The following is a 121,896-nucleotide window of genomic DNA, read 5'->3' as shown; positions in this document are numbered from 1 at the left end:
GCGCTGAGTCTCGAAAGGGCCAGGAAGGATGTCTCGACAGTGTTTACCAGGCCTCCAGTTCTCTCCCTGAGCCCTGCCCCCAGCTCCGAAATGAAAAGCTTCCAGGAAATGTCCCTGTTATCACTTCCCCGCCGGGCGGGGGGCTGGGAGCGGGCGGTCCCCTCCGCCCCCGGCTCCGCGGCTCCGCTGGCGCACTGGCGCACTGGCTCGCAGGCGCCCCCGCGCCGCAGTCCTCAACTAGCGGCGCCCGGGTCGTAGCTCCGCCGCGCGCTGGGCGCAGGGGTCCCCGCCGCAACGCGCCGCCGCTTCTGCCCGCGCCTCCGCCCGTTTCGCCATGAGGGTCCTGGGTGGGCTCACGGGGACGCTGCTGACGTGCCTCGCCCTAGTGCTTCCCGTCTTGGAGGCGAACTGTGAGTAATCAATAGCGTCTTGTCTTCTTTCCCTCAGCGGTGCCAACTGAACTACGAGCCCTGTTGGACGGGTTTTCTTTTCTGGGGCTGCAGCCTCCTAGAAAGTTTCCAGTAAATGCTTCCATCAGCAATGTATCTAGCGGGCGTTGTAATGGTGGGGCAGGGTCAAATGGGAGTCGTGTTGCCTACGGGACAGATTCTAAAACAAGAGTGATACTAAACATCAGTGAAGGAGTTAGAACACCTACCTACCAATTGCCCCTAACAGTTGAAGTTCTCAGTCAGATGACAAGGATGAGCACACTGCAGTATAAAAGTAGGGAGGAAAGGCAACCCCCTCTGTCTTCCATTTGTACAAGCGCCTGACCCCAACCGGCACCCCTGCTGCAGCCTACCTCCCTTCTGCAATTTCTGGACTTTGATCTTGCTCTGCTTATCTCAACATTGACAAACGAATTGTTAGGAGATGACTGCGCGTTTGCATAGCAGATCATTTTTTTAACCTTGAAGTCAAAAGGACTGTTAAATATTGTAGTTCTCAGATCGTTTTTTACTGACAGTTTTTGGCACTGAGTGCCACTCTTCTGAGATCATCGCAGGAATTCTTTTTAGTTTATCTTCGTATGTCTTGTTCTTTATGTTTCTGTGCCTCGATTCAAGGCAGGATATTGAGTTTTCTCTGAAAGAATATAATCATATCAAGGTATTTAGTACGTTTTAGTTGCCACTTAGTTTGTTCTCTAAAGTTTAAGCACATTCACTGGTCAAAAATGCTTTCTTGTGATATGTTTTATTCTCAGGAAATGGCATGGGAGAGATAAACTGAATTACACCATAAATGGTTAAAGCTCCATTGTAAGTTTCACAAAGATATAATTTCAGGAGAATTACATAGGAATTTACTAACATTCCTCGGTGTTTCAGTGGTAAAGAATCTGCCTGCTAACGCAGGAAACATGGGTTCCATCTCTGGGTTGAGAAGAGCCCCTGGAGGAGAGAAGGACAACCTACTTTCTGGGAAAATCCCCTGGAGAGAGAAGCCTGGTGGACTACAGTTAATAGAGTCGCAGCGAGTTAGACAGGACTGAAGCGACTGAACATAACATACACACAACATTCTACTGATTTTTCTTAGTTACAGATCAGGATGAATGTGATTGTTTTAAAATTCTAATTTAAAGGCTAAAAGAACCTTTATTGATTTTATATTAAAGACCTGTTGCAGAACTTCGACATACAAACCTCTGTCATTAAGCCTATATGCGGACCACATACACTAACTCATTATCTATATAGCTCAGTAGGACAATCAAGTGTTTGTCTGATAACCAGTGTTTTGGAAATGAGAAAAAGGCAAAAATGGCTTGCTACACTTACTGCTTGTCACCACAGAAATTTGCTAAACCATTTGTTTTTGTAGAGATTGTTTACATTTTTGTTAAATCTTTTGTTGTTGTGTAGTTGCTAAGTTGGTTTTACAAACCATTGTCTGTAGCTGAGTTAAAAATGATGTGTGCTGTGTTTGTGATTATACCCGTGTAACCATGCCATACATAGGGAGAAATACACTTGTTATATATACACACTGATAGAATAGATAAATTAATTCTTCTATAAAGAATTAATTTGCAGAATTAATTCTTCATATGTCCATAAAGAATAGGTGGCACTATAACACCTTTGTTTTAAAAAGTATGATAGTTTAATGGGATTAAAAATCATTTCTGGCTTACTGATAAGAAAACTGAGATATAGATGGAATGTGTTTACTCCCTAAGATTTTAAACTTGAGATAGAATTAAAGTTCTATTTGTTATATGATTCATTGGTTAGTCCATAGAAATAGTCACTAAAGGAAAAAGTTTATAAACTTTTTTGAAATTGTTCAGAGATATGAACTGACTTTTCAGACATGCATACATATAGATTTGGATCTATATATATATATCTATCTATTGATTTAAAGTTTATTCTTTTATATATTGTATGCCACACTAAAGGCTGTGTGAAGAAAAATAGAGGAAAGAGGATATCCCCTTTGGCTGTGCTAATTTGGTCCTTTCCAGACATCTACTTCTGCTTAGGTGTCTACCCTTGACATTAATGACTCATGTTTTTCTTCTCTTTTCTACTTTTTTCTTTCCTTTTCTGAATTTTTTTTTTTTTTTACCATTTATCTAGCTTTGTCTTTTCTTAAATTCCCTTTATTTCAGAGTTCAAAATGTGTTGCAGTGATGGAGAGATTTTTATCAAGTTTAGATTAGAGTTGGGGTTGGTGCTGGAAGAGTTAGAGACAATGTCTGGTATACAGCATCATCATCAATAACAACACCCTGTGCCATATTCTTCTGCTGTTAATCACATCTAGGATGTAGAATCTTGCTTTTCATAATCAATCTTTTCTGTCCACCAAGTTCAGAAAACTCTTTAATAGCTAAGTGATATCTATTCCTATTTAAACTTTTAAAATACTGAGAAAAATGTGAGAAGCCTGATAATACCTATATTAATTAATATTCTTTAGCTATAAGCAACAGCAATGACTCTTGATAACTAAAGCCAAAGGGAAGGAAGTAAAGAAGGAAGAGGAAGAGAGAAAAAGAAAGAAAAGAAGAAATAAAGAAAAAAAGAGGGGAAAAAAAAGCTGAGTGAATTGATTGGAAGACTATATAATGGTGTGTTGAATTACTAGGCCTAGGGAAGCCAGGGACTTGGGCATTTAGGTGATCTATATAGTGAAAACTCATGTGCTCACTATGTTAGGAGCTGCCATCAGATAACCCAGTTCTAACTACCTTCTCGTTCTGTGTATACTTGTTCATGATTGAATTTCTTAGAAAAGAGAGCCTGATTATTTTGGCTTAGCTTATTTCTGGAGTCCTGTGATTGACAGCTCACTAGAATCAGGAAGAGTGTCAGAAGGACCACTCCCACAAAGGAATGGATCCTGGGAAGGAAGCAGAAAGAACAGAAGTCTAGACATTCCAATTGGCTGTACAACATACATACATACATACATACATACATACATACATACATACCCTTTATCCATGAACACTGTTTGAAAAATATTTCTAATGCAATGCAGATGTTTCTAATATAATGCAAATAACTAGTGTACAGTAGAAAGGACCTCTCTTGAACAGATTCCAGTCACCACACTCAGAGAAGAAGGCTCAAGGCTACCATTTCCTAGTTTAATATCATGAGATGCTATCCATGTCTCCTCTAGTTCAGTCACAGTTCTGTGTCAATGTGATGTGTTTTATGATTGGAATGATATATTAGAATACAAACACATCCTATATAACAAAAAATACTTTTACAAAAAACAAGCAAGGGAATATGGGTACTGGCTTTAGGGTTTGCCTGTGTCTCTTGGTTTTAAGCTAGGACTGGTATTCATGATTTCCTGCTTCACTACCCAATTCATATGTCTCTTGCTTTTAGGCAGTTCTTCATGTTTGATTTTTTTTTTTTTTTTTGGTTGCTCTCAGTGAGATGAACCACACACTTACTGAGGAAGAATCTGAGCCCTGTTGTTCCTACACACACAGCTATACTGGAGAAGCAACACTTTGAGACTCTTTTTGTCTCAAGGGCACGAACTGAGCTCTCAATAATTGATCAGTGCACAATTTCATAAAACATAATGAACCAATGAAAGCCAAAATAATCATCCCATTGACTTATTTCTTTTGTGGAATTAATTCCTTGGAGGTAAAGTTGGGTGGCTTAGCATAAAGCATTGAACAAGTCTACCAGTATTCGTGCTGATAGAAAAATTAAGTCTAAATGAAGAGTAAATCTCTCTACCTTTGAGTACGAATTGCTGCTTCTTCATTTAAAAAGTGCCCTCGCTAGTCAGCCAGTCACCAGGTAACTGGTTGGATTTTGTAATCTGTCCCATTTCCAACACCTGAATGAATAGCAGGTCTGCTAACCGATTTGGTGGGTCTTTTTTAGGAGCAAGAGTCTGGTCTGGTGGCCCTCTGTGAAGGAAAATCTATGTAACTGAGTCTATATGTAGGCTCCACCCTTGCCACCACGGCTGCTTTTTTTATGAGTATTGAACAGACACTAACCTGAGAGAACAAAGCAACAGCCGGAAGGCCATATGTACCACGGACTTGTGTGTTACTCCTCGTAGCCGTTTAAAAATCATAAAATTTCATCTAAAAATTTGTTTTTATGACTTCTTTGGAAAACAAAGATCTGGCAATACTGGGCCCACGTTCTAACATAGCAAGATTCAGCTAGAGCTGATTCAGAGCTACCTTTTTTTCGATGAAGTTTGAAAAAATTATAGAATTATTTCTTATTGTGAAATCACAGTGATTGTTACATTTAAAGTAGAGTGGGAAGCAATTATAGAAAGACTTAAAATTCTTTGTCAGCCTTCTCAACTCTCCTTGATCTGAGGCCAAAATTGTTTCAACACGTGTTTTGTAAAAACTCAAATGTTTGCAACTTTTAATGGCATCCTAGTGAACAATTAGAATTTCCATTTATTGGAAAAGGCTATTAATTTGGCTTTGAGGAATAACCGTTTGCTTACTTGAGTCATTGTGTCTTGGTAGTGAATGAATGCAGTTGAGTAAAACTAGGTCCTTGCTGTGAAGTCAGAACATGTGAAAAATCAAATACAGTCCTAATCAATGACTAAGCCTAAGGATTCTAAGGAGTGTAGGACCTATTATTTCAGGAAAATGATTTAAATTGGTAAGTGTAACCCAAAATAAGTACTGTGTAAGGAATGTTCCCTATGCTAACATTAACTTGGATAGGAAATACCTTAACATTGATGTTTTTATTTTTAATTATCCAGTTATTGGTTAAACTTCTACTTATGACATAGTTAAGAATTTTCATATGCTTGTCACTACCTCCCAGCATTTAGCATTTTTAAAATATTGAGCAAATTCTTTCTGGTCCTCAACTATTGAAAAATTATACAAAGTTGAAGAAAGTAACTTTTGAAACATAGCAAAAACTTAAGTGCTGAATATTCAGTTATACAAGCAAATAGTTCATAGAAAGTCTCTGGGGAATTCCTTGGAGGTCCAGTACTTAGAACTCAGCATTTTCACGCCCTGGGCCTGGGTTCTATCCTGGTCAGGGACCCAAGATCCTGCAAGCCACATGGTATAGCTAAAAGAAAAAAGAAAGTCAGCAAACTTCCATGTCTTCTCCACTAATGATCTAAGTTTTCTTTATCCATTTGATTATATCTGATTCTATAACCTCGTATAACCACCACAGCTTCATTAATGAACCCAAAACAAACAGTATTGTCAAAATTTTTATCGTGATACATTTGCCACTTCTTACCAAACATTTTATTTCCATTTAAATTCATCTCTCAGTGATTTGGAGGGCTTCCCTGGTGGCTCAGATGGTCATGAATCTGCCTATAATCCAAGAGACCCGAGTTCTCGATCCCTGGGTGGGGAAGATCCCCTGGAGAAGGAAATGGCGACCCACTTCAGTATTCATGCCTGGAGAATTCCATGGACAGAGGAGCCTGCTGGGCTACAGTCCCTGGGGTCGCAAAGAGTCGGACACGACTGAGTGACTAACACCCTTTTTTCTATGGAATAAACCATCTCAGTACATTCCTTGCTGGCTCAGATGGTAAAGAATCTGCCTGCAGTGTGGCAGACCGGTTCAATCTCTGGGTTGGAAAGATCCCCTGGAGAAGGTAATGGCAACCCACTCCAGGATTCTAACCCAGAAAATTCTGTAGACAGAGGAGCCTGGAGGGCTATAGTCCACAGCATCACAGAGAGCTGGACCTTCTCAAGATTGCCGTAATTCCAAGTATTCCTCATTGTTTGTCACCAAATTCTTTTCCCTTATTTATGGAACCTAGCTGACGCTTGTTGACTTTTGAGTTTATGAGCCTTGCACCAGATTACCTGGAGAAGAAACACAACTGACAATCATTAAATGGGCCATTGTATCCCCTTTTATAATTTAGAATCTCTGGCATGGGCCTGTCTTGTGAACACTGTCTTGGAACACAAATATTCTCAGCTCTGGGGCAATTCTTGGCCAAACTTCTTTGTTTCTAGGCCTAAGATCTAACTCTTAGCAGGTCTCTAAACAGCTGGGCAGACCGTTTGTAACCAGTGAGAGAGTAGCCTAGATCCTGACCTCAGATAATTTCTTATTCTAAGCAAAGTGGACAGTGAGAAAAACTGCTTACCCGTCTGCCCATTGTGAGGGTTTCGTTTCTCCCATGCCCTTCAGCATTACCCTTGAGAGAGGCTGCAGTTCATTTACGGCTGTAGCTTTGTAGCAGGTCTACCTCTGGCTCATGTTGGTACATCTTTTCGTTTTTGTTCTTGGTCGTAGGCCTTTCCTCTTGAGTCTATGAAGGGACTAAAGGGACAGAAAGAAGTCAAGAGAGTGAGCAATCAGCCCAGGCCACTTAGCATTCATTTCAGCTCATCCCATTCGTACCATTTGAACACTGAACTGCTGCCATAACTAAATTTATGGCTGGATGAAAAACATGGCATCTAGTTCGTGATGAGCTGTTCAAACCACAAAGTGGTCCTGTGTTCAGATCTTCACGTAAGTCCGAAAGACACCAGGAACAGTTTCTCAAAGGGAAAATAGTTGCTGAAAGAAATGTGACTTGCTCCCAACTCAAAGGGAACACTACTGAAATTCTTCTGGGGCTTGCTACAGTCTCTCAAGCGTACCCTGCCATCCTGTGGACCATTTGACTCCAGTTGGATCTGATGAGTCATTGGCCAGCCTACATGACAGACTGCGTGAGGTGAACTTTGGACTAGCTGGAGAGCATTCTCTTGTTTTGGTTCCCACCTACATGTGGCAGTTTTTAGACTCATGGTTAAAAGCTCAGAGTAGAACATCTAAAATTGGAATGAATATGCCTTAAATATAAGAGGTCCATCAAAATCTATTCTGCCATCTTAGTGATAGACACCCAGGTATATAACAACTTGTTTCTCACTTGAGCAGGAATATTCCAATGTGACCAGATTGCTGCTGAAAACAGTTTCATGTTCTCAGATCTGGGGAAGGAATCACAGTTTGAAGACTGAGTCTTATGGGACCTATAGTTTCAGGGAAGAATTCCCTTTATCAGCTGAGGCTCATAAACCTCAGTTCTAAACAGATACTTCATATCTTAGGTGTTTTGATCTTAGATCTTAGGTATGTAATAATGACTAATGTTTTGGGAGTCTCTTTCCTTAGTGCAGTTACTCAGTGCATTTATTTTGCTTTGGGGAAAACTAGGAAAAAAGTTTACAGATGCTTCCTCAAAGGCATCTCTCTTCTCCTTTATTCAAGAGGTTCTGGATCTATCCAGATTCAACATTGCTAATTAAGATGAGGTGGTGATTTCATTGTATTATTTGCTAACCCAGAGAATTTTGGGGTGAAAACCTCAATGAATAATTTTTGGGGTTGTCTTTCCATTTCGATCTTGGGAGATCCTTGCTTGTTAATCCTTTCTCCAAGATTTGACTACTGACGATTCAGGTCAGTATAGGCTGATGCCTAAGCTCAACCACCCAGCTTCCTCCCATGGCACTTGAAATCTGGGAGTCCAGTTTTTGTTGCAGCCCCTCCCAGAAGGATTTCTAATCTAGGGAGAACAGCCAATACAGTTTTTTAAAAATTCTGATGATTTCCTCAATAATCTATGATAATCATGAAAACATATTCTTTTTTTTTTTTTTTTTCTGTATTAGGAAGTGGGGAGGATAAGTAAGGCGGTGAATAGGTAAGAATCACATGAACAATGCGGGCAGAACATCAATCTCCTATCCTTTGTATAGTCTTTCTTTTATATTATGTCAGGGAATATCTGGCTTCTCAGTGCTGTTCAGTGTGTGCCAAGGGTTTGTCTGGGATGGCATTAGCCAGCCTATCCAGCTGTTAGAACTGAAGCTGGTGGCTCTAGCTCACACATGGAACAAAATTAGCAATCCAACCAGATAGCATATTAAAAATCAGAGACTTTACTTTGCCAACAAAGGTCCATCTAGTCAAAGCTATGGTTTTTCCATTAGTCACATACGGATGTGAGAGTTGGACTCTAAAGAAAGCTGAGCACCAAAGAATTGATGCTTTTGAACTGTGGTGTTGGAGAAGATGCTTGAGAGTTCCTTGGGCTGCAAGGAGATCTAACCAGTCCATCCTAATGGAAATCAACCCTGAATATTCATTGGAAGGACTGATGCTGAAGCTGAAACATCAGTACTTTGGCTCCCTGATGTGAAGAACTGACTCATTGAAAAAGACCCTGATGCTGGAGAGATTGAAGGCAGGAGGAGAAGGGAATGACAGAGGATGAGATGATTGGATGGCATCACCATCTCAATGGACATGAGTTAGAGCAAGCTCCGGTAGTTGGTGATGGACAAGCAAGCCTGGCATGCCGCAGTCCATGGGGTCACAAAGAACTGGACATGACTGAGCGACTGAGCAACCTAGAGAGCATATTCAAAAGCAGAGACATTACTTTGCCGACTAAGGTCCGTCTAGTCAAGGCTATGGTTTTTCCTATGGTCATGTATGGATGTGAGAGTTGGACTGTGAAGAAGGCTGAGCGCCGAAGAATTGACGCGTTTGAACTGTGGTGTTGGAGAAGACTCTTGAGAGTCCCTTGGACTGCAAGGAGATCCAACCAGTCCATTCTGAAGGAGATCAACCCTGGGTGTTCGTTGGAAGGTCTGATGCTAAAGCTGAAACTCCAGTACTTTGGCCACCTCATGCGGAGAGTTGACTCACTGGAAAAGACTCTGATGCTGGGAGGGATTAGGGGCAGGAGGAGAAGGGAACGACAGAGGATGAGATGGCTGGATGGCATCACGGACTCGATGGATGTGAGTCTGAGTGAACTCCGGGAGATGGTGATGGACAGGGAGGCCTGGCGTGCTGCGATTCATGGGGTCGCAAAGAGTCGGACACGACAGAGCAACTGAACTGAACTGAGCGACTGAACTGAACTGAGTACATCCAGCCTGATTCAAAATCATATATACCTTTTTGCATTAGCTTTCTATTGTTGTGTAACAAATAACCGTAAACCTAGCATCTTAAAACAATACAATGTATTATCTCATATGTTCATAGGACAGAAGTCCAGGCACGAGATCAAGGAGCTGAACCTGAACTCCATGGTAACTCCATGAGAGAACCGAATAAAAGATAAGATATGGGGTGATAACACTTTAATCCACAAATCTTCAAATTACTACTCAAATCACCACATCTCAGTAACTTAGCAAGATGAGTTAATTTTTCAGTCGTGTGAAGTCCAGTGTGGTTTGTGTAAATCTCTTACATCTTTAGTTGTACCATCTGGAACATATGGCCCCCAGTGTCCCTGAAAGAAAAGAAAGCAATGGAGGAGCCCTGCTGGTTCTCGACTGCATAGCATGGAAGTGACAAAACTCACATCTGCTTATACTGTAATAGCACCCAACCCAAGAAAGCACATGGAATGTTTGGTTGGCATTTTCCCTGTTACATACATTTTTCCTCCAAGGTTAAGATTCATGTTTCTTCCTCTAAGAGAAGGACAAATACTTATTGCCCATTTAAACTTTTGGTAATGTATATTACACAGTGTGAAGTTGTTTTAACTATCTGAGTAGAATTTGTCATACAGAGAGAGCATAATTAACTATTCCTACTAACAGACTCGAAGAAGGCAATGGCACCCCACTCCAGCACTCCTGCCTGGAAAATCCCATGGACAGAGGAGCCTGGTAGACTGCGGTCTATGGGGTCGCAAAGAGTCGGAACAACTGAGTGACTTCCATTTCACTTTTCACTTTCATGCATTGGAGAAGGAAATGGCAACCCACTCCAGTGTTCTTGTCTGGAGAATCCCGGGGATGGGGGTGCCTAGTGGGCTGCCGTCTATGGGGTCACACAGAGTCAGACACGACTGAAGTGACTTAGCAGGAGCAGCAACTAACAGACTACCTGGGAACTTAGTATAATGACGTTAAGTTGGCTGTTAAAGTGGCAGCTTGAAAAAAAATATTGTAACAGTTAATATTAAAATTGTTCCTATGGTGAGAATTGTTATTATTTTAGAAATTGCCTTGAAAATGCCTTTAGACTTAGGCTGTGAAGTCCCCAGTAAATGGTCTATAGATTTACACTCAAGTGTCATCCAGTGACCAGAAGCATCATTGAAAAGTGAAGTCACTCAGTCGTGTCCAACTCTTTGCGACCCCCATGGACTGTAGCCTGCCAGGCTCCTCAGTCCGTAAAATTTTCCAGGCAAGAGTACTGGAGTGGGTTGCCGTTTCCTGCTCCAGCGGATCTTCCCGTCCTAGGGACCGAACCTGGGTCTCCCGCGTTGCAGGCAGACGCTTTACCATCTGAGCCACCATGGAAGCCCAGTTACTGGGGAATTTATTAGAATTGAAGGGACTTACTACAGTCCAGTGGTTAAGACTTCACCTTCCAATGCAGGGGATGCTGGTTCAGTGTCTGGTCGGGCAGCTAAAGACCCACACACCTCATTGCCAAAAGCAAAACATAGAACAGAAGCCATATTTTACCAAATTTAATGAAGACGTTAAAATAGTTCATATTAAAAAAAATTTTTTTAAGAAAAAAAGTGAAGTATACCAAATTTAATGAAGACGTTAAAATAGTTCATATTAAAAAAAATTTTTTTTAAGGAAAAAAAAAAAAGAAATGAAGTATCTTTAGCACCACTTTAGACCTGTTAATTCCGAAAACACATTTTAACAAGACCCTCAGGTAATTCTTCACTTTGAGTTTGAGTCATTCTGGTCTGTAAGGCCATAGCAGAGAATAGAGATAAATGATTCTGTATAAGAAGTGAACAGAAATTTGCCAAGGTGACAGTAGGCAGTGGCCAGGGAACGAGAAGGGGAGAAGATGTCAGAGAAGGGAGAAAAGAAGCTGAGCCCCATGGAGGGAGAACTCAGCTGTAAGGAAGGTCTCTAGTAAAAAATAATTAGCTATGCGGTAACAGAACCTTTAGGAACTAGGGTTTCAAAGGTTCAAGTTAAAACTACAAAAGTTGCTTTAATATTTTAAAGTTGCAGTTTTGGTTTTATAAATGTAACAAATTAGGTATTATTAAGTCTAGTATAGGCAATAACTTCTTCCTTTAAGAGGTTTATTTATATTGCATTGTCCAGATATAGAAATTGGATTCTCCAGGCTGGAGGGACAAGTGGAATAAGGGTGATTTACCCACATAGATTCTGAACCTTTCTACAATGGAGTGAAGCAATAGGGACCAGCTCTTACTGGTTCTAGTCTATTAGCATAATTCTTGTTAGTCCTCTGGTCCATTTTTTGGAATGGACTTAAAAGGGGCACATTCAAGAACATTGGCTTTTAAATCTCCATAGAAGTGGTAAAACTGTAACTTCCTGCAATATGATATTTTCCATCTTTCAAAATAGCCTACTTGGCATTTTCTCCTGAGTTTCACAGCTATTCCGTGATGCACTTTCCCAGCTTGAGGAAAACATTATGCTTCCTCTCCACCTCTATTAAAGTTATTAGCCACTCTTTCACTTCCTATTCTCACTTGATCTTCTTGAAGAAACAGTTCCTTCTGGAGGTCTCCTCTCTTCTCACCATCCCATGGGTATTGAGGACAGAGAATGTTAATGGTGATCCTATTGTTAAGCCAACTGTATACATTTTGACACTGTTGAAACTTATCCTTTTGAAATTGACCTCCTTTTATGTCTAGAAGCATTATCTTCAAATTTTCTTTCTGCCTCTACATATGTGTTACTAGTTCTGTTTCTGTTGTTTTGATGATTTCTGCTTTTCTTTAAATGTTAGAGTTTCCTGGGGTTCCATTTTGACCTTCTGTCCCTATTGGACATCTTTCCCCAACTTAAACTACTAGCTATATCCTACTATCTCGTTACATTTTTAAACCATGCTTAATATAATGTGCTTAAAAAAATACATCTATAGCTTCACTAGCAAGAGACCAAAGTGACATTTTGCTTTATATTTTTCTAATCCCTTTTTCTATATGTACCTACTTAGAAATTAAAATATGTAAGTGAAAGAATGGAATTTTGCCCTTAATAGTATTTGTAAATGTTATTTCACCTAAGAATGATGATTGTTTTTATATCAATAAATTAAAATCTATGTCACACTTTAAGACAGATTTACAATTTTCCTTTATAAATGTTCATCATAATATATTTAAACAAAATCATATTTTTGGACATTTATATTATTTCCAGTGATCTGCTTATATCAACAGTATTATGATGAACATATTCATATATATTTCTTTACATATGTCCATGTTCATTTCCTCAGTTTAATGTCCTAAAAATGGAATTGTTAGTTGAATATCTAAAGAGTGCACCTGTTTTTTTACTGGTCGAAAATCTTACTCTTTAATGTAATGAAAAATTCTAAAAATATCTACCCAGGAAAAAACAGATTAATGATTACAAAGTACAGAAAACACCCAAAGGGAAAAGTTAGTTTGGCCTATGGTAGACAGCCTCCAAGGTGGCCCCCAATTACTCTTTTTTTTCTTAAATAAATTGTATTGGAATATAGTTGATTTACAGTGGTGTGTCAGTTTCTGGTGTACAGCAAAGTGACTGGGCTATTTATATATTTACAATATTCTTTTTCATTTTGGTTTATTACAGGATATTGAATATAGTTCCCTGTGCTATATAGTAGGACCTTGTTGTTTATCCATCCTATATATATTAGTTTAAGAGTGTGACTATTAAAAGGTTTTAGACACATATTGTTATTATTTAGGTTGGTGCAAAAGTAATTGCATTTCAGACCCTGAATTTTAAATCATTGTAACTAGGCTCAAGCATATCTTTATTAATCAAAATAGGAGCGATTACAATCAATACATTTTTGCCAATGAGAAATAAGTTTGTTTATTCCTGTAGCATAAAAATCCATGCTTCAGGACTCAACGAACTCTTGGAAAGCAATTTCTGTGTCCTTCTGGTTGTGGAAGCATTTTTCCTGCAAAACGTTGTTGAGATGCTTGAAGAAGTGGTAGTTGGTTGGCGAGAGGCCAGGTGAATACGGCAGATGAGGTAAAGCTTCATGGCCCAATTCGTTCAACTTCTGAAGCTTTGATTGTGAGATGTGTGGTGGGTGTTGTCACTGAGAAGAATTGGCACTTTCTGTTGACCCGTGCTGGCTTCAGGCATTTCAGTTTTTGGTGCATCTCATCAATTTGCTGAGCATACTTCTCTGATGTAATGGTTTCGCAGGGATTCAGAAAACTGTAGCGGATTGGACCGGCAGCAGACCACCAAAGAGTGATCGTGACCTTTTTAGGGGGTGCAAGTTTGGCTTTGGAAAGTGTTTTGGAGCGTTTTCTTGGTCCAACCACTGAGCTGGTTGTCCCTGGCTGTATAAAATCCACTTTACATCACAGGCCACAATCTGATTGAAAAATGCTTTGTTGTTGTTGGGTAGCATAAGACACTTCAAAATGATTATTTTTTTAATTTGATTTCAGCTCATGAGGCAGCCACTTATCAAGTTTTTTCACCTTTCCAGTTTGCTTCAAATGCCAAATGACCGTAGAATGGTTGACGTTGAGTTCTTTGGCAGCTTCTCATTTAGTTGTAAGAGGAGCAGCTTCAGTGATGGCTTTCAACTGGTTATTGTAAACATCCAGTGGCCATCCACTGTGCTCCTCATCTTCAAGGCTCTGGTCTCCTTTGCAAAACTTCACTGCACTGCATGTTCATTAGCAGTTCCTGGGCCAATTGCATTATTGATGTTGAGAATGGCTCTGCTGCCTTATGGACCATTTTGAACTTAAATAAGAAAATGGCTCAATTTTGCTTTTTGTCTAACATAATTTCCATAATGTAAAATATATATAAAGTAAACAAGTAATAATTCATTAGCAAAAAGTATAAAGCAAGAAATGCACATTAAAATGATGTATAACATAACCACATTGATTTCAGAATTTATTCCAATATCAAATGGCAAAGTTCAATAATGCAAAACTGCAATTACTTAATAATAGATATCCTTTGGAAATCTGATTTCAAAAGTAGATTTTAAGAGTACCTAATTCCTTTCATCTTTGCCAACGTTGGATTTTAACTTCTTTTAAAATCTTTGTCAAAGCAATAGGTATAAAAAAGGGCTGACTTTTTGAGGTGTGAGGAGTAGTCCATACTATTTTTTAATTCATCCTTTAACTTTTTGGGGTTGGGAAGATCCCCTGGAGAAGGGAACAGCTACCCACTCCAGTATTTGGGCCTGGAGAATTCAAGAGTCGGACACCACTGAGTGACTTTCACTTTCACTTTTTTATTTCTATATAATATTTTAGTTCTCTACTTCTTTATCATGACATACTTTCATTTTATAGATGCCAGATTTTCTCAGTTTATTTAGGATATTATTTACAGATTTTTGGAAGTTAGCTACTATGTCTTCAGTTACCTCTGTTTCCTTTTGGGTCTATATGTTCCTCTTGCCCTTCTCTTTCATGCTACTAATTTTGTGCAATTATCTAGTGATTTTTAGCTGTTATTTCATAATTTTTGAAGGCGGTCATAAGTTGATTACATTGACTAGGTAGCTGGTTTAGAATTCTTCTATGGTTGTTCAGTTCAGTTCAGTTCAGTCATTCAGTTGTGTCCTACTCTGCAACCCCATGGACTGCAGCACACCAGGCTTCCCTGTTCATCACCAACTCCGAAAGCTTGCTCAAATTCATGTCCATTGAGTCGGTGATGCCATCCAACCATCTCATCCTCTGTCGTCCCCTTCTCCTCCTGCCCTCAATCTTTCCCAGCATCAGGGTCTTTTCAAAAGAGTCAGCTCTTTCCATCAGGTGGCCAAAGTATTGGAGTTTCAGCTTCAGCATCAGTCCTTCCAATGAATATTCAGGACTGATTTCCTTTAGAATGGACTGATTAGATCTCCTTGCAGTCCAAGGGACTCACAACAGTCTTCTCCAACACCACAGTTCAAAAGCATCAATTCTTCGGCCCTCAGCTTTCTTTATAGTCCAACTCTCACATCCATACATGACCACTGGAAAAACCATAGCTTTGACTAGACAGACCTTTGTCTGCAAAGTAATGTCTCTGCTTTTTAATATGCTGTCTAGATTGGTCATAACTTTCCTTCCAAGGAGCAAGCATCTTTTAATTTCATGGCTGCAGTCACCATCTGCAGTGATTTTGGAGCCCCCAAAAATAAAGTCTGTCACTGTTTCCATTGTTTCCCCATCTATTTGCCATGAAGTGATGGAACCAGATGCCATGATCTTAGTTTTCTGACTGTTAAGTATTAAGCCAACTTTTTCACTCTCCTCTTTCACTTTCATCAAGAGGCTCTTTAGTTCTTCTTCACTTTCTGCCATAAGGGTGGTGTCATCTGCATATCTGAGGTTATTGATATTTCTTCCGGCAATCTTGATTCCAGCTTGTGTTTCTTCCAGTCCAGCATTTCTCATGATGTACTCTGCATATAAGTTAAATAAGCAGGGTGACAATATACAGCCTCTGTGGTTGTTAAGGTCTATGTTTCTTTTTTTTTTTTTTTTACTTTATTTTACTTTACAATACTGTATTGGTTTTGCCATACATTGACATGAATGCACCACGGGTGTACATGCGTTCCCAAATATGAACCCCCCCCCCCCACCTCCCTCCCCATAACATCTCTCTGGGTCATCCCCGTGCACCAGCCCCAAGCATGCTGTATCCTGCATTGGACATAGACTGGCGGTCTATGTTTCTAAAGGGACAATGCTTTTGGGAAACTTATGAGTCCTAGGTAACTGGGCAGGCTCCTATTTAAGACTTTGTGGGTATTGGTCAAGGGTAATTGTCAAGGTAAAGAGCACAGTACTCTTTTTTTTTTTTTCACATTACTCTTTGAAATAACTCTTTCTAGTTGCACTACTTGATCCCACACAATATACGTTAAATGCATCTTTCCTTATTACTTGTTTTATTTTCCTTCTTTCCCTCAATTTCTTATCCCAATCATTTTTTCTCCTTTCCGAAGTTATCATTTTACTCCACTGTTATTTAGACTGTGTCTTACAGCCTTTTAGAAAGTCCACAGGAAGTTCTGAAAGGTTGGTAGAAATTATGTTGAATTATAAACATCTAGTCAATGCTTTACCAACATTCCAAATAATCTTATTTCTACATCATCACTTAAAAAATAGTTATATCCTAAGAGTCTCCCTGGTGGGACTCCCTGGTGACTCAGATGGTAAAGAATTCACCTGCAGTGTGGGAGACCTGGGTTCGATCCCTGAGTTGGATAGATCCCTGGAGGAGGGCATGGCAACCCACTCCAGTATTCTTGCCTGGAGAATCCCATGAACAGAAGAGCCTGGTGGGCAACAGTCCATGGGGTTGCAAAATATCGACACGACTGAGCGACTAAGCACAGCACAAGAGTCAAAATGGAAGCCTTTGAGATCTAGTCTTCCTAAGCCTCTAAGCATGCTTCATACTTATTGCTTATTGGGGAGGTCTGGGAGATGGTGCAGGAAGAGGGGTATTGCAGAATTAGGCCAGCTCTTATTGTTGCCTTTTGCTTTTCCAAACGTAAATACAGACACAGGCCACTGAACTAATAATATTAATTGATGCCACCCTAACAAAATAGGTCAAATAGAACAAAAACAAAACATTTACTGGGCTGTAACCTCTTGTTACATGACATCAAATCAGATGGTGTTTTGGTGTCCTAATGTGTATGAGGTAAAAAAGACAAAGCAAGCTGACTACATAAATATCTTGCTGCATATCCTAAAAAGAGACCTCTTGTTGTAGCCTCAGAAAGTATAACCAATTTACAGTATAGTTGTTTAGAGGAGAAAAGAGAGGGCTATAGAAATTTCCTCTTTAGACCTTGCCAAACTCTGAATTCTGAGTTCCTTCAAAAATACCTTAATTTATCACTTACTGAGAGCAAACACATGAAATAGCAGAAATGGACAATATAGTTTATTTCAAGGTAATAAGCTGCCTGTTCTGTCTTTTGGGTAGAAGTATTTGTAGTTTTGGAAGGAGTAACTACTATGTACCCCTGTCTTTGTCTAGGGCTAAAGCAAAGGTTTAATCTTGGAGATAATTGGCAGAGTGTTCGATTTACTCTTTTATCCTAGACTAGGGGCTGTAAATTAGTTACAATTAAATCTTCAAGTAAGGAGAGGTTCATTTCACTTCTGTTGTGACTAAACAGTTCAAGCATTGTTTCCCTACTCATTTGATCTGTTCTAGAAGGGGGAAGGCGGTCAATGATCACATTTTTTAAAATGCCACTGCTTTCCTACTTCTAAATGCCAACCCTCATTTCTCCTAATCCAAATGTTATAAAACTCACCTTTATAGGTATACTATCTACTTCACAGGTTGTCTCCTCTTCTTCTTTCCTAGATTTAGACCTTATCCAGACCTACCTCTTAGGGTTTCCCTTATAGCTCAGTTGATAAAGAATCTACATGCGATGCAGGAGACCCCGGTTCAATTCCGGGTTGGGAAGATCTGCTGGAGAAGGGATAGGCTACCCTTTCCAGTCATTCTTGGGCTTCCCTTGTGGCTCAGATGGTAAAGAATCCACATGCAATGTGGGAGACCTGGGTTTGATCCCTGGGTTGGGAATATCCCTTGGAGATGGGAAAAGATACCCACTCCAGTATTCTGGCCTGAAGAATCCATGGACTGTATAGTCCATGGCGTCGCAAAGAGTCGGACATGCCTGAGTGACTTTCACTTGCTCACAGACCTACTTCTTACAGTATTTGATTCTCTTAAATTGTTTCTTGTCAGCCTTTTCATTGCTTAGTCCTCTTTAAAGACAGAGGCATGGTTCACCTTTACAGAATACTTTTTAAAATGTTTTCCCAATCCTTAATATAGTAATATGAGAAGAATCAGTTGCTCAGCAGTGTAGTCAAGGCTATGGTTTTTTTGGTAGTGGTGTACAGATATGGGAGTTGGACCTCAATAAGAAACAAATGTGAAATGTAGAGAAGTGTATTAGCTAGTATTTTAGCTCTCTTTAAAAAAAAATAAACTTTACTTTAAAAGAATAGACGTATAACATATGTACAGATATAACATTTGTTTCTTAAGGCTAACACAAGCTTTTCTGAAGTTGTAATAATTATGTAGCCTGATGAATGCCTAATTAAAAATCTATCTTTGTTTTTTTTCTTAGTCCTTGCAACCTTCATATTTTTAATACCCCTCCTCAATTGTAAATATTCTATTGTATAAATCTTTATAATAAAAAAGAATTTTACACTTAATATGTGATGATTAATTTTTTCAGTCTTTAAACTTTTTATGTTGTATTGGAGTATAGCTGATTAACAATGTTGTGGTAGTTTCAGGTGAACAGCAAAGGGACTCAGCCATACATATACATGTATCCTTTCTCCTTCAAATATGTGATTATTTAAAATGAAATTTGTAAAATAAAATTTCCAATCGTTATTAACTAATGGTTTTTCTATGTTATTTTTCTATATCATTTGGAAAATAGCAATAGTAACTTCCTATATCAATCAAAAATAGCAATTCTATTTTTACCAGTCTTTGTGTAAGCAAAACATGCCATTTCAGCAGTTGAGAGATAGGAGGCACAATTACATCGCAAAGTGTTATCTAATTGTCCTGTTTGTACATTGGATGCCATTTCCCTGACCCTGTCCCACACTGAAGAAGAAACAAAGATTCAAACACTCTGCCAAAGCAAAGGCTAGCCTAAAATTCCCTTCTCAGAGACATTCTTTTAGGGACAGTTTTTCATTTTTGGGATGCCAAGAGGGGCTAAAAGAAGAGACAGAAAGCAGAGTTTAAAAAGGTGAGTTTTAGGAGGGAGGAATGTGAGAACTATCTCTGCAAAGGTAAGAGATCCAGAGGATGAACCAGCCTGAAGTTTGGGTCTCCTCCATCTGCTACCTCACCTGCATCTGACTGATTGGTTTTGGACAACGTGCAGTTCTGACCCTTCTGAACGGAAGAGAGTAGGCTTGGACACCTAAGTGGGAAAGGGGCTTTTAACGTTTTTCTTTAACTCTTGATGGAGGTCAAACTAAATTGAACAGTGAGGGAATTTTCCTGTGAGAGGAGGCAATGCTGAGCTTCCCTGATGGCTCAGCTGTGAAAGAAATTGCCTGCAGTGCAGGAGATGCAGTTCTGTGGGTGTGATCCCTGGGTGGGGAAGATCCCGTGGAGAAGGAAATGGCAACCCACTCCAATATTCTTATCCCATGGACAGAGGAGCCTGGTGGGCTATGATCCATGGGGTCACAAAGAATTGGACATGGCTTAGAAACTAAACCACCACCACCACCACAGAGGCAATGCTAACTCCACTATCCTTATGACAGGTGTTAAATGAAGTATGTACCAACAACAATAAATTATTTTTTGTTGTTTAATCAAATTTATGCTGAAAAAAATTTTTGCTCCCACAGAAAACATTGAGGGAGTCAGTGGTTATGTTATTGACATAATTGTTCAGCTTCTGTGGTCGTTATTTTGAAGAAGGGATGACTCAGATAAGGTAAAAAATCAAGCAGATTCAGTCATGTTTCTAGGACTACTCATAACAAAATATAACCTAAAAATTTTCATCTGAATGTAACACTTTCAAGCGTGTTAGTTGGCTTTTCACAAGGATTTTCTTGAAAAACTTTTTAATCTAAAAGAAGTGAAACAAATGATTAGAGACAGTGTGATGATGCAGAAAGAGAATGGGTTTTGGAGCCAGGCTTGATGAACTTTGTTCTCAGTTATGGGAATTTGGTAAGGTTAAACTCCATTTCTCTGAGTTTTAGTTTATTATGTGTTTAACAGTGAGACAGGGTTAATAGGAGATAATACAAAACGAGCATGTATGTGCTTATGGTGCCATATTTAATATTATGATAAATAATTAAACTTTTTAGACACTCCTGCATGCCAGCAGGATAGATATTTGGGGGCAGATAGACTTTGAGCCAGTGATAAGAACACTTCAGAACATATATTTGTCTCATCCTACAGTTCTGTAGTTTTAGTTTAGATCCGTGATGTCACATTTATAGCTTTTTGTACAAGGAATGGTAGATTCCTTTGAAAACACATTCTGTTAGATGAGTGGGTTTATTTTATAACAGACAATACATGTCTTATTTAAGATACCAAGTATGTCCACTACACAACCACATAATTTATTTTTTTAAATCAAATACATTGTGGGCATTTAAGTGGTAGAATACATAGAAGAAAGAGCACTGGAGGATAGGTATATTTAAATTCTTGTCCCTATGTCCGTCCACAGATGAATGGATAAATAAACTGTGGTACATATATGCAATGGAATGTTACTCAGCCATGAAAAGGAACACATTTGAGTCCATTCTGATGAGGTGGATAAACCTAAAGCCTACTATGCAGAATAAAGTAAGTCAGAGTGAGAAAAGCAAATATCATATATTAATGCATATGTATTCTAGAGAGATGGTATTGATGAACCTATTTGCAGAGCTGCAGTGGAGACGCAGACAGAGAGAACAGACGTATGGACACAGTGGGTGAAGGGAGGGCATGACAAATGGAGAGAGTAGCATGGAAACGTGTACCACCGTATGTAAAATAGTCAGTGGGAATTTGCTGTATGATTCAGGGAACTCAAACTGGGGCTCTGTGAGAACCCAGAGGGGTGGCTTGGCGTGGAAGGGTGGTTCAAGATGGAGGTTCAAGAGGGAAGGGAAGTATGTGTACTTAAGGCTGATGCACGTTGATGTATGGTATTAACCAACACAATATTGTAAAGTAATTATCCTCCAATTAAAAATAAATAAATTTTAAAAATTCCTGTCTCCTTAGCACCACTTTGTAGCTCTGTGATCTTGAAAAATACATGTAATTTCTTTCAGCTCCAAAATTTCTTCAATAAGAAAATGGAAATGATAATTGTATCCTGTAGCATATTTCATTATTTATGTAGGATCAAATGAAATCACTAATATGCACTTTGAAAGTTGTTCTGGCGTGCTGCGATTCATGGGGTCGCAAAGAGTCGGACACGACTGAGCGACTGAACTGAACTGAACTGAACTGATACACCGTCCCAGTTGAAAGTATTATTGGGTTGAACCTAGGTAAACTAAAACAAACTTTCAAATTCAGACAAAATTTATTTAGACAGAATCATTTTTTTAAAATTATTAGCTTTGTTATCCTTTAGGTCAGAGGTGTGACAATTTTCATTTTTAATATTCCTCTCATTATCAGAGATAATGACACTTTTCCCTCTTTTCTGAGAAGCAGTAGTAAATAGTAGTGGATAGTTGCAGGTCTGAGCATTGGGGTGCCTGTGATCTAAATTGTACTTTTGTTGTTTATAAGCTTAATAACTTAGAGCAAATATCTTGTATGCTCTGGATTTTCATTATCTCTGTAGTGATGGAGTTTGCTGTGTTTTCTTCTGATTTTATAAATTTATGTGAGCATTTTTAAAAATTATCACTTAGTTCTCCCTGACAATCGAGAACTTCCCCAAAGATAAGTATAATATGTGTTACTACACATGGTCTGTGTCATGCAATGAGGCTCTTATAGGGAAAGAGATATTCTTAAGTATAAATATTGACCTCTGAATTCTAAAGTTTGATATTCTGTAAGGAGGAAATGCTAAGGAGTGATGTTTATGGTTTGTTTTCCAATTGCATCTGACCTTGATTATTTTGTTATTACATCAGTATATTCATCTTTAATACAAAGTGTTATTGTTTTCCTTAGAGAGGCTAACCTATTTTCTTCGACATTCAGAAAGGCTTCCCTGGTGGCTCAGATGATAAAGAATCTGTCTGCAATGCAGGAGACCTGGGTTTGATCTCTGGGTTGGGAAGGTCCCCTGGAGAAGGAAATGGCAACCCACTCTAGTATTCTTGCCTGGAGAATCCCCATGGACAGAGGAACCTGGTGGGCTATAGCCCATGGGGCCACAAAGAGTCAGATATGACTGAATGACTAAAGCGTTCTCCTTTTCAGAAGGGCCAAGTTTTTGCTATATTATTGTCAGGTAGCATGCTTAAAACTATTTCAAATAAATGAGATAATTTTAACCTCAGACCATTTCATTGTTGGTTGGGCTTCCATTTTTCAGTTAACAACACACTTCTGTGAGCTGGCGTGCTCACAGAATAGCATCTTTTAGATGCACACAGCCTTGATTTATCTTGATTTCGAGCAGCAATAAAAATGGTGAGAGATATATGGGAAATAGACAGGGAAACAGTGTCAGACTTTATTTTGGGGGGCTCCAAAATCACTGCAGATGGTGATTGCAGCCATGAAATTAAAAGACTCCTACTCCTTGGAAGGAAAGTTATGACCAACCTAAATAGCATATTCAAAAGCAGAGACATTACTTTGCCAACAAAGGTCTGTCTGGTCAAGGCTATGGTTTTTCCAGTGGTCATGTATGGATGTGAGAGTTGGACTGTGAAGAAAGCTGAAGAATTGATGCTTTTGAACTGTGGTGTTGGAGAAGACTCTTGAGAGTCCCTTGGACTGCAAGGAGATCCAACCAGTCCATTCTAAAGGAGATCAGTCCTGGGTGTTCATTGGAAGGACTGATGCTAAAGCTGAAACTCCAGTACTTTGGCCACCTCATGCGAAGAGTTGACTCACTGGAAAAGACTCTGATGCTGGGAGGGATTGGGGGCAGGAGGAGAAGGGGACGACAGAGGATGAGATGGCTGGATGGCATCACCAACTCGATGGACATGGGTTTGGGTGAACTCCGGGAGTTGGTGATGGACAGGGAGGCCTCGCGTGCTGTGATTCATGGGGTCACAAAGAATCGGACACAACTGAGCGACTGAACTGAACTGAACTGATTGTTAAAAATATATTCAATATAACTCAAATGCTTTTGTTAGTTAATCATCACATTTAAACTTCTGTTTTGTAGGTGAGGAAACCCATATAAAACTAAAATAAACATAAATTACTCTTGAAAGGTGTTCAGTTATCCAACTAATAATTATAGTAAGTGTTGACTAGTTAGTCCTTTTGCTGTTCTTTTTCTTCATTCTATTGTCAACTTTTGATGATCTAGTCATTATATACTGGGTTATGAGAGAAATAAGAAAAAAATTAATTTAGTTAGATACTTTATTTGCTTATCTTTCTAGTGAAATAACCATTTTTGGTTAAAAATCAGGATTAAAAATTTTATTTGTAGATTTTATATGTGATTTAAAATTTTTTCATTAAGAAACCATGTTCTATTCATATACTAAAATGATAAAGCCCACACTATATTCACCATTCTTTTCTTCAAATATAACTGCAGATGGTAGCTTGAGTGTCTTTCCAAATTCTTTTCTCTGTATTCTGTCCACCTGATATTTACACATCTACAAATATGGCTGGTATATATAGGATTATGCTATAGATGAGGCATCTATAATTTGCACTTTTCAAGGAAGGAAGGAAGAAGAAGGAAGGAGGCAGTACCTTCCTTCTTTTAAATTTTTGCAAATCTATTAGGCAAAAGTCTGATTGCTTTAAAAAATTTGTGTTGAACATCTTTTCACATGTTTATTGGCTACTTCAATTTTTCTCTGTATTGGTGTTTGCATGATATTGTTTTGTTTATATTTTATTTACACTTTTTATTTTGTTTTTAACCTTCTACACATGGCTTCTTTACTTTCAGCTTACATTGCAGGAGACACAGGAGATGGTGGGTTCAATCCCTGGGTCAGGAAGATCCCCTGGGGAAGGAAATGGCAACCCACTCCAGTATTCTTGCCTGGAGAATCCCATGGACAGAGGAGCCTGGCAGGCTACAGTCCAAAAGGTTGCAAAGAGTTGGACACTACTAAATGACTAAGCACACACATACACTGCACACCTACCTGTATTGGTTGCCATATTGTATTATTTTTTATTTAATTTGCAAAAGTTGTTTATAGATTCTAGATGTCAATCTGTTGCTTGATTTTGAACTTTGTTATTTTTATCATTGTTTGTCAACTGTTTAAAATTTTTTATATACTCTAAGTTACCATGTTTTTTCTCTTTGCCTTCTGTATTTTGTGCTTTGCATATGGTCTTCCTTTTGCCATGGGGTTTTATTTTCTCGTTTGTATAGATAACCAGGTGTTTTAGCCTATCAAATATCTTTCAAATAGCTGATTGAACTGTACTCCTACATTTCTCAGAGATCACACAAGTTTTCCATTAAAACTGAGGAAATTTGTTACTCTAAAGATGCTGTGGCTATGACTTTTGACAATCATTTCAGCATGATATTTTTCCCAACATTGTCATAATGAGGTAAACATTGAATTTTCATTAGTTATGTTTGACCTCAAGCACAAACTTGAATAATTTGTGCAAATCATTAGACAAGTGCTGTAGCTACACACCAAACTGCTCTTTGGGTTGTTAACCAAGGGGGATATGTATCTGCATTTTCCCCCTCAGTTTAACCCTACTTTGAATGCCATGCAATTTACAGACAAAAAAATGATTTAAATTCTCATGTTTAAAAAATATTTTAGAGGAGAAATGAAAGATTTCTTCATGTAAACATATTTTTTTTTCCTTCAGTTTTGTCGAGGCAACATGCTTCACAAGTCCTGGTTAGGAGACGCCGTGCAAATTCATTGCTTGAAGAAACAAAAAAGGGCAACCTTGAAAGAGAATGCATTGAAGAACTATGCAATAAAGAAGAAGCCAGGGAAGTCTTTGAAAATAACCCGGAAACGGTAAGAACTCATGAAAAGTGGTCAGTTAGTATACCTGGACATATAGTTACAAATGGAACATTTCCAGCTTTAGTCTCTGCTCCCTCGTGTTCCTTTTTAAAGTTAATGATTGTGTATATCACCTTCTGTGGGCTCAATCCACCCACCAGTGCAGGAGACACAGGAGATGAGGGTTTGATCCCTGAGTCGGGAAGATCCCCTGGAGAAGAAAATGGTAACCACTTCAGTAATCTTGCCTGGAAAATCGCGTGGACAGAGGAGCCTGGTGGGCTGCAGTCCATGGGCTCCCAAAGAGTTGAACACAGCTTAGCAACTGAACCACAACAGTATCACTTCTGCGTTTTCCCACTGAAGCATTTCAGGAGGCAGTGCCTTCAAGGGTGGGCGTGTTAGGGAAATACTACTTGCCGAAAGCAAATGCTCTGACCAAACTATAATTCAGTTATACCTAATTATCACAAATAGTATGAATTTCATGGTTTGTAACTACTTTCTTTCAGCCAGTATTTTGTATTGTTGGGTGAGGGGAAGGCATCTCTAGTGTGTGCATGTGTGTGTGTGTGACTACATCGTTATCACTATGCTTCATTAATTCTCTCCACTGGCATTTTTAACTAAGCTTTAGAAAATAGGACCTCTAATTCAGAGCTTGGTACATAATAGGTATTCAGTGAATGCTTACTGAATTCTTCAATACTGCGTTTCCTAACAACACTTTTCATTTATTCCATAAACTCTTGGGAAGTTTCCTGAGCCCACTTTAAATCATTGATAATCCCAGGGGTAGAATTTATATCTTTAGTGCATACATTTTTCCAAGCTAGTCTAGAAAACTATAAAGATCCCTAAATATCTTACCGAAATAAGAGACCCTTAGAGCTGATCTTTAGCCCCCCAGTTCTCTTAGAGAAGCCTTTCTCTAACTTGTTCTGTGGGTAGCAAGAATATAAATAGTGCCTCTAAGAATTAGGATGAGGGTGACCTTGAGAATTAAAATTTGATGACCTTTGGGGTTACCCTAGATTTTTTTGCTGTATGAACTGTATATCCAAAAGGAAACGAGGGAGGCATATGTATCTTCAAAATACTTCCTTTACTTCTGACTTAGCTCCTGGGACCATGAGACTAGATAAGCAGTAACAAGCAGGAATCATTTGTCTATAGTGAAAGAACTTGTCCAGGACAGTAATAACTTGTGTTTTCTGGGATTACCCTTTAATCCTCTTACCTCCACATACTCTAATAGGTTCAAAGGGAATTTTCCCCAAGGTACTCATTTTTAACACTCTCCAAGTTTGAAACCAAATGTTTCTCTTAGTTTTGCTGTCTTTTGTGGAAAAGCAATTGACAAGGCAAAAATATTTTATTTCACACAAGGTAACAGTGTACTCTTATTGTGTAGGAAGCAAATACACAAATATACATATACATAAATGTTTCTGTTTATTATGGAAATTGAAACTATTTCCCAAAGTAGGGACTCCTTCCCTTTTCAGTGATTATCAACCATCTGCTATTCTTGTTCTGCCTATTCTGTACCCCGCTCTCTCTAATTTTTGTTTGTTTTGCCAGAACATTTTAAAACAAGCCTGCATGCCCAAGATTTCATTTTATTATATCACCCATCAGTACTTAAGCATGTATTTCTAACACTAAATATGTTCTCATAGTTTATCATAGTTTAACCTCTGAGTAGCAAATGGGGAATGAGACAGAAGACATGTGGAGGGGAGGGAAACAGTGGAGAAAAGAAACTCATTTATGTGCTTATTCTCCTCCACTCATTCTGATAATGGTGTTACGGATAGAAGAAAAAGAGATGATGGTGAGAGTGGAAGAGAGGAAGAAATGGGTGAAATGAAAGAAAAAGCATTTGTTATTGTTTCTCACTTTCTTTCCTTTTCCAAACACTCCCTGTCTACATCCCTCATACCCTAGTCCAGACTCCCAGTCACCACCTTATTGCTTATCTCCCCATTGTCCCTAACATAGTGCTTTCCCCATTACATTATCTCGTGTTGAACCCATTCATCATTACCTACGTCCTGGCTTTTTCCCAACCTCTGGGATCTAATGCCTGATGATCTGAGGTAGAACTGAAGTGATAATAATGGAAATAAAATGCACAATAAACATAATACATTTGAATCATCCTGAAACCATCCCCACTCCCTTGGTCTGGAATAAAAATTGTCTTCCATGAAACCAGTCCCTGGTGCCAAAAAGATTTGGGGACCGCTGCTATAGAAGACAATATCAATGTCTGAATTGCTTAGTGGTTGGATCTCATTCTTAGAAATTAGTAGATAAGTGTTGTGTAGGTTTATATGTGAGAGGAGGAAGGAATAAGGACTTTAATTGTATCTTGGATGAAAGTTATGCTCTGTACTTGAGGTTGTTTTTGTGTAGAAACGTTGGTTTCTCATGAGAAGTTCTTATGCTATTAGTATTGCGCGTTAGATATTTTATGACTTAAGTAGGCTTTTGTGAACCAGCCTGGGGACCTTTCCATCAGAAAATCACTGTTAACATTTTTCTCCTTTTGGTAAAGTGTATTCCTTAGTCCAAATTACTGATTTACAGAAAAATTTCTTGGTACATCACCAGTTTATAAGTAAGGTATTACATGTACATAAGATGCTAAAAGATAAATGACCACTTCAATTCAAATTATGTTATTCAGCAATTAATCTAGTGTGTGTGTAATCAACATGATGTCAAATATATCGAATGGGTATCTAATCATCGTGGAAAAATTAAAGGATTTACAAAAAGGGGGCATATGTAGTCACATTTAACATCTTCAATGGAACCTGTTTTCATTTTAGAAGTCTCTGAAGAATGATTTAATTGATCAGTATTGCTTTAAGCCTAAAAGCATTTTATTGGCTTAATGCTATTAGCCATATATTTCTTGTGTACCTTTTACTATAGAAAAAATGTTATACTGTAATGTGAAAATGACAGTTATATGTAATTTATTGCATCTTTAATATAAAAACATGTTTTAAAATTAAATGTTAACTTTATAGTGAAATTTACCTTTGTTAAGATATATTTTTTCTTTTCTTTTTTTCTAGGAATATTTTTATCCAAAATATTTAGGTAAGTTTAAAAGATCTCAATCATATAATCTTAAAAATGATAGAAACTTAACTATGATGGAGTCCAATCCTCCATTTATCTATATTCCACCCCATACAATTTCGTTAGCCTTGGGAGTAAGATCTCATTCTGTATGCAGATTTGCTATCCTTCTGTCCTTTTATTTAAAGACATGTACCCAACTTTCACTTTCTTTGCCTATCTTATTTGGCAGTGTAATAGAAAAGCTGAAGTCCTAAGAAAAATAATAATAATATGATGTGGACTCTAGTCTCAGACCTTAAAGTTTCTGCTGTGTCAGATTGGGCAACTTATTTAACTTTTTAATTTCTGTATTATATTATGTTATAACTTTATTTTCTAACTTCAGAGCTATTGGGAATACCAAATAAACACATGAATTAGATAGATTTTTAAAAATTATGTCAAACTTTCTTCAAATGTAAAGTATAATTCAACTGATTTATATAGTTGAAAAAAAAGTATGACCTTTTTTACTATGATTTATTTTTGATTCACATTTTATATTTTGGTCGTTATTTAGTTATATGTGATGAATTCCACTGTTGAGAACAGAAATGCTCTACCTTAATTAAAACCTTTTTGTCATTTGATGTGTATATTTTGTAGGCCAGTGTTCCTAAGTGGGAAAAAGAAATGTTTATAATCCTGTCTCTGGTAAACTTAATAGTAATTTCACTAATTATCACAGCTCATGCTGCGAGCTCCTTACAGTGAGATAATGTCACCCAAGAAATTAGATCACTATTACCTATTTTTCGGACAGTATTTGGATTTAGAGTTGTAAGAGTTCAGGAAACATGTTAGTCTATCCACATCCTCCATGCAGTGCGCTGAAAACATGGAATCTGGGCAAAAATACTCAGGGCTTCATTAGATAAAGGTAAGTTTTTAAATTGTGTTCTTTTCCTTAGAAAATAGAGTAAACAACTCTGCCGTCTGTGTAGGCCTGTAAAATATCACTGGATAAACTGGATGATTAAATTTATGAGCGAAAAACTTCTTGGGAAGAATGCTACATTCTGAGCCAAAATGTAAACATCAGAAATAGCTTTTAGTTTTTAGTTCTTGCCCAACTGGTGGATTAGTTCAGACTGCTGACTTCTCTTAAAATCATCTCAAAAGAAGCAATAGCTATTCCAGGTGCTAATAATAACAAAATATAATGAAAAAAAGGTCAGGAAATGTGAGCAGTCCACGGATAGACTGAAGACGGCCTGACCCACTATGTGTGTGTGGAGACCTGGCGTGCTGACTTCTGAGGCAGTGGTAAGAGGACACAGTGGGTATTTTCAAAAGAACCTGAGCATTCAAATCAAGCAAACTTTTAAAAATACAAGAGAGAAAACCCTGAGTAACAAAAAAAATAAGGAAATAACAAAAATAAGGATAGAAGTAAATGGAAAACAAAGAGAGGATTAATAGTAGAAAATCTCATTCTTTGAAAAGGCAAAGTAAGGAAAGTAAATTAGATGAACTTCCAGCAAGAATAAACAAGGAAAAAGAAAAAAAGGGAAAGAAGGAATACCAAAACACAAAATGTAGGTTAAAGGGGGAAACTACTATAAACCCAACATAGACTGGATTTATAATCATAAAATAAAGATTCTAAAATAAAATATAATCATAAAATGTTACAAAAGATAATTGTATGACAATATGGGTATAGGAGCTGTCATCGTCTAGAACCAAGATTTCTTTCTAGTGTGTTCTGTCCTGACCACTGGAACCTCTCCTGAAAGTGCCTCTCTCTCAGGCTTTCCTCCATGATGGCCCAAGTTTCTATTCCTAATTCCAGTTCTTGGGAGAGCTTCTGCTTCAGGCTACAAAAGCTAAGACGATCTCTCTCCAGTTCTCACCTCTCTACCCATTCGCTCTCTCCCACATCCTGCCTTCCTGTTGGACAAAAAGAAAGAGAAATGGGAAAGTAAGGGTAGGATCACACTGCTTTGAGTAACCATGCAGCTCACTCTTCACACTGTACTTCTAAAAATATTAGCAAAAAATTCCAAAAAAATGTTATCACTGTATTAGTATGGACTCATATATAAGGTGGTTTATGGGTTAAACGTACTTTGTAGTCTGGCCTGGTGTCCCAGTCACCATATGAAGCATTTCACCTGAACCTCTAACTTAAGGGTTTCGAATTTTGGCTGTCTGATTTGTCCAGAACTGCAAAATGAGGCTTTCTTACAAGCCAGAATCCTAATGAAATATTCACGCTAGAATAAGATAATTCTGGGAGTGGGTGATTCAAGAGGAGGAACAAATGAATTCAGGGAAAGAATACTCAGGACCTAAGATTGCTTAGGTCTCATTGGGTCTCCAGGAAGACTACAATGTAAGTATAAACTATTGTTTTTGTGGGAAAATATTATAACCTACCTTGGTAGGCTAAATAGTGACCGCCCCCCTTCAAAGATGTTCATGTCCTATCCTTAGAACCTCTGAATGTTACCTTAATTGTTGTCTTTGAAGATTTAAGTTAAGGATTTTGAGATGAGAACATTATTCAGTGTAGTTATAAACATTCTTACGTAAGGGAGGCAGGAGATCAGAGTTTGTAGTAAGATATATGACAATAAGCAAGAGTTGAGAACGATACGAGGTTGGAGCCATGAGCCAAGGAATGCAGGTAGCTTGTGGAAGCTGAAGAAACAGAGGAAATAGATTCTCCCTTAGAGTCTTCAGAAGGAACGCAGCCCTACCGACACCTTCATTTTAGGCTTCTGATCCCTGTAACTGTAAGAGAATGTTTGTGTTATTTTCAGCTGGTGAGATTGTGATGATTTGTCACAAAAGCAGTAAGAAAGGAATATACGCACAGACTTCAAATGAGCCTTTGCACCCATCTGTAATAAACTGTGTTCTCCAAAGATGACTGCAAAAATATTTCCCATCTCACATATGCTTCTGTAATGTCATCTTGCCACTTTCCCATCACCGTGTGAAATCTATCCTTTTCCCCCTCCCCCAAATCTGGGTGGACCCTGAGACTGCTTTGATCAATAGACTATGATGGAAGTGACACAGTGCCTCTTAATTGGCCTGGCAGCTTCTTTCTTCTTCCTCTTGGAAGCTAAGTACCACGAAAGCAGTGCCACTTTAGGACTGCGTACTCAGGGAAACGCAACCATGTGGAGAAGCCCTGAAGCATGGCATATACCGTGTGGAGACAGAGATGCCAAGAAGCCTGCGCTGTTAAACATGTGAGTGAAAAGTCATCCAGAAAGTGCATCTTCCAGCCCCAGCCACCCTGACTGGTCCCGTGTGCAGCAGAGACGAACAGTTTAAGTAAATAAACCCTTTCTAAATGTTTGATACATAGATCATAAGTAATATAAAATGATTATTTTATAAGCCACTAATTTGAGGAGTCTTTACTCAGCAAAAGATGACCAAAACACCACCTTTTTAGTGGGTTAGTGACTGTCTCTACCTGTCCTGGGAAATCCTATGGACAGGAGGCTGGTGGGCTACAGTCCATGTGGTTGCAAAGAGACACAACTTAGCAACTGAGCACTTACAACTATCTGTACAATGAACTGATATATACAATGTTGTCTTCAGTGGCTGTTAAGACATGTTATGTTGTTGGTCTTAAATGACCCCTGGTTAAAGTCCATACGTATTTCATTTCTGTTTTTCGTCTTATTTCTGCCAGATTGCTGAATCTAGTTTCACAAAGTTGTTTTGAGAAATAAAATGAATAAAGTAAAACTGCTTTGTAATATTGAGGCATTATACAAACATTATTTTATTAATCTCTATGCAATATTGGAAGAATTGGAAGTTGCCTACAACAACCAGAAACACTAACGCATTCTATTCACTTAGTAATAGACAATTTCTGAATTAGGCTCTGGTCTACAGATTTGAGGGTAACTTTAGGTCTCTGCTACAGAATTAAGAACATAGATTTATGTGGCAATAAATTTCTTTGCTAATCCAAGATATTTTCCCCTTCTGGCTTTAAGGCTCTTTTCTAAAGAGAAGCTTCTATAAATATGTTTTTCATGATTGTGTATACATTGCAATCTTGCTTGTAGATTTTTGATTTTTCAAAAAGGTGGATGGAGACATTTAGGATTGACATTTTGATTGCTGAATCATGTCAATACACAGAAGCATAAATATCCTACTGCTCTGGATAATTTCTACCGTGATTTCAGATCAAGTTTAGTGTATCAGCTCTAAGATGACACTTGTTTGTGTTTTACAGGTTGTCTTGGCTCTTTCAGAGCTGGATTATTCACTACTGCTCGTCTGTCAACTAATGCTTACCCTGACCTGAGGAGCTGTGTCAATGGTAAACACTTCTACCATCAGTTTAAAAACCAAAACGGCAAAAACCTGCAAGTAAAGTACACCCATATAAATATAACTACTGTTTAAACATCAACAAATGAGCCCTTGAAGGGCTGGCTGTAGGCCAACTAAGGAGGTTTTCTCAAAATACATTTGAGGAATAGTGTTTTTTGGGGGTGGGGTATGCCACATGGCTCTAGCACTGGATCAAATTGGCCAAATAATTATTTCTTTCAGTGTTTATTTATTATTTACTTAGTTTAAGCTTTTAAGTATCATAGAACATTTGTATGTATCAGAAATATACAAGATGAATTCTTTTCTTCTTTTTGGCCATGTTGCACAGCTTGTGGGACCTGAGTTCCCCCACCAGGGATTGAACCCAGGCCACAGCAAGGAAGATCCCTAACCACTGGACTGCCAGGGAACTCCCTGAAGGAATGTGTTTTTAGATGTAAATGCTGCTTAAAATGAATTTTCTAGCTAACTTTTAAATTGAAGTGGTCCTTATTTGCCAAGCTTTACATCATTGGCTTCAGAATTTTATTCCCAAGAGCTTTTTGACTGTTGTTGCATAATCATGTACTTATGACCAAATGTTACAGTTGACTAATAGGTCACAGGGAAGCCACATTTATTTTTCTGACTTTTGGTATAAATGAGGAAATGTGGAAATATTGGTATATTATTAGTATACCACATTTGGTATAAATGTAGATATAAATGTGTAAAATATTGTGATATCAAGTTAGCCTTTTCCCTCTGAAGTTCACATAAGGCCTAGTGATAAGTCTGGTAGATTATTTGTCTCTAGTTTATCAGTTTCCTGACATGCAGAGACAAAGGTGAAATTGAAACATGTAACTTGGGATGTTTGTCCAGTGAATATTTTACATGCAGCATTGGTACTATTGAGATATTCACTTATCTGCACTTTCTATAATTCAAAATTAGCTGTAACTTCACAAGTAAAACAGTTTGCTTGAACATGTATATTTAATTCATACTTTATTGTTTTAATTTACCCAAGGACAGAAAAATAATTTTATAGTTTCTTGATTAACCTGTTTTCTATTCTTTTAACTAATATATGGACTTCTCAGATATCCCAGTACAGAATCCACCTGCCTATGCAGCAGATGCAAGAGATGCGGGTTTGATCGCTGGGTTGGGAAGATCCTCTGGAGTAGGAAATGGCAATGCACTCCAGTATTCTTGCCTGGAGAATTCCCATGGACAGAGGAACCTGGTAGGCTATAATCCATGGGGTCACAAAGAGTCAGACATGACTGAGCAACTGAGCACACACACATAACTAATACCTAATAAATTGCTAATTTTCAGAAAACTTGCTTTTATGAGGACATTTTTTGAAAAGTTCAGTGATTAGATTTTAGTTAAATTTTTAAAAAAGTGTTTTTTTGCAGTTAACAGTTTGCTTTGCTAACTTAAGGAAAATGTCAAGGAAAGATGAAAGGAATTTTCAGAGTTGGCTAGGAAGGCTGGAGAAACAGGTGTGGGAATATGCAGGAGCCAGGAACCATTGCAGTGTCTAGTGAGGCAAGAGAGACCATAAATAATTCAAGAAATAAATGGGGGTATCATTTAAGATAGGGATAAAGTGCTGTGACACTTTATGAAAGAAATATCCTTGCCTTAAAAATCATGGTGTTCTGCTGCCTGGTGCCCAATGTCTGAAAACCATTTGACTAGAGTTCTGTTTATTTAAAGCAGGAGAATAAATCCGGTCCCTGTTATTCTGTGCTGTGCTCAGTCGCTCAGTCGTGTCTGACTCTTTGAGACCCCATGGTCTGTAGCCCACCAGGCTCCTCTTTCCATGGGGATTCTCCAGACAAGAATAGTGGCGTGGGTTGCCATTCCCTACTCCAGGGGATCTTCCCAAGCCAAGGATCGAACCCAGATCTCCTGCATTGCGGGTGGATTCTTTACAGTCTGAGCCATCAGGGAAGGCCCTCTGTTATTCTATGTTATCCCAAGATGGAAGTCTTAAATTTTTCTATTGGTACTGAATAATTTCATTGTTCTGCCTACCTCATGAAATTGTTTTAAGGCTCAAATAAGGTAATATATAAAAAGAATATTAAATTGCAGTTATTAACTATTGTGTATATTTGCAAACATAAAAGTAGTTATGGGGCTTCCCTGGTGGCTCGGTGGTAAAGAATCCGCCTGCCAATGCTAGGGATAAAGGTTCGATCCCTGATCCAGAAGGATCCCACATGCAAGAAGCAGCTAAGCCTGTGCACCACAACTATTGAGTTTGTGCTCTAGAGCCTGGGAACTGCAGCTGCTGAAGCTCACAACAGAGTCTGTGCCCTGCAACTAGAGAAGCCACTGCAATGAGAAGCCTGGGCGACACAACTAGAGAGTAGCCGTGCTCCCAGCACCTAGAAAAAGGTCCGAGCTCAGCAAGGAAGATCCAGCAGAGCCAAAAATAAACAACTAAATAAAATTATTTTTAAAAAGAGTGGATTTAAACAAAAATTAGCTTCCTTTTGCAGAAATTATTATAAAAGTTTAATAGATCCACTTTTCTTCTTGAAAAAGTATTTGAAGAACTCAGTAGTATTTTTTCCCATATACCATAGACTTTGTTCATGAGATTTCTGTTAAAGAACATAAATTTCTATTGTACTGTGGTGTGTTATAAAAATTAAATAGATATGTATTTCCTTTAGCCATTCCGGACCAGTGTAATCCTCTGCCATGCAATGAAGATGGCTATATGACCTGCAAAGATGGCCAAGCGACATTCACTTGCATTTGTAAATCAGGTTGGCAAGGAGAAAAGTGTGAATCTGGTATGTATAACATACCCAGCTGGTATGAGTATGTATAACATACCCAATCTGAATTGACTTCCTGAAAAGTTCTCAGAAGGCTTTATTACTTTGAAAGTACTCTGTTTTCTCCTTTCAGATATAAATGAATGCAAAGATCCTGTAAATGTAAATGGAGGTTGCAGCCAGATTTGTGAAAACACACCTGGAAGTTACCACTGTTCCTGTAAAAATGGTTTTGTTATGCTTTCAAATAAAAAGGACTGCAAAGGTAAGAGTAAAAAGGTAGAATAAAAAGAGGCATTTACTGTGTAAGAGCAAAAATTCAGAGGAATTTCCCCAGGAAATTCATGGAAAACTTTTGAGTGTTTATAATAAGTATACGTTATTATCCGCCTTGATGCCTGTGATTCTGTGAGATTGCCTTTAGTTTATTGTTGATTGGGTATTTTTTTATTGTAGAGTATTTTGTTGTTTTCTTATTGTGTATGTATGTGTGTATTGATACATGCACTTGCACATGTTTTAATGAAGAATTTCATTATATGGTGATAAAGTGAAGTTTTAATTCAAGTCTTCGCATACTACAGTATTTACGAAATCATTGTTGATCTTATTTCTTCCAGACTCTATAGTATTGTTATTATATTCTTTATTTCAACAAGATCTACAGTTTACAAACAAATCACCACAATCCTTAGTGACTTCTTTCATTGTATTTTATATTTCCTTGTCAGAAATACCTTTCTAATTTCCAATATAAACCCTCCATCCTGCACCTCATTTCCTGTTGTGTTTTTGAAAAAGATGAAACTCTGGTTTTTCTTTTTCTTTATACATTTAAGATCATATCACTGGTCATAAATTTTTTTTTAATTTCAAACTTAAATAATTCCTGTCAGTTAATTTAGCTTTTTAAGTCATTTTACTAGTGTGTTTCTTTTTAAATTTATTTACAGGGCAACAGTGGAGAAACAGACATAGAGAATAGACTTATGGACACGGGGAGAGGGGAGGAGAGGGTGAGATGTATGGAAAGAGTAACATGGAAACTTACATAACCATATGTAAAATAGATAGCCAATGGGAATTTGCTGTATGGTTCAGGAAACTCAAACAGGGGCTCTGTATCAACCTAGAGGGGTGGGATGGGGAGGGAGACGGGAGGGAGGTTCAAACGGGAGGGGATATATGTATACCTATGTCTGATTCATGTTGAGGTTTGACAGAAAACAGCAAAATTCTATAAAGTAATTATCCTTCAATAAAAAATAGATAAATTAAAAAAAACAACAACAAGAAATGCTTTCCCCCCAAGTTTTGCCTTTCTTTTTTCTGCATGATATCTTTTCCATTAGTTTGCTTAACTGTCTTTTACTAAATCTTCAGATATAAGTGCTAGGTATTTGGGTAGCTAAACAAGACATTTTCCAGCCTGGAGTTGCTTTTAGAAAATGGGAGCAAGTTTTTCTTTCTTCTTTCTTCCTTCCCTTTTTTCTTCTTTCCTTTCTTTTCTTTCTTCTTCCCTTTCTTCCTCCCTAGCCCTTCCCCATCTTCTCCTCTTTTTGTGATGAGGTAAAAAAATTTAGTAAGTTAAAATGTAAAGTTATCTTGTTCAACTTTATTTGTAGCCTGCGTTCATAAATCCTTAAATTGAATTCCTATCCAATGAGTGGTCTGTCCTTCACTGCACTGTAGTGATTGGCAGAGTTTTCTATTGTTGTTCAGTCGCTCAGTCATGTCTGACGTTTTGCGACCCCATGGACTGCAGCACAGCTGCAGTCCTAGACAGGCTTCCCTGTCTATTATCTCCCAGAGTTTGCAAAAATTCATGCCCATTGAGTCGATGATGCCATCCAACCACCTCATCCTCTGTCACCCTCTTCTCCTCCTGCCCTCAGTCTTTCCCAGGATCAGGGTCTTTACCAGTGAATTGGATTTTCATGTCAGGTAGCCAAAGTATTGGAGCTTCAGCTTCACCATCAGTTCTTCCAATGAATATTCAGGATTGATTTCCTGTAGGATTTACTGGTGTGATTGCCTTGCAGTCCAAGGGACTCTCAAGAGTCTTCTCCAACACCAAACTTCAAAAACATCAGTTCTTCAATACTCAGCCTTCATGGTCCAACTCTCACATCCATTCATGACTACTGGGAAAACCATAACTTTCGCTAGATGACCTTTGTCAGCAAAGTGAGGTCTCTGCTTTTTAATACACTGTCTAGGTTTGTCATAGCTTTTCTTCCAAGGAGCAAGTGTCTTTTAACTTCATGGCTACAGTCACCATCTGAAGTGATTTTGGAGCTCAAGAAAATAAAGTCTGTCACTGTTTCCATCGTTTCCCCATCTGTTGGCCATGAGTGTTGGGAATGCATGCCATAATCTTTATTTTTTGAATGTTGGGTTTTAAGCCAGTCTTTTCACTCTCCTCTTTCACCTTCATCAAGTAGTAGTAGTAGTTTAGTCACTAAGTCGTGTCCAGCTCTTTGGACCCCACAGACTCTAGCCTGCCAGGCTCCTCTGTCCATGGGATTCTCCAGGCAAGAAGCCTGGAGTGGGTTGCCATTTCCTTCTCCAGGGGATCTTCCCGACCCAGGAATCAGACCCAGGTCTCCTGCATTGCAGGCAGATTCTTTACTGACAGAGCTATGAGGAAAGCCCAGTGAAAATCACTCAGACGTGTCTGACTCTGCGACCCCATGGACTATACATATAGTCCATGGAATTCTCCAGGCCAGAATACTGGAGTGGGTAGCCTTTCCCTTCTCCAGGGGATCTTCCCAACCCAGGGATCGAACCCAGGTCTCTTGCATCGCAGACAGATTCTTTACCACCAGAGCCGCAAGGGAAGCCCCACCTTCATCAGGAGACTCTTTAATTCCTCTTGGCTTTCTGCCATTAGGGTGGTGTCATTTGTGTATCTGAGGTTGATATTTCTCCCTGTAATCTTGATCCAGCTTGAGCTTCATCCAGCCCAGCATTTCCCATGATGTACTCTGCATATAAATGAAGCAGGGTGACAATATACAGCCTTAATGTATTCCTTTCCCAATTTGGAACCAGTCTGTTGTCCTATGTCTGATTCTGATTGTAGCTTCTTGACCTGCATACAGGTTTCTCAAGAGGTAACTAAGATGATCTGGTATTCCCATCTCTTTAAGAATTTTCCACAGTTTGTTGTGATCCACACAGTCAAAGGCTTTAGCATAGTCAATGAAGCAGAAGTAGATGTTTTTCTGGAATTCCCTTGCTTTTTCTATGATTCAGTGGATGTTGGCAACTTGATCTCTGGTTCCTCCAAATGGTGGTTTAGTCACTCAGTTGTGTCTGACTCTCTGTGACCCCATGGATGTCTGGGAATGTTTAACAGGAGGATTCCTATGTGCTGTTTCTCATAAATCTTCTGTTCCTTATTAGTTTCTGTTATCGGAAGCCAGTGGAGGGGCATGCCACTCCCAGGACTGAGGTCATAGGATGAAACAGGCTTGAATCTCCTTCAGTAAACATTCTCCTTAGGACAAAACTGCTTAGTCTCGATCGTCTTTCTTGAGATATGGATTGTCTCCTGACCTTGTGACCATTATTAATCCCGAGTTCCCTTGGTAACGGTTGCTATAGGTTTGGTTTTGAAAGGTTGTTGCTGAATCACGCAAACACGCCGGGATTCTTGGTCCCCGGAGGAAAAGAATTCAATCCGGGGCCCAGAGACGAGGCTTGATCGCTCAAAGCTTTGTGTAATAAAGTTTCATTAAAGTGTAAAGGAGATAGAGAAAGCTTCTGACATAGGCATCAGAAGGAGGCAGAAAGAGTACCCCCCTGCTAGTCTTCAGCTGGATATTATATAGTCACTGCTGCTGCTGCTAAGTCGCTTCAGTCGTGTCCAACTCTGTGTGACCCCACAGATGGCAGCCCACCAGGCTCTGCCGTCCCTGGGATTCTCCAGGCAAGAACACTGGAGTGGGTTACCATTTCCTTCTCCAGTGCATGAAAGTGAAAAGTGAAAGTGAAGTCGCTTAGTCGTGTCGACTCTTCGCGACCCCATGGACTGCAGCCCATCAGGCTCCTCTATCCATGGGATCCTCCAGGCAAGAGTACTGGAGTGGGTTGCCTAGCAGTCTGTTAATGAAAGAAAGGACTGTCTTAAAAGTCAGAATGGCACCAGGCCTCTCACCCATAAGATGCATTTTGGGATAATCTTGGCACCAAATTGTTCATCCTGGGCCATAAAATGATTAACCTGAATCTTGTAGAAAGACAGATTACCATACAAATAGTTTCGTTTACATAGATTAGGGCAACAACATCTGAGTATAACATACTGGTTTGTCATTAGGCAGGACCAACTTGAAGACAGAGTTTGGGGTAGATGCATGGTGCATTAGCATAGCTTAAGACAAACATTTCCATAAAAAATGCATTGGTTGTTTCAAGGTTTGAGAATAGTTAACTTTAGGTGAAACCAGGTGTCATGGCAACATAGTATTTTAAAAGAAACCTCCTTTTAAATTTGTATAGAGAAGGGAAAAAAATATCACTAGTTTGTTTCCTCCTGCCACTTAAGAGAGATAAAAATGTCTGACACTTGCAGGCTATTTCCTCTGTTTGGAGACCCCTGGCCTTCCTGCCTGTTACCCTCTCAGTTTTCTGATCTTTATCATTGTCAAAAGAAATTTCTTGTACAACAGCCTATATATACTCACAGAAAGATCATTAAAGCACCTTTGCTCCATCAGAGCTTGGGTCCCGTGTCTTTCTTTATTTCTTTCTCTCTCTCTCTCTCCCTCCCTCCCTCCCTCCCTCCCTCCCTCCCTCCGGCTCTCTCTTTCACTTTCTTATCATCCACTCTGGACCACCAGGTCCCAGTCCATTAGGACCTCAACACATGGACTGTAACCCACCAGGCTCTTCTGTCTATAGGATTCTCCAGGCAAGTATACTGGAGTGGGTTGCCATTTCCTCCTCCATGGGATCTTCTGACCCAGGGGTTAAACCCGGGTCTCCTGCATTGTAGGCAGATTCTTTACCAGCTGAGCTACAGGGGAAGCCCTGTGGTTCCTCTGCTCTTTCTAAATCCAGCTTGTACATCTGGAAGTTCTTGGTTCATATTCTGTTGGAGCCTAGCTTGAAGGATTTTGAGCATCACCTCGCTAGCAAGTACAAAGAGTGCAATTGTGTAGATTTGAACATTCTTTGGCATTTCCCTTTTTTGGGATGAAATGAAAACTGACCTTTTCCAATCCTATGGCCACTGCCAAGTTTCCCAAATTTGCTGGCATATTGAGTGCAGCACTTTCACAGCATCATTTTTTAGGATTTGAAATAGCTCAGCCGGAGTTCCATCACTTCCACTAGCTTTGTTTGTAGTAATGCTTCCCAAGGCCCACTTGACTTCACTGTCCTGGATGTCTGGCTCTAGGTGAATTGATCACCCTATCATAGTTATCCTGGTAATTAAGGCCTTTCTTGTACAGTTCTGTGTATTCTTGCCACCTCTTAACATATTTTGCTTTTGTTAGGTCCATACTGTTTCTGTCCTTTATTGTGCCCATCTTTGCATGAAATATTCCCAAGGTATCTGTAATTTTCTTGAAGAGATCTCTAGTTCTTTCTCATTCTATTGTTTTTGTCTATTTCTTTGCATTGTTCACTTTAGAAGGCTTTTTAAAAATCTCTCCTTGCTATTCTTTGGAGCTCTACTTTCAGATAGGTATATTTTTCCTTTTTTTCCTTTTCCTTTCGCTTCTCTTCTTTGCTCAGCTACTTGTAAGGCCTCCTCAGACAACCATTTTGCCTTTTTGCCTTTCTTTTTTTTGAGGATGGTTTTGATCACTACATCTTGTACAATGTTACAAACCTCCATCCATAGTACTTCAGGCACTCTGTCTATCAAATCTAATCCCTTGAATCTGTTTGTCACTTCCACTGTATAATCAAATGGGGTTTGATTTAGGCCATACCTGAATGGCCATGGGGTTTTCCCTACTTTTTTCAATTTAAGTCTGAATTTTACAATAAGGAGTTCATGGTCATTTCCTGGTCTTGTTTTTGCTGACTGTATAGAGCTTCTTCATCTTCAGCTGCAAAGAATATGACCAGTCTGATTTTTGTATTGACCTTCTGGTTATGTCCACCTGTAGAGTCGTCTCTTGGGTTGTTGGCAAAGGGTGTTTGCTATTACCAGTGAGTTCTCTTGGTAAACCTCTGTTAACCTTTGCCCTGATTCATTTTGTACTCAAGGCCACTGAGTACAACAGGATGCCTGTTGCTCCAGATATCGCTTGACTTCCTACTTTTGCATTCTTGTCCACTATGATGAAAAGGATATATATATATATATATTTGCTGTTAGTTCTAAAAGGTCTTATAGGTCTTCATAGAACTGTTCAACTTCATCTACTTCAGTATTAGTGGTTGGAGCATAGACCTGGGTTACTGTGGTTTGAATAGTTTGCCTTGGAAATGAACCAAGATCATTCTGTCATTTACTATGATATCATTTAAAGTGTAGTTAAGTGACTTTAAGGTGAACTGCATAAACTAACAATTTCTTATGAGCAATTATACAATTTTAGGTTATATATCTTTCTTGTTTGCCTATTTGAAGGTGTTTGAGGGTAGATATTTAGAATACCAGTATCATTAGAACACTAGTTACAGAAAATCATCATACTGAAAGGATACAATATGCATTCCATAAGCAAATAATACCCATTTGTACTTGAACATCTAAATACTTGAAAGAATTTGTGCAGCTAAAGAATTTGTGATTTACATTTTAATTAAGAGCAATTTAATCCTTAGCCATTGAGTTAATACACATTAACCAAAAGTTCTCTTAGAAATGAGTGTCTCTGTTGATCAGTACATATGTTTTTGTATGGTTCATTTACATAGTGTTTTGTTCACGATACATAAGCAATAAAGTACAAAATTAGTAGAAGAATATATATACAATTGTTACAACAGGGCCTTTATTTAAAATGTGAATTTGGTTGGGATTAAGTTGCCAGTAAATTTCCAAAAATGCAAGAATAAAACTTTTCATTAGACATTAGATATCAGTATAGAACCATAAAATGTATATACTATAACCCACACTCATATAATTTAAAGGAATTCTTGTAATATGCCTCAAACCAAATAAATTTAATCATGTTTTTACTTCATGTAAAAAATACAGATTTTATAGCTCTTTTTTAAAAATTAAGTATTTTTTGAACTAATTATAGATTCACATGCAGTTGTAAGAAGTAATAAAAGACATCCCATGTACCTTTACCCAATTTCCCCAAACAGGAATACTTGCAAAACTATAGTACCTCATAACATACAGAATATTGACATTGATACAAGCAAGATACAGGAAAACTTATTTGCCACAGTAAATTGATTCATTTATTTTTTGTGCAGGTTATTTTAAATAGAGAAATGTCTGAAAATTTGGCCAAATTTTGGAAAAATTAAACTATCAGCTTTTTAGGGTAGAAAATCTAGATTTCATTGTCTTTCCTCAGAAAGTACGGATGAGAAAGTTCAGTTCAGTTCAGCTCAGTCCAGTCACTCAGTCCTGTCCGACTCTTCGCAACCCTGTGGACTGCAGCACGCCATGCCTCCCTGTCAATCACCAACTCCTAGAGTTTACTCAAACTCATTTCCATTGAGTCAGTGATCCCATCCAACCATCTCATCCTCTGTCGTCCCCTTCTCCTCTCGCCTTCAATCTTTCCCAGCATCCGGGTCTTTTCCAATGAGTCAGTTCTTTGCATCAGGTGGCCAAAGTATTGGAGTTTCAGCTTCAGCATCAGTCCTTCCAATGAATATTTAGGACTGATATCCTTTAGGATGGACTGGTTGGATCTCCTTGCTGTCGAAGAGACTCTCAAGTCTTCTCCAACACCGCAGTTCAAAAGCATCAATTCTTCGGTGCTCAGCTTTCCTTACAGATGAAAGAATTTCACTATAATAATTATATCTCTATTGACCTATCTCTGTCACTTGGTTTTTTCACAGGCACTTGTTCAGTAACTAGTTGCAATTTGAAATTTCTGAAATATTAATTTAATGTTAAAATTTATCCTGGATTAGCTGTGGCTTCATAAATAGTTTAAGACCTTACCCAATCCCATTTTAAATTTGAATCACTCTTGAATAATTTAAGCCATAATAGTAGTACGCACCCCACTCCAGTACTCTTGCCTGGAAAATCGCATGGACAGAAGAGCCTGGTAGGCTGCAGTCCGTGGGGTCGCTAAGAGTCAGACACGACTGAGCGACTTCACTTTCACTTTTCACTTTCATGCATTGGAGAAGGAAATGGCAACCCACTCCAGTGTCCTTGCCTGGAAAATCCCAGGGACGGGGGAGCCTGGTGGGCTGCTGTCTATAGGGTCGCACAGAGTCAGACACGACTGAAGCGACTTAGCAGCAGTAGTATGCAGATCTCATTCCAGGAGACTTTGAATGTGAATGTGCTGAAGGCTACAAGTACAATCCGGTATCACAGTCTTGTGACGGTAAAGTTCTATTGTCCATTTCCAAAGGAAAGGTGTAAGAGTGATGAGCCATCTCATTTTTATCCTATTTTTTATATTTGTGATAATACAGAGTAAATAAGCTTTTTTTATTTTTTAGTGTAGATAAGCTTTTAAGACTGTATTTCAGAAACATGTGGTTAGGAATACATGTTAAGAATATGATGAGTCTCTTCTTCAATTTATTTTCATACTGTCACCCGGTAGATAAGAAAATAAAGCCTTTTTTTCTTTTACATGATTACAAGGATATAGCAGACACCAATCAAATTTCCTATGCATTTGTAGAAAGAAACTGTATTAAGTGAATTAAAATGTGGTGATAGATTTAATATTTTGCTATTTCTGGTCCACTTTGTTGTCTTATTAGATATGTGAAACTAGACCCAGGAAACACAAAGCAAGGGTTCTTTGCTACTGTCTTCTGGTATGGGGAAATTGTTTTTAATATACTTGTTTCATTTGTAGATGTGGATGAATGCGTTTTAAAGCCAAGCATTTGTGGCACAGCTGTGTGCAAGAACATCCCAGGAGACTTTGAATGTGAATGTGCTGAAGGCTACAAGTACAATCCTGTATCAAAGTCTTGTGACGGTAAAGTTCTGTTGGCATTATTGGTGGTGGAGGGGGTGAGTTGGCACCCTGATTTGAAATGAGAAGCATTGGTTCTCCTTGATATCAGTAATCAGATGTTCTCAGGTAATAAAATCCATGCTATAATTTGATCAGTTGGGTAGTGATGGCTTCCTTCCAGATTAAAAGTATGGACCCATGCATGTTCTTTAGTGCTGTGCTATCTGATGGCCCTCTAAGCTGTATATGAATTGCAGACCTCCCATATATGATAGAAGCAAAAGAAACACATAATATTCAAAAATAAAAAGAAGCTGAAAGGAAACACACACACAGAGAAAGGAAGACAAATTTAAAACAAGGTGGTTAGAAATGTTTGGTTTTATGTCAGCCTTTTCAGTGATTTTCTGTGTGTTTAAGTGTGTCATTTTATTCTAAAATAGTAAATGATCTAATTCCATTATAATTAAATATATTTTTTTAAAAATCTCATCATAACCAGATGAGAGCCAAGCTCTAAAACCGTGAGAAGCAGTGATTAGTGATGTCTGTGTCTGGATTTGGGAGAGCTCTTGAAGCTTGGGATTACTTCATTTGACTCCAGTGCTGCTGCCCAGGTAGCTTAGATGTGTCATAGGGTTATTTTTTTTAAATCATGGATATGTACAAATTATCTCACATCCTCCCCTGATTTTTTAAAAAATTTTAAAGTGAGTTTAATATCATCACTGAAAGTGAAAGTGAAAGTGAAAATTTCTCAGTCATGTCAGACTCTTTGCAACTCCATGGACTATACAGTCCATGGAATTCTCCAGGCCAGAATACTGAAGTGGGTATCCTTTCCCTTCTCCAGGGAACATTCCCAACCCAGGGATCGAATCCGGGTCTCCCCCATTGCAGGTGGATTCTTTACCAGCTGAGCCACCAGGGAAGCCCAATATCATGACTAAAACTAATCAAATTAACAGTAATTTTTCTGTTATGGCAAAATACATGTATAAGATATGTGCCCATTAGCCATTTTTAAGCATACAATTCAGTGATATTAATTACAGTCACACAGTTATGTAGCCATTACCATTATCTGTTCCAAAATTTTTCCAAATGGAACTATGTAACTGTCAAGCAATAAATTCCCCCTCCTCCCTTTCCCAATCACTGACAACCTCCAAACCCTACTTATCTCTCTGTGAATTTGCTTAAATTGATAATAATCTTAGAATAGATTTTTTTCAACTATTTATACTCCTTTTGAGATTTTGATGTCTTATATCCTCACGTACTCAATAAACATTATCTCCCCCCACACACTATTTCTACTCTCCCACCCCTCCAAATAGAAATTACCATGATCAGCCCTAAGCATTTGCAGATTTATTATTAGCCAATTTCATCACATTGTATTGTATTGTAGTTATATTCATTGTATATGTTGAAAAACTACAGTAATTTGTTGTTGTTCATTCGCTAAATCATTTCTGACTCTTTGCCACCCCATGAACGGTAGCACACCAGTCTCCTCTGTCCTCCACTATCCCCTGGAGTTTGCTCAAATCATGTCTGATTCAGTAGGGATGCTATCTAACCATCTCATACTCTCTGCCCGCTTCTTCTTTTGCCTTCAGGCCCAGCATCAGGGTGTTTTCCAATGAGTCGGCTCTACACATCAATGAATATTGTAGTTATATTCAATGAATGACAGCTTTTTTTACAAAAAGATTTAAATGTGATATCAATTCCGTTCAGTCATTCAGTCATGCAAACTGTTTGTGACCCCATGGACTGCAGCACACCACGCTTCCCTGTCCATCATCAACTCCCGCAGTATACTCAGACTCATGTGCATTGAGTCGGTGATGCCATCCAACCATCTCATCCTGTCCTCCCCTTCTCCTCCTTCCCTCAATCTTTCCCAGCATCAGGGTCTTTTCCAATGAGTCAGCTCTTCGCGTCAGGTGGCCAAAGTACTGGAGTTTCAGCTTTAGCATCATTCCTTCCAAAGAAATCCCAGAGCTGATCTTCTTCAGAATGGACTGGTTGGATCTCCTTGCAGTCCAAGGGACTCTCAAGAGTCTTCTTCAACACTACAGTTCAAAAGCATCATTCTTCAGCACTCAGCTTTCTTTATAGTCCAACTCTCACATCCATACGTGATTACTGGAAAAACCATTGCCTTGACTAGACAGACCTTTGTTGACAAAGTTAAGGTCTCTGCTTTTTAATATGCTGTCTAGGTTGGTCATAGCTTTCCTGCCAAGGAGTAAGTGTCTTTTAATTTCATGGCTGCAGCCACTGTCTGCAGTGATTTTGGAGCCCCCCAAAATAAAGTCTGCCACTGTTTCCACGTTTCCCCATCTATTTCCCGTGAAGTGATGGGACCAGATGCCATGATCTTTCTTTTCTGAATGTTGAGCTTTAAGCCAACTTTTTCACTCTCCTCTTTCACTTTCATCAAGAGGCTCTTTAGTTCTTAACTTTCTGCCATAAGGGTGGTGTCATCTACATATCTGAAGTTATTGATATTTCTCCCGGCAATCTTGATTCCAGCTTGTGCTTCTTCCAGTCCAGCGTTTCTCATGATGTACTCTGCATATAAGTTAAATAAGCAGGGTGACAATATACAGCCTTAACTTACTCCTTTTCCTATTTGGAACCAGTCTATTGTTCCCTGTCCAGTTCTAACTGTTGCTTCCTGACCTGCATACAGATTTCTCAAGAGACAGGTCAGATGGTCTGGTATTACCATCTCTTTCAGAATTTTCCACAGTTCATTGTGATCCACACAGTCAAAGGCTTTGGCATAGTCAATAAAGCAGAAATAGATGTGACATACATATATACAATATTTTATTACTTTAGTTATGCTATTCAATTTCAATAGTATTGAGGGCTCACTAATTTGGGGGTTCTATTTTAAGTGGAAACTATGCTATAGCAGTGTTTGAGTTTGGGAATTTTCAAATATCACAGGGTATATTCATCTAAAAGGTCAAGGATCTTACATATTTCTAAAGTGTATCTAAGCTGAAGCATCTTATTAAAACTTTTCGAGAATGATTTTCTTAAAGTATGGATTGGGACAGGGACCATAGAGGGAGGTAATAGCACGGTGAGATTTTTTGTTTTTTTTATGTCTTTAATAAGTTGAGAAATAAATATATGTCCTTAAATTTATTGCCACCATTAATCGTTGCATTATGGAAAGTGATATTTTCTTGATATAGTCATTTAATCTCCAACTACATTGTTGTTTAGTTGCCAAGTTGTGTCCAACTCTTTTGTGACTCCATGGACTATAGCCAACCAGGGTCCTCTGTCCATGGGATTTCCCAGACAAGAATATTGGAGTAAGTTGCCATTCCCTTCTCCAGGGGATCCTCCAGACCCAGGAACTGAACCCACATCTCTGGCTTGGCAGGTGGATTATCTCTGTGAATCACATTAACCTTCAGTTAAAAGGGATGTTTTCTTCCCTTCCCTGTCTTCCTGTCCTCCCCTCCACTCCTTCTTTTCCCCCTCCTTTTCTTTTCTTCAAAGCAAAGAGTTAAGAAGAAAGTGTCAATGGAATTCATGTGATCAGATTTGACAGTTACATTGAGACTCTGTTTTTTTCTTCAAAATCCTAAAATTAACATAGTTGTTATATCTTTATTAATTATTAATTACTGAAAGTTAGTCATTAAATTTGTTAATTCAGGTATATAAACAAATTGAAACTACATTTGTGACTCATTTAAATTTCTGTGGCAAGTGCATAAAGGTGATTTGATGTCAAAGAATTTCTTTCACTAAGGATTTATTATCACTGAATATCTTATACTAGAATCAGAATAGTCCTTCTTCTGTTGGGTTGAACATTTAGGAGATATTAAAATTTATTTTCTTTTCCCCCAGATGTGGATGAATGCTCTGAGAACTTGTGTGCTCAACTTTGTGTCAATTACCCTGGAGGTTACTCTTGTTACTGTGACGGAAAGAAGGGATTCAAACTTGCCCAAGATCAGAAGAGTTGTGAGGTAACACTTTGTAATACTAACCTTGCCATCTCTTTTTAAAAATGAGATCCAGTAACTTATTTCCATATAGTTGAGGCAAATAAGAATACAGATTTCTACTATAATTGCTATAGTTCAAAACAAGCTATGAGTTACAATCTATTTACTAATTTTGACCACATAATTTGGTAAACATTGGGAGGAACTTCCCAGGTGGTGCTTGTGGTAAAGAAGCTGCCTGCAAATACAGGAGACATAAGAGACGCAGGCTCATTTCCTTGGTCAGGAAGATCCCCTGGAGGAGGGCATGGCAATCCACTCCAGTATTCTTGCCTGGAGAATCCCAGGGACAGCAGACACTGATGGGCTGCAGTCCACAGTGGGTGACAAAGAGTTGGGCACAACTGAAGCGACATAGCTTGCATGTGGATAATTAGCAACTAGATTAAGAAAAAACTGCAGGGCCACAGTTCAGAGAGTGGTCATCTGTATAGCCCGTACTTTTATAAAATGCAGTGTGTATGCTTACTTAAAAACTGTAAAAAGCTAAGGTTTATACTTCTCTTTGTGAGAAAAAATCTTTCATAGAAATTTCAGTGAAAACATTTTTCAGTGTCTACTTTTGTTTATCACATTCTGACAAGTTTGATCATGGTTTATCCATGTTAGTACTTGCAAGAGTGTACATAAAATCTCAGGTGCAAACAATTTTGTCAGAGTAGGGTTCAGTTGAGGTTTAAGTATATTGAAATTCAGAGGGGTCAGTTTTGTTATTATCTCTCCAACTTGCTTCTAGGTTACTCACATTCAATTCATAATTGATCCAGAAATTGAATGTTGGGGGTAGGTTCTAATATTTCTTCCACTGAAGAAATCTGAAGCTCTTTCCCCCCACCCCCAAGTAAGGATCACGTTAGTGATCTTTAGTCCAATTCATGAATCTCTTTTAATTTTTAAAAGTGAAAGTGAATTGTCATGCTTATGAGGCAGACATTAAAAAAAAAGAAATACCCTTAACTGATTATTTAATAGTCATTGATTTACACATACTCTCTATCTGCTATCCAGAGAAGCTGTATATGTTTTAAAAATGTCAACATTTCCTATTATGCTACCTATTTGGTAAAGGAAGGTAAGGAAAGCTAGTTGGTATATGTAGTAACTTTGGTAGTGCTTCATTGAAATGTATTGTGTGCATGTTTATTTTGTAAATTGATATCCTATTATTTCAGTATTTCTTGTAGTTACACATTGCCATCTTCCTTGGAATAGATTTACCAAAGTTCTAAGAGGAAATGAGATATTATTTCAGGACCTAGATTTAATACAGTGACTTTTGCACAGTTTTCCCCAGAATATCCCTAGATGTATGCCCAAGAACTTCTCCTTTAAAAAACTTTCCATTTAAATGTTTGTTTTTACTCTTAAAAGAAAAAAAAAAACCTTGATAATAGTTCATGCATGTGTGCTAAGTCACTTCAGTAATGCCTGGCTCTTTGTGACCCGGTGGGTTGCAGCCTGCCAGGCACCTCTGTCCATGGGATTCTCCAGGCAAGAATGCTGGAGTGGGTTGCCATGCCCTTCTCCAGGGGATCTTCCCAACCCAGGGATCAAACCTTCGTCCTTTATGTCTCCTGCACTGACAGATGGTTCTTTACCACTAGAGCCACCTAGGAAGCCCTGGTAGTAAATCACCTGACTCTAAATCTTTTTTATTTTTTGGTAAATTCCTTGGAGATTATGATGATATCTTACTTTATATTTGTCCTGTTCAGGTTTTTCAGCATTTCCTTTGATATCTAGAGAGCACATTTTTGCTCAGAAAAATTTTGGCTTAATAAGGCTTTAAAACAAATGGAGGGTGAGTGGGAGGGAAGCTCAAGAGGGAGGAGATTTGTGTATACATATAGCTTATTCTGCTTTAAAGAATCTGCCTGTAATGCAGGAGACTTGAGTTCACTCCCTGGGTGGGGAAGATCCCCTGGAGAAGGAGATGGCAACCCACTCCAGGATTCTTGCCTGGAGAATCGCATGGACAGAGGAGCCTGGTGAGCTACAGTCCATGGGGTCTCAAAGAGTCGAACGCAACTGAGCGACTAACAACATCATAGCTTATTCACTCTATTTTACAGCAGAAACTAGCACAACATTGTAAAGCAATTATACTCCAAAGAAAAACAAATAAGCTAGGTACGGAGGAAAAAATAAATAAAACTGGCTCAGCGGTAAGGAACCCACCTGCCATGCAGGAGCCCGCAGGAGACACAGGTTTGATCCCTGGGTCAGGAAGATCTCTTGGAGAAGGGCATGGCAATACACTCCTGCATTCTTGCCTGGAGAATCCCATGGACAGAGGAGCCTGGCGGGCTACAGTCCATAGGATCATAAAGAGTCAGACATGACTGAAGCGACTTAGCATGCATTCTTGGAGATTACACTGATGAACTATACAAGGAAGTAAAAGATATTGCTTTGTTATTACCATTGGTGTTCTGCATTTATTTTATTGTATCTGAGAGGATATGTTTGACAAGAACACTGTTGCTGCTGCTGCTGCTGCTGCTGCTGCTGCTAAGTCGCTTCAGTCGTGTCTGACTCTGTGTGACCCCATAGACGGCAGCCCACCAGGCTCCCCTGTCCCTGGGATTCTCCAGGCAAGACCACTGGAGTGGGTTGCCATTTCCTTCTCCAGTGCATGAAAGTGAAAGTGAAAGTGAAGTCGCTCAGTCATGTCTGACTCCAACGACCTCATGGACTGCAGCCTACCAGGTTCCCCCTTCCATGGGCTTTTCCAGGCAAGAGTACTGGAGTGGGGTGCCAGTGCCTTCTCTGGACAAGAACTCTAGGAACCAGGAAAGCATGATATACTGACACGTACACTAAGCAGTAACCAATGCTTTTTCTTATTTTGTTGCCTTTTCTCCAGGCTGTTCCAGTGTGCCTTCCTTTGAACCTGGAAAAAAATTACGAATTGCTTTACTTGGCAGAGCAGTTTGTAGGGGTCGTTTTGTATTTAAAATTTCGTTTGCCAGAAACCACCAGGTGAGGTACCAATGTCAGTGATAATTATAGAAATAAGCAGGTCAGGGCAGAAAGGAGTTACTGAAAGGTTTAAAATCCATGAAATTTTATTAGCAATCATATAATTTAGGTGTATTATCAATCAGATGATATTGGGTACCCTAAATTTCTTTTTTTCCTTCACACATATTTTTCACGCTTGAACCATCTGGGGTTGATCTAGGCTGATCTTCCCTAGTGATCATTTTACCTTAAGCCAGAGTTCTTCCTATTCTAACGAATACATATTTTTAAGAAGCTGGAAAAGAGGATTTTATGTATTTGTGAAAGTTTCATTCTTTTTTTATGCTTTCTAAGTAATGGGAATAATTCAAGAAACTGCTTTTAGAATATAGTTATATTCATAATTATTAAGGAAACTATGATAAGATTTCTTAAGTAATATTTTAAAGAAATGTGTCACATGATTTTAGTTGACTGAGTACTTTATCTCCTCTTCCTGTAGTTAGGTTGACTTTGGAGAGGGAGTAATTGCTTCTGTTTTTGAGTCATGATGCTACTTTATCAAATTTTCTCAGAGCCATACATTGTTGGAACTAGGGCAAAAAAAATTGGAATTTTGTGGGAATAATGGAAAGGAAACATTTGAGACTGATTATGGAATCCAAATTTTAAAATATTTTAATTGGATAAGCATGTATATTTAGAATTTAATCCATTAGATATATGAGTGAATACTTGTTAAATAATTCAACTCAATTCATAGAAATTTTATTATTAAGGAACACTGAAATTTATTCACTGATATAATTGTGCCCTTTCAGCACTCTGATTTCCCCTTTAAAATGTGGTTTTCCCCTTTAACATCTCAGAGCAAAGACTATCTTCTAGTGATATAGATTGGAGACAGCCTTTCCTTGCTATGAGAATAATTATGAGAGAGAAGAATTAATTATCTCAGACACCTTCAGAGGTATTCATTTCTCACCATTCACAAAAGCTTGGGCTCTAACATCAGATAAAATTGGTCAAGCAATTGTTTTCTTTCAGTATTTATTATTTAGTTTAAACTTTTTATTGAGGTATTATATGTATATGTATATATACACACATACACACAGAGAGAAATATACATGTAATATACATATATCTTACATACACAGCTTGATGAAGTTTTGTAAGCTGCTACCTGTGTAAGAAACACAAAGAACAGCTAATGCTTTTTGTTTCTTTTTTCGCAAATTTCTTCAACTCTGTTTCCCAAGATCAAGTACTTATGCTGCCCCAAAGTTAGCAAGTTCACTGTTTTTCACTCTACAATACTTCTGACAGAGAAGGAATTGTTCCCCAACGTAGTGAATCAGTGTGCTGTTGTATTCCAGACAGAAAATATGCAGAGCACAACTCTTTGAGTTACTGGTTTAGCATGTTTTTACAAAGAGAAGGAAATTATCTCCATAATAGGATCAACTTCTAGAAAATCCTGACCATACACAGATTCAGGTTTTGGCAAGATAATATATGCTTCACATCAGCAAAATGTGATGAATATGAAAGAGAATAGAAGTCCCTACTCAGAGCAAAATGCTTCTTTTAAAATATAATCTGAGTTCCTTAAATTCCTAGTAAATTGTGATCTACCCAACAAGCTTTATTCCACGTTTACTTCTTTATACTATTTCCTTGGAATTCTCAAGGCTAGAAAGTTTATTCTATGACTTTTTCTTTGTTCTATTTTAGGTAGGTTTGTGCCTATTACAAATGATGCCTCTATTACTATTACTGTTGTACATAGAAAAGGAAAGAGTCTGGGATTCTTTCTTGCCATATTTAATAATTATCTGAAATCTTAATTTTTTATTTAAATTACCTTTATTTTAACTTAACTCAAATGACTAGTAGTTATACAATTATTTTTCCTGTTTCCTGTTTACCTTTTTTCAATCATTTTGCTTTACTGGTCCCTTGGAAACTTTAATGCTGATTTTCATTAAAGTATCATAAGGCCATGAATTGATATATGTTATTTTTCAGTCCAGCATTCTTAAGATTTTTATCCTTCCCTGTAGTAGCTACATATATGTTCAATGTCTTAATAGCAACAGGCGTTGTCAGAGCTCAGATTGCCCCAAACACGTGGGTATATCTTTTAAACTCTCCTTCTATGTACTCCAGTATAGTGATTTGTGCAATTAGAGTTTTGGAGAGCTTTTAAAATTAAACTAACAGATACATTTAAAAGTTTTTGATTTTACTTTCCTTTACCACACATGAAGACTTAATTATGTTAGAAATCATTCAGATACTATCTTGTATATCTCTGTGAGTGATTCCTTCCTGACATATATGAAATCATAGGGAAAATTTGCTCTTTGATGGATGAACCAATCATGGATTAAACTCTTTTATTAATCATATATGGATACAGAAGAAAAAAAAAGAATCTTCATGTTAGATTATATAGTGTATAAAAGGCTCTGAAACAATATGCCCAATATTTGTACGTGTGCATTCCAGCATTTAAAAGAGCTTTCAAAACAAATGCCAAAAGATGAAAAATTTATCAAAGCATATGCTCATTTGGAAAAAATGTTCCACGAATAAGCAAGAAAGTAAAACAGCTTGATTTAAGTACACATGGAGCCAGAGATAATACAAGAAGAGCTTAATCCTGCCCTTTTTTATCTTTTCTAGTGAAAGAGTTGTCTCTTTCAACATACTGCTATTTGCCAGTTCGAGAGTGAAAGAAAAACATGATCTTCAATATTTCTCACTATTCAGGCTCTCTCTTTGTCCATTGTTCAGATTTTCAGCTGAATTTGATTTCCGGACATATGATTCAGAAGGTGTTATCCTGTATGCAGAATCTTCTGATCACTCATCTTGGTTCCTGATTGCGCTTCGTGAGGGAAAGATTGAAATTCAGTTTAAGAATGAAAAGACTGTCAAAATGACGACTGGAGGCAAAGTTATTAATGATGGTTTATGGAATATGGTATGTTTTGCAGAACTCATAAAGAATCATTCCACTCTGATGCAGTTTGTATAAAATCATTAATCATTACTTTAATAGTGATACCAAACCAAAATAAGTTTGGGTTTATCTGATATTGTGTGAAGTGTATTCTACACACTGTAAATACCTGAAACAGTCTGAGAAATTATTTTCTCTCAACAGTGTGGATTTCCCATAACTGAAGTTGTTTTCAGTTACTAGCTTTTTTATTTTTATTTTAATTAATTAATTAATTTATTTTTCTTTATTTTTTTTTAGTATTAAGTTTTTTATTTTTTTAATTTAAAAATCTTTAATTCTTACATGTGTTCCCAAACATGAACCCCCCTCCAACTATTTTGTCTTTAACTTTTGACCTTTTTTAGTGGCTGTCACTGGTGAACTGTGATATTGCACCTATAAGGTCAAGGGTTATGCAAAGATAACACTGATCTGGGACAACTACAATGGATAGCCATCAATATTTTTAATGCAAAAGAGAAATACATGTAGTAACAAAATTAAAAATTTAATTTAATTTTAAATATTATCATATAGATTAATAGATTTATACAAATAGGATGGCTGGAACAAATCAGAATGCTTAGAAACTAGCATTTTTAGTTAATCCCTAAAAGTGAGTCTTTATTTGAATAATCAAGAATAGAACTTTAATCTACTGTATTCAAATGGAACTTATCTTACAGAAGGGATTACTGTTAGTCTACAGAGGGCAGAATGTCAATTAAATCAATGCTACTTTCAGCAGAGAAGAGCTGAGAAGATCAGCTTCACCTTGGAATGTGGTACCCCAAAGAGACACTTTCTAAGTCTGTGGGAACTGACAGGAAAGATCCATGTTAAGCAGCCATGTAAAGTCTTCACTAAATTATTTCATTATATTTATCCACTCTTGCAATCATATATTCAATAAGGATTTAGTAAACGTGTTTAAAATGCTATATTCCCAGTCCAAGGGGCTGAAACCACAGTAAGAGATCGTCCATGCTCTTTGAGGTTAGACTCTCAGAGTTCAATAGTGGTTGTGGCATTGTGAACCAATATGGTGCAATGTGAAATATGTTACAGGAAAGTGTAATAAAGGATAGTTGGGTGCAGATGTGGTTCGCCAAAAAGGGGGCTATCTGCTGATTGGCAGCCATGGATTTTGGGCTCCTAACTTTGAAAGAATTTTGGCTTCACAGGATCAAATGCAACTGTCAGAGAAGTTGTTAAAATTCTTTGACTTATGTTGTATATTAGTATAGGTTTTTTTACCACATCTTACCCACTACATCTGTATCTATAATATTTGATGCATACAGCTATTCCTCCAGTATACTGAAGAATACACTTTAATGCCAGATGTCCCTAAATCACCTATCTAAAACCACTAAAATCACTTTTGCAGTAAAAGAGAGTAAACAGAATTCTTTTTTCAATGAGTATATACAAATTGGAAAAATCAGCTGTTTAAAGGTGAATTTAAGTACATTTCTAGGTAGGATATAATGTATATAAAGAAGGTAAATATTTATCTGTGAAGTGATCATGAGTTCCAAGTAGTGTTTATTGAAGAATTGTTCATGGGCTATATCTTGTTAAAGATAGAATTTGGGTTGAATGGAAGGCAGCTGTTCAGTTTCTCCTATATTTATGATTCTTGTTAAAAAGAAACTATGATTCAATGATATGCCCATGTTTTAGCTAAAGCATTTAAATTAAAATCTCCCTCTATAAAATGAATACAAGCTTATAGAAAAAATAAAATTTAAGAACATTAGCAAGTCAGAGAGAAACTTTGGTAATAAATTTGCTGCTGTTGTTTTTTCTTCAAATTGTAATTCAATATTTTAACAATTTTTGCATTTTCCACCCCGCTGATAAATAGGATTTCTTTTTTCACTCCATATCTTTTAAATTTAAAAGATAGTATGGTAGCATGGTAGTCCTACTAACTTATAATCCTGATGATTTATTAATGAATTACACTGTTTCAAACAAATTTATATAACACAGAAATTATTTGAAATAAATAAATATTTTAAATAAGTATTTAAATTTTAATTAATGACAAAGTGATTAAGTTAAACTAACCTATAAACTGAACTATTCACTTTATTGCAGTTGTTTTACTAATTTTAAATTATTTTTTAAAAAATATGTTAAAAATAAGAAATTAAAATGCATAACTAGAATTGTTTTATCATTCAGGTAAATAAAATTGAATGTATAATGATTGTCATTAGAATGGCTATAACTGTAGGAATATTCTCATAAGCGATTATTGATAACTTAAAAGTGATTATTATATTTCATAGCTGGGTATAATCCTAATATTGGTGGAAAATGTATAATTTGTATAATTTCATTTATCCAACAAAATATTTTATGAGCACTTTGTGTGCTATTCCTTCTTCTAGGTGGTGGGGATGCAATAGTGAATAAAACAAAAGTCCTTGCTCTTATGGAGCTTGCATTTTGGTGGTGAGATGAAAACCACAACTGTGTCAACAAATAGCTATGTCAGGTAGTGATTAATGCAATGAGGAAAAAGAAAAGCAAGGCCAGGCAGTAGAGAAGGATGATGGTGAGTGTGCATATGGAATCAGAAAAGTCATCTCTGATGGGATTGCATTCAATCAGAGACGCGAGGGCACATGACAAGCAGACATTTTGGAAAGAAGATAATTCCGTGTCACATGAACAGCAAATACAGTCTTAGGCTAGAGGATGTGTTCGTTTTTATTTGAGCAGCAACATGAAAGTGAGTGTAGATGCAGTGGAGTAAAAAAGGGAGAGAGTAGTAAAAGCTGAGGTCAGAAATGTGGCCTGGAATAAGACCTTGAATTTTGTGTTAAGTAGAAAGACCTTAGATGATTTTGAGAAGTGATATGATCTAATTTGCATCTTAAAAGATGATCCTGGTTAGGACCTAATGACTTTGTGGAAACTGTAGAGAGTAAAGATAGTGGCTCAGTGGTAAACAATCTGCCTGCCAATGCAGAAGACACGGGTTCAGTCCCTCAGTTCAGTTCAGTCAATCAGTCGAGTCCAACTCTTTGCGACCCCACGGACTGCAGCGCATCATGCTTCCCTGTCCATCACCGACTCCTGGAGTTTGCTCAAACTCATGTGCATTGAGCCAGTGATACCATCCAACCCCCTTCTCCTCCTGCCTTCAATCTTTCCCAGCATCAGGGTCTTTTTCAAGGAGTCAGTTCTTCGCATCAGGTGGCCAAAGTATTGGAGCTTCAGCTTCAGCATCAGTCCTTTCAGTGAATATTTAGGACTGATTTCATTTAGAATGGACTGGTTGGATTTCCTCACAGTCCAAGGGACTCTCAAGAGTATTCTCCAACACCACAATTCAAAAGCATCAATTCTACGGCGCTCCACTTTCTTTATAGTCCAACTCTCATATCCATACTTGACTACAGGAAAAACCACAGCTTTGACTAGACAGACCTTTGTTGGCAAAGTAAGGTCTCTGCTTTATAATATGCCGTCTAGGTTGGTCATAGCTTTTCTTCCAAAGAGCAAGTGTCTTTTAATTTCATGGCTGCAATCACTGTCTGCAGTGATTTTGAAGCCCACAAAAGTAAAGTTGGCACTGTTTCCACTGTTTCCCCATCTGAAGTGATGGGACTGGATGCCATGATCTTAGTTTTCCGAATGTTAAGTTCTAAGCCCACTTTTCCACTCTCCTCTTTAATTTTCATTAAGAGGCTCTTTAGTTGTTCTTTGCTTTCTCCCATAAGGGTGGTATCAGCTGTATATTTGAGGTTATTGACATATGAGGTTCAGTCCCTGGTCTGGGAAGATCCCACTTGCCTCGAAACAACTATGCCCATGGGCCACAACTATGGGCTTTCCTGGTGGCTCAGACAGTAAAGAATCTGCCTGCAGTGTGGGAGACCCAGCTTCAATACCTGGGTCAGGAAGATCCCCTGGAGAAGTGAATGACTACCCAGTCAAGTGTTCTTGCCTGGAGAATTACATGAACAAAGGAGCCTGGCAGGCTATAGTCTGTGGGGTTGCAAAGAGTCAGCCGCGACTGGGTGACTAACACTTTCACTTTCACAAGGATAAAACAGGATATGGGATTAGGAGACTATTGCAATAACACAGTGAAAAGATGACAGCTTTGACTGCAGTGTTGATAGTAGGAGTGCTGAGAAGTGGTCAGATTCGGGGTATATTTTTAAGATCCAGCCTTTAATTTAAGATAGACTAAAACCTTTTGGAAATTCAGCATAAAGAGGGCCATAAAGACACCAAGATGAGTTATTGTCAATCTGCGGTTTTAAACTCTATCACATCCAATATACTGCTCTAAATATTATATTAAAAAGAATATAATTTATTAAAAATATGTTTCAATATGTAAATACTTAAATTCAAGTATAATATTTGTCAAAGCTTGCTCCTATACATAGAATAACATAAAAGCTACAAATGAAGGCTTATGCGGGGGTGTTATTTTACTTTAGAGCATAATTTTTCCCTTCCTGTGGTAGTGCTTTGATATGCCTATTGTCTGGTTACCCTGATTGATAAGTAAATGCAGAGTTTGCATTTTGAGTCCTACAGTTTTACATGAGGAAATTGCAGCAATGGTTCTTCAAATTGCCTTTATAAGAAAAAAAATTTTATTGTTTACCACTACTTCCAATTTTTTTAGAAACCCAAACTACTTTCAAAATTGGAAAAACCCAATTTAATTTAATGTATTATGCTTTCTTACGACCTCAACTACTTTTGAATTTTGAAACAAAATGTAATTTAATAAACATAATACTGAATGTACTAGCTTCTCTTATTTATATTAAATTTTATTTACATTATTGATTTCATATTTATACTATCAGACAAATGCAAAATAAGGGCACTTAAAAGTTTCCTAAGACTCTGTAGAGTGACTGTCTTTTTTTTAAACTGTTAATTTTATGGCACACTGGGATTGAAAGATATATATTATAAATGAATGTTTAAATGTGATAGAAAAATACTGATTTTTAAACTTTAAAATATGGTATTGATTTAGTTTTGATCAAGAATTATCACACTAAAATGAATTTTTATCACCTTTATACTAATTTGACATGTTAAATGTATTGGAACAAATTAACAAGTGCATTAAAATGATTACTTTGGAAAATTATGCACTGGAATAATAACAGGATTTTTCAATCTTAGTGTTTAATATGAAATGCAGTAATGTTTGGTTGTTTGATAATTTTTGTCTTTTTAATTGTAGGTCTCTGTGGAAGAATTAGAACAGAGTATTAGTGTAAAAATAGCTAAAGAAGCTGTAATGAATATAAATAAGCCTGAAAGCCTTTTTAAGCCCACCAATGGGTTTCTCGAAACCAAAGTATACTTTGCAGGAGTACCTCGGAAAGTGGAAAATGCACTCATTAGACCGGTAATGATCCAAGCTTGTATCATTCATCATGGATGAAATCTTTCATCTGTAATAGATTTGAAAATGTATTTTTTTGAGAGTCAAACGAAGTTATTTTGTTGAACACACCAACTGTGAAAACTTGAACATGGAAAAATAACATTATCAACCTTTGAAATTATAGTAAGGAAATAAGAAAATGAATGTAGTGTTTTTGAGCCTGTTTAAATTCCCAGTATTACTCATGGAGAAGTAGATTTTTAAAAATTCTTCAAGCATCAGTTAAATATTAATATCATAATAATCCATACTCAGCCATTAGACATATAAATGTGTATATTTGAGTCCAAAAGTACATTATTTTCTAGAAGCCAGTCAAAGTAAGACTTTCTTAGGTCTGTTTTAGGACTAAAATTTGGGAGACAAGTATAGCATGTAAGGTGGAATTTTAAAAAGAAAATCTTTGATGGGAATAAAACTGCAGCCTGTCATAAATTGAAGCTAGATATAATAGATGATTTTTCTATATGTGTTTGTCTAACTTCTGTGGAAAAGGTTCATGAAGAAGACTGATCACTGACCTTGTAGAGTTTAAAATTTTTCATTTGAAGTCATGGATCTGCCAGTTTTACACTTACTGATTTAATTTAAATATTTACTATTTTATATATATTTCAGTTGCCTTAGCTTTTCAAAGATTTGTGATATGATATAAAATCTGAGTTAGTTAACTCATGTCAGAGTGAATATACCCGTCCCTTTGAAATTGATAAATCAAGACATTTTAAAAGTAAAATAAATGATTCAAAAAGAATCAACTATCTGTGAAATGACTACACATCTGAGTGTGGCTGGATGCTTTGGTGAGATTAAAGAATGCAAAACATGTTTGTTCCTGAAGAGGCTTCTATTTGATGGCAAGACAAACCTATGTTGTAAATACAGTTAATGAAAAACAAAAGCAGCTGAGAACCCAGGGCCACAGCTAAAAGCGTACATGGAACTAGAAAGCAGAAAAGTTAGTGCCCGGATGATACAGGAAAGTCAAGTGGGGTTTGAGGTGTTAAAAATCATTAGGATAGGTGTTAAAGATCATTAGGATAGGTGTTAAAAATCATTAGGATCCCAATGAAGGTCTCTGATGTTATAAACGCACTTTTACTGAAAAAGACTGTCATCTGCAGGAGACCTTGAAAAAAGTTTAGATAAAATTCTAAATATTTTTAAATGTCATCAAAGAAAGAATTTTGCCCTTAAATGAAAACCTGTATCCAGTAATATAATCAATAAATATAGTAATATAATCAATAAAGCCCCCCTTTTTTAAGTTTAAAATGCATTCATTGGTCTATATTTTATATTGTTAGATTAACCCTCGTCTAGATGGATGTATTCGAGGCTGGAATTTGATGAATCAAGGAACTTCAGGAGTAAAGGAAATCATTCAAGAAAAACAAAATAAGCATTGTCTTATCACTGTGGAGAGGGGTTCCTACTATCCTGGTACTGGAGTTGCTCAGTTTAGCATAGATTATAGTAAGTGATCTCCTATTGTATCTTTCTCTTCTCACTAATCTTTAAATTTATTCTTTAACAAATAGCAAAAATTCCTTGCTGTTTTGAATTGAAACTAAATCTGTGTCATATCTAAAACTGGTCGTATTGATTGCTTTTTCTCTTGACTATGGATTATTTTTCTTCTGTATTTAATAATTTTTGGCTTAAAGGTGGGTGTCAGATAAAACAATAGAGACTGAGATAAGTCATATTAAAATTTAGAGATAAGCATATCTGTCCATATGCTAGACTCTTAATGAGAGGGCTTGAATCAATCTAGTCAAGAGTTAAACTGCTTAGGTTTTCTTGTTTTCATGCTGCTGCTGCTGCTAAGTCACTTAAGTCATGTCTGACTCTGTGTGACCCCCTAGACTTGTTTTCATGACTACCCTTCAGATTCCTTTAATATTCATTGTGCTTAACTTAGCATAATGGCTGCTTTGCCAGAGGACCACTCTTTATCAATTTATACTTTTACCAACAGAAGAAAGTTTATGCTCAAGATTTGTTTCTAATTAGAGAGTTGAAAAAGTAAATCTTGTAGTTTTACTTATCCCAGTTTCTATTGAAATTGAATATCTCAGCATATTCTTACTAGATATTTGTGTATCTTAATTATTTTGTTGGCTTCTGTGTCATTTTCTGTTTTATGAGTTCATTATTTGAACTACTAACAGTATTTAGTATGAATTTAGGGTTAATTTGAATATCTCTGATTTAAGAAAAAGTCATATTTTAACTTTATTTGCAGCCTTAAAAGTATCACTACAGTTTTAAGGAAGCATCTTACTATCGCTCTCTGTTTTCTTAACGTAAATTAATACAATGTCATTAATTTTAGCTCTGTTCTGAATATGAAGGTTTTTTTTAAAAAATATGTTGAGTTGATGATTGAATATAGAAAGAAACTAGGCCCATGATAGTTTGTTCCAGTGGAAAAAAAGCTCTGAAAAGAAAATGAAAATAGTTTTATTGTACCTGAATTTACTTTCATAAATAACTAACTGGTTGTTTCATAGACAGCATAAACATGGTCTACTTTATAATTAATATTTAATGCTACATTATAATTTCTCCACATCTGCATGTTCATTTTGAGTTTGTTAATGTCCTACAGTAAATTTACTTACTTCAAAATGATTATACAGGTTTTTTTTTTTCCCTTGGGTGGAATTTAAAGGATTATAGTGAAAAATGTAATAGTACTAGATGTGGCTAAAGGGAAGAATATCTTGTCAAAGGAGAATTATTTTCTCCGTTCACATTCACCCTTTTAAAGCCTCAAAGTGGTATTTGGGCTATTGTTATACATTTCTTTGTATTAAATGGGGAAGACTTCATTCAGATCTTAAGCTAATATTTTCAGATTATTAGTTTACAAATTATTTCAAATTATTAGAAATCAAACTGTTTTGAAATCATATTAGTTCAGCAAATATTTGTTAAGTGACTACTGAGGAAAGCAGTAATGATAGAGACTTGCGGAGCTTGCCCTCTAGTTGTGTAGACTATTAACCTAATAATTAAGAAAAAGAATGTTAAGTATTATGATAAGAGAATTACAGAAGAGTTCCTATTAGAATTTCAGAGTTAACTGTTGACTTCAGACTATTTCTCTATTATCAAACCATCCCACACCCCTATGTATAGAGATCGGACTTTTCTTTCCCACTGCTCTAACCTAACTCCTATAAGGCAGAGAAGTACTGGGCTGGGGTTGGCAGCTGTACTCAGATTTTCCCTCAGAAATATTACAATAAATTTGTTGAACTTTCTTGTATTTTATAATACAACCACTCTGAGATTTGAGCATTGGAGAATATGTAAGACAGAAGGGAGAGCTGTTAAAGAGCAACTGGGAAATTCATAATAATTCTAAACACCACAATCCAGAATTCTGTTGTAGGAAAAACTAAAGGATGAGGTTCCATCTGTGTGTTTCTTGCCTGCATTAAAAACTATTTTCTTTTGCTCTGTTTTGCCTAGGTTATATAGATCATTGGGAAAGAACTAAATTCTTTAATATCACTCAAAGATGGCTTTGAATATTGATAAGATTAATTCCTCTGGTGCACTTAAGAGTACATTGATCCTGCTTCTGTTTCATTGTTTAAACAGAGAATGAATCCAATCCTGAGGCTTGGCAAATCAATGTGTCCTTGAATATTCGCCCATCAGCAGGCACCGGTGTTATGCTGGCCTTGGTTTCCGGTAACACAGTGCCCTTTGCCTTGTCCTTGGTGGATTCCGCCACTGAAAAGCTTCAGGTAACTTTACTCTGAACCTTTATGATCCTTATTTTGTAATTTTTAAAAAATCAGTAACATGGATAGAATAACAGTGTTTGCCTCAAAGTAGTCTTTTGAAAATGAAATGAGATAACTTATATAAATTATTTGGCATGTCATTAAAGATTGAATAAATATTCATTATTGTTACTTTTTTCTGGCTTATTTCCAAGGTTTGAACCGAGCGGTTAAGGGGATAGGGGAGAATGGAAAAACCTATGTATTGTATCTATAGTTTAGATTAGACAGACTCCCACAAAGGCTGCTTGGAGCCTTCTCTGAGTACACAGAGATCCACCCTTATTCAGACTCTTTGAAGTATCATGGGAATTTATCTGTACTGTACTAACAGAATAGAAGTCAGTCTGATTGCAGTCCACTCTGAAATATTCAGTGTCTAATTATAATTTTTTTGTGCTTTCTGGTACTCTTAATCTCTTCTCCCATAAATAAGTTAGGAAAGACTAGGGAAAACTAAAACCAGTCTACTTGGCTTCCCACTGGCAACGCTGCCTTGAAATTAGAACAGGAAACACTCTCAGATAAAAGAAAACATGAGAGTTATCAGAAGGGCTGTATTATTCAGCCTTCTGTTAGAGGCTAATAATTCTGTCCTTGTGTCATCCACAGTGGATTCCAACAAGTTACAGCAAGTAGCTTTCGTTTGTGCCATGGTTGACTTGGATGTTCTCTGTGGCTTGTAGAAAGAGACATATAATTGAATAATGCCTATAGTGATAAAAAGAGATGCTGTTTGCAACTTAAGGGATGGTTGTGGGGAGTTTCTGATGGTTAACTGTAAGCAACCTGAAAAAATCCTGTGAAGTTTTGTCTCCAGTCGACTATAGGAGCTTGCTACATTTGGGTTTCAGCTAATTGTTTTTTTTAAAAGCAAAACGGAAATCCTGCCTTCAACACTACATTCAGTTAGTAGAGGAGGTTAACACGTGCCGTGTCCTTGAGATTTATTTTATCTTGTCTATGTTTTCTGTGTTTCTGTAAATACCTCGGACTATCTTTCTGCTATCTGGAAAGCATCATAACACCCACCTCCTTAGTTTTGATGTTATTTTCTTTCCTTTTTTATATTTCCTCTATATGCTAGTAGGCTATCTGCATAGGTGACTCTTGGCAAGGTGAGTAATTTAGTGTATCAGCAGTTTGAAACATTCAGAAAATAAATAAATAAACACACACACGTATATATGTATGTATATATATTTGACAACCTTCTGATAAATACTCTGTAACTTACTGTCCTGGTTTTTCTTTCTCAGAGACTTCACTCAGTTTGTCCCAAGTCTGCAGGATTTCTTGTGTGGCACAAATAAACCTTTCGGTCTTGCTGGATGTGCTTACTAAAGCACTTTAAGTTTTCTAACTATTTTCCCCAACAAAGAATGATTCAGCTCCTTCCTTTTCCATATGTAAGTTTTAAAATTGGGAAGGCTCATAAAAAGAAATTTATTGCTTAAGATACTACTTAAGTTCCCATTGGTTTCTTGAATTTTCAGAACCTGCTGTACATTCACATCTTAGCTAAACCTGGAGTTTGTAAAACTAATGTATATTCAAAAATAATGATTATGATAATAGAAGTTTTTTCGTTTAAACTTGAAGGCTCTATCATATTTTCCCCACCTCATTGAAATTCAGTTTTTTGAATTTTAAAACCAAGTCTCTTTTATTTGGCATTACTGTTAGTATTTGTTTATAATGAGTCTTTGTTCTTCAGGATATCCTGGTATCTGTTGAAAGTATGGTAATAGCTCGGATAGAGGCCGAAAGTCTATGTTCCAATCAGCAAACCTTTCTGGAAATCAGAGTCAACAGAAACAATTTGGAACTATTGACTCAACTTAGAAAGGATAGCTTCCACTCTGAAGACTTTCAAAGACAATTTGCCATCTTGGATGAAGCAATGAAAGGAACAGTGGCCACTTACCTGGGCGGCCTTCCAGGTATCTTCTTACTTTGTCTTCAGTTTTAAAAAGCGTATTTTCAATGAAATTGATAGTATTTTAGATATGCAATGTTAGCAAAACAGCATCTGTATATATAGAGCATAAGTAATTGTAGTAAAGGGGTATCAGAAGGGAGGAGAAAATTCTAGTAACCATTATTCTTTTTCTGGGGGCTTGCATGAACATTTTATTGGTCATTTTTATTTAATTTTTTTAATGGTAAACTGAAACTAAGTTTTCATGCATTTGACTATCCTAGCGAGAAATGATTTGCCATTTTTATTTTATACTCACAGTTGTCTTCTGAGTTTAATATTTATTCTTCAGTTCAACCATCACTCACCCAATATTCATTAAGACCCTATGTCTCAGGCAATAGAGACACATCAATAAACAAATGGATACAATCTCTGCTGTTAAGACCTTTACCATCTGGTGACAGAGGCAGATATTAACTGATTAGGAAAATATTTTAAAAATTAAAATTTTCATAATTTCTATGAAGGAAAAGTTGGGGTTGCTTTTAGAGCCTGAAAAATGAGACCTTGATCTGGTTGTGGGGGCCAGGAACAAGCTCTCTGAGGAAGAAAATAAGATACAACTCTGATATTTGAAGGATTAAATGAAGTTTACCAGGTAATGAGGGTGGAGATTGGAGCTAGAACACAAATTGCCCATGGCAGAATGGAAAGGGGTTGACATGCTTGAGGAATGTATAGAAGGTCAGTACCGTGAGAGCACATTGAGCAAGGGGGTGGTCATGCAAGAGGAGGCTGTGAAATGGGTGGTGGGTGGGATTATTATAGACCTGGTTCAGAGTCCTGCATCTTATTGGAGCCATAAGAATCGTTAAAAAAATTTTAGACAAGGAAGTGGTATATCAATGATTCAGTTTAAAAAAATTCCCCTGCATGCTGGATGCAGATGGACGGCGGGGATATAAGTGGATGAGGTGAGTTGGGGGCTAATGAAGCAGTTCAGATGAAGAAGCGGTTACAGTAACAGTGGTGACAACTATACTGCCTCCAGTGGTGCATAACACACAGTCTGGGCATTGTTCAGAGTGTTTCAAGTGTATCATTTAATATTTAAAGTAGTCCTGTGAGGAAAGTACTTTTGTTATCTCCATTTTGCACATGAGGAAGCTGCGGAAGCTGTTGGACTGGGGTGATGTTGGTGGAGACAGGATACAGTGAATAGATTGGAGATATATGTGAGAAGCAAAGCTAATAGAAATTAATGATTGAAAGAATCTCTTAGGTATTTGGCATGAGTAGTTGCATAGGTGAAGATTCCATTTACCAAGATGGGGAAAACTGGAGGAAAAGTGGTTAATATGGGGAAATATGACATTGGCATCAACATCGTACTTTAAATGACAAAAAATTGAGGCAGAAAGTTTTTTACAAACATTTTTGAATAGTTTGGTGTCTGAACTTCTACTAATCTTTAAAATACTTGAACTGCCCAGTGTGTTCATTTCCCATATATGGAAATTTCCTCTAGGTTTTGGGGGAATATAATAGACTGTAGCAGAATCCCCTGGTGGTCCAGTGGTTAGGATTTGGTGCTTTCATTGTTGCACGTGCGTGCATACTAAGTGGCTTCAGACTTGTCTGACTCTTTGCAGCCCCATGGACTGTAGCCCGCCAGGTTCCTCTGTCCATGGAATTCTAAAGACAAGAATACTGGAGTGCTTACCATTTCCTTCCCCAGGGGGTCTTCCTGACCCAGGGATTGAACCCACTCGCTTGCATTGGCAGGCACGTTCTTTACCACTAATCCACCAGGAAAGCCCTTTCATTGCAGTGGCCCAGGTTAATCCCTGGCAGGGGAACTGAAATTGCCAAGCCAAGTGGCACAGCCAAGATATATATATATATAAAAGATATAGTAAATAGATTATAAAAGTTATAAATAGATCCGTTAGATAGCTATATCCATTGATAGGTATACATGCATAGTTACATTAATGTGGTTAATTATTAGGAAGTATAATTATGGTTCAAATGAATAAATTCTAAATACATTGAAATCCACCTACTACCTTATTCACAAATTAGTTGAATGTAATTTTAGGAAATCAAACAAACAATGAAAGAGTTCAGAACTAAAAATGTCAGAATTTCTGTGGTTCCAGGACTTTGTCAACAGCACTGAGGACTAATTTTAAGCAAGATGTGTTTAGAAAGCATGAGGAAAAATTGAGAAAAAGTTGAAATTGAGACATGAAGAGTGTGAACGAAAAAGCAAGAGAGCTGCAGAAAAACATCTATTTCTGCTTTATTGCCTACTGAACTGAACTGAACTGAAGAGTGTGAACTAGGGAATGGATAATTTCTTAATTGATATGCAAAATAGACATGCTAAGTCATATATTATGAATTAAAAGTCAGGTGAAATAGGTGATTCCAGGGATATTTATAACAATGGTATAGCCTATGATAGTCAGCCAGACTTGAAACTGTTTCTTAACAAATGCTGAGCCCATAGAAAAGTATGGATTTATTCACTACACTGGCAAGTTAGAAGTGGGATAAGGTACTGAGGAGGAAGAATAAGAGCTGAAAAATATCCATTGGGAATTAAAAGTTATGGAGATGAGATGCCAAGAAAAGAGGAAGCAAGTAGAGAGATGGCTGTTTTGAAGATGAACCATAGTTCTCAGGAATCCAAGGATGTTGCCTAAATATTGAGTTGATAAGGCGAGTAAAAGTGTAGTAAAGCCTTGAGGCCCTATTCACTGAAGTATTATTAAAACTGTTATTTTTCAGAACACCAAACATTACATAATAGTGAATTCCCTATTATGACCTGCTACTGTATGCTCAGCAAGACACTATTTCTTTGGAAAATACAGAAATCTACTTATATTCCAGCAATTATAAAATAGACATATTTATTGTGCCATTTAAAAAAGATTTCCAAATAGCTATAATTTTGAATTGAAAAAAATGTCTTAATAATGATTAACCTATCGCTCAGATTTAAGGAGAAAATAAAGTAGAACACCACAAGTAAGAATATCCTATTTTCTACTCTTTCTAAAGCATGTTTATTTATCTGAGGTTTGGCTGGAACTTTTACAAAATCAGAGGAACTAAGCTATGCTGAATTTAGTACCAAACACAACACCTTATAACACTGAAGTCAATTAATGTGAACTTATTGAACAGAAGTACATTATTGACTTTTCCTTTAGGATTAGAATTTAATTGAAAATGAGCAGTCTGAATAATTCCTCTAACTATAAGCAAGTAAGATGCTAAAAGTCTTGGGCTAATATTTTAATATTCTGTTTTAACAGATGTTCCATTCAGTGCCACACCAGTGAATGCCTTTTATCAAGGCTGTATGGAAGTGAACATTAATGGTGTACAGCTGGATTTGGATGAAGCCGTTTCTAAACATAATGATATTAGAGCCCACTCGTGTCCATCAGTTTGGCGGAATACAGAGCATACTTAAGGCATTTTTTCTCTGCTGATAATATCTTTTTCCTGTGTGTAATTATACTTATGTTTCAATCATAGCTAAAGTGTTTTACCTACAATGTGCATATCTCGATTATTTTGTGGTACTTTAACCTTCCTGGAATTTTAAAAAGGTCCTTTTTCAAGAAAACAAGATTCTCTTGTGATATGAATCACATTAAAAATATTTTTACCTCTGTTGCTGTCTAGAAATTAATGAAACCTATAAAAAATTTTAATTTGAATTTTTTGTGACAAATGACATTTCTTCTTTTTTTTATGTTTGTAAAAGTAAAGTTTAATTTTATCATCATGAACTAGGATTTAAATATGTTTTGTTTGTGGGAGGGGAGGCGGGGGGAGGAGTCAAGGAAGTTAAACCTTTGTTAGAATACAAACAAAAGTACATGTGACTAAATTCCACTGTTACCAGTCCTCCCAAGTCAGTCTTCAAATAAGGGACCTTCTGCCTGGTGTAACTCGAACCAATAGGAGACCGAGTTTGGTTCTTCAGAAGCAAAGGAAGGTTATCCTTGGCTCAGAGAATGAGAGGTGGGAATTCTAGCTCTAGAGTACAAGCTCCTCTGACAGGCTGTGGGCCGGGCTGCTCTTCAGGGATCTCCTTTGTAAAGTGGGAGGAGGGTGGGATGCGGTGGAAGGGGGTGGAGTTCTAGCAGAGCAGACTCAGCTTTGCTATTCATGCTCCAGAACACAGCGTGGAGGGAAGCGTCTCTGCACAGCGGCCACCACCTCCGCCATCTTGAATTGAGGGTCCTGCTTGGTGTTTCTGCACACAGGCCCCTTACCTGAGGTGTTGGCACAGCCAGCTCACAGGAGGAACTCTGATCTGAAGGGCTATGTATGAGGCCGCTGTTTGTGGCCCCTCTCTATGCAGCCCCCAGTGAACAAGTGAAACTTAAGCACAAAGAAGAAGGTTAGACTTTATTTTGTTACCCAGATTCTGTTTTTATATCCCAGGAACTGTTAATTGGTTTTGCTGCTGACACTGTTAATCAGAGGAGATACTTTGTTTTCATTTTTTCTTAATGAAAGCAGAAGAGTTAAGTGTGAATTAAGTGTGAATTGAGTGGAAGGCCTTAAAGCTTTATTCCAAAACAGTCCCTCAGGGAAACCAGCTTTGAATTCATCTTTCTGTTTTCACATTTGAATTAGATAATGAGTGGGCTATTACTGAATTACATAATGAGTGGGACAAATTTTCATAAGAGCAGCACATGAATTTTGCTGGTTAGTGACTGGATTTTATGAGGCTAATATATTGTGTTGGAATGGGTGTAGAAACCTGGGGTGGGTACATTCCTTAAATCTGGCTGCGTGAGTGACACAAGTGTAGATGAGGAAAGGCAGAACCTAACGATGGAAAGAACAAATGAGAGAATGAGTGATATGAAAGTTTCTGGTTTTCCCGGAATCAAACCTTAATTACCAGAGTACAATCCCAGAATGTGATTGTTGAAGAACAAAAGGAGCTATGAAAACTAGAACAAATTTTAATGAAAGGATAAACCACAGAGGGACACAGTTAATATTGTGTCTTTGTAATATCCTTGCCTGGAGAATCCCAAGGACGGCGGAGCCTGGTGGGCTGCCGTCTAGGAGGTCGCACAGAGTCAGACAAGACTGAAGCGACTTAGCAGCAGCAGCAGCTTTAAAGTAAGGAGGTAAGATTTATATATTTATTGGTAATGCATTTCAAGTAGCAGTTTTATTCTTCTCAAACCTACCATTCACATTAGATATGTATTAGGTGTTTCACTGAGTTTTAGAAAGTAAACTTTTTTCCACTATAGACCTTTTACATTATGTAAGACATAAATAACTGGTGATATTTTGAAAATTTATATGAATAAAATCTATATTCTATCAAGTCTTTGAAGAGAACATAAAATTACATAATATTCATGTAACTCTCATGCAGCACAGTAGTGTTTTAAGAAAGACAAATGAAGCTGTAATATTTGATTAGTAGTTATGGTTGAATTGTGGACTGGAGCTCAGAAAGGAAAGAGAAGCAAAAGTAACATGGTGAGTGTTTGACACATACCAGAAATTGTGCTAGATCATTTTACTGGATATAATTTCTCCCCTGGCTACCACCATGCATAGTGGATGGTGAATTTCAGTGAGCAACTATTGATAATTACAGTGGTGTAAATAAGTAAGTGAAGACGCTCAGTCGTGTCCGACTCTTCGCAACCCCATGGACTGCAGCCTCCCAGGCTCCTCTGTCCATGGGATTTTCCAGGCAAGATTAATGCAGTGGGTTGCCATTGCCTTCTAGAGTTATACTATTACAATCATTGATCATATATCTAACTATACATTTGATTAACTGCTTGTAAATAAGTAAGGAAGTAGTAAAACTGGAAGTAAATGGAAATTCTTTAAAAAGAAGAAAAGAAAAAATGAATTTTCTTTCAGAAGGAGTTCTCTAATTCTCATTTAATCATGCCCAGATACAAGGGTCAGTATGGGGGTCAATTTCACTTTTCCCATGAAAAACAGAAACTTTCCAACATGCAGTGATCTTCACAGAGGTTCCAGAGACTCATTTATAAACAATATTTATCTTTGAGATGCACTTAAACAATGGCTTAGAAAGAGAAAGGGTCTGGATCTTTGATCTTTATCTTTGCCAGGATACACAGGCTGTTAAAGAGTGGTAGAGAACAGTGGTTTCATGAAGGACAAATAGGATATTTGGTGCTTTTTGAGCTGTGTATATTGAGAAAATCTAAGTGACAGGGTCATTACAGAGTCCCATACACCTTACCATTTGCAGAGATGGATTGCATATCAGTGAAATAATGGTTAATTTATGAGAACAGTTATTCACCTTTTTCTCCTGTTGGAAATTGTAATTCAAGTCTCAGTCACCATATGTGAGTCTTATAACGTATTTCAAATTTTTTATTTTTCATTCTGGAACTGGTATTATTGCTGGACAGAGGACTTTTTTCAAAAGTGTGCTTAATAATTGCCTTTATTTCTTTTAGAAATCCTTTAGACCTTTAATCTCTGTAGTCAGTGTAGAAGAAGACTGTGTTATTTAAAATATTTTCACTTCAGATGTCTTGATATTGTTACTGATAGTGTGAGCTTGGGAGAAGACAGGGACTCTGGAAACTCCAGGGACAAGTGTTGTAAAAATCTAATTTGTTCATCAACAAATATTCTTCAAGCACCTAGTCTGTGCAAGTGAAACTGAAGATGGTAAAATGTCTGAAGAGCTTATTTCAACTGAATAGAAAGTGGTAGTACTCAATAGCCCTGTGAAAGTTAAAGTGTTCATCTCTCAGTCGTAATCCAGCTCTTTGCAACCTCATGGACTGTAGCCTGCTAGGTTCCTCTGTCCATGGGATTTCCAGGCAAAAGTACTGGAGTGGTTAGCCATCCCCTTCTCCAACCCAGGGACTGAACCTGGATCTCCTGCATTGAAGGCAGATTCTTTACTGCCTGAGCTACTTGTGTTCCTTGAGCAGTGCTTTTAGATTGTCTCAGAAATTGAAGCAATACAACTTAATCATTGTTCCTATATAGGAGTAGTTTGTTTCTTACAAATAAAACTGATTTGACAGTGATCTTGCACATGGGTTACTTGCCATAGCAGGCTTCTAGCTTTCACAGAGAACTTACATTTGAAAAATAATTCTTGTCCTGTAGAAGAGGCATTGGTCAGAGGTTCATCCAGTGATGGGCTTGGGTCCAGCCCAGCCCATGGTTATCTTGCAGTCATGTTTACAGAGTGTAAAGGTGAGGAGCAATTACATGAAACAGCATCCTATGAGGCCAGATTATCAAAACAGATTATTGAACCAAGGTATGTGAAGCAAAGAGGATCAGAAATAGAGGGGAACTGAGCTTAGAGCAGTTTGAAACAAGTGGCAGGACACTGAGGCTGGGAGACAGTTCCCGAGCCACAGTCTGCTACTTTGTCAGTAGTTTAGACCTGCAATTACCTTGTAGATAAGAATAGCATCCAGAGAACTTACTGACTCAGTCTTTGCTGACCTACTTCCCACAAGAAGCCCTTTCCAAAAAGAATCCTAATTCTGTGAGAGAATAATGTGACAAAATTTGAACTTTACTAGTGAGAAATCATCTTTCTTGCTCAAATTTTAAATGGTGGAGTCTAAAGTCTCTTTCTGTTACTTGTCTCTAGATGGAAGAACCACTTGTTTAACTCTGATTATTTCTCTAAACTGATTTGAAGAAAAGGAAGATGAGGATAGTATCTAGCTGATGTAGGAAGGATCTAACATTATTATCTGTGGTTCACAAAAATAAACACCTTACTTATTTAAATATAAATAATAAATATAAAATAAATAAAATGCAATGAGTATAAAAGTTTAAACAAAGCATTTTGAACACTGGAGCTGAGGCTGGAGCCTTCAGAGGTGAGAGTATCTTCCTGAGCCAACTTGGCATGTATAAGGTAGCCAAAGAAACTAAGAGCTGGCTCTTCTGAAAAACAGGCAGTCTTAGACTTCTTTGTATATGTAGCAGGTTGGCAAGCTGAGATTCAAACCCAGGATGTCTGGCTCAAGAGTCTACAGCCAAATTCAAAAGTTTATATTTCACCGATATTCTTAACTAGTTATCCTATCATAATATACGTTAGTAAATAACTAGGTAGAGAAATGTTATATTGTTATATAGTGAATGTTATATTGTTGGAGTGAAAAAATTCTGTCTCTAACTGTACATATAACCTGCGGTGTCAGTAGAGTTTTAGTTGGTAATAATATCAGCTTAACGGTTTTAAGACAAATGTATGTTATTTAATTCAGTTAAACAAATGCTGATAATGACTCTTAAAACTGACCTACAGTGGACCCTCTGTAGGTTCTGCATAGGCAGATTCAATCAGCCACGGATGGAAAATATTTGGGAAAAAGCTTATTCCAAAAAGCTCCAAAAAGCAAAACTTGGATTTGCCACACACTGGGTAACTATTTACATAGTATTTATATTGTATCAGGTACTATTAGGTTGGTACAAAAGTAACTGCAGTTTCAGACTGTGAATTTTCAGTCACTATAACTAGGCTCACATACATCTTTATTAGTCAAAATAAGAACCATTACAATCAACACATTTTTGCCAAAGAGAAATAAGTTTGTTTATTCCTGCAGGGTAAAAATCTATGCTTCAGGATTTGATGAACTCTTGGAAAGCATTTTCTGCCTCCTGCTGGCTGTGGAAGCCTTTTCCCTGCAAGAATTTGTTGACATGTTTGAAGATGTGAGAGGTTGTCATTTGGTGAGAGGGCAGGTGAATATGGCAGTTGGGGCAAAATTCATTCAACTTCTGAAGCATTGATTGTGCAACGTGCAGTCGGGCATTGTCATGGAGAAGCATTGGGCCCTTTCTGTTAACCAACACAGGCTGCAGACGTTGCAATTTTCTCATCAGTTACACCTCATCAATTTGCCAAGCATACTTCTCAGATGTAATGATTTCGCTGGGATTCAGAAAGCTGTAGTATCAGACGGGCAGCATACCACCAACACTGATCATGACCTTTTTTTGGTGCAATTTGGCTTTGGGAAATGCTTTAGAGTTTTTTCTTCATCCAACCACTGAGCTGGTTATCACCAACTGTCATATAAAATCCACTTTTCTTTGCACAGAAAATGGTTTGTTGTTGCGTACAGAAAGAGAAGACGACCCTTCAAAATGACAATTTTTTTGATTTGTGGTCATTCATGAGGCATCCACTTATTGAGCTTTTTCACCTTTCCAATTTCTTTAAATGGCAAAGTACCGTAGGATGTTCAATGTTGAATTCTTCAGCAACTTCTTGTGTAGTTGTAAGGGGATCAGCTTCAGTGATTACTCTCAATTGGTCATTGTCAACTTCTGATGGCTGGCCACTGCACTCCTCATCTCAAGGTTCTCATCTCCTTTGGAAAACATCTTGAACCACCACTGCACTGTATGTTCAATAGCAGCTTCTGGGCTAAATGCATTGCTGATGTTGCAGGTTATCTCTGCTGCTTTATGACACATTTTGAACTCTAACAAAAAATTGCTTGAATTTGCTTTTTGTCTAATATAATTTCTATAGTCTAAAATATATATAAACAACACATCATGGCAAAAAGAATATAAAGCGAGAAATGCACATTAAAATTATATAACATAACCACATTTATTTAAGACTGTATTCCAGTATAAATGGTAAAGTTAAAAAATGTAAAACTGTAACTACTTTTGCACTAATCTAAATATAAGTAGTCTGGAAGTTATTTAAAGTATATGGGAGGACGTGTGCTAATATGATGTTACTTTATATAAGGGACTTGAGCATCCTTAGAGTTTGGTATCTGTACGGAGAAGGCAATGGCACCCCACTCCAGTACTCTTGCCTGGAAAATCCCATGGACAGAGGAGCCTGGTAGGCTGCAGTCCATGGGGTCGCTAAGAGTCGGACACGACTGAGCGACTGCACTTTGACTTTTCACTTTCATGCATTGGTGAAGAAAATGGCAACCCACTCCAGTGTTCTTGTCTGGAGAATCCCAGGGATGGGGGAGCCTGGTGGGCTGCCATCTATGGGGTCGCACAGAGTCGGACACGACTGAAGCGACTTAGCAGCAGCAGCAGGGAGCTTTTGGAACCCGTCTTCCTCAGATACCAAGGAACTACGGTAATTAGAACTCTAGGTGGATACTGTCCTAGGAAAAAGTGGAGAAAGTGCCCTACTTCTGTTGTCAATATATTTACAGTTTAGGGGATACCAGACAAATGGAGAAGTAATTCAAATATGAGCCCAAGATTGGTAAGAGCTGCACCAGAGAAATAAACATTTGCAGGGGGTTATGAGGAGGCAGAAATGGATTTGAAATGGAAAACTAGTGAGGTGCTATTTTGAATTAGGCCCAGTAAGATAAAACTTTTCATTAGTTTCTCTGCCTCCAAGTCCTGTTGCCCACAATGTATTCAGATGATGTCTCACACAGAGATCTTGTTTCACTATAATCCTCAACACCCAAAAGATTTTTCCTGTCAAACATTGCTAGAAGTACATATATTTAGTCCTAAGCTTTCAAGGACTTTCATCTTTAAACCAGTGGATCTCAAACCCAAAAATGCTTATTAGATTCCCTGGCCCCATCTCTGGCAACTAAATCAGAGGATTCCCATGGATAACCAGAGTAACAAGCCAGAAGTCCAGCCTCTGAGGACTACTGTAACCTCATGCACCTTCTTCCCCATTCTTATTTCCCCCATGTGCATATGAATGTGTACATACACACTTAAACACACACACACTCACACACACTCACACACATGCATGCAAGCATGTGCACACAGATATAAAGGAAAAACAAAAATGAGAAAAATAGGAACAGGAGAAAAGGATAGAGAGGAGCAGGGGTGTGTATGCATGTATGTGAACAAAACAAGTAGGGGAGAACAAGACAACAAAGAGAAAATGAGAAAAGATAGAAAGGAAATGAAAGCAGAGGTTCAGTGAAACATTTGATAAGATACAAGATAAAGAATAAAGGAGAGAAAAGAGATGATGCAAAGAGTACGAAAAGATACTGGGTGTAGAGGATAAGGTAGATAGGGGAAAAATACAAACAGAAATATCTTCTTCCCTGTAAACAAATAAAAGTAGGTAGTGATAAGATTAAAAAGAGACAGAGATAATCAAGTAGAAATTTAAAAGAAAAGGTGAAAGAAGAAAAGGTTAGGGAGAACAAAGGGAAAGAGAAAAAAAAAAAGAAGAAAAAAACCAGGCAAATTTAGAGAAAAATAATTGGATAGCACAAAGGAAGATGAGCCAAGCATAGAGAAAGCCTGGGTTAAGTGCTAAATATACAATCAACAACGGTGTGAAGGTAAAGTACATTAAACTGCTGCTGCTAAGTCATTTCAGTCATGTCTGACTCAGTGCGACCCCGTAGACGGCAGCCCACCAGGCTCCCCTGTCCCTGGGATTCTCCAGGCAAGAACACTGGAGTGGGTTGCTATTTCCTTCTCCAATGCATTAAAGTGAAAAGTGAAAGTGAAGTCGCTCAGTTGTGTTGACTCTTAGCGACCCCATGGACTGCAACCTACCAGGCTCCTCCGTCCATGGGATTTTCCAGGCAAGAGTACTGGAATGGGGTTGCCTTTGCCTTCTCCGTACATTAAACTAGTGGTTCTCAAGCCGGCTGCATAGTAAAATCACCTGTGGACCTTTATTTTATTTAAAAAAATATTTAATTGGGGTTTAATTGCTTCACAATGTTCTGTTAGTTTCTGCTATACGGCAGTGTGAATCAGCTGTAAGTATATGCATATCCCCTCCCTCTTGAACTTCCCTCCCTCCCACCCCACCCCCCATCCCACTGCACCCCCCATCCCACCCCTTTAGGTAATCACGGAGCACCGAACTGAGCTCCCTGAGCTATACAGCGGCTTCTCACTAGCTATTTGTTTTGCTCCTGGTAGTGTGTATCTGTCAATACTACTCTCAATTCATCCCACCCTCTCCTTCCCTGGCAGTGTCCACAAGTCCATTCTTATGTCCACCTGTGGACCTTTAACCACACTGACCACTCATGTCCTCTCCTCCACCCCTGCTCCACCCTCCAGCCCCCAGCTTAGGATTCTCATTTAACTGGTTTGGTGTGCAGTCTGGGCAACAGAGAGTTTTAAGACACTATACATGATTCTAAGGTGCGTCACAGAGATATGCATCTCCCAGGAAGCACGGTGGATGGGATGGGCGTGAGAGTTCAGACTGCCTCAAAGAAGAGGTCCTGGTAACCCCTTGTACATACCCACTAGGAAATAAAATCACCTGCTCTTTCTCAGGAGTCTTATTTTAGTCATTTAGTAAAAGCTATATCGTACAACCCATTTTTAAAATGTGATTTATTTTGCCATGTTTTTGATAAAAAAGATTTTATTAACAGCATACCAAAAAAGTCCCTCTTCTACTATAGGATAAGTAACTTATCCTAGTATGTAATATACTTTTTATACCTTTTGAAAAATAATGGTTGTATAAAAGAACTCACTTTAAGTGTACTTTTCATACAGAAAATAAAAGCCTGAAAATGTGTATGGTTCTAAAACAAACCACGTTTTTGGCAGAAAACACACGCTGGCAGATAACTCTTTTTCTAAGTCTTCTTCCATTGTTAGGAAAATATTGCTTTGGCGGTGGATCTGCTGAGGCAAACTCTTCTACAAGTTTCGTGCTGTGCTTGTTACGGCTCTTAAAAACGTTCTAAAAAGAACCCCTTTTGGATTGAAACATCAAATTTTCTCTTGAATTTATATGAGTTTAGAGAGTTTTGGTAAAACTTTACATAGTTCTTTTGCAAATTATCACATTTTCTGATTTTATTGTTCAATTTGGTTATATCAGAAGTTTGGAATATAAACAAGTACTCTTGCATGTATATAACTACATGGATTTCTAGATGAACTGGACTACATTTATGTCAAAACTGTGATTCAAAAAAAACTTACTGGAACCTAAAAACCAGATTTCAAAGATTTTGGCATGTAGATATGAATGATTATCTCAAATCTGCCATTGACAAAGCTGCAATTGGAAACTAAATTACTTTAGGTAATCTCTACTAAACACAAATATTCTAAAATTGGGGGAAAATAAACAAAACTCTATGCTTTCTACAGATGCTTTTGTTATAAATACAATACATGGTGACATATTGGTGGATGAGGTAATCAAGAGGATGTGACCCCCCTTTGATCTGAGAGTTGGACCTGGGCAATTGAAGTTTACTCCCCGCGTCCCATGTGCTTAAAATATACACTCTCCACTGTTCCCACAGTGGGAGCCTTTTTCAAGAATGCAGCCTTGAGAGACCAATGTGCTGTTGAGACTGTCTGGATGGTAGGTGTGATTGAACCCAGTTGAAGCCTCTTCAAAAACTTTTAAGATTCTGGCAGGTGGGTGCAGAAATCCACTGGTCTTGCAGCTGCCCAAATCAGCTAATTAAACCTCCCATCTGCCAACTGAGAGTAGCTTGCCAATTTCTTTGGTTTCTCCCTGCCTTCCACATATGGGGCCAGTTTCAGATTTCACCTGGGAAACTCCCTCCCAAGGAAGTTTCTAGCTAACAGTTGGCAAGCTAGCCAGGAGACCCAAGAACTGAGTGCTGGGAAAGAGCTTCTTTGGAGGAAATTCTGGATTAGCCGTTGACCTGCATATGGGAGAGTAGGAGTGGCATTATGTAGGATGCTTGTGGACAGATGTCCTTGAAAACACCAGCTGGTCTAATGTGCTTGTTTGAGCTGTGCAGAGTGTACTGCGGCAGAGAAAGCAAACACATGGCTGCCACAGTGGGCTGGTCTCTACTGCGGGCAAGTCACTGAATACCGATGCCCTACCAGAGGCTGAATCTCAAGTTAGAAAATTGGAAGAGCTGAGGTTAGAGAAGGACATGTGGGTGTCCACTGCCCTGCTTTCTTCGCGCTGGCAGACAAGGTAGAAGAACAGGATATGAAGGTGGAAAGCTTAGTGTGTGTTTTGCAAAGCTCGGGGGGTGCAAACTGCCATGAGTCAAGGTCTTTCCTTGTGACAAAGCCTGATTAGGACCCTAAGAGGCTGAATCCCTGGGAAAGTGAGGAGAGTGCAGAGTGGGGTGCTGTGGTAATAGTGAAATGGAAGAAGTCTCCAATGCCCTGTCTGACCCCTGATATAAAAGAAAGGAAAAACACAGCAATAGTGACCCAAGCCAGTGGGGCAGCTCCCAATTCAAGAAACATTCATGATAAGAAAATAATTTCTCTCTGAGCTTATTGATACAGCTGCCAAGTTCCAGTAAAAGGCCCGGGAAAGCATCCAGGCTGGTTGGCGTGGCTGCGGGATACAGAGGGTGATGGCATTTCTTTGACCCAGCAGGAGGCAGAGAAAATGAACATCATCACCAAACACACCCCGACCTCCCCACAGCACCTGCATGGTGCTGCGGGGAGGGCAGTCAAGGGACTCATTCCCTTTACACTTGGATTATTCTATCCTGCAGGAAGGCTTGGTTAATGGGAGGGAACTCCTGGTCATGTGGAGTCCTGAAAATACATAGTGTGCCTTTCTTTTAAGTCGCTTCAGTTGGGTCTGACTCTTTGTGACCCTATGGACTGTAGCCTGCCAGGCTCCCCTGTCCATGGGATTCTCCAGGAAAGAATGCCAGAGTGGGTTGCCATGCCCTCCTCCAGGGGATCTTCCCAACCCAGGGATTGAATGCAGGTCTCTCATCTCTTCTGAGCTGGCAGGCAGGTTCTTTGTCACTAGCACCACCTGGGAAGCCCTGAAAATACATAGAGGAGATACAACAAATTCTTGGTTAGTTGGGAAGGAGACAGGCAGACCATCTACATCCCTGTCTTTGCAGGCCTTGGTCAGGCCACGTTCGCTTCAGGGATGGAAGCTGAGATACACCAGTCCACCCCCAGCACCTGTATGGGATGCGGATATCCACACTGAGTCCAGCTGTGGGACAGGACATTTAGGATGTTGGGCAGTCCATTGCTGATCTGGGGAAACAAAAATTTCAAGAATGGGCACAGGCTAGAGGAAAAGCCTGAGACAGAGGGAGCTAAGAGAGCCAATAGTCTGTCCTAATCAGCTATGAATGGTCTGGTAAAAGTAACCCAGAAGCAAATGTGGTTTGACTTCATGGCTCCAGGTCCCCAACTGAACAGAAAGACTGATAACCCAACACTGTGTTGGTCAGCCTATGGAAAGTCTGAAAACCTGAATAGTTCAGACCTGTCTCACCTGCCCCTAGCATCCCATTGATCTGGCCTGCTCCAGTAGTGGCCTCAGGGCTACAGTCCTGTTAGGGGTAGGTGTCGCCCTAGTCTGGGTATAGTATATAATACAGACCAAGACTGCCTCCAGGTGAGGGCCACCAGAGGCAATCGGAGACCTCCTGTTACGCTCACTATATGCTGCCCCACCACCCCCCACAAGAAATAAACAAAAGCTGGTGATTGTGCGGACACTAAAGCCGAATGTAGTCTAATACATGGTCACCCTCAGACGTCTTCTGCACCCCTCCTCCAGTGCCATCAATGGTTACCAAGGGCAAACAGTCAGGAAGGACAGTCCCTTTGATAATGACAATCAGGCTTTCTCCCCCACAAGAAGGCCCCAAACCAGAGAACATGGTGGACACTGATATCCTACAAGGTCTAACTCTGCAAACCTCTGTTGGTGAATTCTGCCTCTGAGTTAGAGCAATCAAACCAATGCCAAAGAAAATGCCAGCTGGGAACATAAGGAATAAAAGAAGCTCTCCAGGCACGGCATTGAGGGGGTACTGTACACCTGCCCCTGGTGCTTTCAACAGCCTGGCGTGGATGGTAAAAAGCCAGATGGCAGTGTTGGCCGGTTTGGTTCCTGAAGGGCAAGGAAGAGATGAGCTGCTCCAGGCCTCTCTCTCGGGCTTGTAGACGGCCATCTCTCCTCTGTATCGTCTCATTTCCCTTCTTACACATCTGCCTCCAAATTTCCCTTTCTTCTAAGGACAACAGTCATCCTGGGTCAGGCCCCACTCTAATGACCCCGTTTTAACTTAATTACTTCTGTAAAGATCCTGCCTCCAAATAAGGGCAGATTCTGAGATAATAGGGGTTAGGTCTTCAACGCAGGAATTTTGGGAGAGCACAGTTCAATTCATAACAGTTCTGTAGCTTTCGTAAAAGTTTTGGTTTGGAAGGAGAAAGTATAGGGCAAATCAACAGACATTCAGGCAGTAGAGTCATGTTTATAGGTTTTATGCTGTCAACATATCCCCCAAGTTTTGACTTAAAATCTCTTTTGGCTTGAGAATATCTGATCTCAGTAATTATTCTATAAAAATATAAAACTGATGTTAGAGTAGAAGTATGTGTATGAGCTGGGTGGAGAGAAATGGTGTGTGTCGGGGTTTGAATATGCCCAGCTTAACTAGTTTTTAGAATAGGTCTATTAATATTGTTATAAAAAATCCTTGCCTCATTTTAGCAGCTCTACCTTGCTTTATCCATACCTCTACATACACATACTACCAATAACAATTGGTAGTACCTACACATACTACCAATAACAATTAAACTGCTATAAGGTACAAGGTGCCTTTTCTAATGAAAGGAATACATGTCCTGTGGTTAGAGTCTAGAGGCCTCTAGCTGCAGTGAGTGAGAGCTGAAGAGCCTGGTGCTATGTTCAGTTGCTCAGCTGGGTCTGACTCTTTGCAACCCCATGGACTATAGCCCACCAGGCTCTTCTATCCATGGGGATTTTCCAGGTAAGAATACTAGAGTGGGTTGCCATGCCCTCTTCCAGGGGATCTTACCAACCCAGGGATTGAGCCCAGGTCTCCCACATTGTAGGTGGATTCTTTACCATCTGAGACACCAGGGAAACCCAAAGAACCTGGAGACCTGGGCTAAGAGTGAACCACCTTAGTTCCCCAAGACTGCTTAAAGTAGAGACAGTGCTGAAATGGCAAAATGACTTGTTGGGTGAGGGGACCCCTGGTAGCCATTTAACCACCAGTTTGCAATATTCTTCAATATTCAAAAACTAATTCTTGCCATCCTGTCTAAGCTGGCTCCAGCTCATCACCCTTCAGTTTCCCAAAATGTGTTTTCAGTGTAGTCCTCCAAACCCAACTCATTATATACCATATTCATTTCTGGAGGCTGCTGTAACAAATTACCACAAACTTGCTGACTTGAAAGGACAGAAATGCATTCTCTCAGTTCTAGAGGCCAGAAGTCGGAAATCTCGCAGGGCTGTGCTTCCTCTGGGGGCTCTAGAAGAGAATCCACTCCTGATCTCTTCCAGGTGTCAGAATTCCTTGGCTTTTTTGGCTTGTGAACACATCACTGTAACCTGTCTTCCTCTTCACATTGCTTTGTCCTCTGTGTGTATCTTATCCTCTGTGCGTCAGTCTCTTTCAAGGATGTTTGCCATTAAATTTAGGGCCCATTGGGGTAAAATCACCTCATCTCAAGATATTTAATTTAATCACATCTGCAAAGACCTTTTTTTGCCGAGTAAAGTAACACCCATAGGTTTAGGGGATTAAGATGTGGCCATATCTTTTTTTGCGGGAAGAGAGCACCAATCATCTCATTACATTTATTACATGTACAAAATTCATATTAAATAGGTGCTAAAATTTGAGAGAACAGAGAAGATGAGGCAATATAATATGAGTATGAATTCCGGAGTCATACTCTTTGGTTTAAATGCCAGTTATATCACTAACTAGCTGTGTGAACCTGGGGAAGTCACTTAGTGTCTCTGTGTCTGTTTCCTTTTCTGTATAATGGGATAATAATAAAGCCTAGCTTATTGAGTTGCTGTGAACATTAAATTGCCCATAGAAAATGATATATCAGTTCAGTTCAGTCACTCAGTCGTGTCCAACTCTTTGCGACCCCATGGACTGCAGCACACCAGGCCTCCCTGTCCATCACCAACTCCCAGAGTGTACCCAAACCCATGTCCATTGAGTCGGTGTTGCTATCCAACCGTCTCATCCCTCTGTCGTCCCCTTCTCCTCCTGCCCTCGATCCTCCCCAGCATCAAGGTCTTTTCAAATGAGTCAGCTCTTCGCATCAGGTGGCCAAAGTATTGGAGTTTCAGCTTTAACATCAGTCCTTCCAATGAATACCCAGGACCGATCTCCTTGACGATGGACTGGTTGGATCTCCTTTAAGTCCAAGGGACTCTCAAGAGTCTTCTCGAACACCACAGTCCAAAAGCATCAATTCTTCAGCACTCAGCTTTCTTTGTAGTTCAACTCTCATATCCACACATGACGACTGGAAAAACCATAGCCTTGACTAGACAGACCTTTGTTGACAAAGTAATATCTCTGCTTTTTAATATGCTGTCTAGGTTGGTCATAACCTTCCTTCCAAGGAGTGAGCACCTTTTAATTTCATGGCTGCAATCACCATCTGCAATGATTTTGAAGCCCACAAAAATAAAGTCAGCCACTGTTTCCACTGTTTCCCCATCTATTTGCCGTGAAATGATGGGACCAGATACCATGATCTTAGTTTTCTGAATGTTGAGCTTTAAGCCAACTTTTTCACTCTCCTCTTTCACTTTCATCAAGAGGCTCTTTAGTTCTTCACTTTCTGCCATAAGGATGGTGTCATCTGCATATCTGAGGTTATTGATATTTCTCCCAGCAATCTTGATTCCAGCTTGTGTTTCTTCCAGTCCAGTGTTTCTCATGATGTACTCTGCATAAAAGTTAAATAAGCAAGGTGACAATATACAGCCTTGATGTACTCCTTTTCCTATTTGCAACCAGTCTGTTCCATGTCCAGTTCTAACTGCTGCTTCCTGACGTGCATACAGGTTTCTCAAGAGGCAGGTCAGGTGGTCTGGTATGCCCATCTCTTTCAGAATCTTCTACAGTTTATTGTGATCCACACAGTCAAAGGCTTTGGCACACTCAATAAAGCAGAAATAGATGTTTTCCTGGAACTCTCTTGCTTTTTCGATGATCCAGAGGATGTTGGCAATTTGATCTCTGATTCCTCTGCTTTTTCTAAAACCACATTTGTTATTATTTTTATTATTATTATTAGAGGAAATTATTATTACTATTATTATTATTAGAAGAAATTAGGCTGAATTCCTAGAATTTATTAAAACCTTGGCATTGCAATTGTTTACGGTCTTACAGGACTAGAAACTTGTCATGTGGAAGTCAGGCAAACTGGCTTGAAAGGAGTGATCCCTGCAGATCCAACTTGATCCATTGATACATTCCAGTTTTGTCTCAGGTCTGTCTTGAAAATGGTAATAGGCTGTTTTGTTCTTCCTGGTTCCATTTGTGTGCTGAAGAAGGGAGATTATACCTTCCACTTGATCAAAAGTGGCTCAAATCTGTCCCTTTGTTTGACAGTACCAAGTTTAGAAAAAGGGCAAAATCTGAAAGCTTTGAAAGATATATTTATGCTACATGTTTGCACCATCACAATTTTTACCAGCACCTCTAGAACATACATTCTAATTCATTATGATGCAAGAATAGAAACGCTAATCCACTAAAAGTGTGAGAATTCTTGCTGATCCACTAAGTACTCATGTTAACATTCATTAATAAAAGAAATAAATTCTGAGTCTGTTGTAAATTATGTGAGGGGGAAGGTAAGGAACGTAGGAAAATAATTAACTAGCATAGTTCATTTAGATGCATTTCCTCTGAAACCATTAAAATGTCTTTGTTGCTTCCTGCAGGAATTACTTTAAAGCATTGATATATTGTGCTTCTTCTATATAATTTTCAGATTGTTGATTGTGTGGTTTATAAAGTCAAAAGAAGACTGTAGAATTTCATATTCAAGCTAGCCCTCATTGGTAGACCATAGGTTTATTCAAACAAAAATTATTTTCTATGATTAGTCAATTATATAGATGGCTATTATTCAATGCTTTTTTCTTCTGCCTTTTCATTTTTAAAATCCCTTTTGTTAAAAGCAAATATAAGGCCTCTTTGTGTGGACAGAATGACAGATGCTAAATAACTTAAATAAAAGAATAAATCAGTTTAATTAATAAAGCAGTGTTTCTGATAGCAGCTTTTAAATATACTTTGTTATTACCTACATATTTGACTGGAAACTGGAAAGCATTAGGCTATTAGATCTAGAAAAGTGGGTCACATGACCACATGAGGTTGTCAGGGAAAAAACATATATTTCAATATTATTCAGAGACTTTCCATCACTATGTATTCATGAAACTACTCAGTAATACTTCAAATTTAAGAAATATTTCACTCTATTACCTTCTTGATAAAATATACCACATATAAAGTATACCCTAGGGCTGAGAAAAGAAGCACAAAATACTTATTATGATTTGAGCAAATTTAATAATATGATTAAATGCTTTTCATTTCTATTCTTAATAACTTGGATTTTAAAGTAGTACTTTTGCATTCATTCACTTTCTCTCCACTCATGTTTTCAGTTAAGTAAAACCCATGGTGGGCTTTCCCTGGTGGCTCAGCTGCTAAAGAACCTGCCTTCCAATGGAGGAGATGCAGAGATGGGGGTTAAACCCCTGGGTCAGGAAGATCCCCTGGAGAAGGAAATGGCAACCCGCTCCAGTACTCTTGCCTGGAAACTTTCGTGGACAGAGGAGCTTGGTGAGCTACAGACCATGGGGTCGCAAAGAGTCGAACATGAGTGAGTACATGCACACACACAAAACCCATGGGAATGAGGGACAGGTGTGACAGATTGCTACCTGTCGTCAGGAGTTTTCCCTGAGTGCAGGCTTCTTCCTTGCCTGCAAAATTCTCCTGTGATAGGAAGAAGAGTAAATCCCTACTATAGAAAGAAAGAGCTAGTCTTATTGTTAATCTCATTTTAAAGGAGATACTTCCCTGTCCAGCTTTATGTTCAAGTTCCCAAGTCCTCTATAATCTTTGCCCTTCTGCTGTCCTCAGCCATCATCTCTACCTCATCATGTCATTTATTTCCTAGCCCTTCACGAGTGCCATTTAATCATTTGTCTTTGTTGTGCTTTTGCTTATTTTGTTTTTCATTCTACTAGCCCTCCCCATCTTTATTCAAACTTTCACAAATCAATCCATCTATTCTCCCTTGTAGCACTTAACTACATTTTGTATATACTTCCATGTATACTGTTTAGTTACAATGTGTCTTTCCATGGACTATAATTTTTATGGAAGGAGGGACATTACTTGTACCCTCAGTTCAGTTCAGTTCAGTCCCTCAGTCGTGTCCGACTCTTTGCGACCCCATGAATCGCAGCACACCAGGCCTCCCTGTCCATCACCAACTCCCAGAGTTCACTCAGACTCACGTCCATTGAGTCAGTGATGCCATCCAGCCATCTCATCCTCTGTCGTCCCCTTCTCCTCCTGCCCCCAATCCCTCCCAGCATCAGAGTCTTTTCCAGTGAGTCAACTCTTCGCATGAGGTGGCCAAAGTACTGGAGTTTCAGCTTTAGCATCATTCCTTCCAAAGAAATCCCAGGGCTGATCTCCTTCAGAATGGACTGGTTGGATCTCCTTGCAGTCCAAGGGACTCTAAACAGTCTTCTCCAACACCACAGTTCAAAAGCATCAATTCTTTGGCACTCAGCCTTCTTCACAGTCCAACTCTCACATCCATACATGACCACAGGAAAAACCATAGCCTTGACTAGACGGACCTTAGTTGGCAAAGTAATGTCTCTGCTTTTGAATATACTATCTAGGTTGGTCATAACTTTTCTTCCAAGGAGTAAGCGTCTTTTAATTTCATGGCTGCAGTCACCATCTGCAGTGATTTTGGAGCCCCCAAAAATAAAGTCTGACACTGTTTCCACCGTTTCCCCATCTATTTCCCATGAAGTGATGGGACCAGATGCCATGATCTTCATTTTCTGAATGTGAGCTTTAAGCCAACTTTTTCACTCTCCTCTTTCACTTTCATCAAGAGGCTTTTTAGTTCCTCTTCACTTTCTGTTAGTGCCTGGCATTTGGCAAGCATTACATTTTTTTGAATAAATAAAGTTTATTGCTAATACATACTTGTTTTACTTCCTTTCCAAGCAGGTTGCAAACATTTATGTATAGGGAAAACACTAATCTTTTTGAATCCACAGCTGCTTCCAGACAACCTCCTTACCTTCTAAAATACCAGTGACTCCATGGATACTTGAAAAAAGCTAGGCTCATGAAGTGAAGCTAGGCTCACCAGTGAAGATTATAGGGAGAACAAGGAATAAGATAAATAAGAATGAGGTGTGTGAGTTTTAGTAAGTCTTTTTTAGCATGCTGAGATGAGCTATACTATGCTTCACCATCATCTTGTCTAGAAGAGAGAACATCTTGAAAAGTAGGTTTTGGAGCTGAGTGTTTATAGCAGAACGTGTGCAGAAGGTGAAGGGAAACAATGAAGACTGCTGTGTTTGTGTTCTGCTCATAAAGAAGCAAGAATGAGCCATCCTTACGCAAACACGAACAAGATGATTTAGGGTAAAAGTCATTGCACTCTAAAGAGATATTACCAATTTAAGGAAGATGTTGACATGCAAAGATGCACCCTGTTTTTCTCCTCATTCTTGGAATTTCATGTCCCAGGCAAAACACATGACTCATATCACTGTTGAACAGCCCACATCCACAAATCTTGCCAGAACTGTCTCAAAGGAAATCCTCAACTTTTATATCAACATGGACATGTTATTATTTTTCAAATACTCTTACAAAAGGAGTGTTTCGTCATTACTTTAACATCCCAGTGAATAATTCAAATGAATTCTACTGAGTCACACACACACACTCACACACACACACACACACACACACACACACACAATCCCTCCAATTATTTACATTTAACAGACTTGTTTTTTCCCCTCCTGACTTAAGTGCCCAATATCTAAGTACATTTTTTTCCTTCTCTGTATTTTCTATTTTTGCGTATGATACTGTTCTTATTTCTCTTTCTACCTTTGAAGATAAATTCGTATTTCAGTCAATTTTGTGTCAGGTCAGTAAAGTCAAAATAGAATACCTCATGGTCTTAGAGTATCCCACTTCTCTTCCCATTGTTTCATGCTAACCTTGACTGCATAGCTTTTTAGGGTCTCACTTTCGCTCACTACTTTTTTTATAAATTGAAGTAAAATTGATATAATTAGCTACTTTAAAGACATTTGGTTGCATTTAGTGCATCCACAAAATACTAATTCTTTTGCTTCTTTCCAGTTTACTCCTTTTCCCATAAATTTAACAAACTTTTACTATCTCTTCATGCCTGAACTCAACCCTGCACCTTCAGCCCTCACTGGCTTGCATGCGTGCATGCTCATGTTTGCCTAAAGTCCAAATCCCCAAGAAGAGAGAGAGCCCACTGTGTTTCTCAGCATACTTAGCTTTCTACCCTCCTTCATGCCCTCCTCCTCAGTGCAGAGGAAAGCAGAGTTTCTCCCGCCCATGATTTATCCTGGCCAATGCATTCCTGTCCTATTTCCTCCACATTTGGAAAAATTCACATTTAAAGTATGACTTTACCAGAATTGCACCCCCCACCGTCACAAAACTCGCCCCCCACCCCCCCGCTCAGGGAAGCTGGAAAAGAATCTTGAGAGAGAAATGACACAAAAACCAAAACCTAAGAGTGTTTCAGAGGAGATAGGAGGCCCTGGTCAACAGGGCCCAATTTGGTTAAAACATCTTTGAGAGTTATAATTAAGACCATCAGGTTGGCAAATGGGAAGTCAATGGTGACTTGTATGAGAGCAGTTTTAGTGGAATAGCTGAGTTGGGTGGTGAGTTAACTTGTAAACATAAGATTTTCTTAAGTGAGCAAGAGAATCTGGATCACTCTCTCAGTAAGTTTAGCAGTGATAAAGGGAAGGAGAAAAACCAGTAACAGCCAAGAGATAAGAAATGACTAAAGACCTTTTTCAGAATTGAGAAATCATAAATAAATTTTTAGACTAGGGAAAATAGAAGAAAAGCTCTGATTAAGAATGGAAGGAATGCAGTATTTGAACTGTGGTGTTGGAGAACACTCTTGAGAGTCCCTTGGACTGCAAGGAGATCCAACCAGTCCATTCTAAAGGAGATCAGTCCTGGGTGTTCTTTGGAAGGACTGATGTTGAAGCTGAAACTCCAATACTTTGGCCACCTGATGCAAAGAGCTGACTCATTTGAAAAGACTGTGATGCTGGTGAAGTTAGAGGGCAGGAGGAGAAGGGGACAACAGAGGATGAGGTGATTGGATGGCACCACCAACTCGATGGGCATGGGTTTCAGTAGACTCTGGGAGTTGGTGATGGACAGGGAGGCCTGGCGTGCTGCAGTTCATGGGGTCACAAAGAGTCGGACATGACTGAGCAACTGAACTGAACTGACTTAACTCTTACTTGGGGAAATTGTGTTAGTCACTCAGTCATGTCCGACTCTCTGCAACCCCATGGACTATATAGCCTGCCAGGCTCCTCTGTCCATGGAATTCTCCAGCAAGAGTACTGGAGTGGGTTGCCAGTCCCTTCTCCAGGGGATCTTCTTGACCCAGGAACTGAACCTGGGTCTCCTGCATTATAGACATATTCTTTCCACCTGAGCCATAAGGGAAGCCTGTTTTGGGAAGGGGAAATTTAAATTCTCCTACATAATTAAAGAAGAGGGCAGCAGGTTCTCTTCAGTCTGTAGGGTCTCAATGCATTTAGCTCAAAATAACCCTCATGCAAAAGTTTTGGGACATATTTTTGGGGAGGCTTATTTTGAACCCCTTTGATGTACCAGATGTCAATTAAGTGTATCATAAAACCCCACAAATTAATACTAACCATTTCTATTAATAAAATTCCATTTCTGTTCACAAAATTCTCAGTTAATTTGCCATATGATACTTCTTCATTCTAGTCAAGGCTATGGTTTTACCAGTCATCGTGTATGGATGTGAGAGTTGGACTGTAAAGAAGGCTGAGCACTGAAGAATTGATGCTTTTGAACTGTGGTGTTGGAGAAGACTCTTGAGAGTCCCTTGAACTGCAAGGAGACCCAACCAGTCCATTCTGAAGGAGATCAGCCCTGGGATTTCTTTGGAAGGAATGATGCTAAAGCTGAAACTCCAGTACTTTGGCCACCTCATGTGAAGAGCTGACTCATTGGAAAAGACTCTGATGCTGGGAGGGATTGGGGGCAGGAGGAGAAGGGGAAGACAGAGGATGAGATGGTTGAATGGCATCACGGACTCGATGGACGTGAGTCTGAGTGAACTCTGGGAGTTGGTGATGGACAGGGAGACCTGGCGTGCTGTGATTCATGGGGTCGCAAAGAGTCGGACACGACTGAGTTACTGAACTGAACTGAATGATTTTTCTTGCTTCTAGATATTTCAGGTTGTTTCCATGTCCTGGATATAGTAAATAGTGCTGCAATGAACATTGGGTTGCTTGTGCCGTTTTGAATTATGGTTTTCTCTGAATCTGTTTCCAGTAGTGGGATTGCTTGGTTACATGATAGTTCTTTTTTATTTTTTTAAGGAACCTCCATACTGTTCTCCATATGGCTGTATTAATTTACATTCCCTTTTCTCCACACTCTCTCTAGCATTTGTTTGTAGATTTTGTAATGTTGGCCGTTCTGACTTGTGTGAGGTTATCTCATAGTTTTGGTTTGCATTTCTTTAATAATTAGTCATGTTCAGCCTCTTTTCTTATGTTTGTTGGCCATCTGTATGTCTTCTTTGGACAAATGTCTATTTAGATATTCTACCTATTTTTTGATTGAGTTGTTTGTTTCCTTGATGTTGAGCTGCATGAGCTACAAAGGAGATTAATCCTTTGTCAGTTGCCTCATTTGCAAATATTTTCTCCCATTCTGATGGTTGTCTTTTTGTTTTGTTTATGGTTTCCTTTGCTGTGCAAAAGCTTTTAAGTTCAAGTAGGTCCCATTTGTTTATTTTTGTTTTTATTCTCATTTTTCTAGGAGGTGGGTCACAAAAGATCTTGCTGTGATTTATGTCAAAGAGTGTTCTGCCTATGTTTTCCTCAAAGAGTTTGAATCATTTCCTTAATATTTTCTTAGAAGCTGAATTCTTTCAGCAAGAAGCACTTATTAATTTATTTTCCATAGAGAGTGCTTGGAATTATTTGCCATAGAGTTAAATGGATGCCCTATGAGAAAACCTGCTTTATCCTCTGTGTTAGTCACTCAGTGGTATCCAACTCTTTGTGACCCCTGTGGACTGTAGCCTGCCAGGTTCCTCTGTCCATGGAATTTTCCAGGCAAGAATACTGGAGTGGGTTGCCATGCTCTTCTCCAGGGGATCTTCCCAACATAGAGATTGAACCTGGATCTCCTGCATTGCAGGCGGATTCTCTACCCTCTGTGCCACCACAGAAGCCCATCTCCTGTGGATGAATGTAAATTTTTGCACTGCTGAGCTTCCTCATTTTTACTCATTTTGTGCATATTCCGTTTGGAGAGTTCAGGCTCTTTGAAGGTGGCTTTTGGAAGATCCCCTGGAGAAGAGAATGGCTACCCACTTCAGTATACTTGCCTGGAGAATTCCATGGACAGAGGAGCCCGGTGGGCTACAGTCCGTGGGGCTGCAGAGAGCAGGACGTGACTGAGCACAGCTAACACTTTCCAGAGATTTATCTCTGCCCTCGACTTACACTGAGCTTTCATTCCGTATCTTCATTCTGAACACATACCTGGCATTGCAAAATTAAATAAAGCCTGAAATTGCACTTTTATTAATTTGTGCACGTCTGCTTCTCCTGTTCATGCTTTTACCTTAAATAAAAGGATTCTCATTTATTTAGGCATTTTCTCTAAATACCTCATTCATCTGTGACCTCATAGTTCTTCCTCCCCTGCTCACCTCATAATTTATTTCTTTGGTGACCAAGAGGTCAGTTCTACCTCTAGAATATTTTGGAGATTTGTTACTTCTTCTCAGTTAGTGGTAATTTCTACTTCAACTTTCTAATCTCCTTGTATTCAATTTGTCCTTTTTTCTTCTTATTTGTATTTTTTAAATGAAAGTCCATCAAGTTATTTTTGTGCCTTTAAACTGTCTTTGGCTACTACCTAGAGAAGGAAGCTCAGACTCATCTTGCTTCGTTTCCTTTGTCATTGTCCACCTTAGATTTCTTATATGCTCTCCACAATCCAGCTTCTCTGGATGCACTTATTTTGTGAATACACTCTTTTATTGAACAACTCGTATGTGACAAGCATAACTCGAGGACTGAATGGTGGGAAGAAAATCACCAAAAAGAGTATCTACTCTCTAGAGGCTTCATTTTAAGCTTTCACTGATTTGATCATGCTGTTTTCTTTGCATAAAATATCTTCCCGTCACTTACCCCTCTCAAATTTTTATTCATTGTCCGCACCTAATGCTATTTCTGCAAAGACCTTCTGTTTCACTCTAGAAAGAATGAATCTGTATTCTGACCAGCTGTTTTTATGCTTTTGCATATTTTTGTCGACATGAGCTCCTAAATGTTTCTCAGAAGTGCCTGGTGCTGTCCATCTTCCACGCCACTACACCTGCTCATCTACGGCTGCAATCGTTTGTTGCTTCACTGTCCATTATCCACACGCTTGCTCCTTTTATCTGTTCTCCTCAGTGACACAGTCACCACTCTCTTGTTGAAATCTCGTCAGTGGCTTCTACGGCTCCTAGATGAAGATCAGTGTTATCAACTTGGCGTTCTACTTTCTGGACAGTTCAGCCCACATTACCAGACTAGTTTCATATTTGTCACGCTCTTATTCTTGCCTCTCAAGTCACTCCTGACCTTCCTCAAATGATTTCCCAATTGGTCATCACAGGACTTTAACACATGTTATTCCACCAACCCTCTTCTTTCACTTTATTTAGCTCACCCAGAGTCTGCCGTCAAATCCCAGCTTAATCATCACAGATCAGTTTCCCCTATTACATACTTCATAGCACCATGTTTCTCGCCTTCGTAGCTTTCCAATTTGTAATAATTATTTATTAATATCCATCCACCCTACTAAATAGCGTATAACATTAAAGCAGAAATGGTATGTTTCTTTTCCCTCACCTTGGCGTTTCCCTGGTGGCTCAGGTGGCAAAGAATCTGCCTGCAATGAAGGAGACCTGGGTTCAGTCCCTGGGTTGGGAAGATTCCCTGGAGGAAGAAATGGCAACCCACTCCAGTATTCTTGCCTGGAGAATTCCATGGACAGAGGAGACTGGCAGGCTACAGTCCATAGTGCAAAGAGTTGGACGTGACTGAGCAACTTTTACTTTTTTACTTTTTGATGCCCAGTTTCTAAGAGAATGTTTCTCTCCTTCCATCTCTCTCTCTCTCATTCAATATACATACTGAATGAACAAGAACTTAATTATGTTATAGTAAGGTTCTAAGCTCCCTACTTGAGAACAAGACCCATGGACCCATCCTCATATCAGCATCCTCAAAATCAAACGCAGTGATTGAGTCATAGTCAAACATTTATTCCAGGCATACTGTACTGAATTAGGTTTTAATTATTTAGCACAATCACAAATGTGAAGTCAAAGAGGGGTGCATGGTATTTAGAGATATGTAAATGTGGTTCAGATTAACCCACTGAAATACAAATAATAAAATTACTATTATTCAGAGTATAATTAAGTTTTATATTATTTTTCATTAATTTATATATCTTAATTCATCTTAAAGTATGTTTCATTTTTCTGGCTTTCCATAAGGTGGTAATTGCTCTATTGTATTGTCCTTTCTTAAGCATTAATCTCTGATATAAAGCTTCAGTGGGACAAACCCATATGGAATTTTCCATTTTCACTAAGATTTATCAAGACTTATTCCCCTTCTTTAACATTATTCTGTGGCTTACATTATAACCAGTCAATTTTTAAAAATTGAATAATCACAATGGAGTGAGAGATCTTTTTGTATATTCTGCTGAATTGTTTAATTGCATCAAATTCATTCTGGAGTGAGGAGTACACACATTTGTTTGAAAGCGCTCCCCTGGAAACAGATGAGGGTTTCCCCTCACCAGCACAGAGGACATGTGTGCATGCTCTGAGAAGCTGGACAGGGCATGAAATAGAACGTGTGTGTATGTGGTATGCCCTAGTTTTCATGGATCCCTTCTGTTAACACCTTAACACTTTGAAAGGACTTCTGAGAGAGGAGAAAGTGAAGTTGAGACAGCTGATGCTGTAGAACAAGCACTGACTTAGGAACAGGATCACTGACACACACAGAGGGAAGGAGATGTGACTCAGTGTAATTGACTCAGTTCAGTTCAGTTCAGTCACTCAGTCGTGTCCGACTCTTTGCAACCCCATGAACTGCAGCACGCCAGGCCTCCCTGTCCATCACCAACTCCTGGAGTTCACCCAAACTCACATCCATCGAGTCGGTGATGCCATCCAGCCATCCCATCCTCTGTTGTCCCCTTCTCCTCCTGCCTCTGATCCCTCCCAGCATCAGAGTCTTTTCCAATGAGTCAGCTCTTCGCATGAGGTGGCCAAAATATTGGAGTTTCAGCTTTAGCATCAGTCCTTCCAGACTAAGATGATATAATAGGGTGGAATGACTTGGGCTTTGGTAACAAAGGTCTAGTTTTGCCTTCCAGGTTACTAGCTATGTGACTGTGAGTTTCTATAATACTTTTTGAATTTCAGTTTTGAAATCTTTTGAAGGTTTCCCTGATGGCTCAGATGGTAAAGAATCACCTGCAATGAGGGAGACCTGGGTTCGATCCCTCAGTTGGGAAGATCCCCTGTGGAAGGGAATGACATGACTGAGCGACTTTCACTTTTGACATCTCTAAAAAGAGAATAATATACCTATCAAAACATCATTGTGACAAGTAAGTGAGCTTTTACATGAAGAGATTTAAATACAAGGTTTGGTCTATAACAGAAGCTGAGTAAACATTAGCTATCTTTTAAATGATAACAATAATACTGTTTTTCATCATAATTAGCAAAATAGTTATCTTAAATTATTCTAACCAGTAAAACTACCAATGGCCAAATCAAGGTTCTGTTCTTCAGTAAATGGTTTAATTGTTAATAGCTTTCCCTACGTCACATTCAGTTTAACCCTTTTCTGTATTCAAAGACAAATACACTGTTCATTCAGGATATGCCTCCCTTTCAAGTTTTCCCTAGGTTTGTTCTTCTGATATCTCCTGAAAGCTGAGTTGTTTCTGCCCTTACCATTCATCTCTTCTCTTAAAAGGGAAGAATTTTCTAAGAGATCCTAGGAGATGAATCTTCCTAGAATCTTCTTAAGAGTTTTGTAATCTTTAGAGCTGTAGAGTGATACTTCTTTTCTATTAAAGTTCATTGAAATAAACTTTTATGTAAAATATTTAAAATTTTATGAATATATTAGAGAAAGTTACTTTATTAAGTGAAAAGAAATGATAAATTGAGACCGAAAAATTAGATGGAAAGTGATGGTCATGTCTAGTAAAGCAGAGATGGATGGGTGCAGAAACAAAAATAAAATAGACATGCAGAGAGAGGCACAGGGGATAGTTCACGAGGCTCCAGAGGCCCAGAGAGACAGAGCTGGATGATCTGATTCTGGTTCTTTAATCCTCATTAAAGATGCTCCTGCTACTCTAGGTATGAGGCAGCTTTTGTTCTAGGTTGGGCTCTCCAATCTAAGGAGACATTAAATAAGTTGTTTGTGAAATGCCCCTCGTGATAGGTCAGTTTCTTCAATATTAAGCAAGGAATGCATATGCAAGTAATTTATTAAGGAAGTGCTCCCAGATAAACTGGAAAGGGAGAGAGGGAAGCTGGGGAGGGAAGGTAAGCAGCAAGGGTGCTTTTTCAAGCAAGGGTGGTGACAGCCTGATTCAGCAGGGGAGTTCTGGAATGTAAGTTACAATGCACTGTTTGTCCTGACTCAGGCAAAGTTGCTGGGCTTTCATATTCCCTCACCAATCAGACACTGGCTTGCCGCCATCCTGGGAGGCAGTGCTGGTTGTAAACGTTCAAGCACTTCCTGCTCTCTGCTTATGCTGGCAAAGATATTTCAATAGCTCAAGGCCCTCCTTTTAAAGAGGATGGCTGGAGTGGTCTCCAGAACTATGAGGGAATAAATCTCCTTTGTTTTAACCCTCCAAATTTATGGTTATTTGTCACAGCGGCCAGAAAAAAAACGAATACAGATTTTATTATAGAATCAGTGGACAAAAAAGTACTCTATCAAATGCTACGCTGCTTTCTAAATTCTTAATTTCTGTAACTAATCCCATCGTGTTCTTTGGATCACTCTTTGAGTAACACTATACACTTATAACCACACTGCACACTTATATCCATATAACTGATGCCCTTTGCTTCCACCATCTCAAGTGAGTTTCAGTCAAAAGAATATTGACTGAAGAGTGCCTTCATTCTTCCTTGTCCTGAAGATAACAGACATGTATCTATAAAGATGGCCAGTACTCCTTCCTTGATATTATCACCCACGGCTAAATCTACCGGAAGCCATGTGTCTCTTTCATAAGGGTTGAAGATTCAGGAGACTTCCCATTTGTAGCACTGCCATTGGCACCTGTCCCTGGGACTTCTATTATATCCAAACGCATGATAGCGGAATTTAATTTTTTGTGGGATTTTGACAGGCAGTTAAGTAACTTGTGGACTGGTTTTAACATGGCTCCACTTTCCCTAATCATTAATTACTTTTAGAGTGTCTGGGGCTTCCCTTATGGTTCTGCCTGCAATGCAGGAGAGCTGGGTTCAATCCCTGGGTTGGGAAGATCCCCTGGAGAAGGGAAAGGCTACCCACTCCAGTATTTTGGCCTGGAGAATTCCATGGACTGTATAGTCCATGGGGTCGCAAAGAGTCGGACATGACTGAGCGACTTTCACTTTAGAGTGTCCAGGATTTCTTCAGGCTTTCTACTTTATTATGCCTATTTACTGGATTTGTTTTGTTTTTCATAATAGACATTCATAACCAAAATTGTAGTACTTATCTTTAGGTTAGGTAATCTCCATCTCTACTTAGCACATTTTTTTCCTTTCTTCATTAGGATATTTACTTGTCATTTTTTTTTTCTTATATATGGATATCTTCTTTATTACTAAATTTCACCAGAATAAACTTATTTTAAATGAACTATTATAAACTCATTAATCTGTTGTTGAATGACGCTATGTTAAATGGACCGCTTAAAACCAAAAATTTAGATTCATAGCTATGTTCTTTCTGATTTTATATCTGTTGATAATTTTATATCTTTTCAATCTAGTAACTTGTGTTGGTGCTTTTTAAAAATATGTCACCACACAGAGATAGTACACAGTTATTGACTCTACTTCCCACACTGTACATTTCATGCCCATGACACATTTATTTTGCAGCTGCAAGTTTGTACCTCTTAATTTCCTTTACCTCTTGGGCCTGATGTTTTACAGAGAAGGGAAAAGAAGAATAAAACTAAGACTTTGTCTCACAAAGTTGATTGGTGTATTTAAAATTTATAATCTGAAATAGTGTGTTTGAAAGTACTTGGCATTTCTTAAAACAATTATAAAGACAATACAGTTTAAATGAAATGACCCCATTTCTTTCTCTTTACACGATCTACTAAAGGCAAAAATTTCAAAAGCTCATTTAATACTTTCTAAAGTAAGAGAAGTCATGAACAGAGTTGCATTTCTCTGTGGCCTTTGCTATACTTAAATTTATGTAATGTAGCATTTCTGAAAAAGAATTTTAAAGGCTTAAGAACTCTTGTATTTAAATCAACAGTCTCTTACCAACTTGCATTCTTGATTTCCACGTTCTGACCTTGGAAGGAAATTTTTAACTTGTAAGATATAAATTTGTTAAAATAATCTTGTGATGTGAATGATTATATCCATCCATCAGTAAAATTAGAGATGATACTGAAAATTAAGTAGAAGAGAGTTGGAGCTACTGTTTGATTTTGTGCTTTTGAAAATGAACACAAACGATTTGAGAAAAGTGCAATATTAAACTGAGTGTTTAATATTTCCAATTTAAATTGCTCTGATTTGCCCCATATAGGCACTTAAACTTGTCCATTCATGTCCAGATTTTCTTAGTGAGATAAAAGAAGGAATTATGGTTATAAATTATCATTTTAATTGTAACTTGTGATTTTTGAAAATAATTACATAAAGAACAAAATATGGCTATGGGGTAACATTAAAAAAGGCGCTTTGGTCAGCTTCGTGTCTGTTGTTTTAACATAGGATGCCCATAATATTGAACAGTTCTGAAAGGGGAAATGTTATTTGCTCCTTGTGGCCTTCTCAGCTAACTTTGATTTCTTTTTGAATTCAAGCATGCACTTTCCAAGCCCACTGCTAAATAAGTGTTTGAGGCTTACATTTATTGGATGAGTTCATTGCAGCTTATTCTTTCTAGGCTCTTTTCGAGAAGATCAAGTTTATTAGAATGGACCAAAACAAACATCACTGTCTTTCTCTTTTGGTTAATTTTTACACTTTCAAATAAACTGGTATGCGATTGGTTTACCACACGATGGCGCTATATGAATGTCGCATAATGAAAGCAAGCTTCTAAAAAATATCATTTTCAAACTGCATGCATAATTTAACAATCAAAATTATCCATTAAAACATGAATGTAACCTAAGTCGATTTTCCTATTTCACAGAACATCCTTCTGTTACAAATATTATAAGTATATGTTCTTTGTATTAAGGATTCCTCTCCCCAATCATAGGCTGATAGAATTAATGGTAATCAGTGAAAGCAGATAGATATTAAAGGCATTGTTGTTTGGCTTGTATTTTTAGTAAAAAGAATGCCTGCTCTGGTGGCTCAGATAGTGAAGCGTCTCCCTGCAATGTGGGAGACCAGGGTTCGATTCCTGAGTTAGGAAAATTCCCTGGAGAAGGAAATGGCAACCCACTCCAGTACTCTTGCCTGGAAAATCCCATGGACAGAGGAGCCTGGTAGGCTATATTCCATGGGGTTGCAAAGAGTGGAACACGACTTTAGTAAAAAGAAGAATCAGCCATTTATACTGAGTAGTGAAAAGTAGTGTTAACTCTTTGTTAATAGATAACACTTCCAAACCTCATTATTTCATTACTATATTATTTTATTTTTCTCTTGTATTATGCTCAGAGGTAGCTAATAAATAATTATCATCTTAAAATTTCAAGATAGGTGAGAAACAATGAAAGTCTTTGAAGGGGACAGTTTTGAGGCCAATGTTAATACTCCTATTGACCAAGCTGAAATACAATCAGTGAGTAGGAGCACACTTATTTTTTTTTAATGTGAGATAACAGAAAGCAAATAAGATAAATTTGATTGTTTTTATTTGAGTTAAGCGTTATATCCTATTTTCTACTCTGATAAAACCTAGGCTTTAAAAAATTTTATTCCTATATTCATATATTTTTCATGTGACACCTTCTTTTTTTTTCCGTTGATATATGTCAAGCACCTTTTTAGGTTTGAGTTGTTTAAAGTGCTTCAGTCTACTTAGCTTGTGAAGGATAATCTGTTTATGAGTTCACTCTATTAGGAAATATTCCGACTAGTCCATTTAGGTTGCCCTTTAATAAACAGGAATCCCAAATTTCTATACCATCTCCATACACCATCTTGCTCTTTATTTCTATTGATCTTAAATATACCTGAACAAAATCCCACATCCTGTCTTACTCATGTTTGACCACACTTGACATTATGTGTTTCCTCAGCCTTCTTGGATAATAGAAGTCAGTCATTGATAGGAATGCCTCTAATTTTGTCCTGAATCTCCAGCAGTGACAAACTAAGCACAGAACTCTTTGCCGTCTGTGGATGCTTCTGAGAATGAATGACTATCAACCAGTTTCTCTTTACTGATTTATTTGGATGTGTAAACTATACTATATACACAATTACAGAGGTTCTCTATTAAAAGAAGAGGAAAGTTTGTCTACCTGCTTTCATCTCTGGATAAGTCTGTTCTCTGCTGTTTAGCTTGCTGACTTACAGCACTTTTGTGTGCAGAACATCAAGCTACAGAGAAAGGACTCATATAACAAATTCCTCTTACCTCCTTCTCTTCCTCTTCCTTCCCTTCCTCTCTCTTCCTCTCTCCTCCCTTACTCTTAAATTTGGAATTCTAAGTCCTCAAAAGCAGATGAGAATGACAAGGAATAAAGAGGGAAAACACACAATTGTCAAATTACAACCTCAAGGGACACAGTAATAAACATCAACCTGAGGTTATTTCGGACTAGATTGCGTGGTTATTACAGGCACATACAAACCATATGTAAATAAACGTGTGACCCAGTTACATATTGATCTTGGAAGTCATAACTAACTTATTAAGTGCTTCTCAATCCATCATGAAATTTCTCTGTCCTCAGCATGAAAGATAATCCCTATTAAAAATAACGTCAATATTTTCATTTCCATAGCTTTAAATATGGAGCCAAAATAAGCATTTGTGAACTGATGCTTCATCCTGTCATCCTCATCTATTTGGCGATGATAATTACACTGCTGTAACCACTAGAATTCTCTCTAGTTCTAATTCTAAAATGACCCATGTTACTATGATGAATATGTTTTTATGGACCTGGCTTCATTTCCTCATCCTCAGGATTGGGTGATTGTGTTTCCTCTCTGGATGAATTAGAGTAGTGTATTTGAGATTATATTTCATTAGTTTTATTGCTGCTTGTTAAAGTTTTATTATCCTCTCTGTTTTATATTTGAGGCTGGCAACACTTGCCAGCAGTGCTAAGTGACTTGATATATATGAATCATAACTTTGTGACCTAAGAATATGCTGTCTGCAAATATAATGGTGTCTTAGAAGTGATATTTTATAATGCTATTAAACATATGTATCCATAGAATAGCTATCCCAAATTAGGAACCTTATTTCAAATTTTCTTTCATCACAGTTAGAGTATTCAGCATTTTTCTTAAGTGGTACATAATATACTTTAGATAAGAATTCATTATCCGGATGATTTTCATTCATTTCATATGTTATCCACTATGCAATTAGAATTCAACAATGTCTATAAAGCAATATTGCACTTAGGTAAAAGCCACTTGGTACTACTTAGGTTGATGTCTCTTTACTCTGCTGAATAAACAGTGAAGTAGGAATAATGGATAGTTACATATCACATAATTGAATTAGAGCTGGACAGGTTGAGTAAGGAGTATATATTCTGCCATAGTTACAACTCGTATTCCTTCAAATGCAAATACTGTGATTTCTTATTCTATAAGTGAAGATATACAATAATTATTAAAACATGTGTATAATATCATATATGAAATGAATCACCAGTCCAGGTTCGATGCATGATACTGGATGCTTGGGGCTGGTGCACTGGGATGACCCAGAGGGATGGTACGGGGAGGGAGGGGGGAGGGGGGTTCAGGATGGGGAACATGTGTATACCTGTGGCGGATTCATGTTGATGTATGGCAAAACCAATACAATATTGTAAAGTAATTAACCTCCAATTAAAATAAATACATTTATATTAAAAAAACTATCATGTAAACTATACTATATACACAATTAGAGGTTATCTGTTAAAAGAAAAGGAAAGTATATGCAGTTATCATAAAAGACATGATTCAAATAAACTACCTGAAATTAGACTCTTTAAGAGCAAATTTGCTTTAAAATTTTTCATTTTTTGGAAAAAAGTAATATTTTAGTTTTCTAGTAAACTATTATCTGCAACCACTGTCAATAACTTAGTCTCCTCAAGGAGAATGATGAGTGTATGAAAATTTATTAAGGTCCACTATGTGCCAAAGAATATTTTTGTATTTTCATACTTTATGTAACTAGCAGTTGATATAAAAGTTTCTACTTAGCTAGGTGTTTACCATCAGTAACCTAAAATTTATTGGACATTTTAGAAGAAAAAGAGCATATTCTGTATTTTTGCAGCGTTTTTCTTTCTTGGTAATTCTCTAACACTTAAAAAGTTAGATAAAATTGATTAATCATTAACTTCTCAGTCCTAAATGCAAAATAGGACAAAAAAAAAAACCTGACGAAAAGAAGCAACACGGAAATGTCAGTTTACTGGTTCTTGCGGCAGACTGAAATCCCACGCTTGTCTCCTGATGAGGGGCAGTGCAGAGCCATAGATCTCCCAGTAGGTGGCGCTGCGCTTTGCCCTTGCATTTCATCTCATTTGCCAGGGACGCACTGACGACATTTGCATCTCCGAGATCAGGGGCCTCTTGAGATCTCTGTCCTGAGACTTAACTATGGAGATTTTTATTGTTTCCACTGATTCCAAAAGCCCAAGGGATACTAAACAAGAATGATCTGTAGATCGCCTGAGAAGTCTTTCTTATGAAGAGCCTGGAGTTAGAGAATAAAATAAAACATAATACTAATACATTCTTTGGAAACGAAGTGTTCACATGTTATGGGAACAAAAGATGTTAACGTGTGAATGTTTTACTCTGCCCCACTTTTGTTCTTTCGTTTCTCCTTGCCTCTGACCTCCAAGGAGAAGTCTTTCATTTCTTATGTGACTTTGATGCTACTATGGGCCAATGAAATAAAACAGGAAAAAAGCAAGTAATGAAAAAGGGAGGATGGAATATTTACTTTGAGAAGAGAGAAAAGAATAGTGATTGGAGAAAAGTGAGAGAGGAAGGGAAGGCAAAAACTCTCGCAGGAGGTGAAGTTAAGTAGCATGCTGGGTTGGGAGTTGACAGTATCAGAGAGGAAGACTTTGAGGAGTGGCTCTATCTGTGTGGGAATTTTAAGAGTTATAAAAGTGGGGGAAATGGATATTTAAGACGATTTGTAGTTTTTAAAGTCTGTTTTAATGATTTGTCTGATTTAATGACATCTGTAAATGGTTTGAATGTCTTTTAATTCTTTCCAGTTACTCTGCAGTTGGCCCTCTGTATCAAGGTTCTTTATCTAAGGATTCAACCATGGAAAATATTCAAAGAGAAAAAAATCCCAGAAAGTTTCCAAAAGCAAACCTTGAATTTCCTGTGCACTATCTACATAGCATTTACAGTGTATTAGGTATTAGAGGTAGTATAGAGATGGTTTAAAGTATATGCGATGTGCATAGGTTTTATGCAAATACTGCACAGTTCTGGTATTGGGTGTGGTAGTGTCCTGGAACCAACCCACGGGAGATACAGGGAGATGACAGTATTATGCGTCTTTGACCACAAGTCTGAGCTGAGCCTGGATCACCTGAGCTTGGTTGTTACTTATGCTATGTGCTAGGCTAAGTCCCTGCAGTTGTGTCTGACTCTTTGTGATCCCACAGACTGTAGCCTGCCAGGCTTCTCTGTCCATGGGATTCTCCAGGCAAGAATACTGGAGTGGGTTGCCATGCCCTCCTCTAGGGAATCTTCCCAACTCAGGGATCAAACCCACATCTCATGTCTTCTGCATTGGCAGGTGGGTTCTTTACCGCTAGTGTCATCTGGGAAGCTGTGGTTGTTATTGGGTTACACTATACTCTAGAACACATCAGGCTGCCAAATGTAAGAAACTCTTGTGGTCATTTTGCTTATCTCCTTGTGGGGAGCTTGCATCCAGCCTTCCTTCCAGCGACTGAAAGGATGAAAGGGTGATGGGGCCACTTACTCTTTACCTTAGTATCCTCTGCCCCTTCACCAGAAAAGCGATTTTCTAGCATCTTTGGATTAAAGTTCATGAGCTGGAAGACTCTTGAAAGAGTTAGAAAAGCTTCTGTTGAGTGCAGGAAAGTGAGTGCATAAAAAAAGCTGTGGAAGGAGGTTTGACTCAGTGTCGCTGTGGAGTCCTAGGGATTCCACCGAAACGTTCACTGAGAGTATCCATTGCTCAGTGTTTCATATAGAAGGAAGAGAAGCTGTGGTGAAAAGAAACAACGACAACAGTGACTGTGCTTTTCTCAGTAGCAGAAATGGTATCAGCTATCTTCCATTGTCCTTTCTCATGTTGGTCAAGTGCTAACTCTACCCTTCATCTTCTTCTGGCTGCCTCTCCAGTGACTGGAAATTCAACGCATTTAAACGCAGATTCACGCTTTTCTTTCGGGAAACTTCCCTTCAGACTTTCCCTGGCATTGTTTACCTGTTTCCTCAAGTTTGAAATGTCAAAATCTTTTCCTGTCATCTTCATGTCCAGTCTTTCAGGACTGATCATTTCTTTCTTTGTAATATTTCTCAGATCCTGATTATTGCCAGTGATATGATTTTTTTCAGGGTGTTTTTCCATATGGGGAAGACTGCCCTCTTCTTCTCTATCTAATTTGTTTAAGAACGAGTCTCTGGTCTCAGAGCAGTGTCTGCTCCTCACTTTAATGCTTAGGCCTCTCTCCTTTACCCATATGTGCTGAGTAATTCTTATGTTTCTTGTGGGAACTACTGAGAGGTTCACTAAAATGTATCATTTTCTCCAGGCTTCCCGGTGGCTCAGTGGTAAAGAATCCGCCTGCCAGTGCAGATGTAGGAGATGCAGATTCCACCCGTGGGTCGGGAAGATCCTCTGGAGAAGGAAATGGCCATCCGCTCCAGTATGCTTGCCTGGAAAATTCCATGGACAGAGGAGCCTGGAGGGCTGCAGTCCATAGGGTCACAAAGAGTCGGACGCAGCAGAGCGTGTGCGCACACACACGTTAATCTCTATGCATCTGTCCTATATGCTTATTTTCTGTGCATCAGCCCTGTATGTTTATTGAATGCCACAAAAATTACTCTGTTTTCTTTCTTTCCTAAATGATTCTGTCTTATCCTTGAACATCTCTTTAAATGGTGGGTTCATAATACGTTCTCATTATCTGTTGAAATTAATCAAAAAACAACGTTTTGTTTGTATACTGCAGGGTGAGAGGTGTAGTTGACATCAATGAGCAAGAGGAAGGGACTACAGCCCTACCTCTCTCACTTTTTCTCAGAAGTCCTCCTTGCAGCAGAGAAGAATGGTGAGTGTCCCAGGTGGCAGAGGTGTAGCCTGAAGCATCTGTATCAAATACATTTGACGTCTCCTGTTTAATCATACAAATGCTGGGGACTTTTTCTTATCTCCATGGTACCAGTATTTGTTTTAACACAAAAACAATGTTTTAAATTATATACTAGTTTAATGGTTTCTTTTATTACTCTGTGCCTCTCAAATATTACAACAAAATGGATGATCCAGGAAGATTTGCCCGATTAGGGCATTTCTCATCCTTTCAAAGATACCTTAATTTGAGCTGATAGTGAGGCCAACACTATACGGAAAATGCATAGTATATTAATGGCTATTAAACAATAGTGGGGGAATTAGTTTTTTTGTTTGTTTCTTTATTATAGCTTCACTGACTGAAATTGTGACTACAGTAGCAGAAATTTAAAATTGAAAACCTTTGTTTGGCTCATAATAATTAATGATTTATTTGTCTACTATGTGCTCAAATTCAATGACCATTTCAGTACATATCTTTAAACTATAAGATCTAATTAAATTGTGTTTTCTCTAAGAGTCTAGTTTTACCTTTAAAGAGACCTATGTGAACATAATGTTTGATATAATAATTTAAAAAGTAAAACAAAAAACTTGTTTCACAAGCTTAGGACAGAAGTAATATTAGAACTGAGTAGTGACATAAAAACTGACTAACAAATAATACGCATATAATATGATAAACAGCTTTAATTGTTTGCATGTAAACTATTTAATATTTGCATTTAAGTATGTACAATGTCATTAATATTGTAACAATTATTATTTATAATTATTTTAATAGTTGAATTAACATGATTACAAAATTATAAATTAAACATCATAATTATTAACATTATAAAAATTAATATTATGTTTACAGTCTCATTAAACCATTTTTTATTTGCAAATGTAATGGCAAATATTTTAGTTATGGCACAACTGCAAATGAAATGAAATGTTACTAAAAAGTTAAATAAGTTAAAATGAATAAAACAGGGACTTTCCTGGTGGTCCAATGGTTAAGAATCTGCCTTGCAATGCAGGGGACATGGGTTCAGTCCCTGATCAGGGAACTAAGATCCCACGTGCTTGAGAGCAATTAAGCCCAACCTCTGCAGCTACTGAGTGCATGCACCACAGATAGAGTCCACACACAAGGAAAGATCCTGTATGATGCAATGAAGACCTGAAATAGCCAAATAAAATATATATATTTTTAAATGAATATAGCAAAATCCAAAAAATTAAAAATATTACCCTCATTACCCACTTAGGAAGTTCATATTAATACAATGTTATCTTTAAATGAAATAATTTAAATTGAAATAATTTAAATTGAAATAATTTAAATTAAAAAATAATTTAAATAATTTAAATACAGCTGAGATTAGGAACCTTTGGAATCAGAATATAATAATTTAAATAATTTAAATGAAATAATTTAATTTAAATAATTTAAATTTAAATAATTTAAATAATTAAACAATTTAAATTCTCATTTAATGAGAATTAATATTATTCTCATATTTATTATAGACTAGTTTATTAGACTGGTAAAGTCTTTGAAAAAAAATTTTTTTAACTATTAAAAAAATTACCCCAATGTTTTCTCTCAAATTCTTTTTGAGTAAACGGCTCTTGGTAAATTATTTTCATTTTTATTTCTACATTTAAGTTTACATCAGTATACTAGATTTTCACATTTTTCAGCTATAAAAAATTATGTTCAAAAGCATGTAATTCTAAGTGATTCCAACTTTCCATAGTTTCGTGGTGTTATCTGCATCTTTTCAGATGTAGAGACTGATCCTGCTGCTGCTGCTGCTGCTGCTAAGTCACTTCAGTCGTGTCCAACTCTGTGTAACCCCATAGACGGCAGCCCACCAGGCTCCCCCGTCCCTGGGATTCTCAAGGCAAGAACACTGGAGTGGGTTGCCATTTCCTTCTCCAATGCATGAAAGTGAAAAGTAAAAGTGAAGTTGCTCAGTCGTGTCCGACCCTCAGTGACCCCATGGACTGCAGCCTACCAGGCTCCTCTGTCCATGGGATTCTCCAGGCAAGAATAGTGGAGTGGGGTGCCATTGCCTTCTCCAGAGACTGATCCTGAGAGGTTATAAATTAGTCTCATTCTGCTTCCCTGGTGGCTCAGGCGGTAAAGAATCCACTTGCAATGAGGGAGACCTGCATTCAATCCCTGGGTTGGTAAGATTCTCTGGAGGAAGGCACGGCAACCCACTCCAGTATTCTTGCCTGGAGAATCCCATGGGCAGAGAAGCTTGGTGTGGTCTATAGTACATGGTGTTGCAGAGTTGAACATGACTGAGCGACTAAGCCAGCACAGCACATTTCAATTTCTGTAAAATAGACAAATATGGACTTTGATGCTGTCTGGAAGCCTCTAATCTTGCTTTTTACACCAAATGCTATCAGTTCATGTCTGTTAAAGTTACTGTAAATAACTGGCAATACCGGTTTTACCAGGAGTATTTATGGCAACTAATCAGTGCTCAAAGCTTTATATAATAACAATGTCATTTCAGTCATTATTGTTGGAATTTGGAGGGAGTTTATGGAATTACAACAGTTACCTTTATAATATGATGATGAAGATAATTGCTTACTCCACTCACAATTTCACATTTGCAATATTTACAGATTGCCTTCTTTGAATAAGAATTTGTAATAGCTTAATGTTTTCCAAATACCAAAAGTATCCCTGCAACTAATTCTGAGAATTTTTTGAAATAATAGTTTGCAATGCTTCTTACTCTTTGTATGCATTAGTTCTTTCACCTTTTCCCGAGGTACTTCTGTGATTGACAGAAGCTTTTATAGTTGTAAAAGTTTTCTGAAAATTTACATTGTTTTTCTAAAATCAAAGTATTTAAATATCTATCTTATTTAAATACATGTATTAAACAATTTATATTTTAAATGCCTTGGAAATTAAAATAAACAGGTTAAGTCTATCTCCTTCCTCCACCTGTCAATCAAGAATGCATATTGAGCTTCTGTCTGCACTAGAACTGTGGAGATTCCTCATTTGATTTAGGACAAGGTCTCTACTTTTTTTTTTTAAGTATTATAATGATATTAACAGTTTCTAACTTTATTGAGGTATAATTGATATATATTTGCATATATTTGAAGTGTACAATTTGATAAATATTGACATGTACATATACCCCAAAACAGTTACCACAGTCAAAATACTGAATATATCCATCACCTCCAAAAGTTTTCTCAGGTCCATATCTTCTTTTAGGTCACGGTCTCTGCTTGATCAAATGTTACAAGAACACTTCAGGATGGTTGTAGGGTATTTGTCTTTCAAGCCTGTTAAACTACCAAACAAAAAGCCTACTAAGCGAGAAAAAACCCTCTATTTTTAATCATTATTTTATTTGAAAACTTATTATGCCTAAGAACCTGGTGTTGTCATAGTGATACTTTTCAATGAGTAAGAATTTTTCAGTGAATGAAAATTATAAAGTTGAGAGAGTAAGAAACTAGAAGGTACTTAAGATCTTTATTTATTTTTCCCCCAAACTTCCTCCTATACTAGGCTGTGTCTAACTTCAGTCAACTGTAAATATAAAGTTTGTAACTATACACAGTAAAACTGAAACCATAAGGTTTTATATATTTTATGGTAAATAGTGTAGTCAGTTTTCCTTACAAACTCGGTGACTTCATGGTTTCCAATTTCTTCTTAATATAAGGCAGTGGTTCTCAACCTTGGCTGCATAGTAGAATCACCTGGGGAACTGTTAAAACACACTGATTCCCTAGACATCGTAGATGTTCTTTCTTAATTGGATTAGGGAAGAGCCCTGGCACTTGTATATAATAAAAGCTCACAAGGTGATATAATACACAATTAGGATTGAGAAGCACTGAGGGAAGGGTTTTATTTGAATTATCTGGAGGAGTCCCGTTGCTGTACCCTGTCTGCACTGTGACACAGCGTAGGTTTTGAAAAAGTTTTCCCGCTAATTCTAATCTTGCAATAGACCCCAGTGGGAAAAATAAGTTCCTTCATGTGCTTAGTTCTGCTGTGCATTTACAGCTGTTTGGAAAAATAATGTTGGTAGGAGTTTGGTTTCAGGTAGTGAGTGAGTGAAAGTTGCTTAGTCCTGTCCAACTTTTTGCAACCCTGTGGACTATACAGTCCATGGATTCTCCAGGCCAGAATAATGGAGTGGGTAGCCTTTCCCTTCTCCAGGGGATCTTACCAAATCCAAGAATCGAACCCAGGTCTTCCACATTGCTGGCAGATTCTTTACCAGCTGAGCCACAAGGGAAGCCCAAAAATACTGGAGTGGATAGCCTATCCCTTCTCCAGCCCTTCTCCAGCGGATCTTCCCGACCCAGGAGTCGAACTGGGGTCTCCTGCATTGCAGGCAGATTCTTTACCAACTGAGCTGTGAGAGAAGCTATGAGGGGAGTTTGGGTTATTACACCACGTAAAAATCAGTCATTGTCAGCAAATGATCTCTTCACTTCATGGCATATTAACACTTCAGTTTGGTTTTTTGTTTTACTATAGTTACAGCTGAGAAACCTTTGGAATCAGATCATAGGACCCTTTTGTTGATGGAGAGAATAGGGCAACCTTAGAGGGTTTATAATAGCAGAGTTTCTAGGAAGAGTTAGCATCATAATTGTATCTAGAGTGAATCCTGTGTCTATTTTTTATAAACATCTCAAAGTTTTATTTAGAAAGCTGTTCCTATTGAGTCACTAAATATTGAAATCTTTGTCACTTTTGGCCAAACTCAATGACTTTGAACGATTCAACTTCTATTACCACCGTCTGATTAATCTGAACTTTTTCCATGATGATTTGTAATAATAAAGAAATTTGGAGAAGAAAGATTATTTCTTTGTCATATTGAATTCAGCACTTACGTACAGGTGAGAACAGTTCAGTTCAGTTGCTCAGTTGTGTTCAATTCTTTGCAACCCCACCAAATGCACCACACCATGCCTCCCTGTCCATCACCAACTCCTGGAGTCCACCCAAACCCATGTCCATTGAGTCGGTGATGCCATCCAACCATCTCATCCTCCGTCGTCCCCTTCTCCTCCTGCCCTCAATCCTTCCCAGCATCAGGGTCTTTCCAAATGAATCAGCTCTTCACATCAGGTGGCCAAAGTATTGGAGTTTCACCTTCAACATCAGTCCTTGCAATGAAAACCCGGGACTGATCTCCTTTAGGACTGGTTGGATCTCCTTGCAGTTCAAGGGACTCTCAAGAGTCTTTTCCAACACCACAGTTCAAAAGCATCAGTTCTTCTGTGCTCAGCTTTCATTATAGTCCAACTCTCATATCCATACGTGACCACTGGAAAAACCATAGCCTTGACTAGACAGACCTTTGTTGACAAAGCGATGTCTCTGCTTTTTAATATGCTGTCTAGGTTGGTTATAACTTTCCTTCCAAGAAGTGAGCACCTTTTAATTTCATGGCTGCAGTCATCATCTGCAGTGATTTTGGAGCCCAGAAAAATAGTGGAGCCCAGCCACTGTTTCCACTGTTTCTCCATCTATTTCCCGTGAAATGATGGGACCAGATACCATGATCTTCGTTTTCTGAATGTTGAGCTTTAAGCCAACTTTTTCACTCTCCTCTTTCACTTTCATCAAGAGGCTTTTTAGTTCCTCTTCACTTTCTGCCATAAGGGTGGTGTCATCTGCATATCTGAGATTATTGATATTTCTCCCAGCAATCTTGATGCCAGCTTGTGTTTCTTCCAGTCCAGTGTTTCTCATGATGTACTCTGCATATAAGTTAAATAAGCAGGGTGACAGTATAGAGCCTTGACGTACTCCTTTTCCTATTTGCAACCAGTCTGTTGTTCCATGTCCAGTTCTAACTGTTGCTTCCTGACTTGCATACAGGTTTCTCAAGAGGCAGGTCAGGTGGTCTGGTATTCCCATCTCTTTCAGAATTTTCCATTGTTTATTGCGATCCACACAGTCAAAGGCTTTGGCATAGTCAATAAAGCAGAAATAGATGTTTTTCACCAACTCTCTTGCTTTTTATCTTTTTGCACCTAATTAAATTTGGGATCTGGCCATGACCATTGGTTACAGTATCATTTACAGATGTCTCTACCTACAGGTTTGTAATTCAACTTTCCAGTATCAGGGCCTGATTTTTGGGAAGGAAGGAAAAAAAAAAAAACAACCAACCATCAAAGGAATAGCTGAGGAACCGCTACAGTGACTTCTTTATGGACTTCAAACATCAATTGATTGATTTTGTGAGTTAACACGATCTTTGTGTTACTTGAGTCTTTTAATACAGCAGTGATTGTTTGATTTCACAATACGGATTTGTCTTAAATATAATTGCAGGCTATCTGTATTGCTGGGTGGTAAAAATGTGCTGGGTAATTCCCTCTTTGTGAAAGGGAAACTCACAGACAGAAAGCTTGTATATATCACATCTAGTGATTTGGTCACAAGCTCAGAGAGCGTAATGACTATTTTTCTCAGTTTAGAGATATATTTTGTTTTTATTAATGTTACAGGTATAAAACTTATGTTTTGCAACATTCTTTAGGCAGTTTAGAAGACTTCCTTTTACTTCGTTCTGATTTTACAATATTAGAGAGCTTCTGAAATTGAAAGTAATTGATTGGTTTACTTTGAAAATGTATCATTCCTTCAGTGACCATTAAGCAGATGTAAAAATCTATTCTTGGCAATCACATCAAAAGAATCCCTATGAAAAAGTCTATACCAGAGAAACAACTGGCTTATTTCCTGTTAATTGTAAAATTATTGGTTACAGAATAAAGAATGGCATCAATAACATCTTTTCCTTAATAAAGCTCTTAACTTCATCTGCTGCTATTTGCTGACCAGTAAAAGTCTTTTAAGTTATTGTTTTTATTGTACACTTAGTGGAGAGTACAAAATATAAAAACAACATAATAAGTATAAAATTTCACCCCAAATAATAGGAATCTAAAGGGGTACAGAGGATGAGATGGCTGGATGGCATCACTGACTCGATGGATGTGAGTCTAAGTGAACTCCAGGAGCTGGTGATGGACAGGGAGGCCTGGTGTGCTGCAATTCATGGGGTCACAAAGAGTCGGACATGACTGAGTGACTGAACTGAACTGAACTGAAGGGGGTACAACATATATAAAGTAAATTCACTTTCACAATTAATTTAGCTGCAATTATTTTGTTAATCCTAACACATTTCCTCTGAAATATGAATGATTAATCCCAGATAAGAGACAACCTGCTTTCTTACTATTAGTTACTTAATTTAAAATTTATAAAAGAAAAGGACTTTATACATTAATCCATTAATAAAATGATTACTTTATATTTATTATTATTGTGTGTGTGTGACAAAGAGAGAGAGTTTTAGTTTTTAATTTGTGGTTATTTACCCATGCATATCTTTCCATAAAAAGTAGGGCATGGTAAAGATAGAAGTGTACATCACTTCCAACTTGTGGGAATGGACACTGGCCCCCAAACCTTTTTCATTTCTTTATCGTGATTACTATTTAGTAGAAACTGACACACAAAATGATGTTGCTGCAATGGTAGCCTAAACCTTCTCATTGATTAAGAGAGTAATTTAGTTCTTAGGAAGGGAAAGATGGGTGTATATCATGAGAAACTATTTTAAGTTTCTAAAAATTAATGTTTTCCTAAGAAATTCGTTCTCCCATCTTGTCATTTTACTTACTCCAAGCCAAGAAAAAGGAAGAGGTCATGGGAGATACAACTAAGTAAAATAATGTATTTAAGATATATATAAAGAGTATACTGTAAACAGCAACATGATTTTAACATTTGAGGTATATGTTAGTCCAACCCACAACCCCCCAACAAATACCTCTGACAAAGCAAGTAATCCATCTGAAGGGACTAGAATATTAATGTGATCTTTCAGCAATGGTTTGAGGCAGTAGACAACTTTGAAAGGAGATGATGGATTTCCTAAAGAAAATCTCAGCAAATATATTATTTATACAGCGTCATCGTATTTCTCTCATCTCTTCCTTGTCTTTTTTACCTCATGTATTAGCATTTTTTTTTACAGCCCTGTCCAAGTTAGTGTCCTGAATGTACTGACTCCTAAAGATTAATGAAAGTTAAAAAAATTCAAATATAGTTTGAATTAAACTACATTGTTCTTGTAACAATAGAGTTTTTAGTGTAACAGAACAGACACCAGAGATGTATAAGCTTAAAAAATATGAATAAAGGATAAATACTGTACACAAAGGAGCAGATTAGTGTCATGGTTAAGAGTCATAATGCTTCTGTTTAAATCCCAGCTCTTCAACTCACTAGCATATGACATTTGGTAACTCTCTTCTATACGCCTCAGTTTCTTCCTTGTAAAATGGGACTAATAATGTACTTAATAATAGTTATGAAGATTAAATAAGTTGACATATGCAAGATGTGCAAGCCTTAGCTCTTTTTAAAACAAAATTAATTAGAAAAGCACTTTAAATTGATGTGTATAAATCTGGGGGGAAGGTAGAAAGGAAATCATGTGGATTTTATGTTGTAGTTGAGGAGAAGGGGGTGTCAGCTTATTTCTGTTAACTATGGAAAGGTTCAGGAAGGAAGGAGGAACACTGCACAGGCTGATACAGTGGGCTGCTGGGAAGAACTTAGGGGGAAAAGAGTGGAAAAAAAGAGTTTGGCATTGAAAGCTGGAGATAAGTCAATATGAACTCAAATGGTAAAAAAGAAAAAAGATGTTAGATTTATCAGAAATGTTATGAGAAAAAAAAGAAGTTAGATTTAATCAGAAATGTTATGAGAGATCATTTTAAGAGCATGAAATGAGTTATGCTACAAAAAACAGATGATTAATTGTGGCTTTGGTAGTAAGATGAAGTATTATACATAGAAGTTACAGTGGTAGTGTGTGTAGAAATAAAACATTTAGATTATAGTACAATCTTAGAATAATAGAAATGGAATTCATCATGTACATACATGTATGTGTATATACAGATATAGATAGATGGATATGAGGTAGAAGGTAGATGGGCCCCTGGGCTGGACACCTGGTGTTCATCAAGTAGAATAAAATTCAAGCTTTTTCTCACCCAGATACTCCAAGGACAAAGCTAGAGGCAAAATCTGAGCTCTGCAAAAGTACAGAGATAAAGCACACCCTCCTGAGGTCCAGGAAGAATTCCCTGTATGCATATATATGCAGCAAAGCTTCTTGTGGGGTCAAAAAGGGAGGGGGACACCACCCCATAAAGTCTGGACATGCACCCATGCACCCACCTATGGTGGGATCATCTTAGAAAAAAATTGCTCACGCACCTTGTGGAGGGTCCTAGGACCAGACAAGTGTGAAGAAAGAAACAAGTTAATTGGTCACATGTAGACAAAGACCAAGAAGGACTGTGCTAAAAAAGTGATGTAAGCCATCTCTATATTGCACTCCTTACTCAGGACACCTGCACTCCTCCCTAGGTCTGTATCTCTGCCTTACCTGTGACGTAAATTAATAAACTGTTTCTCTGTGTGCTCTTCCATATGTTGTACTGTGTCTCTGATAATAAATTTTGTATCTGGTTTTGCAGTTTTTGCCTCCTTGCAACATATTTGGTTTCAGACGGGGTAAGAATTAGGGAACTTTTCTTCTAACCTCCAGCCTGTAGACTGACAGCTAGGTTCAATCCCTGGACAAGGAAATAAGATCTTGATTTAAAATTATTGTATCTCTAAGAATAGATAAATAGGTAGATAGATAGAAAAGACAACTATTGATCTGATTTTAAGGTTAATTTATGAACTTCCTTGGTGGTACAGTGAATGGGAATCTGCCTACCAATGCAGGGGACATGGATTTAATCCTTGGTCCAGGAAGATTCCACTTATGACGGAACAACTAGGTCCATGTGCCATGACTACTGAAGCTTGCCCCGCCCTAGAGCCCATCCTCCTTAAAAAGAGAAGCTCATGCACTGCAACAAAGAGTAGCCCCCGCTTGGCGCAATGAGAGAAAGCCTGTGTAGAGCAATGAAGATCCAGTGCAACCATAAAATTCTTTTAAAAAAATTTAGAAAATGGTTACTCTACTTGAAAGTGACTTAATAACTCTCATTTCTTACATTTCATAATGAGAAGGCCCAAATGCATTAAGTTTGGGCAGGAGGTGACTATAGGGAAACTCCTAATCTAGTGCAGATTAGCTGAGACAGAAGTTTTCATGGCCTCTTGGGAAGATCCTCTGGACAAGGGAAAGACTACCCACTTCAGTATTCTGGCCTAGAGAATTCCATGGACTGTGTAGTCCATGGGGTCACAAAGAGACAGACAAGACTGAGCGACTTTCACTTTCCATATTTTTGTTATTGATGGTGGTGAGTGCAGTTACCTGAAAACAAGTTAAAATATCTAATAAGTGTGGTATAATTTTTTAAGTCATAAAAAATCCTGTCTAGTTTCCCTGGGATAGCGTGTACTAATTGAATCATAACTTGAAGTGAAAGTGTTAATCACTCAGTCGTGTCTGACTCTTTGTGACCCCATGGACTGTAGCCCACCAGGCTCCTCTGTCCATGGAATTCCCTAGGCAAGAATAGTGGAGTGAAGTAGCCATTTATTTACTCCAGGGGATCTTTCTGGCCCAGGGATTGAACCTGGGTCTCCTGTATTAGAGAATACGGAATGAAGCAGGGCAAAGACTAATAGAGTTTTGCCAAGAAAATGCACTGGTCATAGCAAACACCCTCTTCCAACAACACAAGAGAAGACTCTACACATGGACATCACCAGATGGTCAACACCGAAATCAGATTGATTATATTCTCTGCAGCAAAAGATGGAGAAGCTCTATACAGTCAACAAAAACAAGACCAGGAGCTGACTGTAGCTCAGATCATTAACTCCTTATTAACAAATTCAGACTTAAATTGAAGAAAACATGCAAAACCTTTAGACCATTCAGGTATGACCTAAATCAAATCCCTTATGATTATACAGTGGAAGTGAGAAATAGATTTAAGGGCCTAGATCTGATAGATAGAGTGCCTGATGAACTATGGGATGAGGTTCGGGACATTGTACAGGAGACAGGGATCAAGACCATCCCCATGGAAAAGAAATGCAAAAAAGCAAAATGGCTGTCTGGGGAGGCCTTACAAATAGCTGTGAAAAGAAGAGAAGCGAAAAGCCAAGGAGAAAAGGAAAGATATAAGCATCTGAATGCAGAGTTCCAAAGAATAGCAAGAAGAGATAAGAAAGCCTTCTTCAGCGATCAATGCAAAGAAATAGAGGAAAAGAACAGAATGAGAAAGACTAGAGATCTCTTCAAGAAAATTAGAGATACCAAGGGAACATTTCATACAAAGATGGGCTTGATAAAGGACAGAAATGGTCTGGACCTAACAGAAGCAGAAGATATTAAGAAGAGATGGCAAGAATACACAGAAGAACTGTACAAAAAAGATCTTCATGACCCGGATAATCACGATGGTGTGATCACTCATCTAGAGCCAGACATCCTGGAATGTGAAGTCAAGTGGGCCTTAGAAAACATCATTATGAACAAAGCTAGTGGAGGTTATGGAATTCCAGTTGAGCTATTTCAAATCCTGAAAGATGATGCTGTGAAAGTGCTGCATTCAATATGCCAGCAAATTTGGGAAACTCAGCAGTGGCCACAGGACTGGAAAAGGTCAGTTTTCATTCCAATCCCAAAGAAAGGCAATGCCAAAGAATGCTCAAACTACCGCACAATTGCACTCATCTCACATGCTAGTAAAATCATGCTCAAAATTCTCCAAGCCAGGCTTCAGCAACATGTGAACTGTGAACTTCCTGGTATTCAAGCTGGTTTTAGAGAAGGCAGAGGAACCAGAGATCAAATTGCCAACATCTGCTGGATCATGGGAAAAGCAGGAGAGTTCCAGAAAAACATCTATTTCTGCTTTACTGACTATGCCAAATCCTTTGACTGTGTGGATCACAATAAACTGTGGAAAATCCTGAAAGAGATGGGAATACCAGACCACCTGACCTGCCTCTTGAGAAAGCTGTATGCAGGCCAGGAAGCAACAGTTAGAACTGAACATGGAACAACAGACTGGTTCCAAATAGGAAAAGGAGTGCATCAAGGCTGTATATTGTCACCCTGCTTATTTAACTTATATGCAGAATACATCATGAGAAACACTGGGCTGGAAGAAACACAAGCTGGAATCAAGATTGCTGGGAGAAATATCAATAATCTAAGATATGCAGATGACACCACCTTTATGGAAGAAAGTGAAGAGGAACTAAAAAGCCTCTTGATGAGAGTGAAAGAGGAGAGTGAAAAAGTTGGCTTAAAGCTCAACATTCAGAAAACTATGATCATGGCATCCAGTCCCATCACTCCATGGGAAATAGAATGGGAAACAGTGGAAACAGTGTCAGACTCTATTTTTCTGGGCTCCAAAATCACTGCAGATGGTGATTGCAGCCATGAAATTACAAGACGCTTACTCCTTGGAAGAAAAGTTATGAGCAACCTAGATAGCATATTCAAAAGCAGAGATATTACTTTGCTGACTAAGGTCCGTCTAGTCAAGGCTATGGTTTTTCCAGTAGTCAAGTATGGATGTGAGAGTTGGACTGTGAAGAAGGATGAGCACCAAAGAATTGATGCATTTGAACTGTGGTGTTGGAGAAGACTCTTGAGAGTCCCTTGGACTGCAAGGAGATCCAACCAGTCCATTCTGAAGGAGATCAGCCCTGGGATTTCTTTGGAAGTAATGATGCTAAAGCTGAAACTCCAGTACTTTGGCCACCTCATGTGAGGAGTTGACTCATTGAAGAAGACTTTGATACTGGGAGAGACTGGGGACAGGAGGAGAAGCGGACGACAGAGGATGAGATGGCTGGATGGCATCACTGACTCGATGCACGTGAGTCTGAGTGAACTCCGGGAGTTGGTGATGGACAGGGAGGCCTGGCGTGCTGCGACACGACTGAGCGACTGAACTGAACTGAACTCCTACATTGGAGACAGATTCTTTACTGTCAGAGCCACCAGGGAATCATAACTTACTTTGTATCAAATATTAGTTGATATTAGCATGGCAAGACCATATATCTTTGAAAATTTAATAGTTATAATTGTGAGACCATTTTTAAAGGCTGATCAACAGATCGAACTGTATTCCTGGATTTTCCATCTTATTGATATTTTATGGTAGTCAGAAATGTGGAGGTTAGTGTAAGTAAAATATAACTTATGGTACATGAACCATGAACTTCCAGATGTTCAAGCTGGATTTAGAAAAGGCAGAGGAACCAGAGATCAAATTGCCAACATCTGCTGGATCATTGAAAAACCAAGACAGTTCCAGAAAAATATCTACTTCTGCTTTATTGACTACGCCGAAGCCTTTGACTGTGTGTATCACAACATCTGTGGAAAATTCTTAAAGAGATAGGAATACCAGACCACCTTACCTGCCTCTTGAGAAATCTGTATGCTGGTCAAGGAGCAACAGTTATAACTGGACATGGAACAACAGACTGGTTCCAAATAGGAAAAGGAGTATGTCAAGGCTGTATATGTATTTAATTTATATGCAGAGTACATCATATGAAATGCTGGGCTCAATGAAGCACAAGCTGCAGTCAAGACTGCCGGGAGAAATATCAATAACCTCAGATATGCAGATGACACCACCCTTCTGGCAGAAAGGGAAGAAGAACTAAAGAGCCTGTTGATGAAAGTGAAAGAAGAGAGTGAAAAAACTGGCTTAAAACTCAACTTTCGGAAAACTACAATTATACAGTGCAGAAATACAAAGGATTATAAGAGACTATTATGAAAAACTATATGGCAATAAAATGGATAACCTGGAAGAAATGGACAGATTCTTAGAGAAGTTCAATCTTTCAAGACTGAACCAGGAAGAAATAGAAATTATGAACAACCCAATTACAAGCACTGAAATTGAAGTTGTGATAATAATTTCTCACAAAACAAAAGTGCAGGACCTAATGGCTTCACAGGAGAATTCTATCAAACATTTAGAGAAGAGTTAATGCCTATCCTTCTAAAACACTTTCAAAAAAGTGCAGAGGAAGGAACATGTCCAAACTCATTCTACAAGGCCACCATCACCCTGATACCAAAACCAGACAAAGATAACACGAAAAAAGAAAATTACAGGCCAATATCACTGTTGAACACAGATGCAAAAATCCTCAACAAAATTTTAGCAAACAGAATTCAGCAACACATCAAAAAGCTCATACACCATGATCAAGTTGGGTTAACTCAGGAATTCAAGGATTCCTCAGTACATGCAAATCAATCAATGTGATATATCACATTAACAAATTGAAAGATAAGACCCATATGATCATCTCAATAGGTGCAGAAAAAGCCTTTGACAAAATTCAGCACCCATTTATGATTAAAACTTCAAAAAATGGGCATAGAAGGAACCTACCTCAACATGGTAAAAGCCATATATGATAAGCCTACAGCAAACATTATCCTAAATGGTGAAAAACTGAAAGCATTCCTCCAAGATCAGGAACAAGACAAGGGTGTCCACTTTCACCACTATTATTTGACATAGTTTTGGAAGTCCTAGCTACGGCAATCAGAGAAGAAAAATAAATAAAAGGACTCCAGATTGGAAAAGAAGTAAAGCTCTCACTGTTTGCAGATGACATGATACTGTACATAGAAAACCCTAAAGATAGTATCAGAAAATTACTAGAGCTAATCAGTGAATTTAGCAAAGTTGCAGGATACAAAATCAATACCCCAAAATCACTTGCATCTCTATATACTAACAATGAAAAATCGAAAAGAGAAATTAAGGAATCGATCCCATTCACCATGGCAACAAAAAGAATTAAATATTTAGGAATAAACTTACCTATGGAGACAAAAGAACTGTACACAGAAAATTATGACACTAATGAAAGAAATCAAAGATGACATAAACAGATGGAGAGATATTCCATGTTCCTGGGTAGGAAGAATCAATATTGTGAAAATGACTATACTACCAAACACAATCTACAGATTCAATGTGATCCCTATCAATAGCATTTTTCACAGAACTAGAACAAAAAATTTCACAGTTCATATGGAAAGACCCCGAATAGCCAAAGCAGTGTTGAGAAAGAAGAACGGAGCTGGAGGAGTCAACCTTCTTGACTTCAGATTATACTGCAAACCTACAGTCATCAAGACAGTATGGTACTGGCACAAAAACAGAAATATAGAACAATGGAACAAGATAGAAAGCCCAGAAATAAACCTATGCACGTATGGGTACCTTACTTTTGACAACAGAGGCAAGAATATACAATGGGGCAAATACAGCCTCTTCAATAAATGGTGCTGGGAAAACTGGACAGCCACATGTAAAAGAATGAAATTAGAACACTTCCTAATACCATACACAAAGATAAAATGAATTAAAAACCTAAATGTAAGACCAGAAACTACAAAGCTCTTAGAGGAAAACATAGGCAGAACACTTGACATAAATCAAAGCAAAATTCTCTATGGCCCACCTCCTAGAGTAACAGAAATAAAAACAAAAGTAAATAAGTGGGACCTAATTGAACTTACAAGCTTTTGCACAGCAAAGTAAAGTATAAGTAAGGTGAAAAGACAACTCTCAGAATGGAAGAAAATAACAGCAAATGAAACAACTGACAAAAGATTAATTTCCAAGATATATAAGCAGCTAATACAACTCAATGCCAGAAAAGCAAACAACCCAATCAAAAAGTGGGAAAAAGACTTACACAGACATTTCTCCAAAGAAGACCTACAGATGGCTAACAAACACATGAAAAGATGCTCAACATAGCTCATTATTAGAAAAATGCAAATCAAAACTATAATGAGATATCACCTCACACAAGTCAGAATGGCCATCATCAAAAAATCTACAAACAATAAATGCTGGAGAGGGTGTGGAGAAAAGGGAACGCTCTTGCACTATTGGTGGGAATGTAAATTGATACAGCCACTATGGAAGACAGTTTGGAGATTCCCTTACAAACTAGGAATAAAACCACCATATGACCCAGCAATCCCAGTCCTAGGAAATCAAAATTGAAAAAGACACATGTATCCCATTGCTCATTGCAACACTATTTACAATAGCTAGAACATGGAAGCAACCTAGATGTCCATTGACAGATGCAGGGATAAAGAAGTT

At 38.1% G+C, this 121,896-nt stretch overlaps 1 protein-coding gene across 2 annotated transcripts; it reads left to right on the top strand.

The window, feature by feature from the left end:
• Positions 1-304: 304 nt before the first annotated feature.
• PROS1 (protein S) lies at positions 305-69,439 on the top strand. 2 transcript variants are annotated; one of them, XR_008199681.1, is made up of 15 exons: positions 305-410; positions 25,031-25,188; positions 28,269-28,293; positions 32,537-32,623; positions 35,322-35,444; positions 35,563-35,694; positions 44,423-44,548; positions 48,422-48,543; positions 51,449-51,564; positions 54,349-54,538; positions 59,799-59,966; positions 61,313-61,481; positions 63,621-63,769; positions 65,068-65,217; positions 65,526-65,599. XR_008199681.1 is itself a non-coding variant. In XM_052642899.1 (15 exons), exons 1-15 carry the CDS (start codon positions 335-337, stop codon positions 69,220-69,222), a joined length of 2,028 nt encoding a protein of 675 aa, XP_052498859.1. In that variant the 5' UTR covers positions 305-334; the 3' UTR covers positions 69,223-69,439. The 2 variants fall into 2 exon arrangements, 1 of the variants encoding a protein (XP_052498859.1); XM_052642899.1 differs by lacking the exon at positions 65,068-65,217 and adding an exon at positions 69,062-69,439 and having other exon boundaries at positions 65,526-65,751.
• Positions 69,440-121,896: the final 52,457 nt, after the last annotated feature.

Source organism: Budorcas taxicolor, chromosome 1 (assembly GCF_023091745.1).
Source record: "Budorcas taxicolor isolate Tak-1 chromosome 1, Takin1.1, whole genome shotgun sequence".
Lineage (NCBI taxonomy): Eukaryota > Metazoa > Chordata > Mammalia > Artiodactyla > Bovidae > Budorcas > Budorcas taxicolor.
The sequence above is the reverse complement of the archived record's forward strand: the minus strand, read 5'-3'. Positions and strand labels throughout refer to the sequence as shown.

Coding starts and splice junctions, on each gene's coding strand:
- PROS1 (XM_052642899.1), top strand. CDS start 335: ATGAGGGTCCTGGGTGGGCTCACGGGGACGCTGCTGACGTGCCTCGCC. Junction 411..25,030: donor TCCCGTCTTGGAGGCGAACT/GTGAGTAATCAA, acceptor TTTTTCCTTCAG/TTTTGTCGAGGCAACATGCT. Junction 25,189..28,268: donor TTGAAAATAACCCGGAAACG/GTAAGAACTCAT, acceptor CTTTTTTTCTAG/GAATATTTTTATCCAAAATA.